The following is a 144,179-nucleotide window of genomic DNA, read 5'->3' as shown; positions in this document are numbered from 1 at the left end:
CTTCATTCACAATGTATGAGGGTTCCTGTTTCTCTGCATTCTTGCCAACACTTGCCATTGGCTGTCTTTTGACTGTAGCCATCCTGGTGGGTGTGAAGTGGCATCTTATTGTGGTTTTGATTTGCGACTTTCTAATGACTAGTGATGTCCACCATCTTTTCACATGCTGAGTATCCATCTGTGTATCTTTTGGAAAACCTGTCTCTTCAATCCCTTCACCCATTTTTAATTGGATTGTGTTTTTATTATTGAATTGTAAGAGTTCTGTATATATCCTAGATACAAATCCCTTATTAGATAAAGGATTTTCAAATATTTCTTCCATTCAATAGCTCCCCTTTTCACTTTCTTGATGGTGCCTTTTAAAGCACAGAAGTTTTTGATTTTGACCAAGTCCAGTTAGTCTAATTTTGTCTTTTGGTTTCACATCTAAAAAAAATACCCAAGTCCTGTCACGAAGACATACACCTATGTTTTCTTCTAAGAGTTTTATAGTTTTAGCTTTTACATTTTGAGTTAATTTTTATGTATGGTAGGAGGTACAGATCTAATTTTACTCTTTTGCATGTGCATATCCAGTTGTCCCAGCACAATTTGTTAAAAAAGACTATTCATGTCTGGTTTAACTGTTTGGCTCCCTCGTCAAAAAGCACTTGGCCATAATGTGAGGGTTAATTTTTGGATCCTCCCTTCTAATTCATTGATTGATAAGTCTGTCCTTCTGCTAGGCCCAAATCAAATTTTATGAGTGCTCTTTCCCACTCATCTTGCATATTACCAGGTGTTTTATGTAATAATAAAAAGTCAGTGTAGTGGGATGCTTTTAACGCTCCTTTCGTGGAGATACTTTGCTTGATAAAGCCCGTGGCCAGCTTGTGTTTGCTGATTCTGACAGGAGGGGAAAGTAGGCTCACAAAGATAACGCCCATTCCTTTTACTCTCCACTCCAACCTTTAGTCTCTAACCCAGCGCCTCCCGCTTCGCTTCATTTCCATTAAACCCTGTAACAGACCTGCTGCCTTGGCATCTACTTCATGTGATTAACTCATAATTCAGAGACTCGCTGGCAGGTTTCACTGCCCAGGGAGGAGAAGGGTCACAGCTGGCTTGTCCCCTCTCCTCTTTGGAAATGTCTCAATTTGAAATCTCAAAAATGTAAAGCCTATTTGTTTTCATGGAGAAACATTGTGGTGTGACATGAAGATGAGTCGGTCTTACCTTCCCTTACGAACAAGCTTGAGGGAAGGTAGAAGGACATTGTATGTAAATGGTGCTGAAGGACACTGCATTGGTTTTACTACTGAGATGTAAAGCGATTTCATAATGTTCTCTATTTCCTCACTGAGGAGAGGAAGACTTGTCCTAACCATGGACTGCTTCTCCAGGGCCCTTGGCTCTTCTCCCTGAGCCCTTTTAAGAGCTGACCTGTGCTGACAGCTCTTCTCTCAGCCCGCCTCCTCCCTGTAGAAGGTCTAAGGCCCACAGGCCTCTTTTTATTGTGCACTGCCTTGTTCTCCTTTAGTCCAAGTGAGCAAGCAGGGGTTTTGCTACTACAGTTCTCTTAGAAGCTTTGAGTTTCCTGTGAATTTTATTGGTGTTCATACCATTAGAAAAGCCACCCTCACACATTGTTTTAAGGTAAGCTCTTCACCTTGGGCTTCCTGGAGGTGTTGTAGGACAGTGCCTTGAAAACGCTCACATTCTGGAAATCCTTAAAGGCATCTGAGGCACCACATAAGTCTTTCTGAGGTCTTATGGGTTTTATAAGTCTTGGCTTCATCCTTAGACCATGCTTTCCTGGAACACCCTGGATTTGATGTTACCCAGAAGCCATGTGTGTATTTTAGCATTATTTGACCATTGGACATGTGGGAGAAGCTCTAAATGGGAAATGGATATTGGAACCTGGTAAGTTCTGGTTCTCTGCCATTTAATAGTCTTCCTTTAGCTCATCTTTCTAGTGCATTTCACTTTCAGGGCTTCCTAGGGAGAACCCCGTCATCCTTGTTTCAGTGTCATTTTGCTCACTTGTCCAGAAGCGCTTGCTGTCAGCCCCCTCAGGGCTATGAGGCCTCCACTCACTGTTTCTTGGAGGCCCTTTTGGTTTTCATTGTCACACCTCTATACATTATCTCTGGATCCACCTACCTCCTGTTCAAAGGCACTCTCCAACATGTGTGTGTCAGCACTCCATTTTTAATATCAGTATCTGTGCCAGTTATTTATTGGTGTTTAATAAGCCACCCCTAAAGCCTGTGTCTTAAAACAGCATTTACTTTGCTCGCAAATTTGCAGTGAGGCCAGCTCAATTCTTTTCCACTTGCCATCAGCTGGGGTGACTTGAAGCTGGGAACTAGACTCATGTAAAGGCTATTCATTCACCTGTTTGTCAGTGGCAGCAGGCTTTTGGCTGGGACATTAGCTGGGGCAGACTCAGCTGCCACCAAGACAAGGACTGACTATGCGGCCTGGGCTGCTTCATCCTTCACAACAGGGTGGCCAGGTCTCAGGGTGAACTTCCCGAGAGAGTGAGATGGGAGCTGTGTCACCAGACACAGAAGTCACACAGCAGGTCCACCACATTCTATTCACTAGAAACCAGTGACTAAGGCCAGCACTGCTTCATGGAGAAGTGCAAAGGAGTTGTAGACATGTTTCAGTAACTGCCTCACTCGCCTTGTCTTAGCAAACAATCATCATCTCTAAGGAGGTTGTTCCTCCCACTATCACTGACATTCCAGCAGGTTTGTTGTTGACGGTGCTGTTCTTTTTGTTTAGTATGGTCCCTTGTTTTGTGGGAAGTAACAAAGAATTTCAATATTTCACTATTGATTTAAGCCCCACTTTTTTAGGGCTCATCTCGCTTAAACTTTTACAGTGAGAGATGTGATTTCTCCGCAATCCATGGGATCATTTTTTCTTGGAATGCAATTCAAATGAGCATCAACCGTTTGTAGTTCAATACAAGACTTATGGCGTTAGAATCCATAGTTAGAAGATTCATTAATTAGAGTCTCATTTTGAAAGTCTTATTTTGGGATGCATTTGTTGACTCAGTCCTAAATACCTCAAAATGATATCCCTGCACTTCTTCAAAAATTATGAAGAGTTAAGATGGGGGAGAGGTAAGAGGCTTTCTCCTAAGACGTGACATAGAGTCATTTTGTGGAGAAAAGACATGAAACAGTCACAGGAAAAAAGAGTATAAAATCAACTGCAGACTCTGTGTGGCAAATATGACGACAGTAAATATATGTTTGTGACTCCTGGTTGTTTTAACTTTGGTCTTGATTCTGAGTAATCCAAGGTTCCACATTCTAAGACTGTACTACAGTATGGATAACATTTTCCTGCAACTGAATTCATTTCAAAATATCCCAATTAACTGGTGTTGAATTAAGACTATTCTCAGTCCACAGCTTCATAACCAAACTATATTATCTCATTCATGCAGAATGACGATTTCATAGCAATACTGGAACCTGCATTTTCACCATGTGCACATCTGGATGAAGAAAATACACTTCAACAGGCATTATCATCAGTGAAAGCAATTCAAAAGAAATGTGAAAAACTACAGGATAAAAAACAGAAGTGGAAACAAAAAGCAAAAATGCTCAGAAAACAAATGGAAATGAAGATGTCAGAAACAGAACAGCATGAACAGATGATTGGGGAGAGAACAGTACAGCATTTAAATGAAAAATTAGAACAAGCCTATCTGTTGTTACAGGTTAATTTCTTGATCTTTAATGTGCTTTATTTCATTTCACTGCAAATTTTACTTTGGACATAGACATTGTATGTGTTTTCTCCACTTCCCTTAATAGCAATTTGTTCTGTAGATTTCAGGAAGGAAGGTGGCATGTTTCTCATTTCAGTATTTTAATTTCCATCATTATTATCACTAAATTGACCATTCAGAATGATTCTTACTAGAGGATCATTTTATTTTTAAGACCAATTGATGTAAAACAAGACTATAAGGAAGAAAAGTAAAAATGTTGATTTAAAAATTATACTATTATAATAAGTTCTATTGTTTGATTTTTAAAAATGTAAATTGATTCTATTATTTTTTGAGTTATCAGAATACATGAGTACTAATAAAAGAAAGATTTTAGGCTAGGTGAAATGAGCAAGTCAGAGAAAGACAAATGCCATATGACGCTACTAATAAGTGGAATCTAATGAACAAAATAAACTGACGAACAAAATAGAACCAGAGGCGTGGATACATGGACCAGACTGACAGATGTCAGAGGGGAGGGGGTTCGGAGGGCCTGGAGAAAGGAAGGTTAAGGGATTAGCTAAAGAACATCTATGCATAGACCATGGACACGGACAACACTGTGGTGATGGCCAAGGTGGGAGGGGGGTGGGGGCTGGTTAGAGGCGGCAAAGGGGCAGAAAACGGGGGACATCTACAATAGTGTTAACAATATAAAATTTAAGTAAAAAAGAAAGATTTAACTTTATTTTTATAATTTAGATTTAATTTAGTTGACATAATATTTTAAACCAGCTTACTTTCATGTTTAAAGCTGCTCTGTGAATCATTGACTCAAAATTAAAGGAAACAAATATAATTATTCAAATTATACTTTTTTAAAAAATGTATCTTTCTTATTTGCTTCAGATGCAATCAGTACCTCAAGAAAATCTACAGCAGTTAGGAGAGAATACTAAAGCTTCATTAATAAGGGAGTTAGAACTCATAATGAAAGATCTGGAATCTGAACTTTCCAAATTCGAAAAATATGACCAACTTCACCAGAGAGAAAACCAATGTACAAAGTCACTGTCACGTCAACTACTCGAGTAAGTCAAAACACAAAATCAGAGAAAATAAATTTACCTCATTAATTACTTTCTAAAGCATAATTTTTATCAAGCCAGGTTCATGAGATTAGTAGGAATGGAAGGTAACTAAGTAGTATAACTTTGGAAAATTATGTTAGTAAGTGAACTTATCAATTGTTTGTCCAGGACAGTTTACATCTCTTCCCCATTTTATTTTTCCCCCCTTAATATTTTCCTAAGTTAACCTACATGATGTACTAGTCTTTAAGCTGTTTTTGAAGCTTTATAATTTAGACAGCAATATTTTTATAAAGTTGCATGTTGTAATTACCCTAAATAGAAATATTAATGAGTTTAACTACTTTTGGAAAATAACTTAAACTGAAAGGGTTAAGTGCTGGGCACAGTCTGGCGCTGGGTAATTTACTTTCTTCACTGTGACCTTTGTTATTATCACTGGAGGCTGCCTCGAGACAAACTATCCTTTATAGTTTTTCTGCTCAAAGGCCTGCAGGGTAAATGGGGAAAGATGAGCAGGGGTGAAGGGCGGTATGATTGACACAGTTGCTGAAGAGAATGTGGTGGAGCCCTGAGGGGGGGCGGGGAGACAGAAAGGGGGGCTCCCAGCTCCGGTGCCTTGGGAACAGTGTTACAAGCTGATGGCCTCTGGAGCTGTTTTCGTTCATTTTGATCCCCAGCGAGGCTGTCTTGTTCCCATAGAGGTTGTTGCTCTAAATTATGCGTCCATGGGAAATGTTTAAAATCTCCAAGGTAATGAGTGTATTGTACAGGGGTGGTGAAAGCAAATGCTTGACAGTGTCTTTGAGGGATTATTTAAAAAAACCTCTCAAGTGGTTCGCTAGATATGCCCAAGGGCATCCTCCAGAATCTTGTAGGTACAGTCCGTCCAGGAGGCAGCAAGTGTCACCTGAGAAGCGCCCACATCACAGCCATTTCCCTCCCCTCCCTGCTTTGGATTACTTGTTAGTGAGGAACCCCCTCCCCCTCCCTAGAAACATAGTGCTTCTCTAGAACAATGTAGAACCTATACTTGAATATAGAAGGTCTGCTCCAACACATTTTCATTGTTAAAATGGGAAATTCCGTTTACTATTGTGGCTACTTAAGAAAATGCAGGTCACTTAGGGAAAAGTAAAATACTAAGCATTTGTTGTTTACAATCTTCACAGGACTAAGGAGAGGATGGCAGAGGTCAAAAATGAACTTCTCAGGCAGAAGCAACAAGAGAGATCTTTACACAGCACTCCTGGCACGATGCCAGTCCCGGAGACACTTTTTGTTCAAAATGCTAATAATAGTTTTGTACCCTCTAGAAATTCTACTACAAGATACAACTTGGGGACTCCTGCCTCAAGAACCCTTTTTATGAAATAAATAAACTTGTAATACTAAAAGGATTAATTTCTGTTTTTAAGTGAACATTTTTTGTCATCTTTTTTTTTTAAGTTTTATTATTGTTTAAAATATTACAGATGTCCCTTTTTCTCCCCAATGACCCGTTCCACCCCACCTTCCCCCTCCCCACTCCCTCTCCCCACCATTGTCCCTGTCCTTGGGTTGTGCATATATGCATATAAATTCTTTGGTTACTCTCTCCCCCTCCCCCCACCCACCCTCCTGCATCCCTCTGACATTCGTCAGTCTCATCTATGCTTCCATGTCATTGAATCTATTCTGTTCATCAGTTTATTAAGTTCCTTAGATTCCACGTATAAGCAAGATCATGTGATATTTGTCTTTCTCTGCCTGGCTTATTTCACTTAGCATAATATTCTCCAGGTCCATCCATACTGTCCCAAAGGGTATGAGATCCTTCTTCTTTATAGCTGCGTAGTATTCCATGGTGTAAATGTCCCACAGCTTTTTAATCCACTCATTGACTGATGGGCACTTGGGCTGTTTCCAGATCTTAGCTATTGTAAACTGTGCTGCTATGAACATCAGGGTACATAGATCCTTTCTCATGAATGCTTCAGGATTCTTAGGATACATTCCTAGGAGTGGAATCACTGGGTCGAACGGCAGCTCCATTTTTAATTTGTTGAGGAACCTCCACACTGTTTTCCACAGTGGCTGCCCCAGTCTGCATTCCCACCAGCAGTGCACTAGGGTCCCCTTTCTCCACACCCTCCCAGCACATGTCGTTTGTTGATTTATTGATGGAGCCATTCTGACAGCTGCGAAGTGAGACCTCACTGTGGTTTTAATTTGCATCTCTCTGATGATTAGGGATGTGAGCATTTTCTCATGTGTCTCTTGGCCATCCCTCTGTCCTCTTTGGAGAACTGTCTATTTAAGTCCTTTGCCCAGTTCTTAATTGGGTTGTTTGTCTTCCCCTTGCTGAGTGCTATGAGTTCTTTGTACACTTTGGAATTCAGCCCCTTATCAGATTCATCCTTGGCAAATATGTTTTCCCAGACCGTGGGGTTCCTTTGTATTTTGAGGCTGTTTTCTTTTGCTGTGCAGAAGCTTTTTAGTTTCATGTAGTCCCATATGTTTATTTTTTCCTTTGTTTCTCTTGCCCTAGGAGATGTATCAGTGAAAAGTCCACTACGTGGGACGTCTGTGATTTTACTGCCTATGTTTTCTTCCAGGATTTTTATGGTTTCCTGACTTACATTTAAGTCTTTTATCCATTTTGAGTTTATTTTTGTGTATGGTGAAAGTTGGTGGTCTAGTTTCATTCTTTTGCATGTATCTGTCCAATTTTCCCAGCACCACTTATTGAAGAGACTGTCCTTACTCCATTGGATACTCTTGCCTCCTTTGTCAAATATTAACTGACCATAGTGGCGTGGGTCTATTTCTGGGGTCCCTGTTCTGTTCCACTGATCTATAAGCCTGTTGTTGTACCAATACCAGGCCGTTTTGATTACAGTGGCTTTGTAATATAGTTTGAAGTCTGGTAATGTGATCCCTCCCACTCCGTCCTTTTTTCTCAAGATGGCTGCAGGTATTCGGGGTCTTTTTTGGTTCCATATAAATTTTCAAAATGTTTGTTCTAGGTCTGTGAAATATGCTGTTGGGATTTTCATAGGAATTGCATTAAATTTATAAATTGCTTTGGGTAGTATGGACATTTTAATGATATTAATTCTCCCAGTGCATGAGCATGGCATCTTCTTCCACCTGTTTAAATCTTCCTCTATGTCTTTTTTCAGTGTCACGTAGTTTTCTGAGTACAGGTCTTTTATATCCTTGGTTAAGTTTATTCCTAGATATCTTATTTTTTTAGTTGCAATGGTAAATGGTATTGCTTTTTTAGTTTCTCTCTCTGAAAGGTCATTGTTGGTTTATAAGAATGCCATTGATTTCCAGATATTGATTTTGTATCCAGCTACCTTGCCAAATTTGTTTATCAAATCTAGTAGTACTTTGATGGAGTCTTTAGGGTTTTCTATGTACAGTATCATGTCATCTGCAAATAATGACAGTTTTACTTCCTCCTTTCCAATTTGGATACCTTTTATGTTTTCCTCCTGTCTGATAGCTATGGCGAGGACTTCCAGAACTAAGTTGAATAAGAGTGGTGAAAGTGGACATCCCTGTCTTGTTCCGGTTTTTAATGGAAATGGTTTTAGTTTTTGCCCATTGAGTATGATGTTGGCTGTAGGTCTGTCATATAAGGCCTTTATTATGTTGAGGTATGATCCCTCTATTCCCGCTTTGCTGAGAGTTTTTATCAGAAATGGGTGCTGGATTTTGTCGAATGCTTTTTCTGCGTCTATTGATATGATCATATGATTTTTGTCCTTCATTTTGTTTATGTGATGTATCACATTTATTGATTTGTGGATGTTGTACCAGCCTTGCATCCCCCGAATAAATCCTACTTGGTCATGACGTATGATCTTTTTAATGTATTGCTGGATCCGGTTTGCTAGTATTTTAGTGAGGATTTTAGCATCTATGTTCATCAGGGATATTGGCCTGTAATTTTCTTTCTTTGTAGTGTCTTTATCAGGTTTTGGGATTAGGGTGATGCTGGCTACATAAAAGGAATTTGGGAGTTTTCCGTCCTCTTGAATTTTCTGGAATAGTTTGAATAGAATAGGTGTTAATTCTTCTTTGAATGTTTGGTAAAACTCGCCTGTAAATCCATCTGGTCCAGGACTTTTGTTTGCTGGGAGTTTTTTGATTACTGCTTCGATTTCATTAGTTGTTATCAGGCTATACAGGTTTTCTGCCTCTTCTTGATTCAGCTTTGGAAGGTTGTATGCTTCTAGGAATTTGTCCATTTCCCCTATGTTGTCCAATTTGTTGGCATACAGTTGCTCATAATATTTTCTTACAATCCTTTGTATTTCTGTTGGATCAGTTGTTATATTGCCTCTTTCAATTCTGATTTTATTTATTTGGTCCTCTCTCTTTGTTTCTTAGTGAGTATGGCTAAAGGTGCATCAATCTTATTTACCTTTTCAAAGAACCAGCTCTTGGTTTCATTGATTTTTTGTATTGTTTCTTTAGTCTCTATGTCATTAATCTCTGCTCTGATTTTTATTATTTCCTTCCTTCTACTTTCTCGGGGCTTTTCTTGCTGTTCTCATTCTAGTTCTTTTAGTTGTCGTGTTAGATGGTTCATTAGATCTTTTTCTTGTTTCTTGAGATAGGCCTGTAACGATATGAATTTTCCTCTCAAGACTGCTTTTGCCGTGTCCCATAGGTTTTGGGTTGTTGTCTGTTCATTTTCGTTACTTTCCATGAAGTGTTTGATTTCTTCCTTGATCTCCTTGGTAACCCATTCATTGTTTAATAACATGCTATTTAGCCTCCATGTGTTTGAATATTTTTGAGTTTTTTTTTATAGTGGTTGATTTCTAGTTTCATGGCATTGTGATCCGAAAAAATACTTGATATGATTTCAATCTTCTTATATTTGTAGAGACTTGCCTTGTGCCCTAACATGTGGTCTATTTTTGAGAATGTTCCATGTGCACTTGAGAAGAATGTGTATTCTGCTGCTTTGGGGTGAAATGTTCTATAAATGTCAATTAAATCCATTAGGTCTAGTGATTCATTTAAGGTCTGCGTTTCCCTGTTGATTTTTTGTCTTGATGATCTGTCCAATGCCAACAGTGGGGTGTTAAAGTCCCCTACTGTGATTGTGTTGCTGTCAATTTACCCTTTGAAGTCCCCCAAGAGATTTTTTACATATTTAGGTGCTCCTGTATTGGGTGCATAAATGTTCATAAGGGTTATTTCCTCCTGTTGGATTGATCCCTTTAGTAATATGTAGTGACCATCTTTGTCTCTCATTATGGTCTTTATTTTGAAGTCTGTTTTGTCAGAAATAACAATTGCTACTCCAGCTTTCTTTTTCTTTCCATTTTCATGGAATATTTTACTCCACCCCTTCACTTTTAGCCTGTGTGAGTCTTTTGCTCTCAGGTGGGTCTCTTGTAGACAGCATATATTTGGGTCCTGTTTTCTTATCCCTTCAGCTACCCTTTGTCTTTTGATTGGTCCATTTATTCCATTTACATTTAAAGTTACTATTGATATCAACTTATTTAATGCCATTTTTCCCCTTTATGCTGATATACCTTTCTCTCACTATTCCTTCTTTTTCTTAAAGCAGCCCTTTTAGCATTTCTTGCAATGCTGGTTTGGTGGTACTGAACTCTTTTAGTCTTTTTTTGTCTGGGAAGCTCTTTATTCCACCTTCAAATTTAAATGATAGCCTTGCTGGATAAAGCAATCTTGGTTGCATGTTTTTGCTCTTCATTACTTGCAGAACTTCATGCCTCTCCTTTCTGGCCTAAAGAGTCTCTGTTGAGAAATCCGCTGTCAGCCTTATGGGGGTTCCCTTGTAGGTCACTGCTTGTCTCTCTTTTGCAGCCCTTAATATTTTCTCTTTGTCCTTGACATTTGCCATTTAAATTATGATGTGTCTTGGAGTGGGTCTCTTTGTGTCCCTCTTGTTTGGAGCCCTCTGTGCTTCCTGAACTTGTGTGGATTTCTCCTTCACCAGCCTAGGGAAGTTTTCTATAATTATTTCTTCCATCAAGTACTCTATCCCTTGCTCTCTTTCCTCCCCCTCTGGCACTCCTATAATGCGAATGTTGTTTCACTTCATGTTGTCCCAAAGTTCCCTTAGGCTGTCCTCATGCTTTTTAAGTGTTTTTTCTGTTTGCTGCTCTGATTGTGTGATTTTCTCTACTTTGTCTTCTAAGTCACTTATTCTATCCTCTGCTTCATTGGGCCTGCTTTTAATTCCTTCCAGTGCATTCTTGATATCAGATACAGCATTCTTTATCTCTGTCTGAGTTGTATTTATGGTATGTATCTCTTTTTTCATGTTTTCACTAAGGTTCTAGAACTTATCATCTATAGTCTTCTTAAGTTCCTTGAACAGCTTCATCATCAATACTCTGAACTCCGTTTCTGATAACTTGCTCAACTCCATCTCATCAACGTCTTTTTCTGGTGATGTTTCCTTTTCTTTAATTTGGGGGTTGTTTCTTTGTCTCCCCATTTCGGTAGGTCTTTGTGCTTATATCTATATATTAGATATATTTCCTGTGTCCCAGTCTTGTGGCGTGGGGTTTTGTCTTGTGGGTCCAGTGGAGCCCAGAGGTGTATGTTGTTGTTAATACTGGTGAAAATTTAGAAAATAATAATAAACTAAAATATAAAAAATAGAGAAGCTACTGGGAGATAACAGAAGCAGAGAAAAGATTCTGAAAGAAGGGCCAGCACAAAATTAAGGGAGAGAATAGGAATAGGATAATAGTTGAAAATGAGAAAACAAAAATACAATAAAGAGAATAAGAGAAACTAACAATTGGACAGGAAAACTGAAGGGGGCAAAATGAAAGAATGAAAGAAAAGTAGAAAAAGAAAGAAGAAAAAGAAGAAAGAAGTTATGCCAATGGATTGAGAGGAGAGAGAGATAAAGCCCAGGCAGGCAGGGAGTCTGGTAAGAGATTTGGGGGAAACTATAGAGGAAAGCAGTAAACTTGGTTATAATGATAAAGTCCCAGTCATTAAGCGGGGATATCAAGAAAGTCTTGATAGTAGAAGCAAGGATAAAACAAAACAAGGCAGATAACGAAAACAAAACCAAAAACAAGCTAAGCAAGACAAATATATTTTATAAAAAAAAATAGTTAAAAAAATGTTTTAAAAATAAAAATTAAAAAAGAAAAAAGATTTTTATAAAATTTTAAAAAGAAGAAAAAACAAATTTTCTCCTCTTTCTCATCTTCCTAAGGAAAAAAGAAAAAATAAATAAACCCACAAACAAAAAACAAACAAAAAAAACCCCCAAACCAAAAAAACCAAAAACAAACAAAACAAAAAAACAGCAGAGAAAAAGGTAGTCAATCAGGTGCGTTTCTTCTGGGCAACTTATGTTGTCTGAGGGTCACTGTTTTTTGTGATTTCAGTTCTCCTGAGAGGTACTTGTGTATCAACCAATGTGAGGAGCCGTCTAGGTTTGGCTCTGGTGTCCTCAGGTAGATGGTTGATCTGAGGCTCTCCGTGGGCCACCTCTTCTTGTCAGCTATTTTGCAACCTTGTAGTTGCCTGGTCTTGCTCCAGAATCTTCTGTAGAGTCTTTAGGGTGCAGGGTGGCTAGTGTATCACTCCCGTTAGAGGTGTTGCTGTCAGGCGCTCACTCTGCCTGAGTTAGTCTCTGCTGCACCGCCAGCTCCTCAGTCCCTACCCTGTCCTCTTATTCTAGTCCCCCAGGCTCTGGCCTGCTGCAGCTTCAGATTGATTTCAGCCTGTTGCCTTTTCTCTATGGGCCGTTTCAGCAGCCAGGGCCCAGTGGGTTCGATTCAGAACACATTCTGGTGGGCCTTTTGCCTGCCCGGCCCCAGCAGGGGTTTTCAGCGTTTCCTCCAGTTCCCAAACAACAGTCCCCAAGAGTCTTATTCTTGCAGAGTCCTCCTACGAGCTGCTCTCCCTTCCCCCTCGGGAGTGTGCCCTGCGGGTGTGTCTGGGGCCTCAGTGAGCAGGACTTGCCCGGTTCCTATTGGGGGCGGTGCTCCCGGCTGCAGGAGAGGCCGGCGGGCTCCGCCCCTCCCTGCTCAGCTCTGGTTGGCTGGTCGCACCAGGCCCGCCCCTCAGACGGTCTACTGTGCAGACCCCAATGGCAGCCTCCGCTGGTCTGTTTACAAACTTAAGTTGTGTAAATGTAATTTGTACTTGTGGCTGAGCTGTAGCCACCCCAAGAGAGCAGGCAAACCACCCCAGATGTCCAGCTGATAACTGATAAGATTCCTCATACTGTAGGACTTTTAACCTGGTGATTATGGGTCTGTTGGTATAAATGTAATAATATCCTTCAGCTCAATTCTCCTGGAGTAACAGTGATCAGTTGGTAGTAGCCCTCCTGCTTCGAGGCGACAAGTGTTAATAATATTTTTGCTCTGATCTTCTCCCCATTCTGGTTTCTTTAAACAGGTTTTTTTAAGGAGAGTGGAGGTTTAAACTTAGGATGTGGGTTTTCTTTTTAATTATATACTTGGTTCTTAGAGCAAGTAGAATGGGGAGCAAAGACTTGTTGATAAATCTGAGATTCAAAACCACCCTGTTAAAACTTAAAAGCCAGATATTGCAATACTTTGGAGCTTTCTAAAGGTACCTAACCAGGCAGCCATTAAAAGTGTCTATGATATTTGAAGGGGGGGAGAGAATCTACTTGTAATAATTGTTCTTTTCTCCAGTTTCTGCCTTGTGCTTCAACCTGGATTACATTATTGTGTGTACCAAAAGTAAAGCACAGGGGTTTCCTATATAGTGTATATTTCTGTTTGCCATTCTCACATCAAAACAATTTCCCCCCCTCCCAAAAAAAGAATCTTTGATGTAATTGAAAAAAGTGTTCATGATGAATCTATCAGAATTAATAATTACTGATAATCACTAATTATCATTTATTGTGTAGGAAACGGAGACAAAGTAATATTAAAGCGACTTGTTCAAGTTTTGACAGATCTCAATAGTTAAATTACTAAGAGTTGGGATAATTTAATTGTGAAGCACTTATTACACTTTTAATCATTTCAATAGTTAATTTCCATGTCTTTTGATATGAGACCTTTTCAACCCTCTAACACAAAAGAATTGCTCATTCTTTGGTGTTCTCTTATCCTTTATATACGTATTTCTATAATACATATACTATATATTTTATAAATATGTATATTTCTAAAATGGCATTGAATATTTTGTTTATATACTTTCCTTAAATGCAGGGATCATGTCTTATTAATTTTTATATCCTTCCCACCTAATAAAGTTCCTAGCAATAGTTGACATTGCAGAAATATTTGTTAAGTAAATTAATAGATGACTGAATAAAATGCAGTTGCAAATTAAGCTTTTAAAAATAAATTACATTAAGGGAGTTCCCTATTTAAAGGAAGACTTTTGGTAATGCAAGTAGTCACATGTATGTAATCTCTTTGATAGAACTTTGTATATTTTTATTTCTCTTAAATCATGCCGTTACATGTTTGTCTATGAATTAGATTTTAGAGTTAAATATTATATAAAGAAAAGGGAAATATTATTCCTTTTTAGTACTACTTCTACTTGAGATAGTATACTTTTAAAAATCTGGATATTATAAGTTATTAAAGAATGTAATTAAAAGGAATGTGGAGTTAAAATGAACTGAACAAATACAAATAGAATAAGCAGCCTATTGCTGTATTTTCACTTAGCAATTCTGGGCACTGAAGGTGACTTCAGAGCATGAACTCTTCCCTGCCTGGGTGTCCCAGTACCTTTTGAGACTGAAGAGGTGAGGCAATCTAATGATCTGCAAAAAGCGTATGGTATATTACTTTAGCGCAGTTATCCATCAGACCCCTCCCTTTTCCTTTTTCCCCTTTCGTTTTCCTCCGGGCACCTCGCAGGGCTGAGGCGGCTGCAGTTCGCCTCCCCCGCATCAGCTCCTCAATCACACGGTTCCCGGGCTCTCCAAGCCCTGGAAGTGGCGGAGAGATCCTCGGGCTTCCATCCGATGTTTACTGGCTGGCACATCTTACACAATTGTGAGAAGTTATTTTGTTTCATAACTGAAAGTGAATTAGAAGCAACAAACAGGAAGGAGTAAAGGAGCCGTGGGTGGAGGCAGCTGAAGGGACAGACAGGGGACCGCAGGACACTCGGGAGCAAAGAGCCCCCGCAGTTCCATGGCCACCGAGGGCTGTTTGTAAAGCTGGTCCCGAGTAATCAAGGAGAAGTGAAAATAGTTTCAGAAAACTGTGTTTAAGATAAGGAAAGGTTTCAGTCAATTTAGACTATTTTTAGACAAATATATTTTAACTTGTAAAAATAAAAGGTTTGATATTATCTAAAATAACTAAACAAGGTAATATTTTACATACTTAATCAACTCATATTTTCTATATTCCTTTCAGACACTGATTCAAGGTGATTTTTAATTTTTTTCAATATTTGTCTTGTGAAGAAATTTCCACCCTTTTGAAAAAAAGATAATTTGGGGAGACAGTAGGTAATTTTGTCTTTTGTTTTATCCATTTTTTAGTAACATGAATGATTCAGATTCTGAAAGAAGGAGAAGAACGATGACTAAGTAATCAGTTTGATTTTTTAAAACTAAATAATCACATAAAAGCAATATTTTTTAAACCAGAAGGAACTACCTGAGGGAACTAAGCTTTATTTTTTTTTAACAAGAAGGATTCTAGATGAATAATTTTAGCTGAGTTGGACTCATATCCGAGCTTTCTAGTTTCAGTGGGTGGTTTTTAACTCAGTCTGACAGCTTTGTTTTCAGCCAGGTTGCATATTGGTGTTAAAGTGATTCAGCCTTGATAGATGGTGGGGAGACAGACAGGAAGGCGGTTTGGGTTATGGCGGTGAGACCAGATTTTCTCCTTACCTGGTTCTTTGTCTGGTGGAGTCAAAGAATGAAATTCACGGACAACGGAAGAGTAAGGGAAAGAGTACAAAGGGTTAGTGTACAGAAAGCAAAGCTCTGGAGTGAGAGAGGGGTCTTGAAAAGGGTCGCCTCTGCAGCTCACTAGCCTAGGGGTTTATATTTCCTAGATTTGTTCCTCATGGGCTCCTTCTAAGAATTCTACCTTAGTGACAGCCACCCTCTTTGTTTTTAGTTTCCCACTTCAGGGGGTCGGGTGTAGGGCACACTTCTTTTCCTCATAACCTGTTTGCCCAGAACATTTCACCTTTGCATGGTTCCTTTTTCATCGGGGTCCCCAACCCTAAACTCCTGGCCATTTCTAACTCCTCGGTAGGAAGAACATGAGTTTTAGAATCTGGCAGATGAATCACATCTTGCCACTTTTTAGCTGTATAATCTGAAAGATATTTAACTCTCCAAGTTTTAAGGCCCTTAGCTATTGTAAAATGTGGATATTTTGCAGGGATGTTGTAATGATGAGCAATAATATATGTAAAGGATCTTGTTACAATGCTTGGGCCAAAATAAACATTCCAATAATGATACCTCTGAAAATAAATCATCTTTATATATTGATTTCAGTTTGCTATCTGACACATGGCTTGGAGAAAGGAAAAATAGAAGTTCTTTTTGCAATATGAATTCTAAGTCCTTATGTACTCTTGCCTTACTTAGGGGTTGTATAGAGAGCTACTGGTGTCACCAGGGTGCCTGATTCATGCAGATGAAATAGGGATGACACGAATAGGTTAGGTTACTCTAGGTAGCTCCAGCATTACACGATTCAGCTTATATTGCTAGGGAGATATTTCCAAAAGCCCTAAAATATCTGCATCTGCAATAAAATGACATTGGTTGTAATTCTAAAACCTTAGTGTAATTTTGCTTTCCCTCATGCCTACTAGTGAATTTGTGGCACATGCTCAGAAGAATCTATCTTGTTTAGTCAGCTGATTAGGACACAGCTCTTTAAAGCTCAAGGCAGCTGCAGTGAAGTCCTGGGCTTGAGCCTCACTATAGAGCACAGCCCCAGGCCGACTCCAGTGACCGCCCCCACCTTGGAAATGGCAGCCACTGACCATGAGGGACCCAGTTGGCCCAAACCGGGGCAGGCTCAACACAGACTTACTGCTTTTGGAAAATAACAAAGTGAATGTTGGACTGATGGCAAGTCAGACACCTTTCCGTTGTGTTCTGAGGACTCAGTGGACATTAGACAAGGTCACTTGGTGATCCAGGTGAAAGGGCTCAGTTAAGGCAGCGATTTGCAACATGTGTGCTACTGCACAAGAATTTTTAAGGGGCTGCGGCGGCAGAGGGGCGCCCCGGCCGGCTGGGTGGGGGCTTGGTGTGTCCCCTGAGATGATGGTGTGGGCCTAAGGGGACTGCGGGGGTGTGGGGCTGGGGCAGTGGGGCGTCGGGGGTGCACAGCGAGGGGAAGAGCGGCCTCTGCAGATGCGGTGCTGAGGGACCCGCAGTGTGGCCAGAGCCGCGCTGCTGCGGGCGGTCGCCAAGGACGCGGCCCCTGGAGTTGTGTCCCCACCATGTCCCAGAGCTACACCGCAAGCTCTGCCATGGGCAAGGCTACCATGAGCTCAGCATGTCGAGCACTTCGGGCTCCTCCCGCTGTGATCGAGTCCGGCCCTGGCCTGTCCTGATGCAGACGCTCAGCCGGCAGGGCGGCCAAACCAGGGGACAGGGGAGGAAGGAGAGACACGGGGACCCAGCCAGGAGCTGCGGCCTCGGAGAGGGCGGGGGAGGGGTAGGGGGCAGGGGGGCGGGGAAGGGCACTGTTCCCCTGCTGCACCCTGGCCTCCTCACCTCCTGACTGGCTGGGACAGGAGGGCAGGTGAGCGAGCAGTTCTTCTGGGCAAGGGACCCGGAGGAGGGGTGCCACCCTGTCCCACATCTCCCTCCTCCTCTCCACAGGAAGCCGAGGGAGCTGCAGGCAGGCATCTGGGCCAGGAGCTGGGGGAGGGGGAGGGGAGCTGGCATCAAGCAGGGGGCTTCCCTCCGCACCCCCAGGCCCTGGTCCTGGTCCTGGCTTTCAGCCCTAAGGAAAGTGTCCGTCCCACACCTTCCCTTTCCCTCTTCTGCCTCTACAGCATCCTCGACCACCCCCCTCCAGGCCACTGCCCTAAAGGAGCAGCAAGTTGGGAGGCCCCCCCTCCATACGGTCACCAGCCCCGGCTCCTCTCTCTCCTCCCCCAGCTGTCCCCAAGTAAAGCCCATGCCCAGGGGGAAAAAGTAAAACATGCACTACCTGACTATTTAGTCAGGGGCACTGACTTCTTTTTCCTTAGAGTTTCAAATTAAAAAATGCAACAGCCAACACAACAGTAGCCATCTGGTGTGAATGACCCAAAATTATCCCTTTTTCTTTTTTAATCAGATTGGCAAAAAATATAAAGTATTATTTGGTGTGCCACAGAATTTTAATTAGTTTATGTGTGCCATGAGGTGAACAAGTTTGAAAATCGCCGAGTTAAGGTGATAGTGTAAATTTAAATAATGGCCTCAAGTTAATCTTGCAGACTTAACCTTTTCTAGATAGTAGAATAAAAGAAATTTTCTACTTTAACCCTCCTCTGGGGCATCAGAGAGAGAGAGAGGGAAAGAGAGAGAGGGAAGAGAAAAAGTTGAATATATTTGCAATAATTTTCCTTTAAATTATTTTAATAACTACTTAATAATGAGTCAGATTTCTATTTTAACATATATAGTTTATTGAATTGAATAAACGATAAATCTAACTACCAGTTTCATTGCCAGTCCATCAGAGATTGGTTGAGCTTAATAATTGGAAATGTTCAGCTTTTTATGGCTGTTGGGTCTGCTGAATTTCTGATTCACTGATATTTTCCAATGGCATGTTTTATTTGAGATTATGATGTACTCATAAAACATGATCTTAAGTCTCTTTTCCCAGTACTAAATTTACTTATTCAGCAAACATATATTAAGCCCCTATTATGTGCTAGTTTTTGCACAGTCACATTGTTTAAAGCTGAAACTACAAAGATGAATTAGATACTTGCCCTTAAGTAGCCTATATTTTAGTTTATCAATGATCATCAAATTATGTGGAACTGTGGTTGGATGTTTGTTTTGAACATAATTCTCTTTACCCGACTGCTTAAATGTTGTTTTTTAATTTTTTTTTTTTAATCCTCACCAGAGGATTTTTTTCCACTGCTTTTTCAGAGAGAGTGAGAGAGAGAAACACCAGTGTGAGAGAGACACATGGATTGGCTGCTTCCCACACATGCCCCCAGCCTGGCTGGGGACCGAGCCTGCAACCAAGGTACGTGCCCTTGGCCAGAATCAAACCCAGGACCCTCCAGTCTGCGGGCCAATGCTCCGACCCCTGAGCAAAACTGGCTAGGGCAACAGATACAGAATTTTATGATTTTTAACTACTTTGTATATTTATAATATGATCCAAAGTACTTCTGCTTGTAGCTGCAATTCCCAGTGTATTTTAATGGTATTTTGTTGGCAGATTTCTAGAAAATGTTTGTCAAGTTTGCCTAAGTTGAGTGCTTCCACAATCTTTATTGCATGTAGTTTTCTTTTTGTTTAAAGATATTATATATATATTGTGTACAGGGGTTTTTCTTTAAAGTAGTTCTGTATAAATTCTTTAAAATTTAAAAAAGGCAAACTTGTAAAAAGAATAAAAAGATTCCTGTATTCCCAAAGGCAATTCCTACTTACTTTTTGATGCATTTACTTCTAGTCTCTCTTTTTCTGTGTGTATCGATTAGGAGAAAGTACAGTAGTAATCATACAGGGTTATAATTTTGGATCTTTTTTTCACCAAAAATAAATTAAGCAGTTTTTCTTTTTTTATAATGTAACATTTTAAATAGCTGCATAATAATACTTCTTTGAAGGTATATATAATGTTTTACTTAACCATTCCCCTATTATTAAGTATTTAAGTTATTTCTAGTTTTCCTTAATAATATGAATAATATTTTTAATGTTTAAGTTTGCCCCATAGACTATATTTTTAGAGAATTAGAATTACTGAGTCACAGGGCACTTTTATTTTAATTACCTCTCATATCTTGTCATATCTTTATAAACAAGTTGAAATGCAATTTGTTTGTTTCCTGCATTCAAGTAACTCAGAAAACTGCTGTTGAAAACCACAAAATAGTAATTTCTAGAATTTCCCTTATGCCACCCAGTTGATAAATTATTTTGAAAAAAATCTCATCTCAAATAAAGACATAGTTTCTGGAATTTTTCTAAATGTGCCATTGTTATGATACTTTTTAGTATTTAAAAATGCATGGTTACTATCAAACATAGAACTTTGCCTGCAGGTAACCTTTCCTTGTGTTCTTGGCAGCATCAGCACTAAGCAGTGCTCCTGAGTCAGACCTTAGTTCTGTGATTGTGGATCTTAAAAGCAGCAACTTTTCCCCTCTCCACTTAGAATAAAGGGCCTAATTCAGATGAATTCACTGCTTTCTCTGTTCTTTATAAAATGCTTAGTGAACTGAACATAGTGAAAAAGACAACTTGATGAAACACTGAAAAGAGAAAAAATCGCTCAAAAAGTTTTTTCTGTACCATAAGGTAATAAATACTGTACATTGTTTATAAATAATCAAAATTGACTAATGTTGATCATTTCTTCTCTTTAAAGCCTTCCAGCAAAGTTCTTGAATATTATCTAATTTCAGCTGTAATTTTGTATGGCTTGTGTTGACCTAGTAATTTGTGGTTCCCCTCTTGTTTAAGCTGTTAATCCTAGATACATGCTGAAGAACTGGGTGGCAGAATCTGCAGTGCGAAAAGCAGAAAGGAATGATTTCTCAGAGTTAAGGTGGTTGACTTCTGCATTTATTTTTATTAATTTTAAATATGTCACACGTTAAACACACTGACTTTGTTTGCAGACATGATACACTAGACCATTGCCAGCACTAGCTTTCCAGAATTTTCAATGCCTGGCCTCTCTTTTTTTGTGTATCAGTAAATTACTTTCTCATATTTTCTGATTTATCCTTTAATAAAATTTTAAAATATTCCTTTATATTACATAGGTACATTATTTGAACACCAGAGGGTTTTATTCTGCTGCTGTTGTTTATGTTTGGGAAATCTGGACTCAATCTCTGAAACCCATGGAGGCCTGATGGCAGCAGCAACCTGGCTCCACTTAAGTTGGTCTTGAGAGCAGCGAGGATGGGTGAACTGGGTCTGTGCACATGAGCACGGATGAAGCTCGCATATAACATTAAGCAAAACAAGCAGTGCCGAAGGAATACACACAGGGCATTAGCACTTAGTTATACCCAAACCATGCGGAATCATGTTATATGCTACTTAGGGATAGGCAGGATATACTAGAAGCAACAAAATGACTAGAGATGACAAACTTCAACTTTGGACAGTGGTGACTTTGTAGTAAGAAGGAAATTTGAGTCAGGAAAGGAAACTTGGCTCAAAAATTGGAAGTATTTTATTTCTGAAGCTGAATGGAAGCTACACAGGCGCTCATTATACTATTCTGCATACCTTCTTCTGTGCCTCAACTATTTCGTAGTTAATTGTTTAAAATGCATTGCATATAATACATATTTTCGGAAGTGGACTGGCCCTGGCACCTATGCGCTCACTCCTTTGTCCTGTACAGGAGCAGACATCGTGGGTGGTCACGGCTCTCTCACTCTCTAAAACTGTCACAGCCTCAGAAACATTCTCGTCACGCGTGTGGTAGTCACTGCTTTGCCCATCAGAGTTCGCGTGAGAGACAAAATTGGCTATTTCTAGTTTGGAACTTGGATTAAATTTTTATTTTAGTAGTTTAATTAGCCAGACAACTCTAGGTTTTCATTTTAGAAACTAAAATATTCTTAAATAATAATCTTTTTTTTTTTTTTTGGTGTTAAGGAAAAACAAAGAAAAGGGAATAACTCAGTCACCTTTAGGTAAAGCAGCCTAAGCTGAGGAAAGTAACCGTTGCTTACTAAGCTGTTTCGCCGGCCTGTCCCCCCTCCCTTTCCTCTCCCCTCCCCGAGATTGTACCTGAGTAACGATGCCGTGCCCACGAGGTGGGGAGGCACCTTCCTGAGCTCAGGGAACGTTCAGGCTCAGACACCGCGGGCTGCCCTGCCCGCTGCCCTCAGAGGGACACAGGACAGACGCGGGGCCACGGACGGGCGGCCTCAGGGCCCCGGCAGGCGTCTGGCAGCGGCCGCGCCAGCAGCAGGCCCGGCGGGAAGCTCGGGGGAGGAGGCGGAGCCGCGGGGGGGCGGCTGCTGGGAGGGCCCGGGAGCGGAGGCCTGGGACACCCTCTCCAATGGCTGTCCCCTTTCCTTGGCCATGTTCCCGAAGTGGGGGCCTGGGGCAGAAGGCGGCTCCGTTTCTAATCTTCTGAGGAACGTCCGCACTGCTTCCCACAGTGGCTGCTCCCGCCCGCGCCCCGCCGGCCGCGCACAAAGGCTCCTTTCCCGCACCCTCCCGGCACTTGTGCTGATTTACTGGTGACAACACAGATTTGGAAGGAGCCCAAGTGCCCATCAGGAGTTGAGTGGATAAAAACGCTGTGGGTCAGCCCAGCTGGCGTGGCTCAGTGGTTGGGCATCGACCTAGGAGCCAGGGGATCGGGGTTCGATTCCTGGTCAGGGCACGTGCCGGGGTTGCGGTTCGATCCCCAGTCGGGGGCTGCAGGAGGCGGCCGATCAGTGACTCTCTCATCATGGATGTTTCTGTCTCTCTCCCCCTTCCTCTCTCTGAAGTCAGTAAAGAGATTAAAAAAAAAAAAGCTGTGGTACATTTACACAGTAATACTGCTTGGCTGTGGAAAATGAGGAAATGTTCGCCTCTGCCACAGGCGTGGACGGATCTGGAGAGCATCAGGCTGAGTGAAAGAGCCAGTCAGAGAAGGACAAGGGCCCCAGGATCCCTCCGGTGTGGAATCCAATGAGCAAAATAAACAAAAACAAACAGACTCACAGACACAGAGGCCAGACTGACCGCTGTCGCGGGTGGGGTGTAGGTGATAACGGCGAAAGGATTAAGCAAAACCCCCAAACAGCTCAGACCCACAGAGAGCAGTGTGGCGATTACCAGGAGGAAGGGGGGAAGGGGCCCTACATGGCGGGGGAAGGAGACTGACTCTGGGTGACGAACACACAATACAACATACAAATGATATGCTAGAGAATTCGAATTTGAAACATACTTTTATGAACCAAGGTCACACCAATAACTTCAATAAAAATAAAAAAGCTTCAAGTTCCACAGAAGGCAGTGTCCCTGGTCAGAGCCATGGCGTAGTCTGCAGTGTCCCCCCAGGAGACCCGCCTCGGGTCGGCACTGAGAAAGCCCTGAGCGGCCTCGGGTGTTCGCGGTTCCCCAGCCCCGGGCTATTTTCAGTCGGAAGCAGCGGTGGCGGGTGACACCGGGGCCACACCGCCTGGCCCCTCAGGGCGCCGGGAGCAGGCCTGGGCGTTCGCTGAGGGCTGCGCTGTCGGCAGCGAAGGAGCAAGGTTTCCTTAAAGCTTTTCCACGGAACCAGGTACACACACAGCGCCTGTTCGCCTTCCTGCTCCAAACATTCCTGGAGAATCCACTGTACACGGGGCGCGCGGAGAAGCACTAACCACTGATCAGGGCGCTTCCGAACCAGCGGGCGAGACGAGGCGGGTCCGAAGCTGCCTTTCCCGAGAGGACGCGTGTAGACAGGGCCCGGGGCGGGGCGGGGCTCCCGGGCTGCGGCTGCCGGCCCGGCTCAGAGCCGGGAGCTGGCCACGGGCCCTGTGTGAGCTCCGGCTTTACTTCCTTATCATAACCGTCCGCCTTTTCCATTGGAACTAGGCATTTTCTTAGTAACATCCAAGGAAGGGATAGAACCACTGGAAAAATGTTTTTAGTTGAGATATAGTTGACGTGGAACACTATTTTAGCTTCAGATGTACAACATAAGGATTTGATGTTTGTGCATATGAATGATCACCACAGTAACTCTAGCGCCACACATGGTTACAAAAGTCTTTTTTTGCTTGGGATGAAGACTTTTAAAAATGTTTTTAAATTGATTTTTAGAGAGAGAGGAAGGGGGAGAGGGGTAGAGAGATAGAAACATTGATGAGAGAGAAGCATCATTGATCGCCTGCCTCCTGCATGTGCCCTGCTGGGGATAGAGCCTGAAACCCACTCATGTGCCCTGACCTGGAATGACTGTGACCTCTTGGGTCCTGGGTCGAAGCTCAACCACTGAGCCACACTGACCAGGTGGGATGAAGACTTTTAAGATTTATTTTCTTAGCAGCTTTCAAATATGCAATACAGTATTATTAACTATAGTCACCATGCTGTACCTTACACCCTCATGACTTAACTGTTTCATGGCTGGGTGAAAATACACATTTTGTTCCTAGAATTATTGTGTTCTTTGATGCCTCAGTTTATTACCATGGGACAAAATGGCAAGTGAGGAAGCAGCCTAAGTTGGAATCCATGCCCTTGATTTGGAAAGATTGGAAATTATTGAGAGTTTTATTTTTGTAAATACTTTAGAAAATTATAATCCTTTTGCTGCTGTGAGTTTTAATATTATCAAGATATATGTATACAGTCTTTGTAACACTACATATTACTCTCCTGTTTTAACACAAAACTAGTACTTAAGTAACTTTCTGTGGAACAATAGAAATTTTAAGTAACAACTATAATTGAAGGTTTAATAAAATATAAAATGTTTAAACCTTTTCAAACAAATTTAAAACTTACCTTGTTGTTTTAGAAAATTGATAAGGGTCCTAACGAAGAAAATCTATACTTGCCTACTTAAATTGTTTGCAGGTGTATCTTCTGCAGCAAGGTCTCCAGCATCCTCTCCAGAAGCATTCTGCGTGGAGAAAGCAGGCTACTCACCTACTCCTTCTCGGGCGAGAGATCTCAGAGTCAGCTGCTCGCCTTAATTAGGAAAAAATTAATTAATGAATACTTCTATTATTGAACTCAACATGGAATAATCAATTTGATAAATTCTTAATGACCATCTACATGTTGATGACAATCCTGAATTGCATAATAATGATTATATATAAAAGTATTTTTTAACCAAATAAACTGGACCTATTCTTTGTAACAGCAGCTCTGTGATCATTTTTGTTCTAATTAATAACCTTAATGGAATAATAAAGTATTTTTGGTAAATTGTGGGTTATTCTCAATAACTAAAAAATCTTGATAATATTTTAATGAATTTGTAAGTGTCCATCTAATACTCACTATGTACCCAGTACTTTGGGGCACAGCTAATAAGTATAATAGTTTCATTGTACTCCTACAGAGCTTTTTCTGTCTGTTGTAATTCTCAAACATTTACCAAAGTAAAGGGCATAGTTTAATGAACCTTATTTACCATTCAACTAGCTTATTAATCATCAGTGCATGACCAATCTTGCTTCCATCTACACCCCTACACACTTCCCCCATGTTCCTAGTTACTATTTTAATTGAGGTATAATTTATATATCCCCAAGTATTTAAAAATATTCCCAGACATTGTTTCATTTAATTTACAGATTTTTGTATGCATCTCCAAGCATTAATAATTTAAAGCATATGCACATGATACCATTTCACCTTAAGAGAATTAACAATGAACTCCCTAATGCATGAAATCAAATAGCCAGTTTTCAAATTTTTCCTATTTTATGTCAGCATCATTATTTTATTGTTTATTTGAATTGAGAAACACATAAGGACTGTACATTAAAATTAGCTGACAAAATCTCATGTGTTTTTTTAAAATTTTTTTTATTGATTTTAGAGAAAGGGAGAAAAGGAAAGAGGGAGAGAGGGAGAGAGAGAGAGACACTGATGCATCGTTCCACTTATTTGTGCATTCACTGGTTGATTACTGTACGTGCCCTGACTGGAGACCCGACCCCCAACCTTGGCTTTTCAGGATGACACTCTAATCAACTGAGCTATTCAGCTAGGCCCTCTTTAGTTTCTTTTGATATCTGGGTACATCTTTTTTTCTTGCAATTTTTTGCTTTGTTTTAGTTGAAGTAACCAGATAATTTATTCTGCAGTGTTTCCCAGTCTGCATTTTGCTGATTGCATCTCTGTGGTATTGTTTAATATGTTGCTGTGTCCCTTGTGTTTCTGTAAATCTCGTGCTTGATTCAGATTTGATAAAAATACTTGCTACCAGGAGGCAAGTGTTATGTCCTTCCACCAGGTCTCTTTTTGTAGTATCAGTAACCACTGACAATCACCACCTTGACCCACTGCACTGATTCAATAAGGCTGCAAATGATGATAATCTAATCCTATCACTCTTTTGTTAGGAATCCTTCCAGAAAAGAAAACTTCCTATTATTAATTATTTGGTTATCCTGAGATACAGAAAGGCCAACTAATGATGGGTTCCCTAGCATGCTCCAAAGACAAGCACTGGGCTTGATTATGTAGGTGTCAGTATGAACTCTTGAATTTAAGCATATTTTGTTTTATACAATTGCATTTATTATCCTTACTGATGTACAAAGTGTCCTGTATTTGGCCAGTGAGGTTTTATTCATATCAGCTTCTTTGGGCATGAGCCTAGTTTATGATAACATCCTTGTTTTCTGGTGTGATAAGATGTTCCATGTTTATCCTGTGTATTTCTTACCTGAGCCCTGGAACCAATTGCTAGCATGTAAAAAAAGAAGTATAATTGATGTGCTAAAAAAGGAAAGAAAATGCAATCATATAAAATGCTCATTTAGCTCTTTGGCAGGTGATGTCAGAGGATTGGCAGCGTGAGAGATCCTCTTGGCCTCTCCCCTTGAAGTTTCAACAATTTGAGCAGCTATAACTCAACCAAGGGTCCCCTGCTCAACGCCCAACACCTGAGAGATCCATGCACTGAAACATGTGAAGGTGGGCAAGTGGAGCAAAAGGGGAAGGCAGAGGGGAGAGGGGCTGACAGGAGCCAAGGGTGCCGCCTGGCAGCTGGGAGCTCGCAGCAGGGCTTTGCGGAGAGGCGAGGCGCCTGGTGGCGGCCGACTCTCTCTTCAGCTGGGAGTAGCACAGAGGCTTGGGCACCAGCAGGAGTGAGCAGTATGAGCTGTGGCGGAGCCAAGAAACCTGGGCAAGGACACACAGCACAAGTGTATGGCTGCGGTCGTCAAGTTGTCGGCATTTCAGATGGAGAAACAAAGCAATGGGGCCTCATTGCTCCCCTAGCCTCCCAGAACGTGCCTTCCTTTGCCCGTGGTGCTGGGCTGTGGCGCACATTGTCTGTGAGCCCGAGAACTAGCCCTGCACAATCCCATTTCTCTGAGTGAAGGGTGCACTCTGTGACTGGTTCCAGGGTTGGCGTGTAGGAGAGACCTGGTATAGGACCCAGATCACCATTCCTGGGAGGACAAAGCAACAAAGCAGCTGGTGGCTTTCCACAGCCACTCCCACCCCGATGCATTGCAGCTACACTGACCCAGCCAGAGGCTGCAGGTCAATACTGGGATTCCACAGAGCTGAAAAGAACTTGTGACTCAGTGCCACCTACTAGGATAGAAAGACCTCTTCACATTAGTCCGCTAGAGAACTTCCACTCACACATTGTGCCTAGACAGAGAAGAAATCCATCAATACCACGAATAACCAATACCATGGAGGTGGTAAGGCTTATTGGAAGGAAAATGAAAAATCTCCAGAAAACAGAGACACTGAACTATGTGACATAAATGACAGAATTCAAGATTGCAGTTCTGAAAATACTCAACGACACACGAGGAAATACAGACAGGCAATTTAGCAAGCTCAGAAAACAATGAACAAAATGAGTACTTTGTCCAGCTCAGAGGCTGCGCATATGCCTGGGGTGCGGGTTCGATCCCCCAGTGGGGGGTGCGCAGGAGGCAGCTGATCGATGACTCTGTCACCATTGATGTTTCTATCTCTCTCTCTCCCTTTCCCTTCCTCTCTCTGAAATCAATAAAGACATTTAAAACACACACACAACCCACAAAAAAAGAGTACTTCATTAAAGAGATTGAAACTTTAAAAAAGAACCAAACAGAAATCCTGCAGATGTAGAACTCAGTAAAAGAGATCAAATATAAACTAGTGAGCACAGAAAATACAACTGAAGGTAGGAAAGGATCAGTGATATTGAAGGTAGAAATGTAGAAATGAAGCAGAGGGAAAAAGAGAGAGACTTGAACATAAAAAATGAACGAGCTCTATGAGAACTGACCCCATCAGAAAGAACAGAACGGCATCCAGGGGCGGGGACCTCACACCTGGAGCCACGAGAGGGGAAAGAGCACCTGGCACACAGGGCAGAGGGCCCCAGGGGTGCGGTGGGTCCAGGGGGAGGGGACGGTGCCTTCCTAAGGAAGCAAACCTTCTAGTGGCAGACTCGACCGGTGTCTAATGCTGACCATGGGAAAGGCTGTCCCAGGGTGTGTGGCGTCTGAGTGTAAGGAACCAGGGGTTGGGGCTGAGTGGCCGCACACAGGGACCCTCTGCCTGCCTGTAAGGCATTGTGTTGAGCCCCCGAGAGCATTGGATCCGCACGGTGCGGGGAGGGGGAGGAGCCCTCCCGCCCTGAGCTCCCGGTGCGGAGACTCTAGGATTTGTGACCGGCCCTTGGGGGCACCGTGGTGGCGCGTGGAGCAGCCCCAGCTTGGGAGCTGCGTGGAGCTGACTTTGGGTCCCCTCCCGCTGGCTGCCGTGTTGCGCCTGCGGCCGGACCTTGCAGGGCGGACTCTCCGCCTGTGTGCTACACACAGCAGAGCAACTTTGTGCATTTTTGAGCCTGATCATGGAAGTGGCCCCCACCTTCCCCGCCTGCACTGTGCAGACAGACCAGCGGAGGCTGGGATTGGGGTCTGCACAGTAGACTGAGGGGCGGGCCTGGTGCGACCAGCCAACCAGAGCTGAGCAGAGAGGGGCGGAGCCCGATGGCCTCTCCTGCAGCCGGGAGCACCGCCCCCAACAGGAAAGGGGCGGGTCCTGCTCACTGAGGCCCCAGACACCCCCGCAGGGCTCAGTCCTGAGGGGGAAGGGAGAGCAGCTCACAGGAGGACATCGCAAGAATAAGGCTCTCAGGGACTGTAGTTTGGGAACTGGAGGAAACGAGGAAAACTCCTGCTGGGGGTTGGGCAGGCAAAGGGCCCACCAGAATGTTCTTTAATCAAACCCACTGAGCCCAGGCTGCTGAAACGGCCCATACAGAAAAGGCAACAGGCTGAAATCAATCTGAAGCTGCAGCAGGCCAGAGCCTGGGGAACTAGAATCAGGGGACAAGGTAGGGACTGAGGAGCTGGCGGTGGGGCAGAGACTAATTCCGGCAGAATGAGCGCCTGAACAGCGACACCTCTAAGGGGGTGATACCCTGAGCTACACTAGCCACCCCGAACCCTAAAGACTCTACAGAAGACTCTGGAGCAAGACCAGGCAACTACAAAGTTGCAAAATAGCTGACAAGAGGAGATGGTCCACGGAGAGCCTCAGATCAACCATCTACCTAAGGACACCAGAGCCAAACCTAGACGGCTCCTCACATTGGCTGATACACAATCACCTCCCAGGAGAACGGAAATCAGCACACAAAACAGTGACCCTCAGACAACATAAGCTGCCCAGAAGAAACCCACCTGATTGACACTTTCTCTTTGTTTGTTTTTTCTCTTTTTCCCTTAGGAAGAAGAGCAAGGGGAAAAATTATTTGTTTTTACTTCTTGTTAAATTTTATAATAATTTTAAAAAGTTTTTAAAATTTTTAATTAATTTTTTAAAATTTTGTTTTATGTTTTTAAAGAATTTTGTTTTGCTTAGCTTGTTTTTTTGTTTTGTTTCTCTGTTTTGCCTTGTTTCTTTGCTTTGTTTTGTTTTATCCTTGCTTCCAAAATCAAGACTTTCTTGATATTCCTGCTTAATGGCTGGGACTTTATCATTATAACCAACAAGTTTACTGCTTTTTTTCTGTAGTTTCCCCCAAATCTCTTATGGGACTCCCTTCCTGCTTGGGCTTTACCTCTCTCTCTCTCCTCTCGATCCATTGGCATAACTTTTTTCTTTTTTCTTTTTTCTTCTTTTCCTTCTTTCTTTTGTTTTCCTACCTTCTGTGCTCTCATCTTTTTGTTAGATTGTCAGTTTCTCTTTTTCTCTTTAATGTATTTTTAGTTTTTCATTTTCAACTATTATCTTATTCCTATTCTCTCCATTAATTTTTTGCTGGCCCTTCTTTCAGAATCTTTTCTCTGCCTCTATTATCTCCCAGTAGCTTCTCTATTTTTTACATTTAGTTTATTATTATTATTTTCTAAATTTTAGTCACTATTAACAACAATCTACTTCTCTCTCTCTCAGCTTTACTTTTCGTTCTCTTTTTTTAAGCTATTTTTTCCCCCTCTAGAACTTGTGTTCTCCCTTCACTCTCCCAGTTCTATTTTCACTTGGGTTGTTTTCATTGTTACTGTCAAGATAATTTGTAAGGTACCCCTTGTTTCCTGGAAATTTAGTTGGGTATTGTCCTGCTTGACAGCACCCGTACAACAGCTTACATGATGAGGTTGGGGCTGAAACACACAGTTAGCCAACCTGAGAGGAGAGTCTTCCCAAGGACTGGTCAACAACACTCTAGGCCCAACCACAACAGAAGAACACAAAGAACCCACAAAAGGGACACCCACAAAAGGGACACACCTAGAGCAAAGAGCTCAGAAGTATAAGGAAAACACACCTCTGGGCTCCACCAGTCTCACAATACAAAATCCCTCTCCACAAGACTGGGAGACAGCAAACATACCTAATATATAAATACAAACACTAAGACCTACCAAAATGGGGAGACAAAGAACCCCCAAATTAAAGAAATGGAAACATCACCAGAAAAAGACTTTGATGAGATGGAGTTAAGCAAGTTATCAGAAACAGAGTTCAGAGTATTGATTATGAAGATGTTCAAGGAACTTAAGAAGACACTAGATGATAAGATCGAGGACCTTAGTGAAAACATGAAAAAAGAGATACATAACATAAACAAAACTCAGACAGAGATAAAGAATGCTGTATCTGATATCAAGAATGCACTGGAAGGAATTAAAAGCAGGCTCAATGAAGCAGAGGATAGAATAAGTGACTTAGAAGACAAGGTAGAAAAAATCACTCAATCAGAACAGCAAAAAGAAAAGAACACTTAGAAGCATGAGGACAGTCTAAGGGAGCTTTGAGAAAACATGAAGTGAAACAACATTCACATTATAGGAGTACCAGAGGGGGAGGAAAGAGCAAGGGATAGAGAACTTGGTGGAGGAAATAATGATAGGAATCTTCCCTAGGCTGGCGAGGGAGAAAGCCACACAAGTTCAGGAAGCACAGAGGGTTCCAGGCAAGAGGAAGCCAAAGAGACCCACTCCAAGATACATCATAATTAAAATGGCAAATGTCAAGGACAAAGAGAAAATATTAAGGGCTGCAAGAGAGAGATAAGCAGTGACCTACAAGGGAACCCCCATAAGGCTGACAGCTGATTTCTCAACAAACTCTTCAGGCCAGAAGGGAGTGGCATGAAGTTCTCCAGGTAATGAAAAGCAAGAAAATGCAACCAAGATTGCTTTATCCAGCAAGGCTATCATTTAAAATTGAAGGGGAAATAAAGAGCTTCTCAGACAAAAAAGGCTAAAGGAATTCAGTACCACCAAACCAACACAACAAGAAATGCAAAAGGACTGCTTTAAGAAAAAGAAAGAATAATGAGAGAAAGGAACAACAGCATAAAGGGGGAAAATGGCATTAAATAAGTTGATATCAATAGTAACCTTACATGTAAATGGAATAAATGGTCCAATCAAAAGACATAGGGTAGCTGAATGGATTAGAAAACAGGACCCAAATATATGCTGTCTACAAGAGACCCACCTGAGAGCAAAAGACTCACACAGGCTAAAAGTGAAGAGATGGAATAAAATGTTCCATGCAAATGGAAAGGAAAAGGAAGCTGGAGTAACAATTCTTATTTCTGACAAAACAGACTTTAAAATAAAGACCATAACAAGAGACAAAGATGGTCACTACATAATACTGAAGGGATCAATCCAACAGGAGGAAATAACACTTAAAAATATTTATGCACCCAATATAGGAGCACCTAAATATATAAAAAATTTCTTAGTGGTCTTTAAGGGGGAGATTGATAGCAACACAATCATAGTGGGGGACTTTAACACCCCACTCACTGTCAGCACTGGACACCAGCACTGGACACGTCATCAAGACAAAAAAATCAACAGGGAAACACAGGCCTAAATGACTCACTAGACCTAATGGATTTAATTGACACTTACAGAACATTTCACCCCAAAGCAGCAAAATACACATTCTTCTCAAGTGCACATGGAACATTCTCAAAAATAGATCACATTTTAGGGTACGAGGCAAGTCTCTACAAATACAAAAAGAATGAAGTCATATCAAGTATTTTTTCAGATCACAATGCCATGAAACTAGAAATCAAGCAGTATAAAAAAACTAAAAAATATTCAAACGCATGGAAGCTAAATAGGATGCTATTAAGCAATGAATGGGTTACCAATAAGATCAAGGAAGAAATCAAACACTTCATGGAAAAAAATGAAAATGAAGAGACAACCCCAAATCTATGGGACACAACAAAAGCAGTCCTCACAGGAAAATTCATAGCATTACAGGCCTATGGCAAGAAACAAGAAAAAGATCTAATGAACCATCTAACATAATAACTAAAAGAACTGGAACGAGAACAGCAAAAAAAGCCCTGAAGAAGTAGAAGAAAGGAAATAATAAAGATCAGAGCAGAAATTAATGACATAGAAACTAAAAAAAAAAAATACAAAAAATCAATGAAACCAAGAGCTGGTTCTTTGAAAAGATAAATAAGATTGATACACTTTTAGCCAGACTCATGAAGAAACAAAGAGAGAGGACCCAAATAAATAAAATCAGAATTGAAAGAGGCAGTATAACAACTGACCCAATAGAAATGCAAAGGATTGTAAGAAAATTCTATGAGCAACTATATGCCAACAAACTGGACAACAGGGGGGAAGTGGACAAATTCCTAGAAGCATACAACCTTCCAAAGCTGAATCAAGAAGAGGCAGAAAACCTGAATAGGCCGATAACAACTAATGAAATTGAAGCAGTAATCAAAAAACTCCCAGTAAACAAGTCCTGGACCAGATGGATTTACAGGTGAGTTTTAACCAAACATTTAAAGAAGAATTAACACCTATTCTATTCAAACTATTCCAGAAAATTCAAGAGGAGGGAAAACTCCCAAACTCTTTTTATGAGGACAGTATCATGCTAATCCCCAAAACAGATAAAGACACCACAAAGAAAGAAAATTACAGGCCAATATCCCTGATGAACATAGATGCTAAAATCCTCACTAAAATACTAGCAAACCGGATCCAGCAATATATTAAAAAGATCATACATCATGACCAAGTGGGATGTATTCTGGGGATGCAAGGCTGGTACAACATCTGCAAATCAATAAATGTGATACATCACATAAACAAAATGAAGGACAAAAATCATATGATCATATCAACAGATGCAGGAAAAGCATTTGACAAAATTCAGCACCCATTTCTGATAAAAACTCTCAGCAGAGTGGGAATAGAGGGAACATACCTCAACATAATAAAGGCCATATATGACAAACTTATAGCCAACATCATACTCAATGGTGAAAAACTAAAACCATTTCCCTTAAAAACAGGAACAAGACAGGGATGTCCACTTTCACCACTCTTATTCAACATAGTACTGGAAGTCCTTGCCACAGCCATCAGACAGGAAGAAAACATAAAAGGTACCCAAATTGGAAAGGAGGATGTAAAACTGTCATTATTTGCAGATGACATGAAATTATACATAGAAAACCCTAAAGATTGCATCAAAGTACTACTAGATTTGATAAATGAATTTGGGAAGTAGCTGGATACAAAATCAACATCTGGAAATCAATGGCATTCTTATAGACCAACAGCGAACTTTCAGAGAGAAACTAAAAAAGCAATACGATTTATAATTGCAACTAAAAAAATAAGATACCTAGGAATAAACTTAACCAAGGATGTAAAAGACCTGTATTTGGAAAAGTATGGGACACTCAGGAAAGAAATAGAGGAAGATGTAAACAAGTGGAAGAATACACCATGCTCACGGATTGGAAGAACTAATATCCTTAAAATGTCCATTCTACCCAAAGCAATTTATAAATTCAATTCCTATTAGAATACCCACAGCATATTTCACAGACATAGAACAAACATGTTGAAAATTTATATAGAACCAAAAAAGACCCCTAATAGATGCAGCCATACTGAGAAAAAAGAGCAGAGTGGGAGGGATCACTTTTCGGGACATCAAACTGTGCTACAAAGACATTGTAATCAAAATGGCTTGGTATTGGTACAACAACAGGCATATAGATCAACGGAACAGAACACAGTCCCCAGAAAAAGACCCTCTCCATTATGGTCACTTAATATTCGACAGAGGAGGCAAGAGCATCCAATGGAGTAAGGACAGTCTCTTCAATAAGTGGTGCTGGGAAATTTGGACAGATACATGCAAAAAAATGAAACTAGATCACTAACTTTCACCATAAACAAAAATAAACCCAAAATGGATAAAAGACTTAAAAGTAAGTCATGAAACCATAAAAATCCTGGAAGAGAACATAGGCAGTAAAGTCACAGACATCCCATGTACTGGAATTTTCACTGATGCATCTCCTAGGGCAAGAGAAACCAAAGAAAAAATAAACATACGGGACTACATCAAACTAAAAAGCTTCTGCACAGCAAAAGAAAACAGCCTCAAAATACAAAGGGACCCAATGGACTGGGCAAACAGATTTGCCAAGAATGTATCTGATAAGGGGCTAATTTCCAAAGTGTACAAAGAACTCATCCTACTCAGCAAGAGGAAGACAAACAACCCAATTAAGAAATGGGCAAAAGACCTGAACGGACACTTCTCCAAAGAGGACACACAGATGGCCCAGAGACACATGAGAAAATGCTCACATCCCTAATCATCAGAGAGATGCAAATTAAAACCAGTGAGGTCTCACTTCGCACCTGTCAGAATGGCTCCATCAACAAATCAACAAACGACATGTGCTGGGAGGGTGTGGAGAAAGGGGACCCTAGTGCACTGCTGGTGGGAATGCAGACTGGGGCAGCCACTATGGAAAACAGTAGGGAGGTTCCTCAAAAAATTAAAAATGAAGCTGCCTTTTGACCCAGTGATTCCCCTCCTAGGAATGTACCCTAAGAATCCTGAAACAATCAGAAAGAATATATGCACCCCGATGTTCATAGCAGCACAGTTTACAATAGCTAAGATCTGGAAACAGCCCATGTGCCCATCAGGAGATGAGTGGATAAAAAGCTGTGGGACATTCACACCATGGAACACTACGCAGCTGTAAAGAAGGAGGATCTCGTACCCTTTGGGACAGTATGGATGGACCTGTAGAAAATTATGCTGAGTGAAAAAGCCAGGCAGAGAAAGGCAAACATCACAGGATCTCACTTATATGTGGAATCTAAAGAACTTAATAAACTGATGAACAGAATAGATTCAATGACATGGAAGCATAAATGAGACTGACGAATGTCAGAGGGATGCAGGAGGGCGGGTGGGTGGAGGGGAGAGAGTAACCAAAGAATTTATATGCACAACCCAGGGACAGGGACAGTGGTGGGGAGAGGGACTGGGCAGGGGGATGGGACGGGGTTGATTGGGTCATTGGGGAGAAAAAGACACATTTGTAATATTTTAAACAAAAATAAACAAATAAATAAATATGCATTTTAAACATTTAAAAATAAATGAATAAATAAAAATAAATTTTAAAAAAACAGAAACAATTGTTGTATAACAGGTCGTATTCTCCAATCAGATGGTGCCTAATTCATGGAATATTTGACAGAAATGAAAGAGGATTTGTTGCTTACTTATCTCATATCTGATTAGGGAATTGTTACAGGGTCTTGGGAATGTGCTGCCTCTGTTTACTCACTAAGAATGCGTTAGAAAAGGGTTTTGAAACATGATCTTTACCTGTAAAATGAATGACATTGAGGATAGACAATGACCTTTTGTTATGTAAAAATTCATTTTGTTTAAATATTAATCATCTTACTTTCCATGAAATGCAATAATAATTTAATTCATTTTGTGTAAATGGCCTAAATATATTGGTTATGGTGCTATGATAGTCATCAGAACAATGTAATTATTACCTAATATGTTTTATTAATAATTAAACATGAACTCCCAGCTTATCAAAACATAACATAGAAGCATAACATTAAGCAATTCCCAAATACATCTGCAATGTGAACGTTTGAGGAGCATATTTAGACTACTGAATGGATACTTGTGAGAAAATTAAAAATTATTTTGTTTCCTTTCCAATGTTTGCTAAAAAAAATTGACAAAATCATAACTGTAAACCTGGAAATGTGTAAAAGATTCTGATGATTTTTTCACAGCATGTGATTATATAATCTACTATAGTGAGGGGTTATGCAACTGAGAGACTAAGCGCTTCCCTGGAAGCCAAAGAAGTAAAACGAAATTCATGTTTCAGAACTTCCCTACCCCAAACGCATGTAATGTAGTAAAAGAAAGGGGGCTTGTAATACGGGCTTTTATATAATTCCTATTGTAACATTGCTAAATTTACCATTGTTCAAAGCATTTCAGTGGTTAAAAGTGCTTGAAAATCTGTGACTGAGATATAAGTGATATTTAATGTGAAAAATTCATATTAAAACAAATAATAAAAAATGAATATTTGAATTCTACAAGGTATTTAATTTTACCAATTTTAACCTCAATAATATTTTATAAAAGAAAAAAAGAATGTTACTCAGAGCTAATATGACTATTTCAATTTCCCACAGCACCTCCAGACTTCTACTTATATACCAGGATTTTTAAAAACGTTCCTTCACATGTTCTTTTATGTGACTTCCAGACTCTTTTCCCTGATGTTGACGTAGCAGAGTTCTTTATTGTTCTTTATTGTCATTTCCATTAGTTGTACAGCTCTCTGTTTTCATTACAGAAGATTTTGTATTTAATTCTTTGCAAATGGATTTATGTGCCTCCCACATGACGTGACCGGCGCCTTGAGATTTGTTGTCCGTGTGTCTGTCCCGCTCCGCGGGCATGAGCCGCACCGCTCACCGCACAGAGCTGGTGGCTGTCGGTCACTGCGGGTCCCTGTGCATTACATTGAGCCGAAGGAGACAGGACACGGGGCGCGATCGTCCCCTCTGGGGCAGATTCGCACGGTGTCCCCTCCTGTCCCATTCTCTCCGCGTCCCTCTGAAGCCGTCTGCTGTGTGGAGGATGACAGCCTCCCTGCACGGGGACAACTTCATTTCACTTGTGAAGCAAGTGCTCTGAGCCTCTGTCACCTCGATAATATGTGAAATTATCTATATTCTACTTCTTCAAAAGAAGGGGATTTGAGGTAACAGGTGTTTAAAATGTCTGCTGGAACTTTTTCCTATTAAGTGACAAAGTTGACAAGAGTAAGGCATGTCCAGGCACTGACGGGCCTCCCGGGGCCTGACCCTGCTGTCACCCCTCAGGGCTGAGCAGCCCGAGGCAGTTCACTCAGCAAACCCGCCTCAGTCTACACTGACCCCGATTCCCACGGCACCAGGCGCCCCGAGGACAGAGGCCACAGCACTGCGGGTGACTCAGGCCACGGGAAGGGTGTGAGTGTGTCAGGAATGACACAGAGCAGGCCTGGCTGGTGGGGCTCAGCTGGTCGGAGTGTCGCCCTGCACATCAGAAGGCGGCGGGTTTGATTCCTGCTCAGGGCACAAACCTGGGCTGTGGGTTCCATCCCCAATCGGGGCAAATACTGGAGGCCACTGATTGATGTTTCCCTCTTCCTCCCTCCCTTCCTCTCTCTAGGATCAATCAAAATAAGTAAAAGAACAGCGGGCTTTGAATATATAAAAAATAAAAAAGAATGATGCAAAGTTCTATAGGGACTCAGAGGAGGGGGTGTTCCGATTCGGTTTATTACCAAAGACTTTCTGGAGTTTCATTCACAGCGGAGCTTAAAGAATTGTAGGACTGGAGAGATGGTCGGTGAGCACGTCAGTCCAGGCTGAGAAAATTGGAAAAGAGGCACAGAAGTTATGAAAGGTAATTTGTGTTTGAGGAATGGTCAGTAGTCCCCTTTGATTGGACAATGAAATAAATTGAGTGCTTCGTAAGGCGAGATCTTTCAAACACTTTATAGGAATTATTTAGGAGGAAACTGGCTTGGAGAGGTAATTTTCCAAGCTATTTACCTGGTTAGAAAATGGTAAAGCAGGACTTGGACTCCAGCAGTTTGGCTCAAGAGCCTGACTGTATAATGATTAGATCAGAGCTGCCTCCAAGGAAATGTGTGAAATAAAGTGAAAGTTAGGTTTGGTGTGGACTCTAGATGGCGGTGACCACGATGAATGGCGGCCTAAGACGTCTCAGCTTCATTTGAAAGTCATGGGGATCTTTAAGTTTTGAGGTCAGGAAAAGAAAGAATTTGAAGAGAGTTTAAAAAAGTATCAATAGGCAGCAGTTTACAAAATGGATTTGAAGGTTAAATTAAGAGCCAGTGGAGGCGAGTCAGTAATTGGCTGGAGTGGCCCCGGCAGGCTCTCACCTGACACAGGGTCAGTGGGACAGAGGGGACTGAGGGGACGCTCTGATGGCAGCCGCAGGGAGGGTGAGCATGTTCTTCCCAAAACCACATCGTCACAGATAATTAAAACACGTCTACATTTTTTGCATTCAGGCCATGAAATTTTAATTAATATTATTAATTAAATTGACTTGACAAAATCCCCTATATTTTATAATATTATAAATAAAAGGAAGCTGGTAGAGATCAGGCATAGCAAAGTCCTGACTGTTCCTCCTTGAAACTTTCTTCATTTCCTTCTTTTTTCCTTCCATTCTTTCTCCCCTCCTCCCTCCCTCCCCCTCCTCCCTCCCTCCCCCTCCTCCCTCCCTCCCTCCTGGGACCCTCCCCCTCCTCCCTTCTTCCCTTTGTTTTTCTCTGCTTCTGTCTATTATTCTTTCTGGCTGGCAACACAGCACAAAACTATAGTGATATATAATAGCCATTATCTTACACACAACTTTTTCAAGTTTCAGTAGCAAAAAATGCATTATTTTCAGTACAGGGAAATTGCCCACAGCTGCAGCACAGGCCGGCCTGTCCACAGAAACACTGGGCAAGAGCCTCTGTTTGTGTTTTGCATATATGTCTGCTTATCACCTTGAACTGAAATAGAGAAATGCTTAGAGCAGTGCCCGGTACAAAGCAAGTACAACAAGTGTAAGTAAAGTTTTACAAAAGAATATAATGTAAATACATGGAAAACAGTTTGTACAGAATCACATCAACGCTTCATGTTCTTGGGTTCACAGTGTCTTCTTCCATCTTGTCCTCTGTCATCAGATGTATATTGTCCCATCTCTTCTCTTTTGAAGCCAGTTTCTTGTGAGAGTTCATTCTTTTCTAAAAGGGGTTGTTTCTAAAACATTAAAGAAAATATATTGGTTAACATCAAATTACTACTTAGAAATGCAAAACAAATATTTATAATATGAGAGTACATTGGAAATGAACAGTATTTCCTGTCTTGTGACTTGTAAGGTTACTCTGAGTACAAATGTGGGAGAGCAGTAAGTAAGGGATAAATCCCAATTATGGTCAAACTTGATGAATACATATATTTAACACTTAGTAACACAATTTACTTCACTGCACATATTTGGGGAACTAGTCCAGTTTCAGATGAGAAAGGGTCTCTTAATCCACAGCTGTCCTGGGAAGCCCAGGGAATTTCTAAATCATCTTCAACCGGAGGATTTCTGAGTAAACATAATATAATACATGAAATGTGACTTCTGTCTGTGAATCTCTGGACTACTATTGATCTTCGATGCACCAGAAAGGATGTAATTGCACAGAGCAAGAACCCCAGAACTCCTCACAGGGATCCCCAGTGTACTCAGCAAGAGAATGGATCAGTGCATGCGTGTGAAAAAAACTACCCAAGGCCACGGACAGGACCATCCCAGAGGATCAGGGAGAACAGCGCCCCTCCCCCACCTATCATGTCCATTCTCAACAGCCACTCTGGGAAATGCCACTCACAGTGCACTGGGCAGAGCAGTAAATGGGCCTTGCCTCAGGGCCGGGAATAAGGAGCCCCAGATTGAACATGCTTCTGGCTCCATCTAACAGGTTTTAAAAGGCAAGACCTATAACAATCAAACTGTTTGTAAATAAATTATCTACATCCAAGGGAAAAGCTAAAGACATTTATAAGAACATAAAAATACTCAGCACCCAAAAAGTAAAATTCATGGTACCTGGCAGCCAATCAAAGACTACTAAGCATATCAAGAAGCAGGGAAATATGACCCATAAAATGAGTAAATTCATCCAAAATGACCCAGAAATGACACAAATGTTAGAATTAAAGAAAAGAACATTAACTTAGATAACATATTCATATCCCACATATTCGCAAGTCAAAGAAGGGACATAAAAGATATAAAAAGGACCTAAATAAATTTTTAAATGTGTGAGACAGTAATACAATGGATACATTAACAGCCTAGTAGACAATTCAAAAGAAGAAACTAATGTTTGTTGAGGAACAGAAACCATCTAAAAGAAAAAGAGAAAAAGTAAAAAATTACAAAAGGAAGAGAGTCTCAGGGAGATGGGGGACAGCATCAAGCAGCCTCATGTGTCTGTAGACAGGAGGGACAAAGACGTATTTGATAATGTTTATTATCACAGATTCTATTCTACACTATACTGGAGGTTCTAGTCCACGCTATCAGGCAAGAAAAGAAATACAAAAAAGATGAGAATTTGAAAAGAAAAAATAAAACTACCTCTGTTTACAGACAATATGATCACTTGTGTAGAATATCAATTGTTATCTGAAAAAAGACTACTAGAACTAAATAAATATTTCTAATAACCCAGAATATAAGATGAATATAATATTGGTTTTCTATAACATCTAATTTGGAAAAAACACAAATAATAATAGTGAAAATTATGAAATACCTAGGGATGATTACATCAAAAAGATGTGTAAGACTTGTACACTACAAACTCATAACATCGATAAGAAAAGTTAAGGAAACCTAAATAAATGGAGAGACATATTTGGTTCATGAGTTGGAAAACTCAGTATTATCGATAGATGAACTGATTCCAAACAAACCTATTGAGTCAACACATTTCCAGTGAAACTGTCGGGAAGATTTCCTGTTAGAAACTGACAAGCCGATTCTAAAATTTGTATGTCTATGTTAAAGGGCTTAGATTAGGTATAACAACTTAAAAAAAGAACAGCCCTAGCCAGTTTGGTTCAGTGGTCAGAGCACTGGCTCAAGGACTGAAGGGTTCCGGGTTCGATTCCGGCCAAGGGCACGTTCCTTGAGTGAGGCTCAGTCCCTGGCCCTGTCGGGGTGTGTGTGGGAGGCAACCGATCAATGTGTCTCTCCAACATCAATGTTTCTTCCCCCTCTCTCCCCTTCCACGCTCTCTCAAAAGGAACGGAAAAAATATCCTCAGGTGAGGATTAAAAAAAAGCAATCTACAAAACAGCCTCTGAGGCATAACAACATGAGCTTATTTATTTATTGGAATACATGAACATTCAGAGAAATATTGTGTGTGTGTGTGTATACCAGTAAGTTAATAGGGTGGCACTGGAATTACAAGCTATTTTTCTCTTAAACAGATTTAGACTCTAGCATGGCCGGGGTGGCTCAGCGGTTGAGCATTGACCTAGGATCCATGAGATCGGGGTTCCTTCTCCTTCAGGGCACATGCCTGTGTTGCAGCCACGATCCCAAGTAAGGGGCCTGCAGGAGGCAGCCGATCAATGACTCTCTCATCATTGATGTTTCTCTCTCCCTCTTTTTCCTCTTTCTGAAATCAGTACAAATATATTTTATAAAAAAACAAAAACAAAAAAACAGACTGAGACTCTAAATCATAAAATATTATATATTATTGAAAATTCAAAGCACTTACTCCAAAATTAACTGGTGGTAACAATTGAGAACTTTTCCCAAGAAATTCTGATTGTAAGAAAAAGTCAGTTATATAATTTATTTTTCGTCAGGGATTGGAAGTATAGTTTATGGTGTGAGAAAAATTCAAAAGTAGTTACATCAAATAATAGTGCAATACTTTTTATATTATAGTCAAAATATAATAATGACAGATCTATAGTAAAAATTTCCTTAACTTTCAGCTTCGTATAACGCAGATCTTTGGGGAAGCTGATCCGTCGTCGTCCTGTGTAGTGTACTTTCAAAAATCAAAACCAGCAGAAGCTTCTCTAACAGCCGAGATCAGAGGCGAAGGGAAACCTACCTTCTCGGCGCCCTCTCCTCTGCTTCTGCGCCGCTGTCCCTCTGTCCCAGCTTCTCCTTCAGCATCTTCTGTGGCCTTTGCCAGAAGCAGCATCTCGTGCCGTCCATCCCTAGAGAGCACAGTGTCACTGTCATTGGTGTTTACAAGAAGCCTCTGCAGTATTTCCACCACCAAGCAGGTCAGAGCAAGTCAGGAGCCCGACAGAAACCAGGTCCCGGGTCATGAGAGTCGCCCTGGCTTTCGGACGGGCGGCTCCCTCCTGCCCTCCGACTGGGGGTGCAGCCTGGTTGTCTCTGGCAGGGTGATTTTTACTAAACCTAAACTGAAAAAGTCTCCACCTCACACTGAGGGCTGTGGGGGTTAAGTGGTGTCTGTAACTTTCACAATCGTCTCCTTAAGAGCAGACACTGGCTCATACATATAGTTTGTGGTACGAGTCTCAGTATTTTATGTAACAACTTGTATATTATAGCTGTGAAGAAAGATTCATGTGGGTAAATTATTTAGACCTGAAATGACTTCAAGAACTATGATAGACAGCTAAAATCATTTACAAATTAAACACTGCTGCCAATTTTTCTCTTTATATTTTAAATGTATCACCCTGGCCAGTTTGCCTCAGCGTCAGCCTGTGGACTAAAGGGTCCCGGGTTCAATTCCAGCCAAGGACACGCAGCTCGGGTGCAGGCTTGATCCCCGGCCCCAGTCGGGGCTGGTGTGGGAGGCAACCAGTCAGTGTGTGTCTCTCACATCCATGTTTATGTTTCTGTTTCTCCCCACCCCCACCCCCTTCCACTCTGAAAAGTAATGGAAAAAATATCCTCCAGTGAGGACACACACACACACACACACACACACACACACACACTCTTGAAATGTCCCTCTCACCTCTTCAGTTTTTTTATGAAGACTGTTTCCTCCCTGTGTGTCCCGCTGTCATCTGTCTTCTCTGTCCATCCACAGTGGCCGCTGCTCCTCTGCTGGGAGCTCAGGTTGGTGTAATTTCCTGCTCATCGTGTCCAAGTATCTGAATAAAAGCGCGAATGCAAGTGAAGGTGAGTTGGGTGCTTCCCTTCTAGCGGCATCAGCTGCTTTGGTGTGCCCGACCCCCTCCTTGCTCACTTTTTATTTCTTGACCTACAGGAATTTCAGTTTTTCCCTCGGTTCTGCTCATGGGCTTGTAAGCCAGCGCTCCCCATATTCTGTTACACAGGTCTCCCCACCATGTCAGCTGCTCTTATGGCCAAAACTACGGTAAAATGTGGAGCAGATTCTTTCAAAACATTCTGCACAGTAATTATTCATAACTGAGTGGGCTTAGGGATATGAGTTTGCAAAGCAGGCTGGAATTACAGAAAACTGATTTCAGATCTAGAAAGAAAAACCAGATCTGAATTTCCTAAGAAAAAGATGTATCCTGGGCCCCTGCACCTTCCAAGGCCTTGATCAAACCTTCCATGTGTAGGCCGGGTCTCTGGGATGTCAACACGCTTAAGGAACTACCACAAATGAGCCCATGGAAGACAGAAGTCAGGCTGCGCAGCCCAGCCCCTCAGTGGATTAGAAGATTGCTTTCCTTTCCTCAATTTTCAGCCTTCCCCTCTCGCCTCCCCCCTGAAAAGAGCCATAATGGAAAACACCTTGGGAAAATGAAGCCAAGCAGACATGGTTTTGAATCCTAACTCTGTGACCCTAGTTCATTTTTCCTTGTGTCTAAAATTTTCTCCACTATAAAAGAGGGAAAATAATGCCATCCTTTCAAGAAAATTTCTGTGAAGATATGTGTAAAGAACATACCTGATTGCTTCATGGAAACAGGTCCTCAATAAACAGTATCTGTTCAGTTTAAAAGCCTACAACATTTTCCCCAAAATTGCTAACATCTAGCACCTCTGCGTTTAGCAATCACATTTTAGAAGTTGTTATGCATAAAATAATATGAACTTTATTTTTTTACCTTTGATCACATTTTGATAATTACATGTAAAATAATATTAAGTGATCTTCTTTCTTCTCTGCCTAATCTTTCAAGAGCTCCTCACTACAGCTAATATAAAATCCAAATTCATTACCATGGCATTGAAAAGGGCAACAGGATCTGTTTTCCGACTCTCTACAACCTAATGTCACGTCCACTAGAAACCTTTACACTCACTGAGGACAGAGAAATATTAAGCTAAGATTATTTTTCACTATAATGATGAAAAAGCTTTTATTGTTATACAAAGTGTAGTTTGATAGTTAATTTAGGAATTTAAATGATTTAAGTACACATTTACAAATTATTTTTTTAATTTGAAAACAGATTAAAACTCAGGCATATAAATGTAAACACCTTTCCCCAGTATGAAGACATTTAAATGGCAATGTGTCCACAAGGTAAGTATTTTCAGGGTTTCAATGTTACTTACTAAATTATTCCATGAAATCACTCAAAGATAAGCTCTTCCACAGCCAAGTCAGCTTTACATAAAAGACACTTTTTACCAGCACACATGGCAAGTAAGTGACACAAGATACACACAGCAGGCTGCAAACACCTTTAATCAAAATTTTCCCTCTTTTCTTATTCCCTTAAAATCCTCACTTTACTTTCAATTTTATTATAATATAAATTTATATTTCAACATCTTACTTAGGAGGATTATAATTAAATGAACAGAATACTGAGAGTATTGCCGGGCGATTTAATAACAAACACTTCTTGTCAATTCACTTATGCTTCGAAATTTTATAAAATATGAGAAAATACTGGCAATCATGGAGCTTCACACATTATTGTAATGTGTCCTGCACTTTTTAATAATCTTTCAAGCCATAGATCCAAGTAAAATCATTATACCTAATCTTTCTCTTTGTAATATAAATCTTTAGGTTTAATGCTTAATTATTCAACAAATGTGTATAAAAAGGCATAGCGCTTTGAAACTACATGGGTTCAATGACAGCTTTGTTGACTCAGTAATTCATATAACTGTTGAGAAGTTTTCAGCAACTTATTTAGATTATGTTTATTAATATAGTACAGTTATAAATTTGAAAAAAATCCAAGTAAATCAAAGAGCATTTAAGTCAAAGGTAATGCTTAGTTAGCACTTCTCTAAGTGCCAGGCCCCTTCCCAAGTGCTCTACAGGTCTCACCTCACTTAATCCTCATAACAACCCTGTCAGTCCTCATTTTGCACAAGAGGAAACTGAGGCACAGGGAAGAATCCTCTCAAGCGCACACAGCAATAAAGAGAGCTGAGATTTCAACCCAGAGAGTGCTGGCTCCCAAAGTTAGTCTTTGATGATAAATCAAAATACCTACTCCAATTTATCACCACGAACAATTTCATAGGTGTTTATATACATTTGTAAAGCAAATCTTACTACTTTCAAATATTAACTCTCACTAGGGAAAGAAAATGATTCAGTAAGCATTAAAAATGAAAAATTTTTGATTTACAATTTAAAAGGTCACAGTACTCTAGAATTGCAAAGTCTAGTTTTAATTTTGTGTGGGAAACAATCTGAAATTGAACTTGAGGATTCATTACTGCAAACAAGTGCGTTACTGGAAGCCAAAACCATACACACCACACAAGCCAATGAAATGAATGTTTGTGCAGAATGTAGTATTCACAATGGGGAAAACTTCAGGATCAAATAAAAATTCTATCTAACCTTTTCCAAGTTGTACTAGTTTTTCTGTGCCTGATTAAATAATTTTACTGGCATACACTACAAAAGTTGACATAAATATAGTAATTTAGAGAAAGGAGGGAACCTAAATAAAAAGCTTGGCAGGCACGATGCTGGAACATATAAAACATGAGAGAAAGAACACACCTGGGAAAGAGGGAAAAAGAGGTCAAATAGATTGTTACCTGGAAAAAAATGTCAATGTAGGTTAATTTAACTTGTCAACATGTAAGGTAAATTCTCACATTTTCAGCTAAGAAAACTTTTCAAATTTATACAATTATAAAACACAAACTTAAAATATGGTATTATTTATATCCACTTTTAAAATAAGGAGAAGTAAATTGGAAAATTACTAAGGTATATTTTTCGGAGGGGAATTCAATAGAGTATGCCCACCAATTACTGGAGAACCAAAGTTAACGTATTACGAGGCCATGGAACCTATCATGACGGAATGTACAGCACAGTCTACAGTCAGTCCGCAGTATATTCCAAGATACAAAGAAAAAATGTTACAGAAAAATCTAACTATTTCTTTACATTTTAATACAGACTGGCTTTAAGCACCTAATCTTTAAAAGAAATTTTAATTTGTTCAGCTATTCCTGCCAAAAGTTTGATAATCTTAGTGAACTATTAAACATACTTACATGCAACCCAGTAAAACCTAGAAAATATTTAAAACAATATTAATGACATTTTTTACTATCATCCTTGTGAATATTTTCTACTCATTTTCTTCTACTGTATTACCAACTCTAAAAATGGTAAATTTTTTGAAAGCTTATACTTGAAAATCCTGAAAAAGAGATGTGATAGAACTGTTCTAATTTTATAATTTCTTCCTTGCCAATGTGCTGCTCCTACAATTTGCCACTGTAACTGCAGAGCAGGAGAGGAGATTCTGACGACACAGACACATTTTAGCTCAAGGAGGAAATAGGGCATCATAGACAGTCCCACAGGGAAAGCGAGATGGATATCAGACAATCATAAGTTACTTTCTAGAAATCAGTTGGCTAATTTCTTTAAAAATAATTTCCAGAGATGATAGTCGATGGAATGCATTATAGGTAGAATAAGTCACTTATTCAATATAAGCCCTTGGAACTACCGATTACCAAAAGCCACCTGATAGCAAGATAGTTCCTAAAAAGAAAAAAGAGAACAGCCACTCTTTTCCTCTAGCTTCTGTACCACCAGAAATCTCCATTTTACGAGTTCATTCTGGCAGTTTGTAGGCCAATTATACAAGAATACTCAAAGGATAAAGGCCACAGAATATGTGATTTTCATAATGAGAGGAGTTGTTACTTAATTTCTTTTAAAGAGGATCTTTCCCTTGGCCAGGTGGCTCAGTTTTTGGAGTGTTGCAGGTTCAGATCCTGATCATGGCACACACCCGGGTTTGAGTTTGATCGCTGGTCTCCGGGCCTGTAAGGGAGGCAACCGGTAGATATTTCTCTCCCACATCTACGTTTCTCTCTCTCCCTCTCCTTACCTCTCTCTCTAACATCAATTTTTTTAAAAAAGTGAAGTCTTCAAAGTCTAAAAAACTGAAATTAAAACTCATAATTAAAATTACTTTAAAATAATTCATATACACTAACAATGTCTAAAAAGTTCAGGAGGAAAGGAAATAACTCATAATGGAAAAAAAAGTGCCCAATTTTGAACTAGGGAGCAACAAAAAATATTTAAGAAATATCTGATGTCCAAAAAGGCCCTCACCCCAATATCAAAGTAAACATTAAAGCATTTGTAACTATAGTATATAGAAATAGGTACTTTAAGCTTTCTAAATGGGAACATCAAAGCTCAAAAGGGAATGTTATGTAGGTGGTTACTAGAAATTTAGAAAAGTTTAAGATACAAATTTCCCATTTTTCCAAAAATTGAATGCAAAAATAAACAAATGTAATATCCTCTAGTAGTTGAAATAATCAAAAGGGAAATGAAAAATACTAAGGCTCATGAATTAAGCTTAGGCTAAAAGAGTTCCTCATGATGTTGAAAGTTTTCATTTTGTTTTAAGAGGAAATACTAAACTTGCTGGAAGAGGCACCTTGGTATTTCCACAGACCTTGTTACTGTAGATGAGAAGCTGACCATGTTAATTCCCCTCATTTCTCCCCTAAAAGGAAATCACTTAGCTGGGTTTGAGCAGGAGCGGTGACATTTCTCCATTCGTGGCACATGAGGGGCTCACCATGTCCCAGCCCCTCACTCCTCATTTAAGATAAGATGGCACTGGCCCGCTGCGCAGCACTAAAGTTATCGCAGCTGCGGGATTTTCTTACAGCCGCCCTGCACAGGTTTTTGTTTTCACAATATCTGGAAATGGCCTAGGAGCAGAAATCAAAGAGAGCACAGACACATTAGAAATCACAGGGCTGCAGCCTGAGCACAGAAAGCACCACCGCTGAGCCGCACATGCCGCTTCCTCAGGCGGGTGATGGCTCCTGCCCTTGGGCAGCTGCGGGCTCCCTGCCGAGCCCTTGGGCTTCTCCTTTAAGCTAATTCACTGAGGCGAGTCTCTTAGGGGCTGTGATTAGATGGCCAGAGGAACGGGGGACGGAGGATTTATTTTAAAGTTTGGGTTTTCTCAATGGTGTCTAAGGCGTGACAGGCTCCTAAAAACACTATCACCTGTTGCCTGCGCACTTGGTCCCTTAAATATAATAAACACACGGGGACAAAATGAGTGTTTCCTCAGCAACTTAAATTCTACCCAGTCTTTATTAGCTATTATCTGCTCTAAGCAAATTTAAATGAGACAGGCTTCTGCTGTACTTTCCTGAAAGGTAGGAAAGATCTAATGACTGAAGCACCACAAGGTACTGTTTCACTTGCACTTTAATTATGGTAGAAACACGCCGTTTCCTAAAGTGCGATCGAAGTCCCACAGAAAGTGTCCATTTTGAACGTGTCCATTTCAGTTGTGAATAATTTTGTTGTATCACCAAAGGTCATAAGCCATAAATATGACTGTTTCATGTACTTTACCATTTCCATTAAAAGCCCATGTACTTTCTACTCCGAGTATTTCGAACACACATTCCACAATTAATACAGGTCCCTCAGGTGAGCTTGTCTAACAAACTCACGGGACTGAACTGTGACATATACAGAAAAGGCATGAACTTGCAAAGTGAGTTAAGATGGTAAGTAGGTTATGTTTGTAGATATGATTAGTGATTCAATTTTAAGAAATTATTCATGTATGGTTACAAAAAAGAACAGTTTCAAAAAAACCATCAAAGATTAAATTTGATTTAAAATACTCTGAATCATAGTCACAGAAAACATAATTTTCTTAAACCGTGGGATTCTTCCTATCAGCCATAAAAGATACCAGAAATATGTGAAAGAGTTAATAAGTCGTCTTCACCCTGGTAGTTTAAAAAGCTTTTCATTTTCCTACATAATCTGATTTACCCACAGATGGTGTCTGGTGTCTGGTGGAAACCCCACTCTGTGACTCCGCAGCCTTACCTCCAGGGCCTGTGCTCTTTCTTTTCGCAGACAAGCAAATTCATTAGGCAATTTGTGGTCACGTGCTAGGGACCGAAGGTCAAAATAATATTTGGCATAGACACTGGCAGAGACGTGCAGACGAAACCGGAGTAGAAATAAATACTGCGTCTCCAGCTCATTTCTGAGGAAGAAGGAAAACACAAAACCCGCGCGGGCTCGTCAGTCCCGGGCGCCCGCAGGCCCGGCTCAGCCCGAGGCTGCTCTGACTTAGTTACGAGACTGCAGAGGCCCCGCTGCGCTGCTGCGCTAACGCTCAGACAGCGCCCAGGGCGCAGGGCGGGGGCCCTTCCGCACCCCAGCACTTTGAGTTCGGGACAAGGGGGAGCAGGGGACGTCCCCCTGAGCCCTGTGCTGCTGGCCCGGGCTCGTTCCCCAGAGTCCCGGCGGCACAGCTGGAGGCTCCCGCTCCTCCCCGCGCACAGGCCCCGCTGCGGTGCGGGCGGCAGGAGCTGCGGGGCTGTTTCTCAGCTCTGAGACCCTGCGGGCTTCCTCACCAGGCCTGTGCCAGGAAGGGGGGCTCATGAAAGGAGAGATGTGCCAACACAGGAGTGGGCACATCGCCATGGCAGCAAACGGAGCACTGAGAGCTGCCACTATTATCTTAGAGGGACAAGTCTTGAGGCAACAAGGAATCACCTCTAGTAAATACATAAATAAAGATGCCACACTCAGGGGGAAAGGGGAACCCTCCCCGCCCCCAGTGCACGGGGCTAATGTCAAAGGGCACATGCAAGTTTCTGTTCACCTGAACCTTACTGGGGAGAGAAACTGTCACTTTCACAGACCTGGATGCACTTTTAAAACTTTGGAAGGCAGAAGATTACAGATCGATGTCTTGGCTGGACTAAGCCCACCTTATGATATGGCTTCTGAGCGAGCACTAGAGTCAAACTCAAACAGTGTTCCCCACGCTGGGGATGAGATCCCGAAATGTTCAGCCTGCCCTGCCCCTTCCCAGAACAGCAGGGGTCGGACATTCCCAGGTGAGCTGCGTTCAATAAAGGAGGAAAGGAAATTTGGGAGCAGTCCCTTTGCTATGTGACCATAGTGCTGTCACTTTCAAGAAGTTAAATAAATATAAAATTACAGTAAATTGTACTACTTCACAGTCATCCCTTGATAGTCATTAATAAAATGATAAATACCTCAACAAACATAAGAGAAGCTTTTCAAACATATTTGCTTTCCTAGTTTTAAAGCTTTAATATTTTATCCATTGGATAGGTCAGGAAAAGCTTAATGTTCTCCGGTATGGAGAACAGTCAGAATATGAGCGGAAATCAGGTTTTCCTCACTTGTTACACTTCAAACCTAACTCAACCTACTTCCAAAATTAATTTCCTGTTCAAATGGACACAAGTCTATAGAAATGTAAACCAGGTAATATTCTGATAATTAGATAAACAATACTTAATACAGGAATAGATGCACTTTACTGTCCCATTTACATTTTCATCACAACTGCACATTAATTGTGACGTTTAGCACCTTCCTAGGGTCACCATGCGTGTTAACAGGGATTAATCATGAAGCAAAGCGTGATGCCTACAGATCATGCAGCGTCTGGTTTTTTGTTTGTTGTTTTTTTAGTTTTCCAATGGCTACATGGCTGAAAGGCAGGCTATTCACAGGCATAGCAAATTGCCTGAGTAGCAGCTGCTCAGTTCAACTTATTTTTTGAAGGAAAATCATATATATTTTTTTTTACTTTTTTTTTTTTTTTACTTTTAAATTTTATTTTTGTTTAAAATATTACAGATGTCCCTGGAAAATCATATTCTAAAAAGACACATTGATGTTGGAAAGTTTTAAGAAAAAGCTGATAGACACCAATTTTTCAGTTTAGACTCCAAGGAGATCACTACCAATAGGAGACAACACCAGGTGGATGATACCAATGTACATGAAACAAGGTTATAGTGTCTTCCAATTACCAAAGATCATAAACAAAAGCAGTCTATTATAAACATAGCTCCCGGGGTTTCTCTGTTCATACTCAAAAACCATTCTCTACAAGTGGTCTGTACCTAGACACTGCAGCCATTTCCCCAGAAGCTCACATCGATGACACCTCACGCATTTCCCTGCAGGTTCTCTGATGTTATAACTAGAACCAGAGCCGCACCAGCTGAGTCGCAGGTTTTTAGAAAACTTCAGCTGCCACCATGGTGGAGCTAGTGTTCAGGAGCACAAATTATCCTTCCCTTAAGGGACCAGATGGAAGACTGATGACAGTGGTGTCAAAGTCACTTTAGCTTCTGCAACTTCCCCCCAAAAAGTAATTGCATTGGTTTCAAATTTATTATTTACTGTCATACCCTTTGCTAAGATCACTACCAGCAAGGTCACTCTGACTACTCAGTTTACATGATTATCAAAGTCTGCTTTTCTACCAAAAGCCACGTTGAAAGCTACTGATAATCCCTGGCCCCTTCTCTTCATCACAACTATTCTCACTTTAGTTCTCAATATGCATTTTGGTCATTCTGAAAGGCTCTTCTCTAGAGTAACAAGCAAAGGTAACAGAAACAAATTCTGCCTACTGCCCATCATCATCTCAATTTCCTATGATGTTAAATATAATCTAGAGGGGTCCTTTCACATTTTCTTAAATGCCACCCACAAACACATTTTTCAAAATTGTTATGAAATTTATTGAGGTCATACTGGTTAATCAAATTACATATATTTTAAGCATACAATTCTCTGATATATCATCTGTATATAGCATTGTGTGCAGACCACCCCAAAGTCAAATCTTTTTTCATCACCAGATATTGGATCCCCTTTACACAAAGACATTTTCACTGTCAAGCAGGCACTCTGTCTGCTGGAAATACCTTTTGGGCTCATCCTGCCTACCGCATTCAGGGCCCTTCACAGCAGCTCTGGTGGCCCGATCAAAACTCCTTGTGATGTTTGGGGTTCCACTCCCATCTCTGCATGCCAGCTCTGAGGAGCACCCTCATGGGTAACCCATGGCCTCCCACAAAGCACTGCTGTGGTTGCTGAGTGCCCCTGAAAATTCTCAAACGGGGTGGGCACTGGGAGAGGCCAGTGATGTTTGTCTAACTGCCTGAGAGGTAGGACCTTCCTAAATCATCAGATCTATTTTTAAACATGTGAAATGCTCATTAAAGAGCAGGAGAGAGCACAAGAATCTGAAACCTATATATGTGGCTAATCCTCTATCATGGTTTCTTTAACAACAGAACTTTAGATAAAAGGAGAAAAAGACCAGTAAATGCAAATATACAATGTGTGACTCAGGTTTAAGCTAGAACCAGCTCAATAGTCTAGTGGCGCTAAGGCCATAACAGTGGCCAAAAATTTACTTCAAAGGCCAGATGTATGCCCCTTAAACACGGACTGGGGACAACAGAAAAATGTTGAGTGGGATCCAAAATGGTGGTAGAGCAGGTAAAAGTTACCCTCACTCCTCCCAGGACAAAATTGGAACTACAACTAAAGTACAGAGCCATCAAGTTGAATAACCAATAGAAGACTAGCTGAACAGAAGTCTCATAACCAAGGATTTATGAAGAAGCCACATCGAGAGGCTTCTGGTAGGAAGGGTAGAGATTGAAAAGGGCTGGCCCCGGCTCCCACGTGCACTGGCCAAGCACCCAGAGGGCTATCTCAGCTACAAAGGTCTCCTCTTAAAGCACAGGGGCTCAGCCCCACGCCCAGCTCCCCAGCCCAGAGCACCAGAGCCAGGAAAAGGAGCCCACACAACATCTGGCTATGAAAATCATCAGGGATCTGTCTTCCAGGGAGAGACAGGAGTCTCATAGAAACCCAGGTCCCGTCCTCAAGAGCCAGCACACAAAATCTTGTTTATGGTCACTTACCCTAAGCACAAACAAAACACGGTGTCTCAGTGCAGACTAGTGAAAAGAAACTGGGATGTGTGGCTCTGGGGAAAGAGCTAAGGGACAGCTGCCAGGATCTCTGTGCTGAGTCCCTCTCCCCCACTGCCCACAGACATCATCTTTCTTCGTTGAGGACGCTTTTCTTATGACATCAGCCTGAGAGAATGCATAACCCCACCCTCCGACTCTCTGTCCTCTCATTCCGCAGAGCTCATATCCAACAGAAAATTCAGCTACCTGGGCCCAGGGTGTAGGGGTCTGGGCAGATTCAGGGTGTGTCAGAGACTGAGTTGTATGGCTTTGGTTCAGGGGCCTTTTCCTCCCATCCCCATTCCTTAGAGCTTAACAAGTGCCACCCCAGCCTCATAAGAGATCCACTAGCTCCACCTTCTGGAATCCTAACAGCCCTGCCGTGTTGCGCTGGGGATCTCCAGGAGGTCCCGGCTGAATCAAGGACAGACTGAATTGCGTAGCTTCAAGTCAGGGGCCAATGTTCCCTCTGATGTTCAACTGCTGCAGAACCATCCCTTCAAACCACCAAATCTTGGTTTGTTTGGGCCTGAGAAACTCTGTTGGTTGACCCTACATGACTCTCTGAGACACCATTCCACCAAAAATGTCTATGTGCACCCAGCATTTGTCAACTGGCCTTGATGTACCCTGGGAATTTTTTTCTGAGTGGCCTGAGACTCAGCACTGGCACCAAGTTTGAATTTGTATCAGCCTGATGAACACCATTTGCCCCTCCCTGATGACTCACTGAGACCCTAACTCAAGTAACTTGGTACTGCCAGAGGCTCTTTTAGTGACTGAGCTTAACAGGCACCCTCCAAGTGGAGGCAGGTAAAGGTGGATTGTGAAGTGCCTTGGGACTCTGGCTGACCTACACCAAAGCTCGCTGCTGGTGGGAGGCGGCCTTGATGAGCAGCTTGGCCCTTCCCATGCACTCCCAGTCAAAGCAAGGGCAGCAGCAAACTGTGACTCACTTTATAGCTCCAAGATGATTGCCCAAGGCCAGTCACAGGTAGAGTCTGACACTGACCTGCACTGAGTCAACCCCAAAAGGCCTCAAAGCCAATATACCCAGTGGCAAGATTGAGAAAGCATCAGAACAGGAAGCAATTAGCTCCATGAGCAGCACATCCAAAGGGAGATCTCAGGAAGCAAAGAGCCTGCTGAGGTGAATTTTGCTTCATGTGGAAGCTCCTGCACAGCAGCTCATACACTGTGGTCAAGGTCAATCCTCACAGTCAATCAGCATGAGGATCAATCCCACACACAGATGGGCCAACAGCAATGATGACTAAACTACAACAGAAGGACTTACCTATCTCACACAAGAAATATTCTTGGAGCACCAGTTAATGTGATTCCAGAGTGTGCCATGGGTGCCACAGGATACCTACTAGATAAAGCCACCCTACCAAGGCAGAGAGACATAGCAGAATGACTTAATACACAGAAACAAACACAGAGACGTAGTCAAAATGGGGAGACAAAGAAAGATGCCTCAAATGAAAGAACAGAAGAAATCTCCAGAAAAATAATTAAATAAAATGAAATCAAGCAATCTACAGGATACAGAGTTCAAAACAGTGGTTATAAGGATGCTCAAGAAACTTGGTGAGAACTTCAACAGCATGAAAAAGAACCTAGAAATCATAAAATAGAACTACTCAGGCCCTGGTCAGTGTTGCTCAGTGTTTAGGGCATCACTGTGAGCACCGAAGGGTCATGGGTTTGATTCCCGGTCAAAGGCACATACCTGGGTTGCTGGTTCACACTCTGCCCCCAGCCTGTGTGCACGCAAGAGGCACCCAGTCGATGTGTCTCTCTCACATCGATGATCCTCTCTCTCTCCACCTTTCTCCCTCCCTTCCTCTATTCTACTCTCTCTGAAAAGCAATGGAAGAATATCCTCAGGTGACTATAACAAACAAAGAACCAGTCAAAAGGAAGAATATCTGAAATGAAGAGTACACTTTAAAGAATAACCAGTAGTTTACATGAAGTAGAGGACTCAATTAGTGATTTGGAAACAAGGCAAAAGAAAATAAACAAAACGGCAAAAAGAAAACAAAATTGTAAAAAATGAGGATAGTTTAAGGGACATCTGGGACAACATGCAGAATAACAATATCAGCATCATAGGGATCCCAGAAGGAAAAAAGAGAGACCATGTGAGCATGTAATTAAGATCTTATTTGAAGAAATAATGACTATAAATTTCCCTAACCTGGTGAAGGAAAAAGACACCGAAGTCCAGGAAGTGCAGAGAGTCCCAAACAAGATGAGCCCAAAGAGGCTCACACCAAGATAAATCACAATTAAAGTGGCAAAGATTAAAGACAAAGAGAGAACCTTCAAAGCAGCAAGAGAAAAGCAATTAGTTACCTAAATGCTAGCTCCCAAAAGAATGCAACTGATTTTTTTTTTTTTTAGTTAAAGCCTTCCTTTTTATCTTTTAATTTTATCTTTATTGTTTAAAGTATTATAGATGTCTCTTCCCTCCCCTTAGACCCCTTCCACTCTACACCCACCTCGTCCCCAAACTTTTACTTCACTATTTTCTGTGTCCATGTATTGTGCATATATGCCTATAAGTTCTTTGCTTAATCTCTTCCAAAACTCCCCCTTTCCCTCTGATACACATCAGTCTGTTGCATGCTTCACTGACTAAAATTATGGAACGCTGCACAAATTTGCACGTCATCCTTGTGCACAGGCCATGCTAATATCTAGTAAGTGAGCACTGTAACTGATTTCTCAACAGAAACATTTCAGGCCACAGGCACAGGCAGGACATATTCAAAGTGATGAAAAGAGAGGATCTACAAGCAAGACTACTCTACCCACCAAGACTATCATTTAAAATTGAAAAAGAAAGAAAGAGCTTCCTAGACAAGAAAAAGCTAAAGCAGTTCATTAATACCAAAACAGAACTACAGGAAAAGTAAAGGATCTTCTTTAAGAATATAAAAGGAAAAACATACACATAGTTAGAAGGAATGAAATGGTATTAATACATATCAATGAATCATCACTTTAAATGTCAATTACTTGAATGCTCGAATCAAAAGACAAAAGGTAGCTGACTGAATAACAATAGAAGACATATATATTCTGTCTACATGAGACCCAACTAAGATGAAAGAAACATGGAGACTGAAAGTAAACGGATGGTAAAAGATATTTCATGCAAATGGGAAAAAAAGCTGGGGTACCAATACGTATATCTGACAAAATAGACTTTAAAAAAGAGGTTATAATAAGAGACAAAAAGGACACTACACAGTGATAAAGGGATCAATCCAACAAGAGGATATAACCCTTGTAAATATTTATGCACAAATATAGGAGCACCTAAATATATAAAGCAGCTACAGAATCCACAGTAATTCAGTTACAGGAGGAGATTTGAACATCCCAATTGACATAAATAGATAGGCCTTTCAGAAAAGAAAATCAACAAGGAAACACCCATCTTAAATGACACACGAGACCATATGGATTCAATGGATATTTTCAGAGACTTTATCCTCAAAGAAGCACAATATACTTCAAGTGCACAGAGAATATTTTCTAAAATAAACTGCATGTTAGGACACAAAACAAGTTTCAATAAATTTATGGAAACTGAAATCATATCAAGCATCTTCTCTGACTAATTTTTAGTGTATAATACTAAAAGTTAATTACAAAATAAACTGAAAAACACACAAACACATGGAGACTGAATAACATCTAACTGCCCTGCTGGGTTGCTCATTTGGTTGGAGCATAGTCCCATACACCAAAGGTTTGAGGGTTCGATTCTCTATGAGGACACATACCTAGGTTGTAGATTCGATCCCTGGTGTGGGCACGTATGGGAGGCAGCGGATCAAGGTTCCTCTCTCTCTCTAAGAATCAATAAATACATATCCTCAAGTGAAGATTTAGAAAAATTAAGTAGCATTTAACTAAACTATCAATGGGTTAACAATTAGATCAAAAAAGAAATCGAAAGGTACCTTGAGACAAATGAAAATGAAAACACAACAACCCAAAATATATTAAATACACCAAAAGCAGTTCTAAGATGGAAATTCATATACCAGTATTCCTCAAGAAATAAGAAAAATTTTAGTAAACCATCTAACATTATGCCTAAAAGAATGTCAAAAAGAATAACAAACAATGCCCAAATTGAGTAGAAGGAAGAAAATAATAAGACCATAGTGGAAATAAAATAAAAATTTTAAAAATCATAGAAAAGATCAATAAACCAAGATCTGGTTTTCTTTGAAAAAATAAGCAAGATGATAAACCTTTAGCCAGATTCATCAAGAGAGAAAGGACTCAAATAAATAAAAGCAGGAATGAAAGAGTAGGAACTGACAGCAAAGAAATACAAAGGATTATAAGAAAAGATTATGAACAAGTATATTCCAACAAATTAGATAACCTAGAAGAGATAAATTCCTAGAAATATACAATCTTCTAAAGCTGTACAAAAAAGAAATAGAAAATCTGAATAGACTGATTACAGCTAATAAAATAGAAGCTGTAATAATTAAAATAAAAAACAAAACTTCCAACAAGCAAAAGTTCTGGACATGATGTCACAGGTAAATTTTACCAGATATTCAAAGAACTGACACCAATCCTTCTCAAACTATTCCAAAAAATTCAAGACGATGGAAGACTCCCAAGCTTATTTTATGAGGACAACATTATCCTAATTCCAAAACCAGATAAATACACTAAAAAGAAAGAAAATTATACTATACTATCCCTGATGAACATAGATATAGAAATCTTGAAAAAAATATTAGCAACCTGAATTCAGCAATACATTAAAAAGATCATACACCATGATTAAGTGAACTTTATTCCTAGGATACAAAGTCTGTCCAATATCTGCAAATCAATTTACATGACACACATAAATATGAACAAAACAAAAGGTAAAACTATATGGTCATATCAAGAGATGCAGAAAAAAATTTCACGAATTCCATAACCCATTTATGATAACAACTCTCAGCAAAGTATGAACAGATGGAACATATCACAACATAATAAAGGCCACATATAACAAACACACAGCTAACATCACACTCAATGAAGAAAAACTGCAATAGTTTCCCTTAAGATCAGAACCAGGACAGGGATGTCCACCTTCACCACTCTTATTCAACATAGTACTGGAAGTCCCAGCCAGAGTCATCAGACAGTAAGAAAAAGTAAAAGGCCACAGAATTGGAATGGAATAAGTAACTGTCATATAATTTCCTAATGACATGTTACTATGTATAGAAAAGTCTAAAGATTACACCAAAAAACCTACCAGAACTGACAAATGAATTCAGTAAAGTAGCAAGATACAAGATAAATATCCAGAAATCAGTTGCACTTTTATATGCCAATAATGAACTATCAAAAAGGCAAACTACAAAACAATCGCATATATAATTGCAACAAAAAATACCTAAGAATAAATGTAACCAAAGAGGTAAAAAGACCTCTATACTTGGAAAATTACAAGACACTCAAGAAAGAAGGTGAAGAAGATACAAATAAATGGAAGCATATACCATGCTCATGGATAGAAAGAAATAACATCTTTAAAATGTCTATACTACACAAAGCAATCTACAGATTCAATTAAATTCCTATCAAGATAACAAAGATGTATTTTACAGAAGTAGAACAAATAAGCCAAAATTTTATATGGAACAAGAAAAGACCCTGAATAGTCAGAGCAATTGAGAGAAAAACAAACAAGGTTGGAGGTATCATGCAACCTGATTTCAAACTATACTACAAGCGTATAGTAATCAAAACAGCATGGTAACGGCATAAAAACAAACCTATAGATCGATGGAACAGAATGGAAAGCCCAGAAAGAAACCCACACCTATATGGTAAATTAATACTTGACAACGCAGGAGGGATCAGTCAATGGAGTAAAGTCAGTCAACTCAATAAATGGTGTTGGGTAAATTAGACAGATACTTCCAAAAAATGAAAGTAGACCACCTCCTTACACCATATACAAGAATAAACTCAAAATGAATTATTAAATTTAAGATTCAAAACCATAAATTTCCTAGAAGAAAACAGGCAGTAAAACCTGGGACATTTCTCTTAGTAATATTATTTTGCTAATAGATTACCTAAGCAAGTGAAACAAAAGAAAAAATAAGCAAATGGGACTACATCAAACGAAAAAGTTTTAACACAGCAAAAGAAAACATCAACAAAATAAAAAGACCACCTACTGATGGGAAAGCATATTTGACAATGATATATCTGGTAAGGGGGTTATTATTCACAATTTATAAAAAACATATATAACTCAACAGGAAAAATAAAAACAATCCAAATAAAAATGGACAGGGAACCTGAACAGACACTTCTCTAAAGAGGACACACTGATGGAAAACAGACATATAAAAAGATGCTCAACATCACTAATCGTGAGAGAGATGCAAATTAAACCACAATGAGATTTCCCCCCACACCTGTCAGAATGTCCATCATCAATAAATCATCAAACAGCAAGTGTTGAGGAGGATGTGGGGAAAAGGGAACACTGCACACTTTTGGTGGGAATGCAGATTGGTGCCGTCATTGTGGAAAACATTATGGACTTTCTTCAAGAAATTACAAAGGGAACTGCTTTATGACTCAGTGATTCCACTTCTGGGTATGTATTTGAAGAACCCAAAACACGAATTCAAAACAATCTATGCCCTCTGTGTTCACTGCAGTATTATTTACAATCCTCAAGCTATGGAAGCAACTCAAGTGCCCATCAATAGATGAGTGGATGAAAAAGCAATGGCATATTCCTCAGCCATGAAAAGAAATCTTTCCATAGAGTGAAATCTTACCATGTGTGAGAGCATGGATGGACCTAGAGGGGATTATGCTAAGTGGAATAAGTCAGTCAGAGAAATACAAATAGCACATCATTTCCCTTTGCAAAGCGTATGATTTTCTAACCATGATGCTGTACACCTGAGACTAATACAAAATAATATTGAATGTAAACTCTAACTGGAAAAAAGAATAAATAAGTAAAAATGAAAAAGAGGGGAAGAAAAAGACTGGAACTGGTAGACTGCTTTCAGAAAGCCATGAAGATATTAATAGCACTGTTGTTTTAGGATGTTAGCTTGTAAAATATTTCCAAATAAACATCAGAAAATTACATTTCAAATTATCACGAAGATTATTAAAACAATAGCACATGAAGGCCTACTGATTAGTGAGGGATATGAATTGTTATAGCAAATGTGGATAGAAAAATGAATGTACTTGTATGCCTCATTCAGTTCTCTGCACAATGGAACCTTTAAAAATATTTCTTAATATGTAAACATTATGGGGGCAAAAGAGGTATTGGAAAATGGTGAGAAAGTTCACCAAAACCTTGCAAACTCACATGTCCTTGAGTGTGATGCCCCGGTGGATTTGGCAGAAGCGATAATTCCGTACAACCCAGTCGCGCAGATACTTGGCAGCAAGAAGAATGGCTCCCAGAACAATTCTCCTCCAGTTCGTGGGGCAAATGTCGATCTCAGCATAAACTGTAAGTCTTTCTAAGTAAATCTGCAAAAGTAGAACACTGGTCTTTGATTCTAGTTCAGTTTAAGTGCTGCGGTAAGAACCGTTAGGAATGACAGATTTCATCTGTTTCTGACACGCCTTTTACTCTTAGGTTCTACAGAGGCTGCTCGGCCAGCCAAAGCCAGAGGCCAAGTCACAGCTGCAAATCAAATACTTTTGTTGCTTACTTTGCCCATTTTTCCCCAGCCCACTTTTTGGTCACAGGAATGAATGGACACCTCAGCAAAGGGCTCCCTGAAGGAATGTTATTACCATCCCACTTGTAAAGGGCAGCACACCCAGGCCCGGCGCAGATGCCTGAGTGCCTGCCATGCGCGCTGCTTCATACCTGGCTGGTAGTTATGGGGCGATTTTACGTTAACACTTGAATATTTAAATCCCTGGAAATACTGAGCACATTTGTATCTTCTTTACACAGTAACTACTCCTTCTGTGGCACAAGCAGAAGATAAAACCTGGTCATCAAGAGAGCCCCCCAGTGGCTGCTGTGGGTGCAGCAGGACAGGCAGGACAGACAGGAGTGCCTGAGGCAGGTCCGAGCAGCTGTCAAGTATTCCTGGACTTAGTGTCCTTGAAAGAAACACACACGCACACAAAGAACAGTCCTTTTATATCCCCCAAGCTTCACATCTCCATTATCATTTCATGAAATTCATCTCTGTCTCACAGAACCAGAAGCTTAGTCAATTCTGTTGGTTTCAGGTGGTAACACAGCTGCCAGTGTCTATCCCTGGTCCTCCTCTAAACCTGCCAGGTAGCTGGCGAGGTTTCTGATTTCTTTCACATATTCGATGTCTATTCCACAAAGAACTGGGTGAAGTTAACAGCTAAATAAAGGCTATAGAGGCAAGCGGTGCCTTGTTACCCCAAAGGATGCTTTGCAGAAGAGCATGTGTGCCATTTGACAAAAAGAAGAAAGTCCCACTTTAAAGAGTATATTTACTGTCTGAGGTTATCAGATTGACAGCTCAGATTTACTAAAGGTATTGAAACTCAACTGTATTTAAAAAAACAAATGGTTATTGAACATTATGTGTTCTTAGTGAAAGTTTCCAACAATGTACCAAAACTCAGGGCTGTCAGGTATTTTGAGAATGAACTTATTTACAATGTTCAACTTTCTACTTTATGGGAATAATTAGAGGCACTTACACAACGTTGGCAATCTCGCAACTTCCCATCACCTTCACTGGCAGATGTGCTATGTGGCACTATTCATTCATTTATACCACTTGCCCCCTATGTCGGTGGAATTGAGATTTCTCTTCTCACTGAAACTCTTCTATCAGAGAAGTCATTCCCATCCCACTTTTGAAGAACAACTCCCACAATTGCCTCTCTCTGACAAATCCTCTGTCCTCCGGAGACTGCCCTCAATGTGAATGTGTTTATGTTGTTCCCCTCCCACCCCCTGCAACCCCAAGACTGCTTCCTCACATTGTTCACAGTAAATGCCCTGATGAGGCTTCTCATCTCCCATTCTCTCCTTAACCCACTTTAGTCTGCCCCTGGCACTGACACTCTACTGAAAGCATTATTGCTAAGGCCATCTGTGCCTTCAGGCATGCAAACCGGAGCTCTTCATCCCCCCTCCCCAAGCACTCCCTAACATCATATAGGGCACTGTCACTGGTCTAGGTGCTTGGCCAAAAACTTCCAATTGAGTTACCCTGCTCCAATCAGTTAGCAATTCTTGTCATCTCCACCTGTCATTGGAAATCAGGCTGCTATCTCTTCTATTTGTCACTTCTCACCTGTGTCACTGTTATTTGCTCCTGACTTCTTGGTCTCCACTCGGACTCCCAGCTACAGTCTCTTCTCCCCAAAAGTAGCCAGGACGGCCTCTAACTAAGAGCACTTCTCTCCCCTGCTCAATATCCACAAAGGATATTTCCCATCAACCAAATAAAAATGGAACTTCTTCCCATGGCCTGCCACCTACAAACCCTGTAATATACGACTTGTCCTTCTATGGCCTCATGTCCCACATTCTTTCCTTCATTCCACTCGCGCAGCACAATGGCCATACCTCACTGTTCCTCAGTCACACAAAAAACATTCCCATCTCAGAATCTTGCACTTGTCCCCTCTGCCTGTAAGGACAGAGCTCCTCATCTTTCCAGTTCAGTAAGGTCTCTCCATCCTCAGCACTTAGATCTGTAAGGACTATCACACTAAAGGGAGAAGGGCCCAGGAATGGCTTAGAGTTGTGGTCAAAGGAGAAAATAACAAAAAGAAGTCAAGATAAGTGAGGTTCAAGAGAGAGAGTGTGGTGAAAATGCTAAATGCTGCCAAGAAGTTGCTCATTCCATAAATATCCACTGAATACCTATTCATGTCACTGTTCTATCTTCTGTACACTTTTTATTCACATGCTTTCTCTGCATTTGAACAGCTAATCCTAATTCCCTACCTCTAGCTCAGATCCATGCTCTAATTCCATGCATTCGAGTGATTTCTAGAGACCTCCACTCTGCTGTCTTGTAGGTGCATCGAGCTTAACTTGTCTACAAAAGACCCGCCTCCTCCAACCCAGATGCTCTCCCTCCTGTATCACTTGCTCCCCTCATGGGAGCCCCACTCCTGCCTTTCTCCAGCATGTGCTAAGCGTTCCAAGTGGCTGGTAGCTCCATGAAAAGTCCTGCATCTGACCCATTGCCCATTCAGGGGTCTCTATTCAGAAGCACAGGCTGCCTCTCCAAGGTTTGAACTAAATACTGAAGGAGGAGGCACTGACCTAAGGAATCTTTCCCTCCAGGCCAAGCAGTAGACTTTCCCCTTTAGGTTTGCTGGAGCAGGAATTAGTACAATCCCATTACTTCTCACTAGAATAGGACCACCTATTCCAGATGATAAAATCGGACCATAGGAATTCTGTATGAATGACACAAAGGTCCTCACACAGCTGTAGCTTCGCAGGCAACTAGCAAAGCCTTGTCAGACACCACTGCATGCCAATCCTGGGCAACTTCACAGGCAGGCACGACAGGACAGCAAGGATGGGTGAACACCCATCATCTAAGGAACAGAGAATTTAGGGCTTTAGTTCCCAATCAGGACACACATTAGAACTGCCTGGGGAATACAGCCTGGGACTCAGCTTAGACCTACACTGAACCGGTCACTACCTGGGGCCCACAACATTCTGTTATTGCCAACATCCTGCCCCATCAGCACACCTTGTAGGTGTGCGCATGTCTCCTGAGGTGTGGAGGGAGAAAGAGGAAACCTCTCCTGCTGCCTTTAATAGCAAGTGTTTGGGGATGAGAAAAGCAAGGGCATTTGAAATCATAATGATTATTAAGCTCAAATGTGTGTATTTCACCTCCTTTGATAGGTTTCCCTTAATAAAGTTCTGAAAGAACTATCTTACCAAAGTTGTTATTGAAAATTCAGCTGTTAGATTTAGGTCATTGAAAAAAGGCCGAATGAATCCGTAAATAGTTTCAGGATCAGGATTACGATCGAAGTTTTCCTCTGGAACCGCTTCCTGCTGAAAGGAGGAAAAATGCAATGTCACTATCCACTGAAGAAAAACAAAAAGTGCTTTCCTGAGAGCCGTCTCCTACCTGTGCCCACGTGCCCCTGAAAATAATTTTGATTGGGTGACATGTCTTTTAGTCTTTTAAATATAAACAATGGGACCTTAAAAAACAATATTCAATATTGACACTCATTTAACATAAATGCAGGCACAACCTCAGAAAAGTTACATGTTCCTTTTCACCTTCCCTATACAGAATTCTATGTAAATGTAAGCTATCTTTAGGCTCAAAGGACTTTTCACCCTCATGTCCTACTTCTCTGCAACCAACTCTGAAAATGTGTTTCCAGTTTCCTGTACCCACAGGGCCCTAAGGCTGTGCCGTGCTAAACAGCAGGCAGCAGTCACATATTGCTCTAGGGCATCAGAAGATGGGAACTGGAAATTTTTTTGCCATTCTAATTAATTCAAAATTTAAATAGTTGTTTAATTTTCTTCACAGAGGTCTTTACATATCTGTTACGTTTATTTACAAATATTCATATTGTCTGATGTTACTGAAAACTATCTTTTAAAAGGATACACGTTTCTGGAGGGGCATGTTTACTCACCTTAGCTCATCACCTGTACAAAGCTGAAGCTCAGTTCTTACTGACATTATTTCCTATACAACATTCCCTTTGTAAAATAATTAGGTAGAACATGAGATGAGGAAGAAAACCAAAGAAAGATAATTTTGACTTCAAGCTGGAGAGAGTAATTTTCTTCTAGTGATTAATTTCAAAGCAAATCATCATGAATAAACACAATTGTATGAGAAAGAATACAGCCTCAGTACAACTGATGCTTACTGTCAGCGGGTGCAGCCTCTCATCAAAAATGTCCTTGGATCTGTCTCCATCTCTATAAAATAAGGTGATTTTAAAAACAAATCCAGGAATTGCTAATATTTCAGTAACACATCTGCTGGGAATAGAGAGAGAGGTGGAGGGAGAAGCTTAACCTTCTACAGAGTCCTACTAATTCTGCTTAGATTCCGTAAGAAGTTTCTGGCCTCTTTTTACCCAGCACATCCAATTCTGTGAAATCTCCTCCACAGTGAGCAGCCAGAGCTGCCCCTCCAGGCGCTGACCCTCCCTGACAGGCGACGCTGGTCACCCAGACAGACGCGACCTGCTGCCTCGCCCTGGGCCACACAGGAGCGCGTCACCGAGCAGGAGCCGGGCCATTCGTGTGAATACGAGACTCATGTTTCCCAGTTTCGCTTCTCTTGTTAGTTTCCTATATTATATTATTATTGTGTTTCTTCTTTTTTAAACAGTCTGAGTTAAAAACTTGCCTTTTTATTTTAAAAATGACCAGTTACTGGTTTTAGAGAGGAAGGGGGAGTGAGGGGAAAAATGCACATCGAAAGGCTGCCTCCTGCACATGCCGAACTGGGGATCGAACCTGAAACCCAGGAACGTGGCCTGATGGAACTGAACCCACAACCTGGGCATGTGCCCTGACTGGGAATGGAACCTGCCCCCTTGGGGCGATGCTCCATCTGAGCCGCAGTGGCCAGGAAAACCAGTCTTCATTATTTTTAAGTTTAATTTTCCACACAGTGGTTCCCCAAATGTGTTTTGCAGGCCTTTGGGGTTCCCCCCCAGACCAGTTTCAGGAGACACGTGAGGCCCAAAACTGTTTTTATAGAAATCCTAAGGCATTGCCTGCGTCTACACTGACACTGCAATGACTGTATAAAAGAAAAGTCAGTAAAACTGGCTTCTGAGCCTGCGTCAAGGCAGGGGCACCGCCCTGTGCTAGGAGTCACTCTATTCCTCACGGCCACTGGTGGAAAAACAAATTCTGCTTCACTGGAGAACATCCTTGACAAAGCAGTAAGGATGGTGTTATTAAACGCTGATTCTTATTTCTATCTGAGTAAGGGGGAAGTATGCATTAAGCACTTCTGCACATCGAATAGTGGTTGTTAAGGAAAAGCACTTGTGACTTAGTTGTGAGCTGAACAACTGACTTTTTTCATTGAATAACATCTTTATTTGATAGTATAACTGTCAGTCTCTCAAAACTGAAAAGTAAGCATGTCACTTCAAGGAAAACAACTTGTACATTTGCTACCAGTGACGCAATTCAAGCTATCAAGCTAAAAATCAAGACTGGGGAAAACTTGTACCTTTTTTGTGTGAGCCTGACAGCTTTTCAATACTTAAGGGACTTTCAGGGAAGACTGGTGGTGATATGATGCTAACTAACAACAGTGAATTTTAATACTGTATAAAGTAATGTGAACCAATACTTTCCAAATGACCAAGGCATAATATTATCATAAAATTATTTACAATAAAAAGATTCATTCAGCATACAAGATATCTGAATGGATATTAATTTAATAGAGACCTTACTAGAAGTTCATAGATATGGTTTAAAATTCCACTGTGCCCGGCCAGGCGTGGCTCAGTGGTTGAGCGTCAACCTGGGATCCAGGAGATCAGGGTTCGATTCCCGGTCAGGGCACATGCCTGGGTTGTGGGCTACAGCCGATCAATGACTCTCTAATCACTGATCTTTCTATCTCTCTCTCTCCCTCTCCTTTCCTCTCTCTGAAATCAATAAAGATGTATTTAAAAATAAATTAAAAAATAAAATTCCACTGTAACTAATTTAAGAAACCAGCACTTGTGGACTTTGGGTACAGTATCAAAGAATATCCACAATTATCAGAAGGCTTTAAAAATACTCCCTTTCCTAGCCATACATTTACATGAGGCACGGTCTTCACATTGTTTCTTCAAAACAAATTATCAAGATAACTGAAGTAATCACAAATGACTGAAGACAGGGTATACATGAGATCAGCTGTTGTCTATTACCAGACATAAAGAGACTTGCAAAAATGTAAATAAGTGACACAATTTCCATTCAATGTTTTTGCTGTGCAAAGTAACTCTCCTTTAGAAAATATTATGTTCATACTACGGTTCTCAATCAGGGGTGATTTTGTCCCCCAGGAAGCATCCCGCCCTGGCTGGAGACATGCTCTGTTGTCACCGTGTGGCGCGGGGAGAGTGTGCTGCTGGCATCTAGTGAGGACAGGCAGGGATGCTGCTAAACAGCCTACAGCGCACAAGGCAGCCCCCAGGAAAAAGTATTATCTAGCTCAACATTTCAACAGTGCTACAAAAAACCATGGTTCAACATACAAGGGAGTTACTTCTAAATTCTCAATTTTAATTTCTAATTTCTAATACAGTAAATATCAGTACAGCCCACATAAACAAATATCCTTTGGGATCAATAGCTTAAGGGTTGAGTCCTAAGACAAAAATGATTCACTTTAATAATGTAATAAAAGCACTCTACAGCTTACTCCAATAATGTCCATATATATTACCTAACACTAAAGTTTATATCTTAATCAGTTTACTAGCTAGAATAACAAGACAGGTTTTAAAACTCACCTTTTCTTGATGTGGTAATATATTGCTAATACCAGGCTGTGGAGAGAAAAAAATGGAAGAACTGAGTCCATGTTAGGTCTGAAGACATGTCTTCAAAGGGATTGTGGTGGGGAAGGACCTTCCCAGCTGCCCAGTGCCCATGAAATCCTCATTCAGAACAGTTTCTTTCTCATGGGCACTTTTTGCCTTGTTGCAGTTCTCTGGCTTTGAGCAAAATTAGGAAAACCAAAATGCTAGGGGATATGCTGTTAGACGACATGTTTTGGTTGGTTATTTCAGTATGGAAGTTATTACACATCTCTGCTGTAATTTGCCCTTTGCTCATAGAATCTTTGATCCTGTACAAGATAGATCTGTTTGTACACATGCTTAAATTTAAGCCATACAGTAGTTTTTCCACCCACCCATCTTCCATCATTTGCCTAAAGGTAAATTAAATTCTCTATGCCCAACCAAATCATTTAAGATCACTTTTACACAATTGTTAGAAAATTTAATGGCATATATAAGAACCCACAAAATCAACAGGTCTAACTCTCCTAAAACAAGCAGTGCCAACAACACAGCATAGCAGTATACAGGGTAATATTAATAACATTTATTTCCAAATTAGTTTAAGTGCAATTTTAATGAGCAGATGTACGTCCTCGGGTACTGTGTAAGGTACTGTATTCCTAAGGTATTCGCAGATTCCGTGTAATATGAAACAAAGGAGTACTGTAGATTAAGTTATATGCTTTTCCTCTTTGCTCTCAGTTTCTAAAATGAAACTCAAAATAACTGAGGGAAAGCAAAATTGAATTTTATAACTAGGTCTATAGAATATGAGCACTTGTAAAAAGGCCTGTAACATTGTTAGTATCTAATGGGTACTTCTATAGGGCTCCAGTTTCATCTTCAAATTGATTTTAAAATCAGAGAATTTGAAGCATATAAGCTGAAAAGAACCAAGGAAGTTGTGATGACATTTAATTCAACAACCCATTTTACAGGTAAGGTAACCAAGGTGAAAACTGACTTGCTCAAGGTCCCAGCAATGGTGAGCGGCAGACTCTCCCTCCTGCCCTCTCACCAGGCACTGTGCTGCCCAAGCTTGGCTGTAATTGGGATCCTCAGAGGGGCTTTGAAAACCGCCTGGCTCCGCCCTGAGATGATCTGACTTAAGGGGCACTGGGTGTGACTCTGGGTTGCTTTGAAAGCTTCTCAGGTGATTGCAATGTGAACACATGGATTAGGGTTGAAATCAGGATCACCCTGGATGCTTTTCTCCATATAATGATGCCCCCCATCCTTCCTCAGCTCATCAAAGGCTTGTGAGAGGGAGTGTGCTGGGGGAGGGGACAGGGGCTGCGTGTGTTTAGAGACACACATTTTGAAAAAAGCTGCATCCGTGATTCTAATAAGGCTCCCCCACCCCATTAGGAACAATGCGCTACTGCCCCATAATAAACATCTTTTCAAAACCATTCCTAATAATTTTCTCAGGAAACCTTTATTTTACAAATAGTAAATGTACTGACCATTTTCAAAACCTGATGAGAGGAAATTAAAGCCTACTGTACTTCCAAAAATTAGACTAATTTGGTGAAAAAAAGCATAACACCTACTTGTCTGAGCAAGGTTAGTCTTTACAACTACTTTTGATTTATATACTGTAACATCAGAACCTGGAATTCAAAAGAAGCTATGGAATGCAGCCAGAGTGGAGTCGTTTTCTTACTCCAGGATTTAGTGTCCTGGCTGCACAAAAAGATTAAATGATTATGTGATAGGTGCCAAAGCTCAGGACTTTAGAGAGGTTTGGGGCTCAATTTTTGATGAAACACAATTTGATCTCAACTACTATTATAAGTGAGAGAAGAAAGTTACAGTATTATGATTGTGAACTCCCAGTTTTTAATAAAGTAGAAGTTACTGAGAATTTAATTAGTAAAAAAGCTGGTACAAGAGAAACAAAATTAAGTTTATGAACAAATTATATTTTTAGGACTGAAAAATTAGGAATGAGGCTACTAATATTTTCAGGTAGCATTTCCCAAACTGTTCTGGAAAATCAGCTCTCATATCCCAGGGAGACGCTGATAATGCTCCTTGGAAAACCCCAATGGAATTCAGGAAGCTCTATGTCCTATTTTAATTTTAATTCGCTCTTAAGTAGCTTTAAAGTTTCATCTTAGCATGTTTTAAAGTGCATCTGCAATTGTAAACTATGTAGGGCTCATAGAACTTACTGAATAATTTTCAGCAGCATCATGACACTGTTACGTTTGCTTAAGTATAGACCTGACTGTGGCTGCGTTTCCAAAACTTCACTTATCTAACTTTTTTCTGCTTTGATTTTCTTATATATGGATAGATACAGTATCTTGGAAGTGTATTTATATATCTATATATACATATATAACTAAATTTAATACATCTATAAAGTTAAAACCTCAGTTGAACACATTTTATCCATGAAGAAATCAGCCTTGAGAAGTTGTTCCTTAACCCTGGTTTGGTGCATTTTTCCTGGGAGGAGAAGTGAATTCTAATACAGAAATAGTGCAGGAAAAACAGAACAGAGGAAATCTGACCAAATCCAACTAAGTGTAAAGGCAGATGCCCTGGGCCAGTGGGGGCGAGCTGGTCCTCCTGCCAAGAGCAGCTTCCAGAGTAGCACATGTGGTTTTAGGCCTTTATCTCATAAAGAAACGCTTTTCTCTAGAAAGAGTCAATGAGAAGCACCTCGCCTTGCATTTTGTTCAACAATATCTCAGCCACAGTATTTCCTCAGGTAAAGATGAATACTTTTGGGGGGAAATTTATATTTGCTCACTGGCTTTCCCGTCTTCCATGTTCTCAGATTAAAATGGAAATTGAAATCAATAATAATTGATACCAGTTTCTTAACCTGATCATGCAAAAGTACAATCAAATGAGATCCCATATGGGTAGGGCGCCTGTAGCATAAGGTGTCTGTCACTGAGCCCGGGCAGCCTATTTTACTCACCATTGCACACTGATTCTCGTCTCGGGCTGGCAAATTGTGCTGTTGTCTAAAAATATTGTTGAGCATGAGCTATATTTTTCTCTAAGGTGATCTGGAAATACCTGAAGGGGAAGGGGAATAGAAGAAAACATCACAGTAAGTTAAACTTAGAAAAGTGTTTTTTCTTGGTTAAAATATCAAACATGAAAGCTCAGGGGGTGTAAACAGCCTGACCTGTGATATGCTAGGGCAGGAAAGGTCACCCTGGGGCGAGGTCCCCATTGCCAGGAACAAAAGCGTTCTACCCTGGTGACAAACCTGGCCTGTCGCTCCGACTCTGTTCATCTCTGCCTAATGCCTACTGTATCGGTGTTGCTGTATTTTTATAAACTAATTCAGATGAGCCTTCCTTTCTCATATTATTATAAAGCAGCTTTCAGCATGCGGTCACACTTTCCCATCAGGATCTCCCGCAAATACACAAAGACAGGACAGGGAGAACATCTAGCTGATATCTTTTAAAATGCAGAGCATTTAAAAACTGCCACTAGCCAATAATCAGAAATATCTTTATATTATCTAAAACACAATTTTGCCAGTTTCTGATGTCTTACTTCAAAGCCACTTATTCCTCATTAGCCAAAAGTTCCAGAGGGCATAATTTGAAAAGAATCACTCTTTGGAGGAATAAATTTTTTCAAGCTAGAAATATATATAAAATATATATATATATTTTTAAATATATCTCTATTGATTTCATGTGCCCTGATCAGGAATTGAATCATGATAGCCTGGATCCTAGGTCGACATTCTACCCGAGCCACACCAGGCCGGGCTCAAAGTAGAAATATTTTAACTATACCTAAAACTCTGATGTTTCTTAAGCTATGTAGTTAATCTGTAATTTACTTTTCGGATCTCAAAAAGACAAATACAGCATAAAATGTGAAAACTCATTTGAATACTTTTATTCTAAGTGGAAGGTCATCTTTTAAGAGCACTGCTATACAAGTGTAATATGGCGTATAAAACACCTTTAAAAAGTCAATTATGACCAAAAACCTATCTACAGGGGGATAAAAAGAAGAGGGAGAAAATGTACCAAAATATAGACTAGTTGGTAAAACTTTAGGTGATATTTGCTCACATTTTCCTCCAGCTAAAATTTTTTTCTACTATAAATGTATATTGTTTGTATTTGAAAATATTCGTACTAAAACATTGAAAATTTTTAATTTGGCATGGGCTCAAAGCTCCATGGGGTTCATTTAGTAAATCAACAACTTACAGTCTACTGGCCTCATCCAACCAAAGGAACACTGAACACTCTGCCATCAGTCCAGGTCTCCTCCCTAATATTCAGACTTCCCAGGATCGAGTATCTAGTATCCCCCCGAGGGGGCAGAATTAAGCCTCCTGGCAAAGCCTGGGTATACTGGCTGCCAGGTTACTTTCCCCTCATCTTGCTTGAAAATTTAAAACAATTGTTCTTCATGGTTAAAACCTTACTATTGATGGTTTACAACATCAAAGAACTACAGTGACAAACATAAAGATAAAAAATGCAAATACAAAAAAAAAGAAAAAAAAAGGCACCAAAATACTATGGGAAACTTAGTGTTCACAGGTATCTGAACCCCTGGTTGGTCACTAGAATGGACAGAGACAAAAATCCTGCTGTATCTTCCTTCACTCGGCACAAATGGCAGGACAGATGGACTTTTACAATCTTTGCCAGAGAAGGAAGGGGTTACTTAGTAGACTTAAAGTTCAATAGCAAAGACTAGACAAATAACCAGCCTTGAAGTCTAAGGTGTGACAACCCCAACCTTACTATCAAGTCAAGTACCTGTTGAAATCCTGCCCCCGCCCATTGTGCCCACTGTCTCATCTTAACCCATTAAAAAATAAAGCTGAAGTTTACTGTTTTCTCTCTACTTTTTCACAAGACACATTTTGGATATTAAGAATTGATGACTTTTAATTAACTTGAAAATTTCTAGCACTTTATGCATTAATGAAAGCTGCTCCATCTATGTTGCACATAAATGGGACAATACGGCAAAATGCATGGTTTGAATAGAATTCTTAACTAAGACTTTGGTAGAAAAGTGTAGTATGCTAATTATAGGGATACCCAAAAATATTTTCTGAATTAATATTATTAATTGTATTGAATTAAAACTTTAAACTTTGATTTACACTTTAAATATAGGTTCTAAGTTTGAGTTAGAACCTATACATTTGAGATTTGTAAACTCACCACAAATCTATTTCCACTCCCCTTCCTTTCAGAGACATGTCCTGAGAATTAAAGGCATAAAAAAAGCCATACACACTATAAGAACAAAGGGGGGGGAAGCACAGCCTTGGTGCCCATAGAGAGTGGCTAGAACAGGGGTAAGGAAGCCAGTGTGTCTTACAGAACCCAAGGCAGGCTCAGAATCCGCCCCAAATTCTTGCAGTGCAGCCCTGTCAGTTGCGAAACTTCTGCTCACTCCTAGTGCTTCCAGTTAGATAGCAACAGGCGGTCAGGGACCACCACACATCTGAGGGACGCCAACAAGTAGGACAGATCAAAACAGATGGTGACTATGAACAAGACAGGTAACAGCAAGCGTGGGAGAGGCTGTGGAGACAAAGGAACCCTCGTTCGCTGCTGGTGGAAACATAACCTGGTCCAGCCACCATGGAAAACAGTAGGGAGTGTCCTCAAAAATTAAGAATAGAGCTACCATATGACCCAGCAACCCCCCTTCTGGTTATCTACCTGAGAAATTTGAAAACATTCATTTGCAGAAATATATGCGCCCCTTTGCTCATTGCAGCATTATCCGCAGTGGCCAAGGCACGGGAGGAAACAAAGTGTCCTCCGGTGAAGGTCTGGGTGAAGCAGCTGTGGGCACACACAGCGGGACAGCTCTCGGCCGCCAGCAGGGGGAAGCACTGCCACTGCGACAACACGGGGATCACGATGCTCAGCTAAACGAGGCAGCCAGAGAAAGCGAAGAGCCCCACGATTTCACTCACGTGCGGGATATAAAACGAAAACCCACAGACACAGACAACAGCACGGTGGCTGCCAGAGGGAAGGGGTGTGGGGGTGGTGAAGGGCAAGGGGCCCAGATATATGCTGAGGGAAGGTGACTTGGCTTTGGGGGCTGGGCACACAGTGCAATATACCGATCATGCATCACAGACATGCACACTTGAAACCTATGTGACCCGATTAACCAATGTTCCCCCAATGAATTTAATTAAAAAACATCTGAACTCTTAAACAAAAGTTGAAAGCATTTCCTAAAATCTACATGCTAAGAACATCACTTTTTTTAGTGATTACTTTAATAGAGCAACTTAGAACCTATGGTATCAGCAAATGAGTTGTCCTATGTAAAATAAACTATTGCATAAAAAGAAAAGAAAATTAATGGGATTGATAAAATTCAAGAGCAAGTGAAAATATAAAAAAATAATTCTTAACCTCAAAAAGGCAAAAAATGGTCTTGGTAAAAGAATGAAATGCTTCAGAAAAGAAAGACAGGATGTAAGAGACACTGTACACTAAAGACAAGATGGACAAAACAGAGAATTATTAAAGGGCTGGGGCATAAAGGCAAGGAAATCTCCAGAAGGTAGAAAAAGAAAAAATGGGGGGAAAGGGGGGAAAATTAGAGAATTGTGCAGGAACCCTGGCTTGAGAGTTCCAACTTCTTAGTAATGGGAATACTAGAAAAAAGGAATAGAGGATATATGAAAGAATCAAAAACAATTCTCTGAAAGCAGATCAGACCTGTAGCCTTGATGGCCACAATAAAATGGAAACTTACAAACAAAAACATATTATAAATTCCAGAATCCCAGGAATAGAGAAGGTTCTAAAAGTTTCCAGGGAAGAGAGGGATGGGGAAATCACTAAAATTAATAATATATAATGTATCATCCCATGTCAACAGACTTAAGAGCAACTGTGGTGAGAAAACAGTAGAAATGCCTCTAGTACTGCAAAAATTAATGTCAACCTATTATTCTATATTTTATTAAACAGAAGGCATTTCAAAGGCTAGATCTCTAAAAAATTTCTGCCCATGTATCCCTTCCCAGGAAAAAGTGCTCCAGTAAAACGAGTATAACAAGACAGGGGAAAACATACCACCTAGGACAGCGATTTTCAACCAGTGTAAGCGCAGCCCAGTGTGGTGCCACAAGAATTTTTAAAGCATGCAATACCTCACTATTCAGGCAGAGACACTAATCTCTTTTCCCTTAGATTGTCAAATAAAAAATGACAACAGCCAACACAACAAGAGATGTCCAGTGTGTCTTAATCAAACTTATAACTTTTTTTTTTTGTCAGATTGGCAAAAAAATATATTTTTTGGTGTGGCACAGAATTTTATTTTATTCATTCATTTTATTTTTAAAAATATATCTTTGTTGATTTCCGACAGAGGAAGGGAGAGAGAAAGAGAGAGAGAGAGAGAGAAACATCCATGATGAGAGAGTCACTGATCAGCTGCCTGCTGCACGCCCCCCACTGGGGATCGAGCCCGGAACCCGGGCATGTGCCCTGACTGGGAATCGAACCCTGATCTCTGGGGTCATAGGTTGATGCTCAACCACTGAGGCACGCTGGTTGGGCCCACAGAATTTTAGTCATTAGTTTATGTGTGCCGTGAGATGGAAAAGGTTGAAAATCACTGATCTAAGACATAGGGGACCCCACACAAGAGAACAGTTATGTGAGCTCCCAGGTGACTTTAAAGAAATATGCCACAAAATAGGCACAGAGCAGGCCTAGGGAAAGCAAGTCTATACTAGACTAGGATAACAAGAGGGGGGAGATTGCTTCCAATAAAACATGGAACTCTGTTTAGGAAATGGAAAATATTTTTGACAGGCCCGTGACAAATGTTACAGAATTTTGGGAAAAAATATTTGTTAGAAAACAAGAAGTGAATATAATCAAAAAATTAATTCCACACTCAAAAAAGTGAAAACTTACTAGGTATTATGTTAATGTAGCGTAAATGTAGTATTTCTGTCTGATAGCCATCTTTCTCTGCCAAATTACTAGATTGTTAGGAACAAAAAAAATTATTTTGAAAGCAGGGAGACCAGCCTACTTGCTGCATCTGGCTGTGTGAGGTCATGGTGACTAGGAAGAAGGGGTTGGGATTGTCCTGGAGAAGTGCTCAAGTTTCAGTCACATAGGGGTCCCAAAAATGTATACACACTGTATCAGCTGCTAAAACACTAGATTTTCACTCCTTTCCAGGTTTAACTGATTTGAAATAATGGGGGGAGACAGACTAAGCTTTGAGCAGAGAAAACTTATCCTAACAGCCCACTAGACCTTCTTTCATAGGGATTCATAAAAGATAAAGTTTACAGTACAGAAGCAGCAACAGTCAACAAATTGAGGGAGCAAAATACAGAACCAAATAATTTTTGCTGTTTGAGATTCCATTGCTTTGCCTTATCATCTGTGCCTGGACCAGAACGGTCATCAGTTTGAAAACAGGAACTGACCAAAAAATGATTCACTTCTGTAGATTCTTTCAAATTCTGAAACTGAACTATATGTTAATAAACACTGACTTGATAATCATTCAATGTGCATACACATCTTTTGAGACATTCTGTATTTGAGAAAAAGAATGAAGGGTATACAAGAAAGAGGCACAGCCACAGAGCTATATGGTTCAGCAGTAAAAAGTATTTACATAATATAATAGTGTAAACATTGATTCTGATTTAATAAAAACCATGTTACATGTTGGGGGGGGGGGAAGAAGACCATGCTGGATTTGAGAAAGCTAAGTTTTCAGCTGCTATGACAATAAGTCAATAGATGGTGTTAAAAATTGACTTAGCTAGTATATTGTTGCTTATTTTGTAAAAAACAAGATTAAAAGTTAAGGTAAAAATTTAAGGCAGATCTTTCTATCACAACCATATTATTGAAATTTAACTTAAAGGTCAGAACCCCTTAAAAAATGGGGATTACTAAGCCCAAAATTTTCCTGAATATGTAAGTTTGATAATTAAGATAACAGAAGTGATTTAGAAAATCTACCAAAAAAGGGACATGCCGATGACACTGGGTCCATTATATACTTTTAAAAATCATGGTACACAATTTAATTCATATTATTAATTTCTTACTTAACTTTTCAAGTGTTTACTTACATGGTGTGAAGAGCTGTTCCTCCTCTTTCCTTGCACTAAGAATAAAATGAATAAGTGATCAATGCAGATACAAACGCCTCAGGGAACCAGTTATGATTCCCTGACAGATACCAACACACAAAATAAGACAGATTTCACTCCATTTCCTTTATCACTTCTTGACAATTTATAATTTAAATCACTTGGCAAGAGGAGTCCCATAAAGTAAAACTTTATCCTATGTTTTACTGTTTTGACCTAAGAGAGATTCTATATTAGGTACAAATCAAAGCCGCTCCATGTACTGAAGAAAAGGCAAAGCTAATTAGGCCGGGTGAGAGTCAGCTACTGAACAAGTTTAACTGCTGCATCTCTGAGCCACTGCTGAGCCCTGGTTCCTAATTCTGCATTTACACCCACTTTACTTGAGTCACCAGCATCTAGCAGTTGATGGCTCCAAGAACCAGTTTCTGGCCAGGCCCCTGGAAGCATCCTGCACCACTGACTGGTAACCACCTGGAATATCCTGCAAAGGATCCCATCTAGTTAAAATTCTAAAATGAGTGTGGCTAACCTAACTAAACACCTACAACACAAAATTGTTTTGCTCTCACAAAGATATAAAAAAAACAAAAGCTCCAAGAGGGTCCTGGGCTGCACTTTGTTCCCCCCGCTGCCTCCTCGAAGATGGGGGGGCATCACAGGCACCTTCCTAGGACTGAAGGCAGCTTTTCCTTTACTGTCTCCCCCTCTCTACATGAGAGCAGCCCATGGTCCCAGAAGAAACCGAAATACAGCAATCCTACCGAAAACGATCAGCTCCAGAAAGTCAAAATGCACACGTACCATGAGCCCCACTGTTACTGCGCTGCGTTAATTCAGATACACTGGAGCCTGCCCTTCTCCTGCCTCTGCTGTCTAATCAACTGAAAGCTTGGTCAGTGAGCCTTTTTAAGCAAGAAAACAGGATTTAACATAACATTAAGGAAAATAAGCAGGCAAGCAGGGTGATAAAATCCTACAGTTCTGACTCTTTTCCTAAAACAAACAGGACACAGGAAGCTGACACTAGTTTCCCTGCTGATGCTGAGCTTCTGGGGCCCCGCAGGCCTGTCTGCTCTGATGCCCCCGGGCAGCCCTGCAGCAGGTGAGGGAGCTGGGAGGAGCTGGAAAGTTCTAGATGTGGGGAGGATGGAGCATTTGGTTGAGCGCTATGTAAAATAAAGCCAAAATCACAAATTCAATCCTCATACATAAACAACTGATTTTTTTGATTTGTTCAAATAAAAACCTAACTGTGACCTAAATTCTATCTTGACTTACCATGCATTTGATATTTCTTTAGGAAAATTGTCCTTGCCCTGGGATGGTTGGAAGGGATTAACTGTAAATACCACTCTGTATAGGAAGAAGAGAAATAAGCATACTGATTTAGTTGAGTAGAAAAATACAAAATTTAAAAAATAGCTATACATCCATTTTAATCACTTAAACGAAGTTGAAAGAGGCTTTTTTTTGTTTTCATTTTTTTAAAAATATATCTTTATTGATCTCAGAGGAAGGAAAGGAGAGGGAGAGAGAGAGAGAGAGAAACGTCAATGATGAGAGAGAGTCACTGATCGAGCCTGCAACCCGGGCAGGTGCCCTGACCGGGAATCGAACCCTGATCACCTGGGTCCCAGTTAGACGCTCAATTGCTGAGCAACGCCCGGCCGGGCAAAAAAGTTTTTAAGTAATGGTAACAAAACAATTTTAGTGAAGGCAACAACATAAAAATTCTACCGGGGTTATTAAAAATTGCAAGATCTTTCTAGATATGAGGAATCAACCCAGGCTATATCTTAGACTTTTTTTAAACTTGCACATAAGTAATCTTATTTAAATTAGGGTATCATATATGTGCTTTCCCCCTTCCACTTACCAATTAGAAATATAGTCACTCTCTTTTATGCTGATATTACTAGCTCATTCCAGAAACAGTCTCAAGAAGCAAGTTACACTGTGGCCAATTAGTGACAGATGCAAGCTAATACATCAAATAGGCCCAAATCAAGTGAGCTGCTTTTGGAAAATGTTCTTTACACACGTAGGCTGATTCTACTCCATTCAGATAGTGAACTTAGTTAGCAGAGGCTTACTTGGGGCTGTTCATTGTGGCGCATTTTAAAGGACAGCATAAGAGCTCAGTGCTCTAATCTATAGGAATAGTTTCATGACAGTGACTTTTTATACTTTTGACAAAGTGATTTCTTAGTTCTGCTCTCAATTTCCAAAGCTAAACTCTCACTTCTTCCTTCCATGCCCCATGATTAATTTGGGTCTTCAATAAGAATTCTTTCTCGGCCTGATCATAGGGCTGCTTGCAAACATGAAATCTGCTGTGAACACATAAAGTCAGTCCCCTGCAGCGCACCTTGCACCGAGGTGGGATAATCTTCTACTTAGGCAAGAATACCAAACACGTACTTGAATTTTAATAACACAAAGTTTCCCACTATATGCGATTATAAAGTTGTCATTTAAAAAAACAAACCCTATGATAGGCCTTAGCAATGTCCATCTCAAACCATTTAACTAAACTTGTAAGAAAGTGGACCAAGGTCCTGATGGAATAATGGTTCAGGCGACATTCCCCACGTCACGTAATAATGGGCCTGTTTTTAAAAGGGCATTTGGAGGTCAAATATAAATAGACTATACCCCTGGTTCTTGGAAAATCAAAATGTTCACTGATATGTTAAAACTATAGTAATGAATAAAGTCTAACATCATGTCCAAATGTATTTACCTAGAAGACTTTCCCCTCCAAGTAACACAGTTAGAATGTTGCCCAAACGTCATTCGGGACTGGCTGGTTAGCATACATCTGAGCTGTCGGCTTTGACAGTCCCGCCAGCAGAGAAATTAAATAACTGAGCCAATTGCCTTGTGCTTCAAGGAAGCTCCTTCCCTGAATTTCAAGTTTATTAAATTGCTTTTGAAGACACTATTCTATTCAACATTTTTTTGTAAAAAATTCATACAATTATTTCAATGGATTTTCCCCACATATTTGAAAAATGAGACAATGTGAGCTATTTGGAAAAATAAACTAACTCAGTTGTGCACAAAGTGAGAGGCAGAGACTATCAGAGCAGCCTGTATCCTCCAGCTGCTGAGAGAATGCAAGACTATTTCCTACCAAAAATAATGCAAATATACTGAATTTGAATAAAAAATAACACATTTGCATAAGTAGCCATGTTTGTATAGGTCCCTATGCCATGATATAGCTAAATTAGTAATTTCACTGGAAAGCCCAAGAAAAGTATGTACTTCAGTCAAGGAAGCAGTAGGCTTACACACACACACACACACACACACACACACACACACACACACACCCACCCACACCCCCCCCCCCCCCCCCCAAAACAAGATGTGCTGCTATGGTTCTAAATATAAAAATCAAGAAGGCTGGAATGAAAGAAATGACAATATGCAGAAAAAAACAAAATTAGCTCAAGTAACAAACACAAAGCTGGAGCTTCCCCTACCCTACACCCAGTTCTAGGGCAGGCACATGCCCCAGGGCTGGCCGATCAATCCCAGCTGGTCTGGCACCTCCCAGGAACCTCAGAGAAAGGCAGAGCTGACCTCTAGGACCCTTAGGGCCTCTGGAGCTCTGGGCGTTGACTTTACCAGCATGAGGAGGAAGCTTTTTCAGGAGAAATCCACAGGAGCAGAACTGAGACGAGTTCTGAGAAGCTCATTTCATTCCTGAATCAAGGAGTACCTTGGTTTTTACTCTGTGAACTCTGGTCATACAAGTCAGTGGTTTTAAACTTTTGAATCTCCTTAGAAAAGCTCTTTAAAATGAAATGACTAGACCAAAAGGTTAGGTTGTTTTTATGGCTCAATGTATACAACTAAAGTTGCTTTCTAAAACAGGTGAGGGCATGCAAGAGTATAATGCCTCCAAACATACCAGTTTTAGCTTCTACCCCAGCTTTAATACTTAAAGAAATCCCAGTTATGTGAATGAGGAACCTCACAGTGTCTCTAATTTGCATTTCTTTGATTATATAGTTTGACCACAGTTAACAGTGTTATTTCCACCTTGGTGAGTCGCCTTTTGTTTACAGGTACTGTATGTAGTGTGCCCACGAGAACCCTAAGGTTATTAATTTGCATGAGCCTTTCATAAAATATTTACTGTTTATAGCCTCCAACAATTTTATATATATATAACTTCCACTTTTTGCTAATGACAAATACTGCATCACTATTTTATAGTGTGGTTTTAAGCAGCATTTTTCAGAAAGACTGATTTCAACTTATTCCAATGAAATAGAAATGTCAGAAGTCTCTAGGCCAACTGCTGGGCACCTGTTCACTTAAGGTTCCTGCATGTACTCACTGCTCTATCCCTATACTACACATTGTATTTACTGTACATTGTATTAGTTTCCTGACCCATAACATGAAATTTAGACTCTAACAAGTGGATTATACACTAATGATTTTCTCTCTCTGAGTCTGCACTTCCCCCCCAGGCAGGTGGCTCCTTCCCCAGGGCCTGGAGCTGGCTGCCCCACCCAAGGGCACAGGGTGAGCCCCTGGGGCCCCCAGGCTGCTGCTCCTTGAGCCTTGCTTCCTAGGAAGCCTCTGCCCCTCCCAGCTCTGGCTTCCAAACCCCCTCTGCAGCGGCCTCGCCTTGGATCTCAGGGCTGCCTTGTTGGAGTCCTCAACACGTGTCAGTGACTGTGACCGAGACGGGACAGTTCCCACAGTGAAGTACACCCTTCTTCCATTATGTATTTTTAAAGGTACTTCGCGCAGTGTCTTCGACTTTTAGGAACATTCCTGAGTAACAATTTACCTCCATTTCATCTCAAATTATGGAATGTTACTGTTTTAACCCTGAAGTTTAATTACTCTAATACACTGGAAAAAGGGTGTGTGAAAAAAGGTAGTATCCCCAAAGCTGATCACATGACATGTCACTCTATCAGTCCTATCCCTGTGTCCATCCATCTGAAATTCACATTCCTGCTCCAGCAACCTGATGTTCAAACCTCGGAAAACTCAATTTATACCACTCAGAGCCTGTCTTCTCACATGTAAAACAGATAAAATTCCTACATTACTGAACTCAAAACACTGTAAGGGTGAAATGAAATGCAAGAGGAATTTATGTACTATATATAGAGCACCAAGAAATGACAAAAAAGCTTTCAGAAATTAACTCAAAAGCAAAATATGAACATTTAGCATCACTTCAGAGGAAGTGTATGAAGTGCCCGCTCATTAACCAGCACCCCCACGTCATCTTAAGTAAATGTGAGCCTTGGCTGCCCGTTGAAGGGAAAGGAACCAAAGTCACACAATTAGCAGGAATTTCAGCATTTTTGTAAAATAAGCAAATACATATTTCCCCTGCTTTGTCATGTACATCACTGGATGTCCTCTCCTTCCTTTTCCATGTAACTTATCCTGGAGATCACCACATAGCAGGAAAGAGATATTTTATTTTTTATAGCTCCATAGTAGTCGACTGTGGGGACGTACTAGTTTATTTTTCTGTGACTTGTCATTCCTATCGTGTTACTACATTTAGACTTAATTTCCTTAACTCGGCCCATTTTAGGCCCTTACAGTTTCTGTACAATCCACGGTTGACTCCCCTGCGCTACTCTGCCCGCCGTCTACCTGACACCCCTGCATCCGCCCTTCTCACACGGAAGCTTCTCTCTCTCTCCCTCGCTGTTCCTCCCTCTTTATACAATTAGCATCATTTCCCTACATATAATCCTCCAGTGGTTTCCCATTACTAGACGAAAATTCGTATTTTTTGTCAAGGCCCACCAGCATGCAGGTCTGAACGTACCGCCTTCCTCCTCCCGGCGCCCGTCAGTCTCCACAGCCCCCCCCCGCCCCCCCCCGGGCCTGCTGTTCGTGGCCTGCACTCTGCGCACCCCCACCTGAGGAACCTGCCTGGAGCGTGTTCACAGGGCTCCCTCATTTTCAGACCGGCTCAGTGTCACTAAAGGGAGCAGCCGTCTTTAACCCTGACTTTCTTGACTGTCCATGTGCTGTCCGCCCCTAGGATCCTCTAGAATGTAGAAACCTTTGCTAGGGTAGGAGCCTGGCCTTGAGTATCACTGTTTGTCCTGCATCTGGAATGGTGCCCAGTAAATATCTAACTATTTCAGTGTACCCCAAGTCAATTAAGTTTCTCCCAATTCTCTTATAACTCCTAACATTTTACCTAATGCAATCTTCTGATTTGTCATCTAAGATCAGCACTTCTTTCAGATCTTAGAGTAGTAGTTACTCAGAATTAGAGACACAAAATCCCCCAAAAACCTAAAAGAGAAGTTCTGCTGTCCGGTGAAAAACCAATGGTGACTTTAATTTGGGATAAGAACATTTACTGTTAAAATACCTTAACTGCAAAATGACATCCTAATCAAGATATAAGAAAGCATACCATCTGAAGTCTACAGGTCAGTACAATGCATCTGTTTTTATCTGGGTCCCAGAATAAAGCATTATAATGGGAGTGTGTATGGTTTCACTTTGGACAATGGCCCATCCTAAAGACTGGGCACCTGAGTGATGCTCCAACCATCTGAAGGTACAGGGACAGTTATGAAAAGGCCTGCAGCAGAGCTCCACGCAGTTGCATAGAAATACCCCTTGGAGCGCCCTCCAGAGGTCAGGCACAGGTCCAGGGGCTTTATGTCATTACTTCTCTTTATAACACAGAGCTATAAAGCAGCACACAAACAATGACCTCATTTTTGTAGAATCAAATGTTATGTTTATATGTGTACAAAAGGTTCAGGAAGAATAAACACCAAAATATTAATAAACGTTCTGGGTGTTCTCACCATAAGCAAGTGACTTTTCTATATTTTCCAATCTTTTACATCAAATGCTTATTAATATTGTCACCAAAAAAAGAGGGTTTAAAATAGCTCCTGGAAAGAGTGAAGATCTGCTGCCCAGAGGTTTTTCCTCATAATATTGCCGGTTCCTTCCTACGCACCCCACAGGGGCAGCGGGAGGAAGGATCCCCTGAGAGAGCACCTTGAGCCAGCAAATTAGCAAAGCTCATGAGGTCAGGACACGAAAGGCTGTGTGAGCAGTTGGTGAGTAATAACAACACTGGATGACAGGACCTTAGTGTCTTTTTTCTGTTACTGAGGCCACCATGGGTTATAGTCGATACACTGTTAGATAAAGGCAAGGTGCTACACAAATTCTTTTAAGTCTGTCTGAAATCTGTACTAGGCTCTTAAGAATATCCCCTGGAAATGACTTCAAGAAACCACCTTCTGTTCCAGAAGAACAAGGCAGAGCATCATTCAAGCGTGATTCTGTGTAAGAGGCACATGGTTCAATTCTCCATCACAGAAAAGCCAGAATGTTTTACATCTAAGTAGGTATTTCCTATTTCCAGGGAAGTTGATATAAAATTGTCTGAAATATAGACATTAAAAGCAAATTCTCAGTGTCCTTGGACTTTACATTTGCTATTTTCACCTTGTTTCTATGGAAACTTAATAACAGGCAATTGCTGAAACTGAGCTTTCTCATATCAAGTTATTGAATGTGTCTACAAAATTAAAAACAATTTGAAATAGAAAATCTATCACATTAAACATAAAAGGCAATTCTATACTTTGAACCCTGTATTTCCAGCTTCTCTGGTTTACATTACTCACTACAGGCTTGTGCTCACTCCCTGGTCCTTGACCTGCCCTCTCACCAGCTTCTCACAAGGTCCCTCTGCGTCCAGAGCTCTGTTGGCTTCCATCCGAGGCCGTCAGAACACACTCCCTAAAACACATCAACTCGCACCCGGGGAAATTCCTGGTCCCCCGTGACTTCTACTTTGACTCTTACCCACTGTGATGAGTTTATAGACACAGGGGGAGCAGCCGTTGCTTCTGAGTTGTATACAGTGATTTCAAACGGGAGTAATCACGATGGGAGGATGTTAAAATGGGCTCACTTTATGGAGAAATATGAAATATAAGCTGCAATCTAAAGAGTTTGTAAGCACCACAGAAACTGAATTTGGCACATTTCCACCTGCACGTCAGCCTCTTCTGCTCAGCAGCTGTGCCACAGTCACTTCACAGTCTAAGTCTCGGTTTCCTCGGCAGCAATGGAGGGAGAGTATACACGGGCCTTATTTGCAGTTAGAAGGGCCAAAGGAGATACACATGGAAGTGAGTTGTACACCTTAAAAGAATTAAATCAGGGTCCTCTTTAGCCTCTCATCCAACACTACCCATACTAACTGGTTTATAAAATCACTCAGAGGCTTACCTGGCAGCGCCAAGCAGAGCGAGCAGAAGTTTTCACAGGTACTTACTTGCCTTGTGCTTAAAGGTACACTTAATTGATTCACATAATTTGTTCATTTATTTCACAATATTTGAATATTCTGAAAAGCGAGTACTTTTCAGTTACAAAGCCATGTGCACCATCGGGGTGAATTCACATGGCTAATTATTCTAACATTTAAAGAAATTAAAAGCTCAACTAAAGTTTAAATAGAATAAGAGCTATAGTACATTTGCTCTATGAAATAATCTCTGGCATTTACATCAAACAAATGGACCAATGGGGTTTTAACATCTTTGTGAATGTTTTCTACTTCAAAACCACAGTCTCCATTAGCTACACCGTCACTCAGGCTTATTTTCCAGCAAGTACTTCTCCCTCCCTCTCTCCTCCCTCTCCCCCCCCACCCCCCTTTAGGCACCTGGTCTTCAGAAGTTTTACCTCAACATTCCTACAGTTAGACAGGAATCTCCCTGCAGGAGGGGAGAGGACCTAGAGGGCGCCATGCAGACGAACGTTCTGAAGATATATTTGTGTCAAAGTAAATAAATTAATCAGACTCAGAGGTTTCTCCTTTGTGTAAAAAAACAAACAAAATAGTATTCTCTGTAGCACTGGCAGCACATTACACATCATTCAGTAATTTCAAGTCCCTCTCCCACCATTTCCCTCTGTATTCAAATTACAGTTGGGAGGAATAAAGCAGCTTCTAGGCAGGCAACTGAACACAGCCTACTTAAGAACACCACATAGAGTCCATGTCAGTTGTCTATTTTGAATTGAAATAATAAACTCTAACATCTTTGCAGGTGAACTGTCCTGAGTATCAACTATCTTAACAGGTGGGAGCCAGGGTATCCCCAGCCCCTACCTGGTTCCTTCATTTAAGTACCTTATGGATAAGTAAGGAGAGGGAGATGGCATGGATACTCTGAAGTTGGGGTATTCAAGTTTTCACTGACAAAACGGAGAAGATATACCCAAAAGTCTTCACAGAGGCCCACGAGACAAACAGAGCCATAAACAGGAAGGGCCAAGGACTGGAGTCTCAGGCTGGGTTGGAGTACGAACTGGGGGGTTTAGGTAGTGAACATGGAAACTGGCCAGACAGGACGGGAAGGGAATAAGGGGTGGGGACACCAGGAAGAGCCAGCTCCAGAAAAGCGGCCTCCAGGCAAGGAGCCTGAGGGGGTGGCTCCCTGCTAGGGGACCCTGGGGTCAGCACAGGACAGAGGTACTCCTGAGAGCAGTGAACACCCGCCACCTCCTTACCATCGGGCTTCTCCACGTCACTGAGGCGCAGGATAGGGTGGCAATCACAGAACAGGGAATGCAAGTTGTCAAGTTCCATGGCAGCCGTGGCTGGTGGTTCTGCCACTGAGTTCCTGGAGCCCCCCCCATACACAGGAGTCTCATATTCCCGAGGCCGCCCCCCAGCGTGCTGGCCCAGCTTGGGGCTGGCATTGGGCTTCAGGCAGCAGCAGGACAGTTTGTTCCCCATGAGGACCCTTCACTCCTTGCTGCTGTCACTGCCTTCACTCAACAGTCCCACCCCCCAACTCCCAACAGTGCCAAAGCCCTGTACAGCACAGGGGCCACTGGGCTGCCAGGCCCTGGGCAGGGCTCAAGGCCTGGCTGTGCCCCTGCTGCTGCCCCCCCTGCTGTCAGCTGTGACCGCCTCCACTGAGCTGACTAGTCTGTGAGGACGGCGAGCAGCCTGACTTAGTCCAAAGGTGTGGAGATCAGACAACTGCTGAGAATCACAGCCACCTCAAGAAGAGAGCACAGCCGAAGCTCCTCCTCCTTCCACAGCTGCTTCTCAACTGAAGGCAGTTCACCTGGTTGGCACCAGCCAACCAGAGCACATTCCATGGTCGCCTGGTTACGAGGGACCCATTCCGCCCAGAGTTCCCTCCAGGCCCCCACCTTACAGGGAAGGCAGTGGTTCAGGATGCCCCCTCCCTGCCCTGCACCCACTCCACCCCCTTACCAAGGGCACAGATCTGGCCTGGTCTCAGCTTCCATACATAATTGCCTAACCAAGTCCAATTTGTAGCGGGAAAGCTACAAATGTATTGGCTATGGCATTGGGGTGAAGCAGTGAACAGGAAGCGAGGAAGTGAAGACAGCAACTGAGGGCTTCTCTTCCTGAGCATTTGGCTGAGAAGAGAGATGTGGCAGTAGTGAGAGGGAAAGACACTGCTAGGATATGTTTATTCTTAGATGAAAAATACATGTATATTTATATGTTAAAGGATAAGAGCCAATGCAGAAAAAAACAGAAGTTAGAGGAGCCGGGGGAATGAAGGGAGCAAGGCCCCCGTGAGCAGGAGGGATGCACCCAGAGCAGGGACGCATGAGCTCTGGAAGGACGGAGAGGCCAGGAGGGAGCAGACCTGTGCAGCCACAGTGACATTGCTGGTAGAGGGGAGACTTAGGAAGAGCTCGTCAGATGACCTCTGTCTGTCTTTATTTTAATAGGCTCCTACAGGGAAAGCCCCTGAGAAGGAGAGGGTGAGGTGTCCAGAAGTGTGCACTTTAGAAAAGCTGAAAGTACCCAACAATACCCAAATAATATCTTTCCTCAAAGGTGGGCGGGCTCAAAAGAACTTTGAGCAAAACCAAGGAGCTCTACTATAAACAGATGTCACAGAAGTAGAAGAGAAATCTAATTATTTCCCCAAATAATTAACAGGAATAGCACCAACTTTTGGAGAAGAGTAGAGAAAATTTTAAGAAACAATGACATGTAATTGAAAAAAGTGTGAACATTTACAAGCCCTTTAATCACATATGTGCCAAAAAAAATAAAAAGGAGCAGAGGGAGTGTTCCCCTTTATTAAAAGGACAGCAGGAGGGAAAGGTCAGCTCAAAAATCAGGGAAGCAGAGACTATTAATATTTAATAGTTTACAAGATGTAAGTAAGGTTTAGTGACAAGAACTAGTGACATATTAAAATGTGGAGACCACAGTGGAGTGGGAAGAGCTCGATGAAGTTCAGTTTCAGTAAACAACATGGAGTTAAATCCTTAGGACCTAGTGACCGAATTTCATGGTGATAATATTATTGTCTAATGTCCTAGGAATGTCATTAGATACCATTCTGGATGACTCTTGTACACTTGATGGATGCCTAAGATTATGTGACAAAGTAGCGCCTGCATTTATCAACAGATCCACACAAAAAGAAATGCATGACCTTGAATATTAAAGAATTTTAAACTTGCTAAGCCAAAAACTAATAGAAAGAATTATCAAGAAAGTAGATTTTACAAGATTTTGTTTGAAGGAAACACTGCAGAGCAGTAAGAAAAAAATCCTCTACTTCTATAACAGTAGCAAATCAGGGAGAGCAAAAGGAAGCTAATAGGAGTGATATGATTTGAGTTAGGGCAGAGTTTGATTTTGTGACAGAATCAGAGACCTTGGTTTTGCTCCTGATGGCTGAATATCTCCGGTGAGGACTTTATGATCATTGTTTAACATGGTCTGGTGTGAACTCATTCACTCACTCATTCAATACCATTCAATACCTGAGCCTTTACAACAGCCTACATGCATTCTTAGGTTCTGGGGATGTTGCTTTGACCAAGATAAACAAGGTGCCTATTGTCATAAAATTTATTTCTAGTAGAAGGGTCAACACACAGTGTTGCCCATCACACCACAAACTCATGGCTCAGGATGGCTATTGATCTCCAGCTATTCTGTCTTCATTACAGACAGCAGGGCAAAATGATAAGGGACATTTTTTTCCAGAATATCCACATAGCACAATGCTTATATATTACTGCCTTAAAGACTAGTCACATGGCCACACCTAGCTGCAAGAGAGGCTCAAAATATATAATCATATAACTAAGACAGAAGACAAAACTGATTATTGGAAAGTAACTAGCACTCTATGCCACAATATGTAAGAAAAGATTAGAAAAGTTTCAACTTCAGGAATAATCATGATAAAATTTCATAGCCCTTTGTAAGCATAAGTGAAAAATTTATACCAGCAGGTCTGTAATAGTCTTTTCTGAAGCAAACAGGACAGGAACAGTGGAGAGGGGTTTAAGCTATAGAATGAAACTAGGTTACATAGAAGAAAGATTCTCCTGCAGTCAAATAATCAGGATTACATAGAACATGGGTATTGAGACTAATAGGGGTCCAGCCTGAGTATTATAACTAGTGGTTCTTACAGAAGAGGATTTTGCGTGTAAGTAACATGCACATTTTTCCAGGGCTGACTGCATCATCATCATCTTATTCTCAAAGGCATATATAAACAAAAATGCTAAGAATTACCATACCTGATTTGATGGGGAACAACTCTCATTCCCAACTTCAGAAAATTATAATCCGGATTTGTTAGGAAGTAGGGCATTCGATGATGTTGATATTCACATTTTAGTGAACTGTCCAGTGCCTCTTCCAACCTGTCTCTTTCCAAGCCTTCTGAACTCTTTTCCCATCTTCTGTCTTCTCATAGCATGTAGGTTTCTTTCTGCCAAGTGAGTCAATTGACATGAGAATTTTAATTTATTTGATATGATGCTCTGAAAAAATAATAAGGGTGTTCGTTTGCCAGACCATCAGGGCATTAATGTTTATTGGACAGGTCAGTGTCAGCCCCAAAGGTCCACTGTGATTATAGTCCCAAATCTCGGGGCATTTCATGAGGCCAGTTCTAAGATAGGCTTCCAGTGTTAGAGGAGGGCTTTCTCTTTTTCCTTTCCTTCCTTTTCACTTCCTTTTAGGTGTTCAGTTAGTATATTAAAGAAGTATCAGTAGAAAAAATGCCCTTCGTCTCTCTGGTGAGTTCAGTGAGGTGTATGTGCATCACATATTTAATGGTATCTAGCTGGCTTTAATATACCCCCTTTAAAAGAAATAACCTGCTGGCCTGTAGAGTTTATGATGAGAAATCAGCTGACAGCCTTATGGGAGCTCCTTTGTAGTTAACAGCTTTTTTTCCTCTTGCTGCCACTAACATTCTCCCTTTACCTGGGATTTTTGGCATTTTAATTATGTGTTTGGGTGTGGGCCCCTTTGGGTTCTTCTTGCTTGGGACTCTCTGTGCCTCCTAAACTTGTGTGACTTTTTCTTTCATTGGTTAGAGAAATATTCTGCCATTATTTCTTCAAACAGGTTCTCTAACCTTTGCTTAGGTTCAACCTCTTCTGGAACCACTATGATGCAAATATTGTTACGTTTCATGTTGTTCCACAGCTCTCTTAAACTATACTCCTGTTTTTTAATTGTGTTTTCTTTGGGTTCTCTAATTGTGTGATTTTTTTCCACCCTGTCCTCTAATTTGCTGATCTGATCCTCAGCTTCCCCTAATCTGCTGTTCATTCCTTCCAATGTTTTTTTTATTTTTTATTTCTACTATGTCATTTTCAATTTCCTTCATAGTTTCTATATCTTTTTTCATGCTGTGGAGCATCATTATAATCAGTATTCTGAACTCCGTATCATCAAGTATTCAAGGTAATGCAAAACAAGGATCTGAAACCAAGAATACTCTATCCAGCAAGGCTATTATTCAAAATAGATAGTAAAGCACGGCTGGGCATGGCTCAGCAGTTGAGTGTCCACCTAAGATCCAGGCAATCAGGGTTCGATTCCCGGTCAGGGCACATGCCCCGGTTGTGGGCTGCAGCCGATCAATGACTCTCTCTCATCACTGATGTTTCTATCTCTCTCTCTCCCTCTCCTTTCCTCTCTCTGAAATCAATAAAGATATATTTAAAAAATAAATAAATAAATAAAAATAAAAATAAAAAAGGAAATCCTGTGACATGCTACAGAATGGATAAACCTAGACATGATGCTACGTGAAATAAGGCAGGCACAAAAAGAAAACTACTGTGTGATTCTACTTAGATGAGGTATCTAAAGTAATCAAACTCATATAAACAGAAAGTAGAATGGTGGGTTGCCAAGGGCTAAGGGATGGGAAAAATGGGAGTTGTTTATTAGGTATAGAGTTTCAATGTTACAGTATAAGCAAGTTCTGGAGATCACAGGACGATGGAAGGCCAAGACGGGGGTGTAGGGAAACACTGGACTCGCCTCCTCCCACAACCACATACAAATTACAACTAAACCACAGAACTACCGTTCAGAACCATCTGAAATCTGGCTGAATGGAAGTCCTAGAACTAGAGAATTAAAGCAGCAGCCACACTGAGACTGGTAGGAGGGGTGGTCTGACACCCACGTGTGGCATATTTTTTAATCAAGAGGGATACCTTGGCTGTGGAGGTCCCCCCATGAGGATCAAGGGGTCCCAGTCCCACTCCAGACTCCTCAGTCCAGGGTTTCAGTGCCAGCAAGAGAAGTCCCCAAATTCTGACTGTAAAAACCATCAGGGATTGGGGCTAAGTGAGACCAAGGCTGCTGGAGTCCCAGGCAGTTCCTCTTACAGGGCCCACACAGACTTACTTACTCAGATTCACTCCCTCTGAGCTCCGGCACTGGGACAGTAGCTTGAAAGGCACCAGGGACATACAGAGGGGAACTAAATTGTCTGACCTCAGTAAGAATTGGGGGGCAGCTTTCTCCCAGACAAAAGTGCTGGCAGAGGTCACTGTTCCTTTGCTGACACCTCCCCTCCACAGTGCCTTCAGGCAGTCGCCATATCTGAGACTCCATCAACCTGGCCCACACTGTTCACCACCCCTGGCTGGTGATTCCCAGAGACCCCACCCTATCCAATTTGCAACCCAACCCAATTTGCAGTGGTTTTTCCATAGGAATAGCCTGTCCTAGCTCAGGCTTCAGACTTTCCTAAAATATCTCAAACAAACAGCAGATGGCCTCAGCCTGCCCCATACCTCTTGCTAAGTGGTCCTAGGCCCAGCACTAGGGGCAGCAGGCCTTGGTTCATAGCTTGGCCTCTCCTAGGGACCTCCAAGCCCAACACAAGTACCAGCACCTGCAGATCACTCTGCAGATCGTTCTGTAGCTTGAGCCAGGTGGTCCCAGGCAGAGCACAGGAGGTAGCTGACTTTGCACCTCCCAGGTGGCCCCAAAGATAGTGCACCCCGTAGTCAGCTTCAGACCAGATTACAACCCTACCACATCCAGGAGCAGCACACTCAAGGGGCAGACTCGGTGAACACCAAAGGCCCACTGAATTAAGTCCTGCTCCAAAGAGGTATCTCCTGCATAGCAGCTCTTCCACTGTAGTCACAGCTGGTCTTCACAGCCAATTGGCGTGGGGGTCAATCCCTCCCACTGATGGCAACAGTAATCAAGACTCAACTACAACAGGACAGTGTACAAAGCACACACAGGGGCACACCTAGAGTGCCCAGCTCAGGTGACTGGGGAGGCTGAGGCACTGGGCCCTACAGGGCACCTAAAGGACACAAGGCTACTCTACCAATTCCAGAACACCTTTCAGCTCTACCTAATACATAGAAACAAACACAGTGAATCAGCTAAAATGTGAAGACAAAGAAACATGTCCCAAATGAAAGAACAGAAGAAATCTCTAGAAAAAGAGCTAAATGAAACGTAAGCAAGCTATCTCCTGGGTACAGAGTTCAAAACAATGGTTATAACGATGCTCAAGGAACTAAATGAGACCTTTAAAAAACTTAGTGAGAACTTCAGGGAACTTAGTGAGAACATCAATGAGCCCAACCAGTGTGGCTCAGTGACTGAGTGTCGAGCCATGACCCTGGAGGTCACAATTTGATTCCCAGTCAGGGCACACGCCCAGGTTGTGGGCTTGATCCCCAGTAGAGTGTGTGCAGAAGGGAGACGATCAATGATTCTCTTTCATCATTGATGTTTCTCTCTCTCCCTTCCTTTTAATGAAATCAATAAAAAAAAAAAAAAAGGCCAGTTAGAAATGAAAGAAGTACAGAGTCCCAAACAAGATGAACCCAAAGAGGTGACACCGAGACACATCATAATTAAAGTGCCAAAGGTTACAGGCAAAGAGAAAATCTTAAAAGCAGTTAAGAGAAAAGCAGTTAGTTACCTACAAGGGAGCACCCACATGATGGTCAGCTGATTTCTCAACAGAAACCTTGCAGGCCAGAAGGGACTGGCAAGAAATATTCAAAGTGATAAAAAGCAAGGACCTTCAACCAAGATTGCTCTACCCACCCAAGCTATCATTTAGAATGGAAGGTCAGATAGAGAGCTTCACAGACAAGAAAAAGCTAAAGAAGTTTATCACCACCAAACCAGTATTACATGAAGTGTTAAGGGGTCTTCTTTAAGAAGAAAATTTAAAAAAGAAAAGATATGAATAAAATGGCAATACATATCTATCAACAATATAAAAATCAAAATAAACAAACAAGGAATCTAATGAACAAAATAAAATGATAAATAAAATAGAACCAGAGGCATGGAAACATGGAACAGACTGACGAATTTCAGAGGGAAAGGGGGAGGTGGGATAGAAAGAGATTAACCAAAGAACTTATATGCATACAGGGACACAGACAATAAATCAGGTGGTGAAGGCCTGGGGTGGGTTGGGGTGGGGTCCGGGTAAAGGGGGGCAATAGCAGGGGAAGAAGAGGGGGACATCTGTAATACTCTCAATAATAAAAAGGTTTTAAAAAAGAGTTCTGGAGAGCTGTTGCATGGGAATATACTTAAGACTACTGACCTGTACACTTAAAAATGGTTAATATGGTATATTTTATGTTATACACTTTTTACCACAATTATTTTCTAAAAATGAGCGCAACACTTGAAAACAGATAAAGAAAGAAATGAAATTACTATAAACTACTAGCCAGAATAGTTGCCCAATAATCCAGAGATTATTATCAAAGATTGGAAAGCTTAATTATCAAAGATGGGAAAGCAAATCGATTTAAGCAATAGTTGCAAACACAAGCCAGCCTTTATAGTAGGTGTGTATAGCTGTCTTGAAACTCAAGTTTGAAACACATAAATCACTGTTGTGTTTAGAAGCACAAATAAACACTTTGTCAGAGAGGTATTAACACCAGCCAATTATGCTATAAATTTGGGGTATAATAAATGGTTTTAACCATCACTACCAATTATGAATGACAACCCAACTGCTATACCAAAGAGTATAATGTAGTGAACTTAATTAACAATTTTTTTTTTTGGAAGTTTTTCTATTTGTGTTAAATGATGTTACCCAACAAAGTTTCTGTTGTTGCAATTGTTTGCTACCGAAGCACAATCCAGCCCATCCTGACACGCTGATTATTTGCAAAACTCAATGGTATAATTTTTAAATAATATAAGTCATTTAAGTATTGACATTGTTATTTACTCAGTATTGTGTGGTTCAACACAATGGTTCCTAAAAAATGTGTCTTACTAACAACATCTGCAATGAATCTGGATATTTATAAACATGATTTCATGTGTTTACTGACTAGGTAACAGAAGTCATGCAAATTGTTCAGTTTTGTCAGTTTCTTAGGCCCTACAACATAGCTATCAAAAAATAAGCTTTCCAAAAATCAGTTCTTGTTGTATATTAATTATATCATAACGCCAAAGTTAACTATATTTTTTCATTAAGGACAACACTAAAGAGGCAAACTAAATGTAATACACAATGGTTGTTGATGCATATTTACATATGTATTTTTTAAAGCTGTTGTAGAGAGCAATAAAGGATAATACATAATCTAAAAGCACTGTTCATTTATAATATAAACAATTGTATACCAAGTTAGGTTTTCATCCACGGTAGGCTGTCCTCTGGCATGAGAGTGTATGTTCATGTTGCCCAGATTCAAACATACTCATCTTCCTTAATGATTTCCAAAGCTGAAAACAAAAGGAAATATGCTCCTTAAAAGTACAACTCAAAACCCTAATGTTATATTATACATAAAAATAGGGAATCCTAAATTAACTAAAACAAAGTCAGTCCTGTTTTGGGACTTCATGTATTAAATAGTAAAGAATCTTATATTTGAAGTCAGCTATACCCAAAAGTTACTTTGAGTACTTCATTAGTCATATACCTTTAAATGTTACTTTCTTCAACTATGTCAACTTAATCTTCATTAATATTTACTGCTGGAATCTATTGAGTATACGTTCAAATTTTTAATTTGCATATCACAGCTCTGAGAAGGACTGTCTTCCCTTCCAAAGTGAAACAAATAAATGGAAAGGGGAAAGTTAACATTTCCAAGGTTGCATGTGAAGATGGAACAAAAAGTAAGTTGCTAAGGAAGGCAACATGTCAATCATTGTTCAAACACCAAGTGAGCCCCAGCCTGTTTGGCGCAGTGGTTAGAGCATCGGCCTGCGGACGGAAGGGCGCCGGGCTTGATTCCAGCCAAGGGCACACACCTCCATTGCAGGCTCGATCCCTGGTCCCAGTGGGAGACCTGTGGGAGGCAATCAATCGATGTGTCTCTTTCACATGGATGTTTCTCTCTCCCTCCCTTCCACTCTCTCTGAAAAGCAATGGAAAAAATATCCTCAAGTGAAGATTTAGGGAAATTTATATTAAAATTTTTTAAAAAACAAATCATGAGAAACATTTACATAAAAGAACATTTCACAGAACTACTTAAAGCCTTTCAGTGTACATCCAGACACGCTGTCTTATATTAGCACACTCTGGAAAGATACAATGTGATAAGGAGAAACTCTTTACAATTAATTTATGTCAGGAAATTTTGGGTTAGAAGAGACATCAGACTGGAAAAAACAAGTGTATGCAGGAACAAAAAAAATAAAAGCCATATGGAAGCCAGTTCTAAGTTACTTCATATTCATACATTCTTTTTTTAAAAATTGATTTCAGAGAAAGGGAGAGAGAAACATAGATCAGTTGCCTCCCATATGTACCCTGACTGGGGATCAAACCCTCAACCTGGGTGTGTGCTCAGACTGGGAATCAAACCTGCCGCCGTTTTCGGTGTACAGGAGGCTGCTCCAATCAACTGACCTACGCCAGCCAAGGCCACATTCACACATTCTTAAGAGGAGACAGACCCACACAAGAAATGGCAAACCACAAAAACTCTGTGCACATCAACACGGCTACAGTGGTTCTGGTTTCACAGGACTTTCCGCCATTGGCATCTTAATGGAGTCCCTTGGCCTCCTTACCTAAAATTTACACACATACACACACCCCACCCTCACTTAATGTTTCTTCTTAGTGCTTATCACAATCTAATATGCTACATGTATTTCATTTATCTTGTGTACTGCCTTTCCTGCTCGAATGACACACAAAGGCCGGGAGTTTGTGTGGCTCACTGCTGAATTCCTAGTCTTAGAATAGTGCTTGCCAAAAGAATAAATGGCTCCATAACTATTTTTTTCCACTTTTATCTTATTTTTTTTAAGTTTTTCTTTATTGTTGAAAGTATTACAGATGTCCCATTTCCCCCCCATTAATACCAAAACCTAACTTTCCTGATTTTATCTCCACCCCAGTCCCTCTCCCCTCTAAGTATTTGTTGACTGAATGAACCAGAATCTCTAATTTTAGCGACAATAATATTATCCTCCCGAGGAAGAGTTACAAATCTCATTAATCATAATGTAAAATACTTATTAGACCAAAGGTATAGTAGCCAGATTCCTTACTAGTTAAAGATACTAAAAGGGGAGCATCTATGCCCAGTGCCCTTTGGCATGTCCTGCTTCCTGCTCTCCCCACCACCACCCTCCCCCCCAAACTAGTCCCAGTTGGCTGCTGCGGCTCCCTCTCTCCATCAGCCATGGGCTGGATCATACCGGTGCTCGCTGCACAGCTGCTTTCTCACACCAATTTCCGCCAAGATGGGCCTTCAACATGACCCACGAGCCTGGCCCTTCCTCCTTTTGGGAAAAGGCGGGTCAGCTCCTCTGTAATCACCTGTCCTCCTCCCACGCAGAAGCCTGGCCCGGGCCTTTGCCTCAGCCAAGAACACTGTTCTCTTTAACCACTGTGCGTATTTGACATTTTTTCTGATTACAAATGTTTTCTAAACTTTTTTAAGTTTCTATTTCAAATGTATTAGCATTTACCATATATCCATCTCTTAAACTCTCAGAAGAGAAAAATACCATATAACCATAAATTACTAACAGTAAACCAAGACTCTGTGCCAACGTGGATTCTCTTACTGGATATGAGAAACATCAACATGGACATAAAAGAACCCATTACCCTTAATACCAAAACCTAACTTTCCTGATTTTATCTCCAGGAACATCTCCCCCTGCTGTCCTTATTTTGAAGAGATGCTTGCTGAAGTAATTAGGGACGCAGAGCAATGATACCTGCAACTTTGTAAGTTTTTGGAAAAGAACTTCCATGTCTCCCAGCCTCTCCTACCTCAGAGCTGTGCGTCTCTCTGGTATCAGCCACTTAGCAAATGCAGTGACCCTCAAATTGGTCTGTCCCTACCTCCAACCCCTCCTGCACACTGCTGCCAGCATCCTCTTTCTAAGCTACTTAAATGACCACTTTACTACTTTAAATAAAGCCATGACTCAGCACTCATGCCAAAGTGAAAATTCCTTAAAAATCACTCATGCCCTCTATCCTGTCCATTTTGTTTGTTTGTTTGTTTAATTTTGGAAAGAGGAAAGGGGAGAGAGAGATGAGAAAGAGATATGAGAAACATCAATCAGTTGCCTTCCAAATGCTTCCCAACCAGGGATCAAACCCACAACCTGGGTATGTGCCCCCACCAGGAATCGAGGCCACCACCTTTTGGTGTACAGGATGACGCCCCAACCAACTGAGCCACCCAGCCAGGGCTCCTCTCCAGTGTCTTTCATTGCAAAAATCACACTGACACCCTCCCTCAAATTTTCTATAGAACTACCTGCAGAGCCCTGAACACCACTGTTTCACGTCTGTGTATTTGCTCACTCTAGTTCCTCTGCCTGCTTCAAATATGGGTTTAACTGCATGTCTGTCATCCCACTGTCACAGGAGCAGTGTAAGCAAACAGGACCATCATATGAGTGAAATCAAAGTCTGGATTATGCGTGGATACAGTCCCTTAATCATACCTGGATACAGTGGTTTCCGAATGTAATCTGTCCCGGAAGACCGTTTGAGTTCTGAAACGTTCGAAAACCGAAGCATTTACTTCTGGGATTACGGGGTTCGTAAACCGAAATGTTCATTAACACAAACAGTCGAAAACCGAAGTACCACTGTGTAACTATTCAGCAATTCCTTTCAAAATCAGCAGGGGGCGCGATAATTTCAATTTTAAAAAGGGAAATTAAAGTCATGCTAACAAAAGCAATTGTCAACTTCAGATGGAAATGTTGGTGCCTAAACAATTGTTTCCGTTTTAAGATATAACTGACTGATATCCATCACTGTATAAGTTTAAAGTGTACACTGTAATGGTTTGATTTACATATATTGTGAAATGATTACTGCTATAAATTTAGCTAGCATCTCATATAGATACAAAAAGACAAAGCAAAAAAAGTTTTTTAAATTTATAGAGACAATGCAAAGATACGACTACAAGAACAGGATGCTATAAAGCAGGAACGTTCAGGAAACATAGATAGAACTTTTGAAATTAAAACCATGTTAGTGGGAGAAAAAACCAGAGGGCGCCGTAGGTATAACAGCTGCCCCCCCCCGCATTAACATTACAACTAACACACAGACCCGCCCTCACTCAGAGCCTCCTCAAATCCAGCTGCACAGAAGCCCCCAACCAGGGAACTGAAGAAGCACTGAGCCCGGTAGGAGGGCGGAGATGCGGGCAGATGGGGGAGACACAGCGACACGGAGACGCGACCGCGGGCCCACACCCGGGGCCCGGTTTAAACCGGGAGGGACGTCTCGGTCGGAAGGTTTCCCGCAGGAGGGAGGAGGGAAGGGTCCCAGCCCCACAGCAGGCCCCCAGCCCAGGGCTCCAGGGCCAGGCGGAGACGTCCCCACACCTTCAGCTGTGAAACCAGGGGGAACTGTCGCTGAGGGTGGCAGGGGCTGCGGGAGCCCCAGCAGCTCCTCCTAAAGGGCCCGGCACGGACTCACCCGGACGCTCCCTCTGAGCCCAGCGCCGGGCAGCAGCCTGAAAGGACCTGGGACACTCGGGGAGGAACTAACCTGCCTGAGATCCGGGCGAGAGGTGGAGGGGCGGCTTCCTCCCAGGCAGAAGAGCTGCAGAGGCCACTGCTCCTTTGCCGAGTCCTCCCCACACAGCCGGCAGGCAGGCGCCATATTTGAGTCGCCAGCACCTGACTCCCACCTTTGGCCCCGCCCATGATTCCCAGAGGCCCCGCCCCCCCACCTGCAACCTCATCCAGGCCGTTTCCAGGCTCTGCTGTGCAAGTGGCCTCTCGAGCCTCATGCTTAGGACTTTCCTAAAATCTCTCAAACAAGCAGCAGCGGGCACCATACGGCCTGATAAGCCGCCCCGGCCTGGCACTAGCGGCAGCCTGCATTGGCTCATAGCTTGGCCTCTCCTGGACAACGCCAAGCCCAGCACAAGTAGCAGCCAACTATGGTTTGCTGTGTAGTTCAAGCTGGGTGGCCCTGGGCAAGGCACTGGCACAAGCTGACTCTGCACCTCCTGGGAGGCCCCAGAGACAGTGCACCGGGTTATCAGACTCGAGCACACTGGATTACAACCCTGCCAAATCCACGAGTGACACACTCAAGGGGTGCACTTGGTGAACACCAAAACTCCACTGAAGTAAATCCTGCTCCATAGGGGTGTCTCCAGCACAGCAGCTCTTTGGCTGTAGTTGCTGCTGGTCCTCACAGCTGACTGGCCCTGGGTTCAATTCCTCCCAGTGACGCCAATAGCAACCAAGGCTCAACTACAACAGGACAGTGCACACACCCCACACAGGGGAGCACCTAGAAGGCCCAGCTCAGGTGACTGGGGAAGCTGAGTCACTTGACACCACAGGACACCTACTACACAAAGCCGCTCTACAAATTCCAGGAGACATACCAGCTCTACCTAATACATAGAAACGAGCACCTGGAATCAGCCAAAATGTGGAGGCATAGAAACATCACAAAGGAAAGAATAGAAATCTCTAGAACAGGAACTAAATGAAATAGATCCAAACAAGCTAACAGATACAGAGTTCAGAATTTTGTTTATAAGGATGCCAAAGCATCTTATTACGAAAATAACTGAGAAAACAGATGACATAATAAAGTACCAATTTGAAATGAAGGCTACACAAACTGAAGTGAAGAATAATTTACATGGAACCAACAGTAGAGGGCGCTGAGAATCAAATCAGCAATTTGGAACCTGAGGAAACAAAAAACACCCAAACAGAAGAGCAAAAAGAAAAAAGAATCCAGAAATAGGAAGATAGTATAAGGAGCCTCTGGGACAACTTCAAGAGGCCCAACATTGTATTATTGGGGTGCAAGAAGGAGAAGAAAGAGCAAGAAATTGAAAACCTACTTGAAAAAATAATGACAGAAAACTTCCCCTACCTGGGGAAAGAAATAGACTTACAAGTCCAGGAAGCACAGAGGGTCCCAAACAAGAGGAACTCAAAGAGGCCCACAGCAAGACACATCATAATTAAAAGGCCAAAGTTTAAAGACAAAGACAGAATCTTAAAAACAGCTACAGAAAAGCAGTTATTTACCTACAAGGGAGCACCCATACAACTGTCAGCTGATTTCTCAACAGAAACTTTGCAGGCCAGAGGGGAGTGGCAAGAAATATTCAAAGTGATGAAAAACAAGGAACTACAACCAAGATTGCTCTACCCAGCAAAGCTATCATTTACAACTGAAGGTCAGATAAAGTGCTTCACAAATAAAAAAAAGCTAAAGGAGTTCATCACCACCAAACCAGCACTACAGGAAATGTTGAAGAGTCTTCTTTAAGAAGAAACTAATGAACAAGAGAATCTGACTAACTAAATAGATCCAGAGATATTGACGCATGCAACAGACAATCATATTTCAGAGGAAAGAGGGAAGGGGGGTGGAGGGTGGGAAGAGATTAACCAAAGGAGTTAGTTATATGCATGTGTGCATAACCCATGGACACAGTTAATAACAGGGTGAAGACCTGGGGAGGGGGTGGGAGCGAAGTGGAGGGGGGTAATACTTTCAACAATAAAGATAAATTAAAAAACAAACAAAGAAAAATTTATAGAGTGAGCTGAAGTCATCATGCTATACATTACATCCCCAGGACTTATGTATCCTTTAACTGGAATCTTGTACCTTCTGACCTTCCCCTTACCCCTCTTCCCCGCCTCTGGTAACCACTTATCTCTTTTTCTGAGTTTGGGTATATATATTTCTAATAGATAAGAAATTTCAAAATGAAAATAAATATCCATTATCAAATTGAACAAAATTTTTTAATTTAAAAAAGAAAGCACATGACATACACCTTAAATTCTAAATGTGATTATACCATTTGAACCAACCAATTAACTTACAGGAATTTACCCTAAAAAATAACCAAACAAAGCTCAGCCGGTGTGGCTCAGTGACTGAGCGTTGACCCATGAACCAAGAGGACCGTTTGATTCCCATCAGGGCATAAGCCCAGGTTTCAGGCTCCATCCTGCATGATCCACTGGGGGCGTGCAGGAGGCAGCTGATCGATGTCGCTCTCATGGATGTTTCTATCTCTCTATCCCTCTCCCTTCCTCTCTCTCTAAAAATTAATAAAAACATTTAAAAAAATAACCAAACAAGTATGTAACAGTGGATCAAACAATTTAAATAAAATACACTGGAAAACAGTTGAAGTTTTGTTTTTTCTTTATTTTTAATCCTCACCTGAGGATATTTTTTCATTTATTGTAGAGAGAGAGAAAGGGAGAGGGAGAGAGAAACGTGAATGTGAAAAACATTGATTGGTTGCTCCCGTACCCGTCCTGAGCGGGGATGGAACCTGCACCCTGGGTATGTGCCCTGGCCAGGACTTTAACCCGAAACCCTTTGGTGCTCTGGAGGATGCTCTAACCACTGAGACACACTGACCAGGGCAAGATGAATTCCCTTTAAGGTATTAAAGTGATCAAGAGGCCACTATCTATGCAACTCCTCAGCTATCACTACAAGTCTAGACAAATGAAATAAGGCAAGGAAATACAAAAGACAGGTAATAAGAATTGGAAGAAAAAAGACAAATAGTCATGATTTAAAATGAAATAATCATCTTCATAAAACATCCAAAAAAAAACACTAGCCATTAAAATACAGTAAGAATTCGGCAAGGCCAAAAAATATTAAATATAGAAAGATTAGCTGATTAATTAGCTGATTAATTTATAGCTGTACATGGACATATATATCAATAGAATTCTCTTATACTAGATGGGGGGAGAATACAACAAAAAAAGTCACAGTAGAAACAAAAACTGAGATACTTAGGAATTAATCTAAGGCACAAGACAATGGAGAAAAATTTTAGACTACTGGTAAAACATAAATATCTTTGATGTACGATTTCAATGTGGGTATCAGTATCACAAAAGGAGGTTTTTAAAAATACAATTGCTGGGTTCTACTCACTAGAACTACTATTCAGTCAACCTACAGTACATGGGGCAAATGATTTTTAAAAGCTACCTAGCTGAATTCTAGTGTAAAGCCAGCGCTGGAAACTAACGGCTTAAATATGTTTTAAAAAGACCACACTTCTAGAGAACAAGAGCTATAAACAAGTTGTAGTAATAAAAATGAAGATAAAAACAAAAACCATTGCAGAATTAAAACAAGAAGAGACAAATTACAGAAACATATCTTTGTTAGCTAAGAACAAAGAAATACTTCCTAAACAAAACCTGGAAGTTAAAGAAAAAAAAGGTGGATCTAACTGTAACAAAATCAAAACACACAATGACACTGCCCGGCCGGGCATGGCTCAGCGGTTGAGCGTCGACCTAGGATCCAGGCGATCAGGGTTCGATTCCTGGACAGGGCACATGCCTAGGTTGTGGGCTGCAGCCGATCAATGACTCTCTCATCACTGATGTTTCTATCTCTCTCTCCCCCTCTCCGTTCCTCTCTCTGAAATCAATGAAGATATATTTTAAACACACACACACACACACACACACACACACACACACACACACACACACACACACACACAAATGACACCAAATCTATGGGATATAATGAAAACAGTCCTGAGAGGGAAGTTCATAGTCCTACAGGCTACCTCAAAAAACAGGAAAAACTTCTAATAGACTCTCTAACCCTACAACTTAAAGACTTACAAAGAGAACAAGAAAAGCCCAGAGTAAGTAGAAGGAAGGAAATAATAAAGATCAGAGCAGAAATAAATGACACAGAGACTAAAAAAACAATACAAAAGATCAATGACACCAAGAGGTGGTTCTCTGAACCAATAAAAAAGATTGATGAACCTTTAGCCAGACTCATCAAGAAACAGAGAGAGGACCCAAATAAACAAAAACAAAAGAGGTGAAGTAACAACTGCCCCAAGAGAAATACAAAGGGTTGTTAATAAAATATTATGAACAACTATACACCACCAAGCTGGACAACCTGGATAAAATGGACAAATTCCTAGAAACATACAACCTTGCAAAACTCAATCACGACGAGTCAGAAAACCTAAATAGGCCAATAACTGCTGATGAAGTTGAAGCAGTACTCAAAAAACTCCCAGCACACATAAGCTCTGGTCCGGATAGCTTCACAGGGGAGTTTTACCAAACATTCAAAAAAGAAATAACACCTACCCTCCTCGAACTATTCCAAAAAATCCAAAAGGAAGGAATACTTCAAAGCTCTTTTTACAAGGCCCGCATTAGCCTAATTCCAAAAACAGATAAAGACACTACAAAGAAAGAGAATTACAGGCCAGTATCCTCGATTAGCATAAATGCTAAAATCCTCAACAAAATATTAGCAAATCAGATACAGCAATATATTAGAAAGATCATAAACCATGACCACATGGGATTTATTCCAGGGATGCAAGGCTGGTACAATATTCGCAAATCAATATGTGTGATACATCATATAAACAAATTGAAAGACAAAAATCATGATCGTCTCAACAGATGCAGAAAAAGCATCTGACAAAATCCAACACCTGTTTCTAATAAAAACTTCAGCAAAGTGAGAATCATACCTCAACATAATAAAGGCCATACATGACAGACCTACAGCCAACATCATATTCAATGGGCAAAAACTAAAAGCATTTCCTCTGAGAACAGGAACAAGACAAGTGCTGGTGAGGGTATGGAGAAAGGGCACCCTAGCCCACTGCTGGTGGGAATGCAGACTGGGGCAGCCACTACGGAAAACAGTATGGAGGTTCCTCAAAAAATTAAAAATTGACCTGCCATTTGCCCCAGTGATCCCACTTCTAGGAATATAGCCTAAGAAACCCGAAACACCAAACTTAAGCACCCCTATGCTCATAGTAGCACAATTTGCAACAGCTAAGATCTGGAAACAGCCCAAGTGCCCATCAGTAAATGAGGGGATAAAAAAGCTGTGGGACATTTGTACCATGGAATACTGTGCAGCTGTAAAAAAGAAGGATCTCTTCCCTGTCACGCCCCATGCGACTCCTTCCCGCCGGGCTGAGTGTGGGAATGGTGGGGGATTGAAAAAAAGACAACGGATACAGAAAGTGGGATCAGGAGGTTCACCACATGCTGATGGCATACAAGCCACACTAAGCAGGCTTTGCAGCTTTATTTTATACAGCACTTGATTATCTCCAAATCATTCTTAGCGCAGGATATCACTGTTCTTGTTCTGCCTGGCCCCAGCTACAGTTCCCCAGGTTGCTCCCAGGTGAGGACAAACCTGTTTGCTCACACCTTGGTATGCATTACTCGGTGTTTCCTATTCCGGGGGAATGAGGCGTCCTTAGCCTTTGGCTGCGCCTCTGGGACTATAAGGGCTTTGCCGGCTTACAGCCCACTCCCCGCACTTACCCCGTGGGCCAGCATGGGTGGAGCTGTAGAGTACTATGCTAAGTGAAAGTATTATGCCAGTCAGAGAAAGACAAATACCACATGATCTCACTCATATGTGGAATATGATGAACAAAATAAACTAATGAACAAAATAGATCCAGAGACACAGAAACACAGAACAGACTGAGGGATCTCAGAGGGAAGGTGGGGGGAGGAGTGGGAGGGGAGAGATTAATCAAAGGACTTACATGCTGACATGTATAACCTATGGACATAGACATTAGTACAGGGAAGGCCCAGGGGTGGGGTGGATGTGGGGTGGAGGAGATCAATGGGAGGGGAAAAGGGGACATCTGAAATACTTTCAACAATAAAGATCTTTTTTTGTTTAAATTAAAGATTCTGTTCCTTAAAGGATTTCAAAGAGAAAACTTGACAAACAGGCAAAAAATGAAGAGAAGATATTTGCACCATTTAAAACTCAATGAGGTTAACATGTAAAATATACCCCAAAACCCCCACAACAACTCCTGTAAATCAGGGCAGAAGAGCAGAGAGGGGGATAAGAAAATCTAAAACAAGAGGCAAAGAACATGCAAATGCCAATTCATAAAAAGAGAAACCCACGCATCAACCCGTGAACCAAGAGGTCCCTGGTTCAATTCCCGGTCAGGGCACATGCCCAGGCTTCAGGCTCAATCCCCAGTAAAGGGCATGCAGGAGGCAGTCGATCAATGACTCTCTCATCATTAATATTTCTATCTCTCTCTCCCTCTCACTTCCTCTCTCTGAAAGCAATAAAAACATATTTAAAAAACAGTAAAACTGGTATATTTACACAATGGAGTACTACGCAGCTGTAAAAAAGAAGCATCTCTTACCCTTTGAGGCAGCATGGACGCACCTGGAGACTCTTATTCTAAGTGAAATAAGCCAGAGAAAGACAAGTACCACATGATCACTCTTATATGTGGAATCTAATGAACAAAATATACTGATGAACAAAACAGACCTAGAGCCCGACCGGGGGGCCATGGCTCAGCGGTTGAGCATCAACCTAGGATCCAGGCAATCGGGGTTTGATTCCTGGTCAGGGCACATGCCCGGGTTGTGGGCTGCAGCCGATCAATGACTCTCTCATCATTGATGTTTCTATCTCTCTCTCCCTCTCCTCTCCTCTCTCTGAAATCAATAAAGATAGATTTAAAAAAACAAAACGAAACAAAAAAAATACAGACCTAGAGACACTGAAGCATGCAACAGACTGACGTATTTCAGAGGCAAGGGGGGGCGGTTTGGAAGAGATTACCCAAAGAACTTATAAGCATATACGCATAACCCATGGACACAGACAATTGTATGGTGAAGGCCTGAGGAGGGGGTGGGAGAGGAGTGGAGGGTTAAGGGGGAGGAAAGGGGGACATCTGTAATACTTTCAACAATAAAGATAAATTAAAAATAAAATAGCCATCAGTGTGGCTCACTGGATGAGCATCAAACCATGAACCTGGAGATTCCGGTTCAATTCCCAGTCAGGACACATTCCCCGGGTTAGGGGTTCGACCCCCAGTAGGGGGAGTGTAGCAGGAAGCTGATCAATGACTCTCTCATCATTGATGTTTCTATCTCTCCTTCTCCCTTCCTCTCTCTGAAATCAATATAAATAAATAAATAAATAAATAAATAAATAAATAAATAAATAAGTAGTCCAGTGGTTTGTGCAAAACATCTGGCAAGATGCACACATCCTAGTCCTTACTCTCCACTAACACTGACATTTCTATACCTAAAATGGGTAATGCTTTTTATCAAAGCAACAGCTATGTTTGCTCATCTCCCTTTTCTAACAACCTCACCAACCTAACATTGGAATAAACAAGCTTGAGAAACAGCTCCTACCATCAGCAGGGTTCATAAGTGAAGCAGGGTAATAATTATGCTCTCCTAAAAGATTAGAAAGATATAAATGAGCATTTAAGAAAAAGAAAAAAAATTTACATGCATGTTAAGAACCCATAAATCTACATTCTGGTCTGGGTTCCTGACCACAAGAACCAGAGAGCTTTTTAGCAGAAATTATTCCTAAAATTACCGACAATTTCCTTCACTTTAAACTAAGATGTCGTTTCCTTCCATCCAAATAATCTCATTTAATAAAGTTTACTATATCTTTGATTGCAATTCTCTCTGTATCCCAATTACAACAGAAACAGTTGTAGTACCTTTGTACCTTTGTTAGTGAAATGCATAATGAAAAAAGTGTGACTGAAATCGCTAAAAAGCAGCACCCAGTACACCATCTAGTGGAAGTCAAAAACGGGCAGAGATCCTACATTTTGAACACAAGCAATTATTTTATAAACAGCCTAAATCTCCTTCCAGTTTCCTACACTTCAAGAGAGCTGTGACTATCAGAAGACAGAACTCATTTTCCATACAAATTAACAGAGGATAAAGGTTTCTATATGGAATTTTTTCCTTGGGTGCTAGAAATTTTAATTTGACAGGAGAGGAAAAATTAAGTAAAGACATTAATGCAAAAACAAATCAACAGAATCAGAGCTGCATGACAGGGCTGGGATGCCTCATAAGTTATGTCAAAGCATACATGTTACATGCAGCAATGCATTTACCATGAAACAAGGTAATTATTTCACAATTAGAACAATTTCATTCAGTTAGTCATTAGACATTTCCATGTTCTTGAAGACTAATAAATTTAACATAACGTAATAATTCTCTTTAGTTCCCCAAGCCTTGACATCATTCAAAAGTTCCTCCCAAATAACCACCTAACCCTGCTCTCCATTAACACCTACACTCCCTTCCTTGACTTATTCTCATTAAGGAAGAAATGATTTTTACATTTTCAACCTTTCTCCCAATTTTATAGTAAAAATTTTCCAAAACAAAGTCATAAGCTGTGACCAAAATACATTACACTTCATTTTTATTTGCCTTATGAATATTATCTCCATTCAAATTTGTCAACATAAGAAACATTCAAACCTGTGAAGAATTTTTGTGAGTTTGAGCCAAACTGTGGACAAGTGCCGGGAAGCGGAATCTCAACAAATTGAGATAATGCTCCCAAGAATGGCAGTTTTTTGCACCTTACAATTAAATTGCACATTACAATTAAAAGAGGAGACATAGTGGGTTACATGAAATCTATTAGTGATAGATTAGGGAGGCAGGAGAAAGCCCAGTGGGGAGGAGATTGGATAAAAAGTAAAATGATAGACACACACTACTTTTACTTAGGTGCTTGCAGACTAGTTAACAGCCAGCAATTAACATGATAACAATGATAATGAGGGGATTTGTGGTCTCCCCAGAGTGGTGCCAGTGCTTTGAGGGGTCTGGAAAGAGGATAATTACTTTGTTTTTGCAAAGGCATGTAAATCAGGTATGTCATCTTAGATGTCAAAAGACAGACAGACATAGTTAAGGTGAAGATTAACCTTTGTTAGGAAAAAATACTGCCTTAGGACATGACTACCCACAATAAACTGCTTTTAGTTAAAAAGAAGTTTTAATTTCAGGCCATCCTTTGTGGTTACTTTAAGTCTCTAAGATTTCAAGGCCACCACCATGCAAGCCTTCCCTGAGCTAGTCAGGTGGGCATCTTGCCTCTTTCCGTCCACAAATTAGAAAACACTGAAGTCCACTGATGCAAACATAAATAAGGTTCTCTAATTTGGAACACCTCCCAAAATTTAAAATAGAGATTTTTCACATAGCGACACTGTTTCATTTTGCCCCTGTGGAAAAACACCTTTTTGGTGTGATTCAGACTATCTTAGCAACCTCGAAGGGAAAAAAAAAGAAAAACAACCTAACAGACAATATTTCTTTATTCGGAAATAACCATCTCCATCTCTGACTCATGTAACTTGTGATCAAATGGGTATGCAGGCAGAAGCTTGCTTGCTGGTAGGGACCTTGCTGGGTCCTGGATTAAATCCATTACAGGTACAAAATCGAGTAAGAGACAAATAACCTGGGGCTGAATGCCTTTCATCTCTAGGGTGTGGAGTTTATGTAGCTGTAAAATGAGCATGATAAATATTACCCGCCTCCTAGAGGATAGGAGGACACTCAAATTGACAAGCTTTGAGCTTCTCAATTAAAACACCTAAACTGAGCCCGGCCAGTGTTGCTCAGTGGCTGAGCCTCCACCCATGAACCAGATCACAGATGGATTCCCAGTCAGAGCACATGCTGGGGTTGCTGCAGGTTTGATTCCCAGTAGGCCCTGTGCAGGCCGCAGCCAATCAATGACTCTAATCATTAATGTTTCTCTCTCTCTCCCTCTCCCTTCCCCTCGGTGAAATCAATCAATCAATCAATACCTACATAAATGGAAATACTAGTTTGCAGAAGAGAATGCACCTGGAAGGGGGGAACACTGCTCCCAGAGTCCTCACTGTATCATTACTGCTAAAACTTGGTGACCTTCACCATTTCTTTTGTGAACAAATGGTTAATAAAAAAGGTTATATTAAACATGTCAAAAAAGGTAACAGCGATTCAAAGTGCTTCTTTATAAGTAAGTTAAATCATATAGTTACTTGCCTTGGACTTGTCTGCAAAGCGTTACTGCATGAGTAGTAGGCGCATCCCAAAAATCCAGAGACTGTCTTTCAAGAGGCCCTTTTTAAAACAAATTTGAAAGCTGTTTAAAAATTAGAAAAACCAAAAATGAGTAATTCCACTCTCACCCATGAGAGTGACAGAATCAAGGTCCCACTCCCACCGTCCTTTCAAACCTGCGCAGGCATTCCTCATCACATTCCTCCCCCTGCTGGCGACAGCCCCGTGCCCCACTTCAGCGCAAAGGTGTCACCCTGCTTCTGTCTACTTGTCACTTGAGAAAAAAGTTCACGTTATTAGATTAAAAGCTAATAAGTAAGCAACGTTAATGTGTAAATCTCGTTGCAAAGCGCTTGTCTCCAAAAAATGTGTAATTAATACTACCCAAGTAGAAACACCTTTCTCAATTAAAAAAAAAAACTAAACTAAAAAAACCCACCTTTTTAAAAATTGAGTAGCTTAATGCTACTATCAGTGGGTGCTTTTCCCTGGGGTGCCTGACTCTGACTTAGCTCCGCAGTTTTCCCTCCACCACCACGTCCTGCGCCCCTCCGAGGGTCCCTGCCACCTCGCCCCGAGTCCAGCGAGGTCCCCAAGGGGTCCCGCCCGCAGCTGCCGAGGCCCCGCTCCCACCCGCCCCATCCTCCGGCCGCCCCACCTCTGCCCAAGGTGCCCCCGCCCCCGCGGGCTTCGGGCCGAGGCGCCTCGAGGCGGGCGGGTGGCTCCGGGTGACTCGCCAGCCGCCGCGGGCTGAAGCAGCGGCACCGGGAGCAGATCCCCGCGCCCGCACCGCGCCGGTCTCCAAGCGGCACTGCAGCCCCGGCGCCCGTTACCTGCTCTGCGCCGCGGTGGCAGCGGGAAGCTCGCTCGCTCTGGCCCGTGCGCCCCGGGCTCGGAGGGAGGAGGGAGACAGCAACAGCGGCCGCAGCGGAGAACAAACAGAGCCGCCGGCGCTGAACGCAGGACCCCCGCAGGAGGCGCCCCCACCTCCAGCTCCTGGAGTAACGGACTCAACCACGCCCCCGGCGGGGCGGGGCCGGGCCACGGCGGAGGGGCGGGGCCACGGCGGAGGGGGCGGGGCAGGCGAGGCTTCACCTCCCGCTGGGCGTAGATTGCTTTAGCGGTAGGCGCCTCCAAATCGAAGGCGGCCTAGCCCGACCAGCTGTCCCATAGGTCAGTAAGAGAAAACAAAGCGGAGCCCTGATGGGTGACAGCTCTGTAGCTCCATCCCCTACTTTCAATCACCCAAAGCTCCGCCTCCACTCGGTTGATTCCTAGGTGGCTGCAGAAAGGCTGTGGTTAAAGGGACCAGCAGCCTACCTGCACAGAACCCTCAACACCCAGGTTCCTTTGTCAGATGTGAGCTTCCTTACCCTACAGTGATTCTTTGATTTGCATTTGATCTTGGGGCATAACATCTCATCTTTAACATCACTTGGATTTTGAGAAGCCTTGTGGACATTTTTTAAATGCTGCATAAGATACAGAAGGAAACTGTCATATGCAAAAAGACCCAGGCATAAAATGTAAGAGTATGCCTGGCAGGTGTGGCTCAGCAGTTGAGCATCCGCCAGGAGATCGTGGGTTGATTCCTGGTCAGGGCATATGCCTGGGTTTGGGGCTTTATCCCCAGTAGGGGGCGTGCAGGAGGCAGCTAATCAATGACTCATCATTGCTGTTTCTCTCTCTCCCTCTCCCTTGCTCTTTCTGAAATCAATAAAAGCATATTTTTCAAAAAGTAAGATTATGTGTGACTTTATTACCTTTCTGTGTAAATTATGAGTGACTTTATTGCCTTGGTTCCCTCATTTCTAGTTTGGCCTGGTAAGAGTATGTGTGGCTTTATTACCTTTCTGTGTTCCACATGAACCATGTATTATTTATAATTTTTTAAAAAAACAACAGAAAATGAGTAAGGTGCAGAGAATGGTAAAGGCAAATGCCGGAGCCCGCCGGCAGAGTCGAACGGTCCCGAGAGTAGGGGTGAGGATGGAGAAAAGACAGACACAGAAAAGATGGGATCGGGAGGACTGCAGCTCGTGACGGCTGCACCCCCGAGTTTATTTCCAAGCTCAATTTATACCAGCGCTGTTGTTTTTGCTGAATAGCACCCTGTCCCGCATTCCTTCCCCTTGCCTGATACAAAGTAGTTCTCTCCAGGCTGCACAAACACACCTTCAGGTAAACATCCTGCCTCCTGCAGGAGCTCAGACCTTGGTAACTATCTTTGTCTCAGCTTCTAATGGGAACTTGTTGGGAAGGATTGAGTCCTTGGCTCAGTATGTAGCTTGACTGTCCCTTAACCCTTCAGGCTGGGGCCAGCTTCCTAATAAGCCTTTCTAGAATTTAAGGCCGCAAACTAAATTAGTATCGCCTTGGTGCCTCAAGGTCTGGGTCAGGGAGCAGGAGAGCACTTCTGCAGCTCACCCAGGAAGGTCCTCTGTGCCTGGGGCCATAGCAGCTCACCCACATCTCCCTGGGAGCAGGGGAGCACATCTGCAGCTCACCCAGGCAGGTCCTCTCTGCCTGGGGCCACAGCAGCTCACCCACATCTCCCTGGGAGCAGGGGAGCACATCTGCAGCTCACCCAGGCAGCTCCTCCGTGCCTGGGGCCACAACGGCTCCCCACAGGCAAACTTTTGAGGATATCCATGGAACTAATTCCTCCACAATAGAAGAGCATACAGTAATATATGCAACAGCTGAGGGCCATCAAAAACTATGTATTGGTCTCAGCCCCCTTCAGCTCTCTTCAAGAACTTTATGACTGACGTGCCCCCATATTCTTTCCTGAGTAACCACCATTTATCCAACACATAGTGTAGAATGCACTTCACTGTAAACAGATCCTTTCTGATGGGAAGAATTTAGAATACAAAATACAAAATAAATAAAGCTTTAATCAAAAAAATTAGAAATTCAGAAGATATAAATTGGAAAATTAAGCTAATGCAGGGAATTATAAGAAAGGAATGTGATAGAGCTTCAACATGTGACTCAGACTTAAAATTGAAAGGAGGGAGTAGAGTTTCGATGATTATCAATGACCCACAGTTAAGTAATCTGAGCTCCAGACCACATCAGCCAAGCCCCAAGTCAACATATTTTACCTGGGGACCCCACTCACTTCACTCTCTCTGGCTGTCTTACTATTCTATTTGTTCTTGTCATTCCCATGAGGTTCTGAAATATGCTATTTGAAATGAAGCACTTCCCCCAACAGCCCTATAAATTTAATAGGAGTAAAATATAAAATAAAATAAAATAAAATAATAAAATAAAATAAAATAAAAAAATAAAATAAAATAAAATAAAATAATAATAAAATTAAATTAAATTAAATTAAAAAATAAAATAAAATAAATAAAATAAAATAATAAAATAAAATAAAATAAAATAAAATAAAATAAAATAAAATAAAATGGAGTTTGGCAAAAACCAAACCTAAGAAAGGAAAGTAATGTTTAGGTAAACATGAACTTGTAAAGAGGTAAGGACAAGAAGCCTGATACAAAGATTAGGACAAATCCTCTTCTCCCTCTTTTTCCCTGAGAATAAGGTAAAGCTCTTTAAAGGACAGTGACCTCATTACCTACCAGATATTTTAGGGAACACTTGTAATACATGGACTCCTAAACAATAGTCTGAAAATGTGTTCTGGAGTACTCTGAGCAAGTAACTTAGTGTTGAGATCTAGTTATGTTTAAATAGATAAGAAAAATAAGGACCTGGCTGGCTAGCTCAGTTGGTTAGAGCATTGCCCCATATGCTAAGGTTTCAGGTTCGATCCCCAAACTGAATTCGGGTTCAGTCAGGGCACATACAAGAATTAACCAATGAATACAAAAATAAATGGAACAACAAATTGATCTCTCTCTTTCTCTCCCCCCCTTCCTCCCTAAAATCAATAAATAAAAAAAGAAAATAAGAGGTGAGAAGTTGAACTTACACCTTTAGCAGATTTATAAGGGAAGAGATCCAGCCCCACTACGGAGGGCCAATCAGAGGGAATGCTAGGAAATGTCAGAGTATCCCAGTGCATCCAGCTTGATAGTGGCAGGTGAATCAAAAGAAACAGCAACTAAATACATTTTTTTAAGTAAGTTAAAAATGTAATCTTTAAAATATATGGCACAGTGCTTCAAAGAAACTGGAAAGTAACCTCTTCACCCCAATTATAGAGTTCACATGTTAATTATAAAGATAGAGTGGTGTCTTACAGAATCCAAGGGCAAAAATAAGTCAGTCCTCAGGAAAGCAGGAGCCAGGATTGCAAAAGCCATGAGGGTCTCAGCTGAAGTTTTCTCTATCTTCAAATCTGCCTCTATCTACACTTCTGCTCTATTTTTCTCTGGAAAACAGTTTTCCTGGCTCCTAAATCCATGAGCCAGAATAGCGCTACCTCTCTCCACACACACAGATTGAATCAACCCCACTGACTGAATCCCAAATTCTATTTAGAGAAAATATTATTGGCCCAGCCTGGTCTCCCCTTCCCTCCACCCCATCACTTATGATCTGGGAGGCATTGGAAGGGGAGCCATCAACATGGCTTCAGAGGCCCATTGCTGCTAATAGGCAGAGATTTCCCAGGGAATAGGCACTGGGCAGATTATCAGATCAAAATGTCCCCCTCGTTTTTTGTGTTTTGTTTTTGTTTTTGTTTTATTTTTTGCTTATTTGTTTTTTAAGGGTAGTTAATTTTATTTATTAATTTTTTTACTTTAAATAATTTTTATTTTTCAATTCCAGTTGACATACAATATTATATTAGTTTCAGGTGTACAACCCAGTGATTAGAAATTATATAACTTACTAAGTGATCATCCCAATGAATCTCGTACTCATCTGACACCACACACAGTTATTACAATATTATTGACTGTATTCCCTATGCTGTACTTTACATCCCAGTGACTATTCTGTAACTACCAATTTGTTCTTCTGAATCCCTTCACCTTTTTCACTCATCTCCCCAACCTCCCTCCCATCTGGCAACTGTCAAAATGTTCTCTCTATCTATGAGTTTGTTTCTGATCTGCTGGTTCATTTATTTTGTTTTTTAGATTCAATTGTTGATGGGTATGTGTATATTGTCATTTTACTATTCATATTTTTTAACTTTTTTTTCTTCTTAAAGCAGACACTTTAACCTCCTGCATTTTCAATAGTCAGTCAATGAGGCTCTATTTTGTATTCAGCAACAGTCTGCCTGTCTTTTCACACTAAAATGGAGGCCCAGAGGCCAAGGCAAAAGGCTTCAATGTTGATTTCCAGCTGTTTTGAAATCTACTTCAGTTGGCTTCCAAATGCCAAGTACCCCTGAATTTTCCAGTTTCAAGTTGCCATTCCCATGTAGGTCTTCTACTAATTCCCTATGTCCCTAAGGGCAACCCTTGGAGTATGTTTATTCAAAGGGCAAAAGCATGTGCCAAGTTGGTGGATGCCAGAAACAGTGCTCGTGGCTCCCATCAGACCAGCATGTAGAAACAAGCCAGACATGGGATGGGGAAGCAGGAGGCCAACCTTTGCTGGCCACTGCACCTTCCATATGTGTTCACTGGGAGATCTGCCCCTGGGCCTGGATGAAAATTTGAGTGGTCCCATAAATTTTATGATGGCTCTTACATAATAAAAATCCTTTGATTGGTTGAAACTACAAAATACAATTTTAATTCAGAAATTGTAATGTGAATGTCAATGATCAACACTTCAAGCTTCATTCAAAGATAGGCCTCCCCCCCACTTCTCCAGTTAGGGTCTGATGCAAGCAGGCTTTGTTCTCCCAGAAAGGGGGAAAGGAATCTTCATTCTATCCCCATGGATCCCCCTCCAATTCATATTAAAAGGATATGGAGAAAGTCTGAGGATAGCAAGTTATGCGCAACTGGTAATATCTCAGGAGGGCTTTCTCTGGGCCTGGCCAATAACTAAAATTTACACTCCCCCCTTGGGTGCTTTCTGACACTCTCAGAAGCCTGAAAGTGCAACATCTCACCTGGGCAATGAAATTTGGTCTGACTGCCACTTCCACCCTTGGTTTCTTGTTCCCTGAAGGTCACTTTATACAGATTCTCCTGCTGGAGGGAAGTGGACAGTAGTCCCTTGGCCTCTCCAGGTGCTCGTCTTGAGCAGAAGTTAAACATCTCCAATACAGCTTTCTCACACAAATGGCTCTCATCTGGTCCTTAGGAAACACTGGTGCATACTTTAGTCCAATGAGTAGTGGAAGTGCAGCTGGGTCCCAGAGCATGTAAGTCTTAAGTATTCTTTCTCCATCTCCTCTACTCTCTCTCTCTGAACTGCTGCTTCAAGCCAATACCTTCAGCCTCTCAATTTTGAATATTTCAGGTGAAAGTCAGACACTCCAAATACCAGAGAACACCAACCAAGTTGCCCTCATGGTCCTCTTGACATGCCCTCTTTAGTGAGATTACAGAAGATCTTGGATGAGTGGTTAAGTGGGACTCAGTATTGCTTTCCTTAAGAACATTCTTCACAGATCCTTTACTAAATTCCACTTCTGCTGGCCCTTCATGACCCTATTTTGAGTGAGGGTTTTAAAAATTTTTTTTATTTATTGATTTGGGAGAGACAGGGAGAAACATCAATATTTGTTGTTCCACTTATTTTTGTATTCATTAGTTGATTCTTGTATATGCCCTGAATGGGGATTGAACCTGCAACCTTGGCGTATCAGGACGACTCTCTAACCATCTGTACTACCCAGCCAGAGCTGAATGGTGTGTTTTTGTTTGTTTTTTCAATTACAATTTGCATTCACTATTATTTTGTATTAGTTTCAGGTGTACAGCATAGTAGTTACACAATCATATACTTCACAAAGTTTTCCCCCTAATATTTCCAGTACCCAACTGGCACCATACATAGTTATTACAATATTATTGACTATATTACCTACGCTGTACTCTACATCCCCATGACTATTTTGTAACTACCAATCTGTACTTCTCAAGCCCTTTACCTTTTTCACCCAGTCCTCCAACCCCCTCCCCCCTGGCAACCCTAAATCTGTTATTGAATGGGAGATTTTCAAGAGTCACCAAAGGGCTAAGATATTATTACCTTTGAGATTTGTTTCCTGCTCTGGCAATTACCTTAGAATTTCACATATATTGTCTTTAGTGCCTCAGTCAAAACTTTACTTTCATATCTTGTCATGCTAATGCGGATTTGTAAAAACTGCTTTTGGTAACTGACACCAAGGCTAAGAAAACTTGTTCTCTAAAATCATTTGCTGTTGAAAACTTAGCTGTTTGAGTATCAATAAGAATGGAACACTCATTCTTGCCTAGATGATGGGAGGCTGTAGGTCACTTTGACACAGGGAAGCAGCCTTGATTTCCAGCCCAGGTAAAAGATTTCGGGGAGGGATTTCAAAGATGGCAGCAGATTGAGTGGAAGCTACACTGACACTCTCCCAGGACCAAACTGGAATTACAACTAATGTACATAAGAACCTTCCTGAATAATCAACTGCAACTGAAGACTAGATGGAGAGCACCCTCATAACCAAGGAGGAAAAGTGGAGACCGCACAGAGACTGGTAGGAAGTGCGGAGGCACAAGAGGGCTGGCTGGGCTCCCACAGGCAGCAGCTGAAGGTCCAGAGGAATATCTCAGCTGGGGGGGTTCCCACTGAGAATTCTGGGGTCTAAACCCCAAGCTGGGCTCCCCAGCTCAAAGCACCAGAACTGAGAAAGGTGCCCACATGACATGTGACTGTGAAAAGCAGCAGGGTTTCTGCCTGCCAGGGAGAGATGTCTGGAAATGCAGGCACCCTCTTCAAGGGCCAACTCACAAAGTCTCATGTGGAGCCACTCACCTTGGGCTCTAGCAGAAGGAAAGCAGAGTGGACAGGAGCTGTGTGAAGAGAACCCAGGGGGGCTGGCTGGAGGAATAAAGCTCAGAGGGCACCCATCTAGACCCTGGTGCTGAGTCATTCCCTGATTCAGCAGAGGACATCTTTCATAGGCAGACATTTACCTTCCAAGCAGCTTTTTCCTGGGGGGGGGGGGGGGATGCAATTGCCCCACCCTGATGGAAAACCTCTTGCCCCACCCTGTGGAGTTTCCACAACCTGAGACTCATTAAGAGACTGAACAACAGCCTCTGGATGCTTTGAGTCATTGACTGATTTGCTTCTGAACCCAGGGCTTGAAAAGCAGACCTTGGTGTGCATCTTGGTCCTATCCAAACACACCCAGCCACAGCAGAGGGAACCAGAAGCTGTGGTGTATGGAAAACCTCAAACAGGGTACTCAAGACCATTCACAAACAGCATCTGACATTGGCCTGCACCAGAGACCATCCAGAAGACAGAGTCCTAGCAGATCTACCTAATACATAGAAACAAATCAAACAGGCAGCCAAAATGGGGAGACAAAAAAACAAGCCCCAAATGAAAGAACAAAAGAACCCTCCAGAAGGACTAAATGAAATGGAGATAAACAATCTATCAGACATAGAGTTCAGAATACTTATCATAAGGATGCTTAACAGCATGAGAAATGGAATGGAAACTATGAAGGAAATTAAGATAGACATAGAAATAAAAAATAAATAAAAAATTGGAAATAATAAACAGCAGATTAGAGGAAGCTGAGGATCAGATCAGCAAATTACGAGACAGGGTAGAAAAAAAATCACTCAATCAGAGAACCAAAAAGAAAAAAACAATTAAAAAACAGGACACATTCTAAGGGAGCTGTGAGACAACATGAAATGTAAGAATATTCACATCATAGGAATGCCAGAAGAGGTAGAAAGTAAGCAAGGGTTAGAGAACCTGGCTGAAAAAATAATGGCAGAAAATGTCCCTAACCTGGTAAAGGAAAAAGTCACTCACGTTCAGGAGGCACAGAGAGTCCCAAGCAAGAACAACCCAAAGAGGCCCATGCCCAGACACATCATAATTAAAATGCCAAGAATTCAAGACAAAGAGAGAATCTTAAAGGCAGCGAGAGAAAAGCAATCTATTACCTACAAAGGAGCTCCCACAAGGCTGTCAGCTGACTTCTCATCAGAAACTACAGGCCAGAAGGGAATGGCATGAAGTATTCAAGGTAATGCAAAACACGGATCTGAAACCAAGACTACTCCATCCAGGAAGACTATCATTCAAAATAGATGGTGAAATAAAGAGATTTCTAGGCAAAAAAAGAAGAAGAAGAAAAAAAACGCTAAAGGAATTTATTACCACCAAACCAGCATCACAAGAAATGTTAAAGGGACTGCTGTAATAAGATGTTGAAATAGAGAGAATGAGAAAAATAGGCACAAAGAAATAAAATGACAATAGTTAAGTACCTATCAATAATAACCTTAAATATAAATGGATTAAATCTCCCAATCAAAAGACATAGGGTAGCTAAATGGATAAGAAAACAAGACCCAAATATATGCTGTCTACAACAGACCCACCTCAGAACAAAAGACTCACACAGGATGGAAAAAAAACACACAAAAAACAACTTCTGGAGGACTTTAAAAGGAGAGATCAAGAGCAATAAGGTCATATAGTAGGGAACTCTAACACCCCACTGACTTTACTGCATAGATCTTCCAGGCAAAAAATCAATAAGGAAACAGTGTCTCTAAAATGACACACTAGATCAGATGGATTTAATTGACATTTACAAAACATTCCACTCCAAAGCTGAATAGGCATTCTCCTCAAGTGCACATGGGACAATTTCAAAGATAGATCACATGTCAGGACACAACAAGTCTCTACAAGTTGAAGCAGAATGACGTATCAAGCATCTCTTTGGACATTTACACCATGGAATACTATATAGCTGTAAAAAAGGATCCCTGACCTTATGAGAGCATGGTGGGACCTGGAGAGTATTATGCTAAGCAAAATAAGCCAGTCATAGAAAGACAAGTGTCTACATGATCTTAGTCATATGTGGAATCTAATGAACAAAATAAACTGATGAACAAAATGGATCCAGAGACATAGAAGCATGGAACAGACTGACAAATCTGAGGGAAGGAGGAGGTGGGTGGGTGGGGAGCAATTAACATAAGAACTTATATGCTTATATACATAACCTGTGGACATAGATAATAGTGGGGTGAAGGCCTTGGGAGGGGCACAGGTGGAGGGGATCAATGGGGGGGGGACATTCGTAATACTTTCAACAATAAATTAAAAAAAAAAGATTTGGGGACCCAGCATTCCAAATTTCTCTTAAGGTTATAGTTTCCAAGGAAACGAGACTCTGAATCTGCCTTTCAGCCCTGACCTGATGTCAGTAATACAACTAAATGCTAATAAAATATTACTTACAGCCTTGCTCTGAGTCTAATCACAACCCCGTTCCATTCAAGTCTTACCTAAACTCCACCCTTGCTGCACACTGTACAATAACCCTGTCTCTTCTTTGTTTGGTGAGGCCTTTGGTGGGCCCCTTGGAGCACACTCCTTTGTTACAAGTTCATAAACAGAACTAACTTAGACTCCAGGTTTGTCTCTGGTGGTGTCTGACTGCTGGGGTTTTATCATTAATGATCAAGTCTTCCTGGAACAGGTTACCACATTCTGTCTTCATGTCTGCATCCTCCTGCATCACCAGGTCACACAAACTCACTGCCACCATTGTAGTATCACCAGAATCATCCAGAGCTTCTAACTATGATTACATAACACTTAAAATACGTGAACACATGCATATGCAGGAACAATAACATCTAAAGACTTTAGCAACAGAAGAAATAAATAAAGGGTATTAAAATTACCTGAAGGGCTTTCTCAAACTACACAAGCCCTTAGATACTGTTACAATCCTTCCTACTGTTCTCTCCTGCAATACACACTTGACTGAGCCATCACAAGAGTGATCCTGTTGGTGGGGGGAGAGTACCCTCAGGTATGTTTGGGTGAGGTTAAGAAACTCTACTTTACCCCCACTAATTTGATGGGTTAAAGTTATCAAAATTCTAAGTCTATAAGTTTAAGGAATATTTTTTTCTCTTAGCTAAAAATCTCACCTATAAATGAAAGGAAAAACTGTCTACATAAAGGGAGGAATGTTACCTGACTTATTCACCATGGTATCCCCAGTGGCATCACCAGCTCTGGCACCTAATAAGTGCCCAGTGAGCATTTGCTAAACTAATTAATTTGGAACTAGTTTTGAAATGGGAGAGTTTTAACCGACCATTGTACCTGTGCAAGAAGCATTTATCTAAAAAAACTATTAACAGTGACAGGTCCATTCTATTCATTTTTGTCTATTAGGCAACTCTTCAATTTGGATTCTGATACGAGTGGCAACTGGCTGCCTCCTCAAGGACGTGTTTGTAAACTGAGAACTGCCCAATAACTCTGAGGAACAGGGGTGAGGAGTGACAGCGTGGTATTAGGGTGACTGGGCCTTGATTACCTGTGACCCATGGCACACCTTTGTACACACCTGTATGTGGGCATCAGCATAGTATATTACATGAGTTATAGTTAAGCAGACAAGAACCTCTGCAATGATAAAACACTGGCTAGGACCCACACTGCAAATTCTTCAAGGTAAAAAGCCCATTGCTTCAGCCTGGAGAGGCATCAAAGTTTGGATCCAGTCATTCTGCCCAGGGTTCAGTGGCACAATCACGGCTGCTGCACCCATGCCTGTGTAGAAGTGACCATTTTGATACAAAGGGGAAGAGCTGTGAGCCCAGACAGGTCCTTCTTGGATTGCTGAATTGATAAGTAAGATGGTCTAAGGGAAGAGGCCTAGCTGATCAAGTCAATATCCTAAAACTTAAGGCCACTATTTGCATTTGCCATTTATGCATGCCAGAAAACCACCTGAGCTGATTATGAAATTCTATGAAGTTGAGGTTTATAAAAATTGATTTCTGTAAAAATTGGTTTAGCCCCCCAGTCCTTAGGTCACCTTTCCTGACTTCTATCTACTTCTGGCAAGGGGACCAGTCCATCCAGTGCAGACCAGCTAGAAGAGGCATGGGATAGTTAACGAGCTAAGGGCTCCCAGTGCCAGCCCCATGCAGTTGGTGCCTCAGCAAAAACTGGGAAAGACTCTCACTTCCATTTGTCGGAAAATTGATGAAATATCCTGCTTTTGTTAGAACGAGGCACTTCACTGACACCTGCCAGGAATTTGTCAGAAAAATACAAATGTGTGATACCTATGATGTGACCATGATATACTGGTTCATCCTGATCCCTTATATGGAGGTGCTTTAGCACCTTCACTTTAGTTAACTGGGCAGTTTACGGGTACCAAGATCTCTCAAGAGAAGAAATAATGTATTCTTAAAGGACATAGTTAAGGGACCAGGCAAATTAAACATTTATTATCATCACAGGGTCATTCCTCAATTCAAAACATGTTAACTTCAAAACACAATTCCTTATAGCAAAAACAAGTAACTATTTTGGGGGTGATGAGAATGCTCTAAAATTGGTTGTTGTGATAGTAACACAACTCTGAATATTCTAAAATCCATTGAACTGTATACTTTAAAAGTGTGAGTTGTAAAAAAAAAAAAAAAAATTCAAGGGTGAGTTGTATAGTATATGAATTACAACTCAGTAAAGCTGTTATTTTTTAAAAAAATGAATATGGGTTACCAATGAGATCAAGGAAGAAATCAAACACTTCATGGAAAGAAACAAAAATGAACAGACAACAACCCAAAATCTATGGGACACAGCAAAAGCAGTCCTGAGAGGAAAATCCATAGCATTACAGGCCTATCTCAAGAAATAAGAAAAAGATCTAATGAACCATCTAACACAATAACTAAAAGAACTGGAATGAGTACAGCAAGAAAAGCCCCTAGGAAGTAGAAGGAAGGAAATTATAAAGATCAGAGCAGAAATTAATGACATAGGGACTAAGAAAAAAATACAAAAAATCAATGAAACCAAGAGCTGGTTCTTTGAAAAGTTAAATAAGATTAATGCACCTTTAGCCAGACTCACCAAGAAACAAAGATTGAGGATCCAAATAAATAAAATCAGAAATGAAAAAGGCAATATAACAACAACCCAACAGAAATAAAAAGGACTGTAAGAAAATACTATGAGCAACTACATGCCAACAAATTGGACAACAGGGGGGAAGTGGACAAATTCCTAGAAGCATACAACCTTCCAAAGCTGAATCAAGAAGAGGCAGAAAACCTGAATAGGCCAATAAAAACTAATGAAATTGAAGCAGTAATCAAAAAACTCCCAGCAAACAAAAGTCCTGGACCAGACGCATTTACAGACGAGTTTTACCAAACATTCAAAGAATTAACACCTATTCTATTCAAACTATTCCAGAAAATTCAAGAGGACGGAAAACTCCCCAACTCTTTTTATGAGGCCAGCATCATCCTAATCCCAGAAACACATAAAGACACTACAAAGAAAGAAAATTACAGGCCAATATCCCTGATGAACAAAGATGCTAAAATCCTCACTAAAATACTAGCAAACAGGATAAAGCAATATATTAAAAAGATCATACATCATGACCAAGTGGGATTTATTCTGGGGATGCAAGGCTGGTACAACATCTGCAAATCAATAAATGTGATACATCACATAAACAAAATGAAGGACAAAAATCATATGATCATATCAACAGATGCAGAAAAAGCATTCGACAAAATCCAGCACCCATTTCTGATAAAAACTCTCAGCAGAGTGGGAATAGAGGGATCATACCTCGACATAATAAAGGCCATATATGACAAACCTATAGCCAACATCATACTCAATGGTGAAAAACTAAAACCATTTCCCTTAAAAACAGGAACAAGACAGGGATGCCCACTTTTACCACTCTTATTCAACATAGTACTGGAAGTCCTTGCCACAGCCATCAGACAGGAAGAAAACATAAAAGGTATCCAAATTGGAAAGGAGGAAGTAAAATTGTCATTATTGGCAGATGACATGAGATTATACATAGAAAACCCTAAAGACTGCATCAAAGTACTACTAGACTGTAAGAAAATACTATGAGCAACTACATGCCAACAAATTGGACAACAGGGGGGAAGTGGACAAATTCCTAGAAGCATACAACCTTTCAAAGCTGAATCAAGAAGAGGCAGAAAACCTGAATAGGCCAATAAAATTTGTTCATTTGATTTAATAAACAAATTTGGCAAGTAGCTGGATACAAAATCAACATCTGGAAATCAATGGCATTCTTATAGACCAACAGTGAACTTTCAGAGAGAGACTAAAAAAGCAATACCATTTACCATTGCAACTAAAAAAATAAGATACCTAGGAATAAACTTAACCAAGGATGTGTATTTGGAAAACTATGGGACACTCAGAAAAGAAATAGAGGAAGATGTAAACAAGTGGAAGAATACACCATGCTCATGGGTTGAAAGAATTAATATCATTAAAATGTCCATACTGCCCAAAGCAACTTATAAATTCCATGTAATTCCCATTAGAATACCCACAGCATATTTCACAGACCTAGAACAAACATTTTGAAAATTTATATGGAACCAAAAAAGACCCCGAATAGCTGCAGCCATCTTGAGAAAAAAGAACAGAGTGGGAGGGATCACTTTTCGGGACATCAAACTGTGCTACAAAGCCATTGTAATCAAAACGGCCTGGTATTTGTACAACAGGCATATAGATCAATGGAACAGAACAGAGACCCCAGAAACAGACCCACACCATATGGGCAGTTAATATTCGACAAAGGAGGCAAGAGCATCCAATGGAGTAGACAGTCTCTTCAATAAGTGGTGCTCGGAAAAATTGGACAGCTACATGCAAAAAAATGAAACTAGACCACTAACTTTCACCATACACAAAAATAAACTCAAAATGGATAAAAGACTTAAATGTAAGTCATGAAACCATAAAAATCCTGGAAGAGAACATAGGCAGTAAAATCACAGACACCCCACATAGTGGAATTTTCACTGATGCATCTCCTAGGGCAAGAGAAACCAAAGAAAAAATAAACATATGGGACTACATCAAACTAAAAAGCTTCTGCACAGCAAAAGAAAACAGCCTCAAAACACAAAGGGACCCAACAGCCTGGGGAAACATATTTGCCAAGGATGTATCTGATAAGGGCCTAATTTCCAAAGTATACAAAGAACTCATCCTACTCAGCAAGAGGAAGACAAACAACCCAATTAAGAAATGGGCAAAGGAGCTGAATTGACACTTCTCCAAAGAGGACACATAGATGGCCAAGAGACACATGAGAAAATGCTAAACAGCGCTAATTATCAGAGAGATGCAAATTAAAACCACAATGAGCCTGGCGGGGTGTGGCTCAGCGGTTGAATGTCGACCTAGGATCCAGGCGATCGGGGTTCGATTCCCAGCCAGGGCACATGCCTGGGGTGTGGGCTCGATCAATGGCTCTCTCATCATTGATGTTTCTTTCTCTCTCTCCCTCCCCTTTCCTCCCTCTGAAATCAATAAAGATATATATATATAAAAAAACACAAAAAAAACCCACAATGAGGTCTCACTTCGCACCTGTCAGAATGGCTCCATCAAGAAATCAACAAACGACATGTGCTGGCGAGGGTGTGGAGAAAGGGGACCCTAGTCCACTCCGGGTGGGAATGCAGAGTGGTGCAGCCACTGTGGAAAACAGTATGGAGGTTCCACACAAAAATAAAAATTGAGCTGCCTTTTGACCCTGTGATTCCCCTCCTAGGAATGTATCCTAAGAATCCTGAAACACTAATCAGAAAGAATATATGCACCCCGATGTTCATAGCAGCACAGTTTACAATAGCCAAGATCTGGAAACAGCCCACGTGCCCATCAGGAGATGAGTGGATAAAAAAGCTGTGGGACATTCACACCATGGAATACTACACAGCTGTAAAGAAGAAGGATCCGTACCCTTTGGGACAGTATGGATGGACCTGGAGAATATTATGCTAAGTGAAATAGGCCAGGCAGAGAAAGACAAACATCACAGGATCTCGTTTACATGTGGAATCTAAAGAACTTACAAAATGATGAACAGAATAGATTCAATGACATGGAAGCATAGATGAGACTGACGAATGTCAGAGGGATGCAGGAGGGCGGGTGGGTGGAAGGGGAGAGAGTAACCAAAGAATTTATATGCATATATGCACAACCCAAGGACAGGGACAGTGGTGGGGAGAGGGATTGGGGAGGGGGAGGGGACACGGTGCAACGGGTCATTGGGAAGAAAAAGGGACTACTATAGTATTTAAAAATAAAAAAGAATATGAAAGGAAAAACAGGCATATAGTTATAAGGAATGAAATGGTATTAAATACATATTGATCAATAATCACTTTAACTGTAAATACTTGAATGCTGGAATCAAAAGACAAAGGGTAGCTGATTGAATAACAATACAAGACTTATTTATATGCTGTCTACATGAGACCCAGCTAGGAATGAAAGAAATATGGAGACTGACAGTAAACGGATGGTAAAAGATAGTTCATGCACACGGGAAAAAAGGTGGGGTAGCAATACTTGTATCTGACAAAATAGACTTTAAAACAAAGGCTATAATATGAGTCAAAAGGGACACTACATAGTGATAAAGGGATCAATCCAACGAGAGGATATAACCCTTGTAACCATTTATTCACACACATAGGAGCTCCTAAATACATAAAGCAGATCTTGATGGACATAAAGGGAGAATCCACAGTAATCCAGTCACAGGTGGAGATTTTAACACCCCAATTCACATAAATGGATAGATCTTCCAGAAAGAAAATCAGCAAGGAAACAGTCATCTTAAATGATACACTAAACCATATGGATTGAATTGATATTTTCAGAGCATTTATCCTCAAAGAAGCAGAATATACTTTAAGTGCACAGAGAATATTTTCTACAATAAACGGCAGGTTGGAGCACAAAACAAGTTTCAATAAATTTATGGAAACTGAAATCATATCAAGAATTTTCTCGGATTATCTTTTAGTATTATACACTAAATTAACTTTTAGTACTATACACTAAGCCTTTAGTGTATAATACTAAAAGCTAATCACAAAATAAACTGAAAAACACACAAGCATATAGAGGCTGAATAACACCCAGCTGCGCCGGCTGGGTTGCTCATGTGGTTGGAGCATAGTCGTATACACGAAAAGGGTGAGGGCTCGATTCCCTATCAGGACACTTACCTAGGTTGTAGGTTCAATCCCTGGTGTGGGCACGTATGGGAGGCAGCTGAGGGATGTTTCTCTCTCTCTATCTCTAAAAAATCAATGAAAACATATCCTCAGATGAAGATTTTAAAAAATTAAGTAGCGTTTAACTAAACTATCAACGGGTTAACAATTAGACCGAGGAAGAAATTGAAAGGTACCTTGAGAGGAATGAAAATGGAAACACAACAAGACAAAGTCTATTAATTACACCAAAAGCAGTCATGAGATGGAAATTCATATACCGGTGTTCCTCAAGAAATAAGAAAAAGTTCTAATAAATTATCTAACCTTATGCCTAAAGAAATGAGAAAATAAACAACAGACAAGGCCCAAATCAAGTAGACAGAAGAAAATAATAAGACCATAGTGGAAATAAACAAAATAAAAAATAAAAAAATAATATAAAAGATCAATAAACCAAGATCTGGTTCTTTGAAAAAATAACAAGACTGATAAACCTTTAACCAGATTCATCAAGATAAAGACGACTCAAGTAAATAAAAGCAGGAATGAAACAGTAGGAACAATTGACACCAAAGAAATACAAAGGATTATCAGAAAAGATTATAAACAACTATATTTCAACAAATTAGATAATCTGGAAGAGATCGATAAATTCCTAGAAATACACAATCTTAAAAGTGTACAAAAAAGAAATAGGAAATCTGAATAGACTGATTACAGCTAATGAAATAAAAGCTGTAATAATTAAAAGAAACAAAACTTCCAACAAACAAAAGTCCTGAACATGATGTCACAGGTAAATTTTACCAAATATTCAAAGAACTGACACTAATCCTTCTCAAAGTATTCCAAAAAATTTAAGAGGATGGAAGACTCCCAAGCTTATTTTACGAAGACAACATTATCCTAATTTCAAAACCAGATAAATACACTAAAAAGAAAGAAAAGTATACTATAATATCCCCGATGAACATAGATACAGAAATATTCAACAAAATATTAGCGAACTGAATTCAGCAATACATTTAAAAGATCATACATCATGATTAAGTGAACTTTGTTCCTGGGATACAAGGTTGGTACAATATCCACAAATCAATTTACATGAAACACAAAAAGGTAAACAAAATGAAAGATAAAACTAAATGATCATATCAAAAGAAGCAGGAAAAAATTGGACAAAATCCATAACCCATTTCTGATAAAAATTCTCAGCAAAGTAAGAACAGATGGAACATATCACAACATGATAAAGGCCACATATGACAAGCACACAGCTAACATCATACTCAATGAAGAAAAATTGCTATAGTTTCCCTTCAGATCAGGAACAAGACAGGGATGTCCCCCTTCCCCACTCTTACTCAGCATAGTACTGGAAGTCCTAGCCACAGCCATCAGACAGCAAGAAAAAGTCAAAGGTAACCAAATTGGAAAGGAAGAAGCAAAACTGTCATGATTTGCTGATGACATGTTACTGTGTATAGAGAACCCTAAAGATTCCACCAAAAAACTATTAGAACTGACAAATGAATTCAGTAAAGTAGCAAGATATAAGATAAATATCCAGAAATCAGTTGCACTTTTATATACCAATAATGAACTATCAGAAAGGCAAACTACAAAACAATCCAACATATAATTGAATAAAAAATACCTAAGAATAAATGTAACCAAGAAGGTAAAAGACCTGCATTTGGAAAATTACAAGACACTGAAGAAAGAAACTGAAGAAGATACAAATAAATGGAAGCATATATCATGCTCATGGATAGGAAAAATTAACATCTTCAAAATGTCCACACTACCCAAAGCGATCTATACATTCAAAGTAATTCCTATCAAGATACCAATGGTGTTTTACAGAAGTAGAACAAATAAGCCAAAATTTTATATGGAACCACAAAAGACCCTGAATAGTCACAGCAATTGAGAGAAAAACAAACAAGGTTGGAGGTATCATGCAACATGATTTCAAAGTATACCACAAGCCTATAGTAATCAAAACAGCATGGTAATGGCATAAAAACAAAGCTATAGATCGATGGAACAGAATAGAACGCCCAGAAAGAAACCCAAACCTATATGGTCAATTAATATTTGACAAAGGAGGAGAGATCAGTCAATGGAGTAAAGACAGTCTATTCCATAAATGGTGTTGGGTAAATTGGACAGACACTTCCAAAAAAATGAAAGTAGACCACCTTCTTACACCATATACAAGAATAAACTCAAAATGGATTATTAACTTAAATGTAAGATTCAAAACCATAAAACTCCTAAAGAAAACAGGCAGTAAAACCTGGAACATTTCTCTTAGTAATATTGTTTTGCTGATGGATCACCTGAACATGGCAAAGAAAAAAAAAAAATAGACAAATGAGACTACATCAAACAAAAAAGTTTAAACACAGCAAAGGAAAACATGGACAAACTAAAAAGACAACCCACTGAGGGGAAAACATATTTGACAATAATATATCTGGTAAGGGGGTTATTACTCAAAATTTATAAAAAACGTACAGAACTCAACACGAAAAGTACAAACAATCCCATTAAAAACAGACAGAGGACCTGAACAGACACTTCTCTAAAGAGGACACACTGATGGACAACAGACATAGGAAAAGATGCTCAGCATCACCAATCATGAGAGACGCGAATTAAAGCCACAGCGAGTTGCGCTTCACACCTGTCAGAGCGGCTGCCGTCGGGGGTCCGCGGCCGGCTCGGGGCGCAGACTGAGGCTGGAGGCGGAGGCCGCCCGGCGCGGAGGAAACCTGGCCGAGCGCTCGGCTGCAGCCCTGCCCGGCGCCGGTTCGCCTCCGAAACCGCCGTTCAAGCCAATCAGTTTAGCTGTCTTAAATGGAATAAAAGAGGGACTGCAGAAAGCTAGAACAGACCCTGCAGTAAAAGCCATTGTGATCTGTGGAGCAAATGGCAACTTCTCTGCAGGTGCTGATATCCGCGGCTTCAGCGGTCCCATTAGTTCTAGGTTGACTTTAGGAGATTTAGTAGATGAAATGCAGAGAAGCAAGAAGGCCCTGGTGGCAGCTATCCAAGGCATTGCTTTAGGAGGTGGACTAGCGTTGGCCCTGGGCTGTCGCTATAGGATTGCCCGTGTAGAGGCTCAAGCTGGCGTCCCAGAAGTCAGGTTACGACTTCTTCCTGGTGCCAGAGGATCCCAGCTGCTCCCCAGGCTCATTGGAGTTCCTGCTGCACTTGATTCAATTACATCAGGTGGGCCCAATGTATCACAAGAGTCCTTAGAAGAGGGAGGCAAGAGGTCAGAGAGGAGAGCAGACACATACATAGCTTTGAAGATGGAGGAAGAAGCAACAAGCCAGAGGCTGGAAAAGAAAAGATTCTTTCTTAAAGCCTGGAGAAGTAACACAGTTCTGCTGATCTATTTTAGACTTCTGATATCCTAAACTAAGATTACAAATGTGTGTTGTCTTAAGATACTATGTGTTTGTGGCAATTTGTTACAGCAGCAATAGGAGACTCTTACAGTACCTGTTAATAATGATGATACTAAGAATCTTGCTTTGTGGTATGGGAAAAATTTTTTTTTCCTAACAAAGGATGTTAAAAATAGCTGTCACAGAAAGTTAAAGACTCCCTACTGATATAGGGAAAAAAACACCAGCGTTGCAGGAACTGATCCTATATGAAATTAATAAATGAATAGATTTGGATTAATTTGTAAGTAAAAAAAAAAAGAATGGCTACCATCAACACATCAACAAATGACATGTGCCGGTGAGAATGTGTAGAAAGGGGAGCCCTGGTACACTTCTGGAGGAAATGCAGACTGGTACAGCCACTAAGGAAAACAATATGGAGGTTCCTCAGAAAATTAAAAATGAAACTGCTTTTTGACCCAGTGATCCCACTTCTCAGAATATATTCTAAGAATCTGGAAACCCTAATCAGAAAGAATATACATGCACCCTTATGTTCATAGCAGTGCTATTTACAATAGCTAAAATCTGGAAACAGCTCAAGTCCCCATCAGTAGATGAGTGGATAAAAAAGCTGTGGGACATTTACACCATGGAATAGTATGCAGCTATAAAGAAGAAGGATCTCGTACCCTTTGGGACAGTACAGATGGACCTGGAAAATATTATGCCAAGTGAAATAAGGCAGTCAGAGAAAGACAAACATCACATGATCTCACTTATATGTGGCATCTAAAGAACATAATAAAATGATGAACAAAATAGATTCAGTGATATGGAAGCATGGGTCAGACTGACAAATCTCAGGGAAAGTGTGGGTGGGTGTGTGGGTGGGTGGGAGAGATTAACTGATGAATATATATACATAACCCATGCACACAGACAATAGTGTGGTAAAGGCCTGGGAGAGGAGTGCATAGGGGGAGGGGGGGGAGTAGAAGGGGTCAATGGGGAAAAAAGGGAACATCTGTAATATTTTGTACAATAAAAAATAAGCAAGTAAATAAATATATAAGTGCTCCAATAAAGAAAAAAATGTCTCTACTACCCAAAGCAATCTATAGATTCACCACAATTCCTGGTAAAATACCAATGGCATATGTCATAGATCTAGAACAACTATTCCAAAAATTTACATGGAACCAAAAAAGACACAGAATAGCCTCAGAAATCTTGAGAATGAAAAGCAAAGTTGGAGGTATCACAATACCTGATATCAAACTATAGTACAAAGCCATTATAATCAAAACATCCTGGTACTGGCATAAGAACAGGGATATAGATCAATAAAACAGAACAGAGAGCTCCCAAATAAACCCACATCTTTATGTTCAATTACTATTTTACAAAGGAGGCAAAAACAAACAATGGAGTAAATATAGTTACTTCAATAAATTGTGCTGGGAAAATAGAATATCTTTAAATAGCAAAAAGTAAATGCTGACCCAGAGTTCTATACCACTGAAATATGCTTCCAAAATGAAAATGAAACAAAGACGTTCTAAGACAAACAATAGTGGATTATGCTTTATTTCTAGCAGAACTTCACTCTAGGAAATACTTGAGGAAATTCAACTGAAGTTAAAGGAAATATTCCCAGATCATAGCGTAAAATGCAGAATCCAGAGAGGGGAGTACAACATTTGGTGCTTCTTTTTAATGTACTACATTTGCTGATTTAAAAGCAATAGCTGAGAGACTAAAAACTTCAGAAGAAAGTTATGCCTGGATTGGATATAAATGGCCATAAAGAGTAATGGCTTTAGGCGTCCAACTAGGACCCTAAAAGACAATACCTAAGTGTAAAGATAAAGTTGACATAGATTCCTCACCCCAAAAAACTCAAAACCACCTTTTGGAATCAAGTGAGTTCTTATTTGCTTTAAAGTGAGTTGCATATGTCCTAAATGCCTCCTAGAAATAAAACTATATCCTCTCTGAAGAAAGATATCATTTCCAAAGTCTCAAATCATATCTTCAAAGTTTCATTAATAATCCCTGGATCAGAGAGAGACAAATAGGCAAACAAGAGATGAAAACTGATGAAAAAAAACAAACAGAAGAAAAACTGAACTGAAATAGATTCAGAGGAAATTCAAATATTGGAGTAATCAAGCACAGTTTTTAAAATAGCTATGAATTTTCTTAGTATTGAAAACTTTAAAAAGAATATTATGAAATTGCTGAAACAGAACAATATAACAAGTTATGAACTAAATAGGTGGAATTAATAGCACATAGACATAGCCAAAAAAGTTTGGTGAATTATAAATAAGAAGAAAATATCCAAACAGAGAGACACAAACCAATAAAAATAACATAAAAGAACATATCTCATCTGGTAAACATTTTTAACATATATGAAATCAGAGTACTAGAAAGTGGAAGAGAAGAAATAGTAAAGAATTAATATCTGAAGAGATAATGGCCTAGAGTATTACAAAACTAACTAAAGATATCCACAGCTTCAAAGACCACTACAAATCAAAAGAGGAGTAAAACAGAAAAATTATACTTTTGCTTCTCACATTAAAATGTTAAAAACAAAAGACATAGAAGCATGGCCAGGTGGCTCCGTTTTTTGGAGCATCATCCCATACACCAAAATGCTGCAGGTTCAGTTCCCATCAGGGCACACGCCTAGGTTGCAGGCTCTATCCCCAGTAGGGGCGTGTATGGGAGGCCACTCACCAAAGCTGCTCTCTCACATTGATGTCTCCTCCCTCTTTCTCTCTCTCTTTCTCTCTCTTTCTTTCTCCCTTCCCCACCCTTTTTCCTCTCTTTCAAAAAATCAATGAAAACATATCTTCAAGTGAGAATTAAAAACAAAAGCCATAGAGAGAACCTTAAAAATTGCCAGGAAAAAAATACATATCTTCAAAGGATAAACAATGACACAGATAGCTGACTTCTTGAGAGAATCAGTCAAAAAGTGTATTAGTTTGCTAGGGATGCCAAAGTACCACAGACTGGGTGGCTTACCCAGAAATTTATTTTGAAGGACAGTTTTGAAGCATAGAAATAAGAGATAAAGATGTCAGCAGGGTTCATTCCTTCATAGGCCTCTCTCCTTAGCTTCTAGATGGCTATCTTCTCCCTATGTCTTCATGTGTTCTTTTTTGTGTCTGTGCCCAAATTTTCTTTTTTTTCCACTTTAAAAAATTTTTAAATTTTTCAGTTACAGTTGACGTACAATATTATGTTAGTTTCAGGTGTACAATCTAGTGATTAGATATTATTTAACTTACAAAATTATCAACTCGATAAATCTATTACCCACTGATACCATACATAGTTATTACCATATTATTGACTATATTCCTTTAGTGAGAACATCATCAAAGAGCTAGAAGACATAAATTTGAATTAGATAACATAAAAAAGTACAGGTCAGAACTGAAGAATACATGAATTGAAATGAAGAATACATTACAGGGAATCAACAGTGGAGTAGATGAATCAGAGGATCAAATCATAGGTTTGGAAGCTAAGGAATTAGAAAACACCCAATCAGAACAGCGAAAAGAAAAGAATCCCCCCCAAAAAAGTTAGGATGGTATAAGGAGCTCTGGGGACAAGTTCAAGTGTACCAACATTCACATCATGGTGGTGTTAGAAGGAGAGAGAAAGCAAGGAATTCAAAACCTGTGTGAAGAAATAATGACAGAAATCACCCCTAACCTGGTTTAGAAAATAGACACACAAGTCCAGGAAGCACAGAAAGTCCCAAACAAGATGAACCCAAAGAAACCCACACCAGGACATATCAAAATTAAAATGCCAAAGGTAAAAGACAAAGAGAGAATCTTAAAAGCAGCAAGAGAAAAGAAGTTCATAATCTACAAGGGCCCTCCCATAAGACTTTCAGCCGATTTCTCGACAGAAACTTTGCAGGCCAGAAGGGGTTGACAAGAAATATCCAAATTTATTTTCTTATAAAAATACCAGTTATACTGGATTAGGGCACACCCCAATGCCTCATTTAATTTAATTACTTCTTTAAATACCTTATTTCCAAATACAGTCAAATTCTGATACACTTTGAAGTTAGTTAGGACTTCAACACAATTCAGCCCACTATAAAAATAGAAGACAAAAGGTTGAAACAAAATAATTGTCCATCTAGAGTTATAATACCTCCAAAAACTTTCTTTCAAAAATGAAGGTAAAAATAGACATTTTCAGAGAAAAATGAAAAAAATAATCATCAGCAGCAGACCTGTGATTAGAAAATTCTAAAAGAGATCCTCAGGCAAGAGCAAAATAGTCTGAGATAAAACTAAAGAGAAGTAGTGAGAAATAAAGAGTAAAAGAAAGGGTAAACAGTAGAAAATTAAATGAATATTGCCTTTAAAAAATTATCTTGACTTTCAACATTCAAAGTTTATATAGAATGAAATTATGTGACAACAATAGCTGAAAGAGTAAACCACAGTGAATAAAATTAAAATATTCTAAGGTCCTTAAATTATATAAGAAGTGATAAAATATATTTTTTATAGTTTAATAAATCAGGGATGCATGTTGTTATATTGAGTTACCACTAAATCAATTGTGAAAGAATAACTAATAGATCACAGTTAAGATAAATGCATATATAATATATTAAATTGCCTTCTATAGTGAAACAACAATTTAAAATGAAATTTAAGAAGGTATCATTTGAAATACCATCAAGCATCATCAGATTCCTAGGAATAAATACAGTGAATGATGTGTTAGAACTCTATATAGAAAACTAAAAGTATTATTGAGAGAAATTAAAGACCTTAATAAATCGAAAGATATATTATGTTCAAAGATCAGATTATAAAGATTGTCTTTGTTTGCAAACTGATCTATAGATTACATATAATTCTATTCAAGATCCCAATAGATTCTGTGTTGTGAAAATTGACAATAAGACCCTAAAATGGGTATAAAAATCCAAAGGTCCAAGAATAGTTGAGAAATCTTTGAATGTACAGAATAAAATTGAAAGGCATACTATGTTGGATAAAAAGATTATAAAACTACAGGAACAGACATGGTCTAGAATTGGTGTAAAGATAGACCCATAATCAGATGAACAAAACAGAGTGTCCATATACAGCTACGCACACCTACATCTATAGTCACCTGATCTGTAACAAGATTACACAATATTGCAATGCGGAAAAAATGGTCATTTCAATTAATCATGCTCGAGCATTAGGCTATTTATATGGAAGACAATGGACTTCAAGCTTTACCTTGTGTCATTATAAAAATTACGTCCAAGAGCTGCCCTGGCCCGCGGCGATGCCCAAGCGGGGCTGCCCTTCGGGGACGCGGCCCGGCTGCAGCTCCAGGTCCGCGGGGCTGGAAGGAGCTGGGCCGCGGCGTGTGCGCGGAGCGTTACCGCGGGAGACCTTCGAGACCCCACAGCTCCTTTCTCACGGGGCGCAGCCTGCATGGCCCATGTGTGGGAGGGAGGCTGTGCTGTGGGTGACCTACCGCAGTCCCCGAAGCCAGGTCTCATGGGAGCCCCGCGGGCCCCGCGTGGGCAGATGCTGATCGGACCCACGGCCCACCGACCAGGAGCGGAGCCCAGGCCTGCGAAGCCCACGGGTCTGGGCGGCGTCCAGAGCCCGCTCCTGGTGCGCGCGAGCTGCCGGCGGGACAGCAGTGTGCGCAGGGTGAGCTGCCCTGGGCGGGGGTGTGCGCACCTGCAGCAGCTGCGGGGCTGTGGCCTGCGCCCTGTGCGCCCCCGTGGACCGCAGTGACGGTCATGGGAAGGTGTCTGCGCCAGCTGTGCCCTGTTCAGTGCTGAGGGCCCGGTGGGTGTGGCCTCGCCTGGACGACCTCACTGCCAGGTGACCTCACTGGTATCGGTGCAGAGGGACCTTGGCCGGGGGCAGCCTTTCTGTTTGATATTTGTACTCGTGGTGGCAATGAATAAATCCTATATATTTTGACCAGAAAAAAAAAAAATCATGTCCAAATAGCTCATAAATCTAAATGCAAAAGATAAAACAAAAAGCTTCTGCAAAGTTGCATGAGAGCTTGGAATAGGTAAAAATTTCTTATATATAAATATTCTATCAATAAAGGAAAAGGTTTATAATTGAATTTAAATATAAGAGCTTTTCTTCAAAAGAAATCATTAAGGGCAAATCATAAGGTATTAAAATATATTAACAAGATATATATATATATTTATGACTATGATTCATTTTCAGAATTTATTTTAAAAACACCCTAAAATTGCTAATAAAAAAATAGTCAATCTAATGAGAAATTATCAAAAAACTTAAGTAACCCCTTCCCAAAAGCCGATATCCAACTGGCCATTAAATATATGAAAAGGGCCCCGCTGGACGTGGCTCAGCAGTTGAGCGTTGACCTGGGATCAGGCGATCGGGGTTCGATTCCCAGTCAGGGCACATACCCGGGTTGCGGGTTCAATCAATGACTCATCATTGATGTTTCTATCTGTCTCTCCCTCTCCTTTCCTCTCTCTGAAATCAATAAAGATGTATTTAAAAAAAAAAAAGCAAAACATTCTAAAAAAAAAAAGGAATGGTCTGCAGATATATCAGTTTCAAATATTTTTTTGGCCTGGAGAGTTTTCATCCCTCCTATGTCTGTCCCCAGCCACAGTAAACTACTATCTTTTTACCTCCCGCCTGGCTTTCCCTCCTCTTTCTAGTGCTCTGGTATCTTTATTTTATTTTATTATTATTTTCTTTTTTTCTTTAAAAGGAGCAAGAATGAAAGAAAACAGGGCAACCAGATAGGAAAGTATTGAAGTGATTTAGCTTATAACAATTAAAATAACAATTAATGCTTACTGGCTATTTACTGTATGCCATGTGCTTACTATGGTTACCTCATTTAATGCTCATAACAATCCAATAAGGTGATGTTGCCATTTTACAGATGAGAATACAGGGTACCAGTGATATTAAGTCCAGGTGAATGAGGATTGTGGCTTGAACTAGAAAAGTGATACTGAAGATGTACAGAAATAGATTCAAAACATATATTGGAAATAGAATAAATAGAAGTTGAAAACGGTATGAATACATGGGATGCGGGAGAAGTGTCCAGACTATGAAAATGGATAAATGGATATATCACTTAATGACATGGGGTACTAGAGGAGAAGAATTTGGGCATGGAGGGAAAGGTTAAGACTTTGGTTTTTAGACATGTTATACTTGAAATTTCTTAGAAAAAAAATTAAGCTGAGATTTCAAGCAGACAGGGGCTATTTAGATCTTGAGCTGAAAACAAAAGTAACAGGCTGGAAATAAAAATTTTTAAGTCATCAATATACAGGTGGAATTTAAACTTAGGGTGGAAAGCGAATAATAAAAAGAACAGGACCTAGGATTGAACCGAAATATTCCATCTTACTCCATCGAACATCTCCTGCTATGATCAATTACTTTGGTTTCACCAGGCTTCTCAATCCTCATTCAACTTTACCTTTCAGCAGAATCCAACCCTACCGATTCTTTCATCTCTTTTACAAGACTTGTCTTCCTCTATCCAGTTATTAAACGCCAAGAATCCCTCAGGGCTCCATTCTCGGTCTCCTTCCTTTTTAGCACTATACTCTCTTTAAGCAATTTCACCCAGATCCGTAGCTTTGATTACCATCAGTGTGGCGGATGACATGTATACATTCATCTGTATGCCCAGCCAGAACTCTCCTTGGAGCTTCACCCCAGTATTTCCAACTGGCTACTTGACATCCTCCCTTAGATATCTCTTCCAGTTAAGATACTTTTCAGATACTGTCACCCCCAAAAAAGGCATGTACAGAGCCAAATTTTTTAAAGAATTACCGCAAGACCGTTACAGGCCCACTTTCCAAAACACAGGATTTTGTCACCAACTATTATTTCCTTTCATGGGCCACGAACGAAAAGCAAAACAGGTAAACTTGACAACCTGGTCTGATGGCTAGAGTCGGGGAGCAACCAAATGCACGACAAAAACACAACCCATGCCTTTTAGTGCGATGGTCAGGAGAGGCATGAAGGTGGGAACTGCCAAGAGGGAGAGAGTACCCTGTCCAGGCCTGATGGACCTGCGGCAGCCGCAACCTGAGTTCCCTTTAGAGACCGCAGGCCTCCTTAAGGGGCGAGTGCCGCCGGCGACAGCCCCCAGCGAAATGGGGCAGGTGCCGGGGGAGGGGGCGAGTGACAGTCAAGACCAGGTCAAAGGAGGAAAGCCTAGGGAGGGACCCAAGCGGAGTAGCGGCGAGGCTGGGGTAGGTGGAGGGGATGCGGGCAGGCTGAGCAGCAGCGGGGCGAACCCCAGAGGACTGAGCGCCGAGGGCGCGGACCGCGGGGCGGGGGAGGGGCCTGGGGAAGCGGCTCAGGGGAGAAGCTCCCGCCCCTCACCTGGGCCCGGGCCGGAGCCGACAGGCCTGCGGGAAGCACGGAGTCCGCGCCAAGGGCGGGAATGGGGGTTAAAGGAGGAAAGGACGCCGGCAGGACAGAGAACTACAGCTCGCTTTCCCCAGTCGGGATGAGCGTGTGACGGCGGGAACTGTGACCACACGCACCACGCAACGCACAAGGCGCGCACACTCAACGTGACCCGACGTGACTGGACCAGGCGCATGCGCCCCAGGCTCGGCCCAGCACCCTGTGTGGTCTCAGGATGGTAGCTCTCCCCTCACTGACCTGGTATCTTTGGATTAAGAAAACACAAAATTCTGCCTGAAGCAAATACTCCCAAAGGCATATTTATAAGAGTACATAAGATGAGGTTTGTCTTTTTTTTATCTTGGCTATCCAACCTTCCACAAATCTCACTGATTAATTTTTATTTACTTTAGTGACTGATTTTTAACTCTTAATTTGGGTTAATGTTCATTTTTTTATGCCTGAGATTGAGCTAAAGTATTTTCATATAACATCTCATTTAACTCTACAATGATCCTGTGAAATAGGTATTTTTATTACCCCATTTTATGGGTAATCATACTAAGGTTTAGAAAGGTTAAGACTCTGATAAAGATATTACAGCTTGTAAATGTAAATCCAGGTACCCCAACTCCACAGCTTGAGCTCAGAGCCAGTATGGGATAGTGCTTCCACAGACTCCATTTTCTTAAATATCCTGAGCCCAATTTAACCAGTTCTTTTTTTGTTTTAATTTTTAATTTTTTATTGATTTCAGAGGGGGAGAGGGAGAGAGAAACATCAATGGTGAGAGAGTCATTGATCTTCTGCCTCCTGCATGCCCCCTGCTGGGGACTGAGCCTGCAGCCCCGGCATGTGACCTGACCAGGAATCAATCTCAATCTCCTAGGCTGATGCTCAACCACTGAGCCACATCAGCTGGGCTGACCAGGTCTTGTTACTTAGGGTGCACCCTGGCCGTCAGTGGCTGTGGTGAGGCAGTCACTCTCTCAGCCTTTGTGTCAGTAGTCAGTCCTGCTGGCTAGCAGCTTGGCCTTCCTACCATCCTACTTTCAATCTGCAATAATCTAAGAAATATGACCACTTTTTTTTTTTTTTTTGAGGAGTAATCTGTCTTGTTTTTTAATACTTGACTTGCTTTCTGGATTATTAAATTTATAAAACTGCACCGGAGGCCTGTGCCTTGGGGTGGGTGCAGGTCTCAGGAGCCCGGCCCCTCCCCTCCTTCCTCTGGGGGCGGAGCTGCCCCCCCAGGGGCCCTGTGGTCAGTCTGCTCTGAGGCTGAGGTGCGGGGGAGGTGAGGGGCCCCCGCCCTTCCAGTTCTGAGGCACAAGATGGTGGCTCTGCCTCCTGTGGCCCTAAACTGCCTGGCTGCTGCCTCACCCTCCTCACCCTCGGCCCAGAGGGTCTCCCAGGACCCCGGGGGCACCCACAGAAGCAGTGGCCAGGTTGCGGGTCAGGCCGCGGTGGAAGGGGTCGCGGGGCGCTGGCGGAGGTGGGCGATGCGGGACGAGGAGATGGACTCCCAGGGGTGGTGTTGCTGGCACCAGGTAGAGGGGCGAGGCCGGGAGCAGGGCCCCCGTGGGGAAGGGGGAGAGCAGCAGGAAGGTGCAGACAGGAGCCCCTGGGCCGCAGCCCCAGCCCCCAGGGTGGACGGACAGGAGGGGGACCCGCCAGGTACAGGCCCCGCAGAAGCACCACCAGCTGCAGCGCCAGGTCGGCCACGGAGGGGGGGTGGGGGGTCCGCTCCCCGCAGCTCTCCATCTACGGGGGGATCGCAGCGGGGACACAGCGGCGCTCAGGGCGGGGTCGGCCCTCGGGCTGCAGCACCGGGCAGTGTCCCAGCCCCTGAGGGGGTGGCCTGAGGAGCCCTGGCTGTCCCCTCCTCCTGACCCCCTCCTGGGGCGGGGGCTGGACGGTCCGTAGCTGGGTCCATGAGTGACACCCAGGCAGAGCAGGGAGCCCAGCGCGGGGAGCAGGAAGGTGCGGGGCAGGAGGCAGCAAACGTCAAATGCCTGAGAGCGTCTCTGTAAGTGCATTAGCTTCGTGGAGAATATTTCAGTGGCTCAGAGGCTTTTCTCTCTTTTCTGTTTTACAAGCCCTTTGCAGTGTTCCCAGATGAGTGAGGCTAACAGACACCAGGGAAATGACTAAAAGTTACTTATCAATGTAAATTATGTATATTATGAGGTTTTTATGTATTGACACACTATTTACTCCCCAAGAACACTAAAAAGAAGGTACAGAGATTGTGAGGAAGAAGGAAGTGTGAATTATGTAGGTGTGAATTTTATTCATCTGTGTTACCATCCCTGTCAGTACAATCAGTGAGAGTTAAGTAGGAGAACCCTGCCCCCATCTTAGGGAAGAAAACCTTGACCACCAGAAAAAACAAGTTACTTCATTTTCATTTTCTTCACCCACTTGCAGGCTAAGAGCTCTTCTTACCTTACTGAACTGTCCGACCACATGCTTCAGAATATTGGAAGGAGCAGCATAGAGAAAAGGCTCAAGGGCTGGTAAGTAGGTGCATTTTTGTAAGATACTCTTTAGGGCTTTTTTACTCGATGAAAACACAAAGCAAAATACATACCAAAGTAAGCAATCAGTTAAAGCTTCACCAAATTCATGTCTCATGTTCCTGGAATTTGAAAGCAAAATCAATTTCCTGGTTTAAGCTACAGTTGTTTCATTTTTAAAAAGAGTTGTCAGAAAAACTATCTTACATTGATTTTATCATAGAATAAATACCCTGCCAGTTGTCTTTGTGTCAAATTTTAAAACATATAGTGTATTATTGAGCTCTTAAAATACCTATGAGGAAATTAAAATTAGAAATCATAAAGCTACAGACAAAATTAATATGTATTACATTTTATTAGAGTAAAAACTTGTATATGTGAAATGGTGAAATAACTAATCTCCTATTCCTTCCAATCAACAAATGAGAAAATACTTAGTTTAGTATAGAAAGCCATTATCAGGCATTCTGTGTTCTCTGTGGCTTATAGGTATGTAGTCAGGAATATCCTACTGTGTGCATTATTCAATGAGCATTTGCAGATATGCTGCTATAGATCATGGGTAGAAATTGCCCCACTCACAGACAGAAGCACAACAGAATCTCTTCAACTGTAGAGGAAAGCTCAACAATAGCGAGTGTATCACTCACAAGCAAAAGAACAGGAACCCGTAGGTCCCTTTCCCACCATCCCCCAGCACTCTGTATTTCATGGTGACACCACAGGGTGCTGCCCCCTGCCAAAAGTGTGGCTGAAGAAGGGCTCTGATGTGACTGGTGCACATCTCTGCAGCCAGCTCTAAGGCCAGGGCTGGTTGTGATTCTGTTTCCTTGTATTAAAGTCAGCCCCCTTCACTTTGGAAGGCTTCACAATTGGGTTTATCTACAGCTGTTTCCACTAGAAATCCACATCTGCTTGTGTGCGTGTGGTTTGTGCTTCAGGACCTCCTGACAACCGTTCCTCTGATCACCTGTTCTCTCTCTGAGGCCTTAGCTGACCTGATCTTCTGGAATCTTGCTATTCAACAGTTAGCGATGCTCTTGAATGTCAAGGAGCATTTTGATTTTCACACCATGAATTCTATAGTTGATAAATGGATTCTGCAAAACCTTTCATCACATTTCTGCTCTCTAATAAAGGAACTCATGAATTTATGGTTTCCCAGAGAACCAGACTAAGCAGTCTTGTAATCTCTTATCTCTTGACATAAATTTGTGTCTCAAATATTGTTTTATAAACTAGATTAAATAAAACGAGTTAAGTAATGCAGCCCAAATTTTTCACCAGTATTATAACAAGTTGGAACTAAACTCTCAATTCCCATCACACCTAGTTACCTTTGTGATGAACCATCTTAGGATCATGGTGACTTCAGCAGGTCAGCAAATTTAACTTCACTGGTGACAAGGTCAACTAACAGTATAGCAGAGATCACATTCACTGTACCATGCAGGCAGCCGAAATCTAACAGTTCCAAATTGGTGATATACTGTCAAGTTATTAATCAAGAATCCTCTAACTAGAGGGTTAGAGCTTCGAATGACACTAAAAATTCACTGAGCTTTACTATCCTTTGTCAAGAAATGAACTAGATTTATGACTATATATACTTCTATATTAGGGATGTATGTCATGGTTAATAATCAGCTGTATTATCCAGCATGAAAGGAATATCAGAATAGTAATTAAGATTTTGTTTACTTGCCAATTTCTGGGTTTAAGATTTTTAACATCTTTATTGAGATACAAGTTACCATAAATTCATTCATTTAATTCATTCAATGAATTAAATTTACAGAGTTGTGTACCATCAATACAATCTTGTTTTAGAATCTTTTCATCATCCCAGAAAGAAACTTCATGCCCATTTGTAGTCATTCCCTCTTCCCTTACCCACTTATCCCCACCATTCCCAGGCAACTACTAACCTAATTTCTGTCTATACATTACACTTTTCTGGACAATTTATATAAATAAAATCACATGATGTGTGAACTTTTGAGTCTGGCTTTCTTCACTTAAGTACAATGTTTATGAGGTTCATCCATGTTATAGCATGTATCAGTACTTAATTCCTTCTATTGTTAATAGTATTCCATTATACATGTTTACCACATTCTGTTTATTCATTCACCAGTTGGTGGACATTTGGATTGTTTCCATTTTGGGCAATTATGAATAATGCTGCTATGAAGATTCATATACAAGTCCATTTCTCTTGGAAAGAGACCTGGGAATGGAGTTGTTGCATGTTGATGGTAAATTTATGTTTAACATTTTGAGAAGCTGCCAAACTGTTTTCAGTGTAACTGTAACATTTTACATTTACAATAATGTTAAGAAGGTTCAAGATTCTCCACATGATGGCCAACACTTATTTCTGTCCATTTTATTAATTATAGTCATTCTTGTGGGCATGAAGTATCATCTCATTATGGTTCTGATTTGCATTTCCCTAGTGACTGATGATGTTTGACATATTTTCATGTGCTGATTGGCCTTTTGTATATCTTCTTTGGGGAAATTTCTATTCAAATCTTTGCCTAATGTTTGGGTCACTTGTCTTATTATTTCATTGCAAGAGCCCTTTATATATTTTGAATATAAGTCCTTTCTCAGATATGTGATTTGCAAATATTTTTCCAAGTCTCTTCATTTTCTTCTCAGTGTTGTCTTTTGAAGCATACAGGTTTTTAATTTTGATGAAAACCAATTTATCAGTATTTTCTTTATCACTTGTGCTTTCGGTGTCATATCTAAGAAATAGGTGCCTAATCCAGGGTACAAAGATTTACTCCTATGTTTTGTCTAAGAGCTTATAGTCTTAACTCATATTTATAT

The 144,179-nt window shown here is 41.0% G+C and overlaps 1 protein-coding gene and 1 pseudogene across 1 annotated transcript; one reads left to right on the top strand and one right to left on the bottom strand.

The window, feature by feature from the left end:
• Positions 1 to 47,866: 47,866 nt before the first annotated feature.
• LOC148094325 (cyclin-Y-like protein 1) lies at positions 47,867 to 89,653 on the bottom strand. Its single transcript, XM_087815757.1, has 10 exons — positions 89,643 to 89,653; positions 78,321 to 78,395; positions 77,019 to 77,053; positions 70,848 to 70,948; positions 67,856 to 67,891; positions 65,243 to 65,294; positions 64,281 to 64,400; positions 60,723 to 60,889; positions 49,374 to 49,536; positions 47,867 to 48,223 (listed from the first exon to the last, which is right to left on the bottom strand). Exons 2-10 carry the CDS (start codon positions 78,325 to 78,327, stop codon positions 48,113 to 48,115), a joined length of 792 nt encoding a protein of 263 aa, XP_087671883.1. The 5' UTR covers positions 78,328 to 78,395; positions 89,643 to 89,653; the 3' UTR covers positions 47,867 to 48,112.
• Positions 89,654 to 135,694: 46,041 nt separating this feature from the next.
• Positions 135,695 to 136,350, top strand: LOC148094324 (apoptosis regulatory protein Siva pseudogene; annotated as a pseudogene).
• The last annotated feature ends 7,829 nt before the right edge of the window (positions 136,351 to 144,179 follow it).

The sequence above is a fragment of the Miniopterus natalensis genome, chromosome 1 (genome assembly GCF_054644295.1).
Source record: "Miniopterus natalensis isolate mMinNat1 chromosome 1, mMinNat1.hap1, whole genome shotgun sequence".
Classification (NCBI taxonomy): Eukaryota; Metazoa; Chordata; class Mammalia; order Chiroptera; family Miniopteridae; genus Miniopterus; species Miniopterus natalensis.
Note: the sequence above shows the minus strand (reverse complement) of the source record. Positions and strands in the feature narration are given on the sequence as shown.

Bases quoted from the DNA above. Each gene is read 5' to 3' on its own strand.
- LOC148094325 (XM_087815757.1), bottom strand. The intron at 67,892-70,847 runs GTGAGTAAAATA...TTCTCTCCACAG, and splicing joins ACGAGAATCAGTGTGCAATG to CCTGGTATTAGCAATATATT. The intron at 60,890-64,280 runs GTAAGATAGTTC...CTACTTTTGCAG, and splicing joins AATTTTCAATAACAACTTTG to ATTTACTTAGAAAGACTTAC.